This window comes from Corapipo altera, unplaced genomic scaffold, assembly GCF_003945725.1.
Source record: "Corapipo altera isolate COAL_440 unplaced genomic scaffold, ASM394572v1 52b, whole genome shotgun sequence".
Classification (NCBI taxonomy): Eukaryota; Metazoa; Chordata; class Aves; order Passeriformes; family Pipridae; genus Corapipo; species Corapipo altera.
This window is the reverse complement of record NW_020884922.1, coordinates 2,397,463-2,541,190: the sequence shown is the minus strand read 5'-3', so window position 1 is coordinate 2,541,190 and position 143,728 is coordinate 2,397,463. Positions and strand designations below refer to the sequence as shown.

The 143,728-nt window shown below is 43.5% G+C and overlaps 2 protein-coding genes and 1 long non-coding RNA gene across 8 annotated transcripts; 2 read left to right on the top strand and 1 right to left on the bottom strand.

Moving 5' to 3' along the window:
- Positions 1-62,848: 62,848 nt before the first annotated feature.
- Positions 62,849-90,082, top strand: YWHAZ (tyrosine 3-monooxygenase/tryptophan 5-monooxygenase activation protein zeta). 2 transcript variants are annotated; one of them, XM_027656977.1, is made up of 6 exons: positions 62,849-62,961; positions 65,163-65,466; positions 81,059-81,182; positions 84,701-84,864; positions 84,954-85,049; positions 89,026-90,082. In XM_027656977.1, the coding sequence occupies exons 2-6, from the start codon at positions 65,173-65,175 to the stop codon at positions 89,083-89,085; spliced, it is 738 nt and encodes a 245-aa protein (XP_027512778.1). In that variant the 5' UTR covers positions 62,849-62,961; positions 65,163-65,172; the 3' UTR covers positions 89,086-90,082. The 2 variants fall into 2 exon arrangements, with proteins under 2 accessions (XP_027512778.1, XP_027512777.1); XM_027656976.1 differs by lacking the exon at positions 62,849-62,961 and adding an exon at positions 63,951-64,091.
- Positions 90,083-102,515: 12,433 nt separating this feature from the next.
- LOC113953706 lies at positions 102,516-123,201 on the bottom strand. Of its 4 annotated transcripts, none has more exons than XR_003529986.1 (7): positions 122,755-123,201; positions 119,886-121,890; positions 119,255-119,348; positions 116,214-116,470; positions 113,981-114,141; positions 110,804-111,034; positions 102,516-106,053 (listed from the first exon to the last, which is right to left on the bottom strand). It is a non-coding gene; the product is annotated as an uncharacterized LOC113953706 (long non-coding RNA). The 4 variants fall into 4 exon arrangements; XR_003529985.1 differs by lacking the exon at positions 122,755-123,201 and having other exon boundaries at positions 119,886-119,964; positions 120,622-122,744; XR_003529984.1 differs by lacking the exon at positions 122,755-123,201 and having other exon boundaries at positions 119,886-122,744.
- Positions 123,202-124,735: 1,534 nt separating this feature from the next.
- Positions 124,736-140,674, top strand: PABPC1 (poly(A) binding protein cytoplasmic 1). 2 transcript variants are annotated; one of them, XM_027657001.1, is made up of 15 exons: positions 124,736-125,460; positions 129,917-130,110; positions 130,203-130,318; positions 132,142-132,281; positions 133,543-133,637; positions 135,005-135,142; positions 135,239-135,334; positions 135,748-136,020; positions 136,203-136,296; positions 136,445-136,555; positions 137,529-137,683; positions 138,122-138,206; positions 138,385-138,515; positions 138,801-138,896; positions 140,241-140,674. In XM_027657001.1, exons 1-14 carry the CDS (start codon positions 125,268-125,270, stop codon positions 138,891-138,893), a joined length of 1,914 nt encoding a protein of 637 aa, XP_027512802.1. In that variant the 5' UTR covers positions 124,736-125,267; the 3' UTR covers positions 138,894-138,896; positions 140,241-140,674. The 2 variants fall into 2 exon arrangements, with proteins under 2 accessions (XP_027512802.1, XP_027512803.1); XM_027657002.1 differs by lacking the exon at positions 140,241-140,674 and adding an exon at positions 139,787-139,805 and having other exon boundaries at positions 125,268-125,460.
- Positions 140,675-143,728: the final 3,054 nt, after the last annotated feature.

Here is a 143,728-nt window from a genome sequence, read left to right as displayed (position 1 = left end):
ATTTCCAGCTAGCTTTCTAGGAGAGCTATGTAAGTCTTTCCTCTCCAAAAACATGAATCAGCCACCATTTTTATTCCCAATAACTCCTTCATCTTCCTCTTTGCTGTGGAATAAATCACAGCCACTTTCTCTGCATCTCCAAATGAATGTCTAGCCAAAAGCTGTAGCTCCATACCCCTGAAAGAAAACTCTTAACCTCTTGTCCATGTCTCTTCTACCCCTTAGTTTTTCTTGTGTTGCTATAACTATCTTATCCCTTTGGGTTGTACATGAGCCCTTGGTTTGGTTTGGGTCTCCATCTAAATCCCTTCATACAAGTTAGAAGTCTTGCCAATTCTTCTGCCTTCCTTAGTCAATGTTTTTTTCCAAGTCCTTGGCAACTCCTCTGTGCAGCACCCCTCCCTCTAATGTACAGCCTTCAACAGATGTGGCCTGACCCTGCTCATTGCTTAGAGAGTGGGTGTCCAGGAAGCTACCCAAAAGATAGTTGTCCTCGTCTGTTGATTTTCCATATTCACCTCCTCTTTTTACCATCCTCACTCTAGACCTCACTGCCTTTCTTCAAAACCCTGCATCCTAGAAGTTGGTGGCAGCTGCCAGACTGTTCTGTTGCCCTCCTGATCTCTGTCGCTATTTTCTAGCTTCTTCCCACCTGCTGCCTTTGCAGCATCCTCCAGTTGGGTCTCAAACACCAGCTGGCACAGCTGTCTCCAGCTCCATGGCCAGGGCTCTCTGGGCACTTCCCACATGCACACTGGTCACAGCCACACCATCCTTCTCAGATCACGTTGACAAATCTTCCCCCTGCATAACAGGTACCTTGCTGTGACAGAAGTTGTCTCACCTGACAGATGCTGAAACAACTTTTTGTTTGCCTCTCTATGTTCTTTACTGGATAAACAGTTCATGAGCAGCAGAGGGGCTCTTGCTTTTTCTTCTTCAGTGAGTTAATCATTTACTTCACAAAGTCTTTGCTTTTCAGACTATATATTTTTTAATTTGTATTTACTGCATTGATCCTTAATGCCCAAACTCATGCAAAGGCATCTTTTTAAGACCACATTTCCCTCTGCCATGTCTCCTTCTCCTTTTCAGGCCTCCATCACACATGTGGCCTTATTTAGTGGCAGGGAACTGGCAAGTCAGAGATGTAAGGGCAAGACTTGGGACCAAATGGGGCAGAGAGCAGGGCTGCACATCCACAACCATCCCAATCCCCTCTGCTCTCTGCTTGCCGTGCAGTTGTCATCACAGCAGTGGACAGGTAGGTTTTGTACTGCAATGTTAATGTTCAGCTGGTAAAGAGTTAACCCCAGAGAGGAGGGCTTGGGAGCAGCCCTGATCTGCTCTCCCCACACTTAAAACCACTGTGGAACTGAGCAGCCCTTGTTCTGAAGTGGGAAATCAGACAACTCTTTAAAAACCTTGGGTGTGTTTCACACCCTGGACTTAAGGTAATTAGTTCCCAGGTCAAGGCTTACCACTCTGGTTTTACCCCCAGTGAACCCTGAACTGCCAACACCTTGCAGATTGGCTTTGCTGAATTTCCAGCATCTCCTGCCCAACCTGTTTGCTTCTACCTCTTTCTTGTGCTTCATCATCTCATTTATTTTTCATTTAGTGTCCTTCTGTCTGTAGAGACATGTCTTGTGTGAGAGGAAATGAATCCTCAGCCCGCCCACTCTCCTTCTCAGCACAGTGCATAGTGGGAGTGGGCAGTGTAAAATCCACGTGAGGGATCCCACCTACACAGCTCAAGTGCTGAACAAATAAGAGGAGAAGGACTTGCTGAGTCCAGCCCTTACATTTCGGATATCGGGGCAAGAACCTGATCTCTGTTTTGCAGCGTTTCCCTTTAACTTTCGTGGCATCAGTCATAAATTAAAAGATCCTCTCGGGATCATTTAATGTGCCCTAGTCCTCCGTAACTGTTATCCAAAGTGCTGCTTGCATGTGTGTTCTGTATCCTGTATTTTCCAAAGCATAGCTGCTTTCTGGGCACAAACAGCCAGGTCTTGGATTTGCTCAACTTGACTGTGGCTCTGCATAAATACAATTCATGTATGTCTTGATATGAGCCCATGAATTGGCAAAAGCATGACTTGGGTACTGATTCAGTTGGATTAGGATTAGCCCAAAATTTCAAACTTCCTTTGTAGGTGCCATCTCTTCCTGCACATAAATTTTCCCTTAAAAAAAATAAATTCAAGCTGTTTATAATCACAATTTATAAAGATATATTTTCAGTCTTAATCTTTTGCTGTTTCAGACAGATCTACAAGGATACTCCTTCAAGCAGCTACTAGGGTATTCCCCTTCCAAACAATAATCCTTTTGGTAATTAAAACACCCAAAAAAAATCAGAACAAAAAGTTCCCCATTTAAATCTATGTTAAACCAATTGATCAGTGTGACATGATTAAAATCTTGGGGTGAAATCCTCCTTGTCTTCTTCATGTAAGCAGTGCTTTTGAGAGCAAAAGGATGAGTGAAAACAGCATTTAGTCTATACATTAATAATGTATATCCTTTGACTGACAGGGAATGGGCTGGCAGAACAAATGAAAGCACCCTGGGGTAAGAGGAAGAAAGCTTCAGTTTGCCGCTGCAAACTGCACAGGCATAAAAGTACATTTTGTTCCACTATTAAATAAGGAGATTCAGGATATCATACTGTCTCCTTCTGCAGCCCTTCCATTTTCTGCTCTTGGCAGAGAGGATAAAACTGTCCACAGCTGTAATTGTTCTGTCCAGCACTCACATGCCTGGGAGAATTAATCATGATCTGCAAAATCTACTCCTCTGAGCTGCAAAGGAGCACACTCGTGTATGGCAAACATGACTGACCCGTGAGCCCGAGTCACCAAGGACTCGGCCCTCCATGTCCCAGCACTGCACCCTGCGAAGCTGTCGGCTTCACGGCTGGGCTGGCTCATGGTGCACATCCCAAGCATCCTTATTCCACCTAGCTTTGTCTTGGTCAGAAAGGCATTGCTGTCTTTCTTTTAATTAAAGCCATTTGGAAATGGATCTGTGGAGACAAGAGCCACAATCCTACGTGAGCAGCCCCAAGCCCCATAGCTGCAGTGTGGGCAAGACACACCGAGTGACTCCAGTCGGCAACACAGGGCTCCTGCTGCCCATGAGCAGCCAGAGCCATCGTCAAGCCTTCACGGCTTCATTTGTCTGAGGGGTTTAATGGTAAGTTGGATTTACTGATTTCCTCCATTTCCAGGTTGTTTATGTTTTTTGCAAGAGGAATTCTAGACAGACTGGTGAATTCAATAATATGAGGGAAACAAAGCAAATTCTAGGAAAAAATTACCTCAGATTTTGCACAGTGTAATAACACTGCACTTCTACCATCCTTCCAGCCATTTGATAGTGATTGTTGTAGTTAAAAATAATTCCCAATGTTCCTGTCTACCTTTTGCCAAAGCAACTCTTCCCTATTTGTTACTGGGCTGTTTATCTGGATGATTTTTGAATTCATATTGTGCTTGATATTTTTCATGCCTCTAGAGTAAAGCCAGAAAACTCCTGCATCAGTGCTGAATGTAGCCGGGGAGGGTGAGTCAGCTTTTCACTTCCAATCATAAAATTAAGACTCAGTTACCAATGAAGACCTGCGAATCAGGGTAAGCACCTTGCCATTTGCTTGGTCTTGAGCATGTAATTTCTACTGAGATATAATTATTACAACAAAACATATTAAAAGAAGCATGTTTGGATGCTTCACAGCCCTAAGGCAGGATGATGCCCTTGCCCCTGGGCACCCCTTCAGCAGACCGGCTGAGCAGACCCCTGTGCAGCTGCATTTCTTCCCCAGCTCACCCCTACACAGGGTCATTGCTGGGACACATGCCCAAGGCCAGCTCACAGGAATGCCTGCAGCTGTCGAGCCCTGTGGGTGAATTTGGATTTCCAAAAGCAGACAAGCCTGGTGTTGAGACCTGAGAGGATGAGGGAGGACAGCAGCATGTGCAGGGCAGGGGTGTGTCTGCCCCAAGTGACATGGGAGGTCCTTGGGGTGAGATGGACAATGTGAGGGTTGTGAAAAATAACAGCCCAGCTCGTTAGGCATGATTATGTAATATCATAAATTCTTTACAACATATAAAAAACCACTAAGAAACACAAAATGTGTAATCATCATGTGCACTAGTTTCCATTCTGCAATTTGAAAGCTTTCTTCAGTAGCTGAAAAGCAAAGTGCCTGTGTCGAGATCTTCTTTTGGCCAACAAGAGAAGATATGAGAGGCACAAGTGGGGCTCAGGATGGGGAGAAATGTCTCCTCAAGGGGCTTCATTCCTATATGGATTTTGACAATTAGTTTAGAAAAGACTTCCAGAAGTTCAATCAGCTTGAGGGCAGTCCTGCTCCTAAAAGTCTGAATGGCTTTAGAGCATGATCCAAGCTCCTGGTTTTCATGTAAGGCCCACACATTTTAGTTTAAAAATATAAGTAATTTTTAAAAAGTATTTCTCTTGCTGAAGTTTTTTTTAAAGACTTTTCTAACCCTACTTATCTGTCTGGCTGAAGCTTCTCCAAAGCTTTGGTGCCAGCCAAGCTGCTGTTGAGCAGAAGCAGGGGATATTGCAGGTCTGCAATCCCAGTGGCAGGGTGAAACCCAGGGCAGGTGGCACCAGGCAGCCACTGACGACTCAGGCTATCTTCAAGGCAGGGCTGCCTGTTGCTCAGCCGTGTGAAATGGTGTCTGGCCATGCAGCCCTTACTCTGAGGTTTGGGGAGCCTGAGGCTGCCTGGCAGGAGATGGGGAATGGCAAAGAAAGTGGTGAGGGGACAAACCAGGGGGGAGAACTGGGACAGCAGGTGAGGAGAGGGAGTGATTGACCTAGATGAGAGTGGGGAAATGGGGACAGTTTGAATGACTAGAGACTGACATGAGCAGGGAGTTGAACGAAATGGGGTGCTGCTGGGGTGGGAGCAGGTCTTGGCACCCCTAGGGATGTTCCCTCCCAAGCACAAAACGGAGCCCAAGGAGTCTTGTGCTGTGAGCAAGCCCTACTGAAACTGGATGTCCATGGCAGGGGAGGGTGCCAGGACCACGAGCTGGGATCTCTGTCCACGTGGCCCTGACCAGCCCTGGAGGGCTTGCTGGGTTTGTTGTTTGGTAGTGGAGGGGTTAATTCCACATACGAAACCCTGTGGGAAGGTAGCAACGCCAGACACCCACGGCTGGGAAATACCACCTACACAAACCTAAATTCAGCCTCTGGAAACCAGTTACTGTGATACAGTCTCTAACGGCAGCCTCCCAGGAATCCTTCCCCGCGGCACAGGGCCAGGCACTCTCCCTGTGCTCTCATGACAAGAGGAGATGCAATACCCACTGCAAGGACACACGTCCTCTAGCTCAAGGGAAAGGACAACCTCATTCTTCCATCATTCATATTTTCTTCATTAGAACCTGCTTTAAGTTTGAAATTATGAATTGATCATGAATGATTTAAACCAGAGAAGCTCCCCTGAACCAGAGACCCCATTTGCTAGTACCCATGTTACTGGTATAAAAAATCAGGAAGGTCATGACCAGCAGATCACAAGCTTCTCTTCCTGCAGGCCTTTGGGTACCTGAGCAGTAGCAACTGATCCTTGGGAGCTGTATGTAAAATGTATTTTTTCCAGCAAAGGACTGGTGGTGTTTTGGGATAAGTTCCTTGCATATCACTCCAAGGCAGAAAAAGCAGACTTGGCCATAACGTGTGACAAACTGCTGGAGTGTTTGAAAAATCAAACCAGAAGCTTCTAGAGAGTTGTAAGATGCTTGAAGATGAGGCTGTGTATTTGGATATTTGAAGTTACAAATCGGTTAGTAATTTCTGCGCTAGCAGCCCCGCTGCCTTTGGCTCATGTAGTTTGGATGCTCTGTCTGACAATTAAAGGCCGCAAATTGGTGAACTTGTGTCCTGGCCCCTGGCAGATCAATGCCAAAATGTTAATGGTAGGACCAAGGGCTGGTGCCTGCTTCAACACTAGATGGGTGCTGCCAGGTTTTCTGAGCCTGAGAGTCAGAGGTGTAAATCCCACTGACCTTCTGGAGGGCTGTGAGATCTGGCCTGTGTGATGCAGTGCTTTCAGGGTGAGTTGGGACCAGCCCAGCCTGGCCAGGCACAGCTCTGAAACCAAATAGTCCCTGGCACCCTCACCTACCCAGTACTGACCACTGCTTGTGCTTGGCAGAGAGCTTGAATCTGGAGCTTGTGGATCCCCCCAGGCTAAGAAGGACATCCTCCTCTCACTGGACACACCAGGCTGGGCAGGAGAGATGGATAAACCAGCAGATCCTTCCAAACCAAAAGGAAAGTTTTGGCCTCTTCTGGGAGATAGTAACAGTCCAATAAACAGAAGTGTGTTTGTGAACAAAAAATGTGGCTTGGCACCCCTTTCATTATAATTCTGCTCTTTTACCAAGCCAAAGGTGCAGGGGAGGTGGTGCTCTCTCCAAGGGCTCCTGTGGGCTGCAGTGCTCCCCATGGTCACCCGAGACCTCCCGTGGGAGCTGGGTGCTTGTTGTGCTTTGGAGGCAGTGGAGGTTGTGCTCTCTAGACAGCGGAGAGGAGCAGGGGGACACTGTGCTCGTGGCTGATTCACCAGCTGGCTCAGCTGAGTTAATTTGTTCCTGGTTTAATGTTTGCTTTTAGCAATGGATGTATTAGACTCTGAGACAATTAATCATCATGGTGACACAAGACCTTTGTGCTCTTTAGTACTAATCAAAGCCAAATAAATAGAGAGTTCCTTCTGTGAACATTGTGACTATAAGATTTGCCCAAATTCCCCAAGTGTCACTGTGGTGTGGTCAGTGGCATTGCAGTTGCTGGTGTTTTTTTAACCTTTCTTCTTCCCTGATCACTCCTCTGTTGAGAAAACCTTCATTGTCCTGCTCCCTTGGGCAAACCTGTCTTTTCACCCATAGCCTGCTCAGGTCTTTCTCTCTCTTCTCTTTTCCTGACACAGCTCCTGGGCCAGGGATCCTTTCCAAGCTGCCCTGCACTCCTCCAGTATTATACTACCTTTCTTCCTTTCCCTCAATGCCTCGGGTGCCCAAGAAATCCCCTTAATTAGGGCATGCCCAAATCCCTCCTCCTTTCTTTGCAAAATCATAGGAGGTCCTCACCTATACAGCTAAAGCACAGAGCCAAATCCATGGGGCAAACCCAGCTGGTGTGCTGCCAACCAGAGTCTAGAGTAAGGCAGGACCTTCCCTCCTGCCCTCCCCTCCTTTCACAACCTCCTTTAGCTTCAGAGCCCATTTCGCATGGCTCTGACATGGGTTCTGCAAACCAGCATCTGTGGCACATACCAGCGTCTCAGAAGAACACATGGCATTTTGTCTGGCGTTCCACAGTATTCCTGATCTTTGCACAGAGCTGGGGCTCCTGCATTGCACGGTGTGCTGGAAGGTAGTGGGGTTCAGGGCATCGGCATTAAACATGATGACTAAAACATTCCTGGTTTATGGTGAAAACTGCTGAATGCTAAGATTTGCATCGTGGTGGATGTGGACTGGATGCTGCAAATAGAGTTTATGTACATATTTCACAGTCAAGGAAATTTGGAAGAGGAGGCTGAAAGAATCCCTTTATCCTTTGCCATCATGGGAGAGCTTTCACATGGTGGCATGCTCTGGAGCTTGTGGAGTTGTTGCTGATGGAGCATCTGGGCAGGACCCCAGGATGCCAGTCGCCCTGCTGTGATGAAGAAACCTCATCTTGAGTGAGTGCCCCTGCTGTGATGAAGAAACCTCATCTTGAGTGAGTGCTCCTTTTCATGAAGAAAGAGCAAAAACCCACTGAAATCCACCTTTCTTCAATATAAACCTAATGATGAACCTAGTGTAGTACTAGCAGAGCAACCAGTAATACATAATGCTGCATGAACAGCTACAAAAAAACAAGAAAAAGCCAGCAGTGGTTGGCTAGATGTGTCCCAAGTCGCACAGCCAGTGTCAATCCTGTCTTGTTGCAGCCTGATAAGCAGTAAGGTATTCCAAGACACTTCCAGGCCTGTTTTCTGTGGTTTCCATGAGTCAGTCCTTCCTGTAATTGTCCCATCTGCAGTCTGAGGCTCTGCTGGTGGCTGGGGCTCACCCTCCTGCATGACCAGCTCCTCAGAAAGCAGCTCCCCTGGCTTATTGGGTCCAGGAGGTGCTGGCAGGAGTTCCCATCCTGCTGGCAGCTCCAAAGGGCAGTCCTGGGTCTGTTGCTGACATCCTGGAACACAAACCCTGGCTCAGGGTAATGCGCAGTATATCTTTCCTTGGTAAGCGTATTCCGGGGGCAAGTGGGTCAGCAGCAGTTTAACATGCAGTCTCTTAACCTGGAGAAGGAAATGCAGTTTCTGTGGAAAAGGTCAGCATCAGCTTGTCGCAGTCACAGGCTCTGATTAGCAGGCGAGGATAGCGGCACCAGGCTGCTGCGTAAGCAGGTGCTGAGGCAGAGCATCCCTCACCTCTGCAGCAAGGGAATGGGCTGCAATCCAGCCATTCCCTTGGCCAACCGAGCCTGTGGGTTACTCAAAGCAGAGTGGCCCCAGCCCAAAAGCCACCCAGATCACTGTAAAGAGGCAGTGTGAGCCGTCATTCACACCAAGCAGTGACCACCAGCATGCTCCAGAAAGACAGCTCCGTTCTGTTTGCATCCTGCGCTCTGAGAAGCTGAAAACACATCTGCACTGTGTGTTTGACAGATGGGGCGTCAATTCCGAAGGCTGCCGAGCTGATAACAGAGCAGAACCCAAATAACCCACGTTTGCTAGAGCTGGGCTCCCACCCCAAGTGCTGCAGAGATGCTCGCTGTTCTGACTCACGCGGTTTATCACAGGGTCTGTTTTTGATCCCTGTATTCCTGCAGAGCAAATACCAGCCCCCTTCACTGTCTCATCTCTTCACCTACCATATCTAATCCATATTTTTCTGACCAGATTATTTTCATATTGCCAAAGGTCTCTCGTTAAGGAAGGCCTGTATATCTAGCTTTGGTCTACCATAGCAGTTCTTCCTAACCTCACTCACTGGAGCAGCTTGTACAGCATAGCCAGGGTTCAGCAATATACAAATTTGTTTTGCCACTGAGCTTTCAGCAGTAATTAGTTTAAAGAAACCAAGGGCGTATGAAGTGATCCCGTGAGAGCAGAGGGAGCTTGACTTGGGCTACTGCCATGGCCTCTTGCAAACAGCTCCTGAGGACATCTCTGCCAGCAAGGCACGAGGCCAGGAATCAGGGACTCCTCCAGACCTGCTTAGCTGTCAGGTGTCACCACCCCCTTTGCTGGCCATGACAACATCTCTGATCAGAAGATGCCTCTTCCCCACAAAACAGCTGAGTGATGTGCAGGCCGTTGTGCTGGGACAGTTCTGTCTCTCAGAAGTGATATGCTGAGTTTTATAACTGGTATTCAGTAAGTGCCTTTATGTAACAAGGTGAGGTTGGTCACTCGGAATCAGGCCACTTGAGCATGGGAGCTGCCTGCAGCAGAGCCCATGCGCCGATGGGAGCAGGGTGCACCAGGAAGGTACTTGCCCCGGCACTCCTCCAATTTCCAGCCACTCAGAGCTAAACCAAGGGAATAAACCAAGCCACGGTTGCACAACAAAGTCTTTTTTTTTCCTTGTGCAAATTTCCCCTGAGCTGCGCTGTTGTTATTGTGCAAAAATAGAGCAAGATATGTATTAACTCTCAAAGGAAGGGAACTAGAAAAGCAAGCAGGTGCAGGGCACCCTCACTAACTCCTTTGACTGAAAGTGGGACACTCACCTGCAGCAGCAGCCTCTGCCTGGGCAAGAGGGCAATATGTGGGGGCCACTCGCCCACCAGCTGTGGGCAGTGGGTGGGCAAGGGGGGTTGTGGGTGATACTGAGACGTGAAGCCACAGCCCTGCTGCAGTCTTGAAATATGAGGGACCCTAAAGGCCTATGGCCCAGCTGACAGTCTACCAGATGCCACAGAGGGCAAGTCCTGGGTCTTGGGTAGAGACAGGCAGGGATGGATGTCTAAAACCCTGCTATTACCCCGGTGCTGGAGCACATGGTGTTTTCATGAAGTACTTGAGTAATCTCTTCTTGTAGCTGAGCAAGAATAGGGAGATTTTAATGTGACATGGCCTCTGTTTCACACAGCCCCTCTGTGGGAGTGCCCACAGTCGAAGCAGCACCTCCAACACCCTATGGCCATCTGCCTGTTCTGTTGTCCCCCTATAAAGCACAAGCCAGGGCTGAAACAAGGCCAGGGACTCAGACAATTTGGTCTGAATTCCCTGTCCAACAGTTATGAATATCCTAAGTGCCTTTTCCACCCCTGGTTGACATTGAGATTTGAGAGGACGGTAGTGTTGGAGAGCTGCAGCCAGCACTTGCGCCAGCTCAGCTCAGAATCTGGAAATCAATATGGGTCAAATTTTGTTCAGGCCTATTAGCAATTGCTCTGTTGGATGCTGTGATAGAAATAAGGATGCACACTCAGCTGTGAGTCTCTGCTTTGTTTTGTGCTGGTCTTCTGATATCAAAGTTATCGGTGACTGCATTTAATCTTTAGCCTAATAATGGCAAAAAAATTTAGCATATTTTATGTATTCAGGCCTCAGCTTTTGCCTTTGGTGACAGACAGCATTTCCTGGAGAAGCAGAAGCCTTTGAGCAGCCCAGCACAACGCATCGCTGCAGTCCAAGAGGGGATGCAGAGCGGAGCTGGAACTGGAAGAGAAGTCTTAACAGGAAAAATAATTAAACTATAGCACAGTTCCTGGTTATTACCCAAGAAATATCTGGCTGGAGTACTGGAGCCATCATGTCTATCTCTGTAAGAAAAAGCCACAGACATTTTACACATACAGAAACTGTCCATCGCAAAGAAACCAGGAAAGTTCTGCTGGGGTATCATAAGGGAGTGGAAAAATTACTTTAAAACCAGTGGAAAGTAACTGAGCATCATCTCCTCGCTTTCTGGTTTGCTGAGCCATCCCAGGGAAGAAGTGGTTCATAGACTGACAGGAGGGGCTTTAATTCCCTGCAGACCTGGGAATTGCAGCCCAGGGATGCTCAGCACTGTCAAGTGGGGTGCGAGTCTCCAGCCATGGCACCACAGCATGGGGAGATACAGGACACAGGGAGACATGGCCTGAGACATGCTGGGAAGAGGCATGAAATCACCACTCTGCTTTTGCATAGGATTTTGTGGCTCTCCCTGGTTTTAGCTATATGAATGGAAACATTTGAAGAGATTTTTGTTTGCAACTGCCAGGAGAGCATGATACCATGCTGGGACCCCTCAAAATTCATCCCCTAGCTAACATACTGGGAATTATTGCTCCTACCTGCCATCCCCCAGGGTGCAAAGACAGCACTACTGGTGGCAGGGCGAGGGGCTGGAGGAGGGCACAGGCTGGAGTTCATAGGCATCAGCCCCTGTCAAAAAAATACAACCCAAGAGCTTGCAGGGCTGGGGCTGCGGTGCCTGCACACTGGGGAAGCCATACATTTGTTTACTGCAAATGTCTCCATAGAAACTCCTTCTCTGGGGCTGAAGATGTGGATATGAGTTGCAGTGGAGCAAGCTTGCTGCCCCCAGCACACCTCCATGAGCAGCCTCGGCAGTCTCCACGGCAGAATTGTTTGGCAGGAAATAATTCAGACTAATGTATCCCCCTGCGCTCCTGAAATTGTGTGGAATTTAAAATGCTAAATGAACTAAATCATTCTAAGTGTGCAAGCACTGTAATTGTGAAGAGAGGCAAAGTATAAAGCCTGCCTGTTCCAATGCTTTCCAGCTATAATTCTTGAAACCATCTCGTTTCAAAACAGAGTGAGCTAAGAAGCAGAGAAACTGCACCAACAAAGAGCTGCTCCAGACTTTAAAAAGGCACCACAAGCGCTTAGAACTTTCAAAGGACAGAAACAGATGTAATGGTTGAATTCCTATGCCATCCTTGGACAAACGCAGTGTCCCATTGGTACCAGGAAGGTCCCAGCTGTTGACATGAGCATGATAAAAGTGCCTTGCCACCTCTTGGCCTGTCATTGACGCAACCAACAAGTGAGAAAATACATAAAGGAAAAGAAATGAAAATTAACAAAATATCTAGAGAAGCAAAGCTGGTGACTAACCTGAGAAGTAACTTTTCAAGAGGCTGCACTAGGAAAGGGAAGATGAAATGTTTGAGAGCAGAAAATTGGGTGAGCACAGCCTCGAGTGTCAGAGGCTGTTAGAGGCTGCAATGCCACGATGGGATAATGAGAGAGAAGAATGCAAAAGCTGAGGATAGGGAGGGGAGCCAGCTGGCATCCCAGGTATTTAAGAAGCAGTATGAGGAGGCACGGTCCAGTTCTCCTTTGGCTAACTCCTTTAAAAAGAAAAGAAAACAATTATGGCCCTGTAGTATGGCTTTTTCCTCCCAAGACAAGCCCTGGGGACAGGCAGTGTCCCTGGGGCAAGGGGCAAAGCCAAGGGGGCAGGTAACCCTCTTCGCTGGGTTTCATGGCCAGGCAGCTGCTGCAGCACTGTACCTCTCCACGCTCACCCTTCACAGGGGCTTGCATTTGGGAAACTGTCTTCCTGGTTTAGACCCCTATATTTCACTGTCAGGAAAGAAAAAACAAGGGAGCTTGTGATCTAAAAGCCCTTAATGAGAGCTGCGCTCTTACACCGGGCTGCACTTGCATGATAGCTTTAAAGATGCTACCATGTGGCAGCCCTGGAGTGACCTTTTAATTCTGCCTCCCTCTGTTTCATTACTTTTTTTTATATATACATATATATATATGGATTGTATCTGCTCTGAAGCATCCTCTCCCCTTCCAATCTTCCTGTGCCTGACCCTCACCCACCCCCCCAGTGCTGTCTCTCCCGGAGCTGGGATTTCACTGTGCTGTGCACGCCTGCAGACGCCCCTGAGGAGCCAGAGCCACCCAGCAGGAGAGGTCACACAAACGCAAGTGCTCAGCTAAAAATAAAGCAATAAATAATAATTAGTTTTGGCCTTGCACCAGTGGCCACCATAGATCACAAGCTCGTCTTTCCTGCAGCCTGGAGCAGGAGCTGGCCTGGGACACAGGTCCTTCCCAGCAAACCTAACAGTCATCTCATGGCAGTGGCAGTGCCCTGTCCTTCCACCTCAGCAGTTACCTCCAAGGGTACCTCCTGCCTGCAAGTCCCTGGGCTGGTCGCTGGCAAGCTGTGGGCAAGAGGGAAAGCAGGAGGGTAAGAGGCAGGTAGCAGCTTGTCCCTGCAGCCCCTAGAGCAGCTCCACCACCCCCTCTGCAATGTCACCTGGGTCCCAAATGCCCCTTGTCCAAGGGGACAGCAGCCCCCCACCACTGTGTCCATGTGGAGATGCCAGGCAGAGGGAGCTGAGGAGGGGGGACAGCTCAAGTGACACACTCTCCACCAATGTTAGGTCACTCCTTGCCCCTGCCTGGTGCTGGAAGCATCACTGGCACAGTGGGGCACCAGGCACCTCAGGCACCAGTGACAGGGGTGGATTTGGCAGGACGTGTTGGGGCCATGGCAGGTGCCACTGTGAGCAGCTCAGTGGGTGTAGCACAGACAGTGGCTCTCATGCTTGGCAATGTGTCCCTGGCAGCTGCCTGCTTGGGCAGGGGAGATGGATGTGGGCTGCTTTTATTTTGATTCCTTGTGGTTCTGCTGCCTTTGGCTTTCACCCTGATCAACATAGGCCTACAGGGCACAAATAAAGCCCAGCTGGGCATTATTTTCCCCTTTTATAGGTTGTATGCCATCAGGCTTTCCCAGGCTGGTCTCTGGTGATGTCCATGTGTGAATCTGCGCCCCTGGGAGATGCCACACCCACGCCCCCCCCAGCTTTCTTGTGGCGCCCCGGCAAAGCTGCTGCAGGGGACAAGTTTCCCCTCTTCATGAGCCACATGGATATTGACAGCATTACACACAACCTGTATTGCAAATTACACATATTTGTGGGCCCAGCTTCCCTCTCATCAGGTACTAATGAGGTTTTTATATACAGCTGCAGTGCCTTGTGTGGAAGATGGTGCTGGGTTAGATTTGGATTATTCCTGTTCTGCTGGTTTGTCTCTCAAATGTGCTAACTCATGTACAGCTTGGCTGTGCTTATTGTGGGAGTCCCATCAAGGACCCTTTCAAAACACACCTGCCAGGGTGTTTGCTGGGAGCAGCAGCTTTGTCTGAAATGGAGAACAAGGCCTTCTGGTAGTCCCGAAAATAACTATTTGGCTCAACTGCTCCTTGGCTGTTGAGGCACTTGGAAAATATTGATTTTAATTTCTGCTAAAATAAACAGGTTTTATTGTACCCTGTGATTTCCTTGCCAGTGTCATTCGTGAGCCACCAGCACTGTGCCCAGCTCTGGGGCCAGGGCAATCAGTGCACATCCATTCCCGCTGCTGGCAAACAGTGCATGGGTGGAGCACAAAACTGTAGGTACTACAGAAACACACCATGATCTCTTGGTTTGGAGTTCAGTACAAGTGCTAGGGAAATCTGACTCTTTTTTCTCTTTTGTCTTAAAAAAAAAAAGAAAATGTCATCCCATAGCAGCCTGTTTGAAGTGTGGCTGAACAATCCTTCAACACAGCCTTGCTTTGCTGCCCGATAGAAAGCACCCAGAGCACATGACAAAGCTGACCTGTCCACAGCAGCGCTGTGGTTGCCCCTCAGTTGGCTTTGTCTTCTAATGCAGTGACACTTTGCCTGGTGTTGGGGACAAGGTGCTGGGCTGAGGCCAAGTCGAAGCATAGTAGGTAGGAAACCCCCAGAGCACCAGGCTGTTGGGCAGCTGCATCATCTGCAGGCTGCCCTGAGAGGGACAGGCACCCCCAAACAGCTGGCAAACAGTAGATGTCTCAGGTCATGCCGACAGACATTGTGCTGTCCCCTCATCTTCAACGTGTGACCATTCCCATGTCACATTAAATATCTGCTTGCTCATTCCTCAGCTGATTGACTGTGCTGTTCGATGGATTCATCAGATTCTTGTGGCAGTCCTTATTTTTCTCTGACTGCTGCTGCTACTGACTTGGAGAAGGGCTTAATCAGTCCCATGGACCTCATCTGTCCCAGAGCTACTGCACATTACAATTAATTAATACTCAAATTGAGGTAACACTCACAGGCATCTGTCTTGTAAACAGCACATAAACATAGTATTTTCCCAGTCCAGCAAACAATGAGGGCATTTGAACTATATATTCTATTTTTTCAGAGCCAATTAAAACTGTGCTGTAAGCTGATGGGTGCCCCCCAGGGCCTGGGAACCCCTGTGGATGGCCCATACCTATACTGCCCTGAGGCTGTCCTTTGCTTTTTACTGTGCTTCCAGCTTGAATACTGATGGTTAAATACATAAGATCTTTGGCTCCTAAAAGGTGCTGTTCAAACAGGCACAGCATGGTGTGCAAGACACAGGTGCAGATCCTTGGGAGTTCTAAGGCCCTTTGAAAATGCTTTAAATAGGCTGTCCCTCCTCATCCCTTTTCCCTCCCTGTACCCTTTAGTAATGATGTGTCAATACTACCCCTGCCCTCCAGGCTCCCGCTTTGTGTCTCTCTGCTGAGCTGGCAAAAAAGGGCAGGTCTTTTGCAGGTCCCTGGGAAACCAGAGCTCTTGTTCACTGAAATCCACATCACCAGACTCACCACAAATCGTCATTACTCTGAGATGCTAATGCCTGTGCTAGGTTTGGAGTGGGAACCCAAGTACTTGGAGCCCCAGGACCACTGATGATCTCCCAAGCCCATCCACTCTTCTCTCCTCCTTCTCACCTCTCATCTGAAAGTCCCATTTCGGCTCCTGCCACTGCAGCTCACAGTCATTTCAGGATAAGCATCTATTCGTTATCATTCATTCCAGGTTGCTCACTCTGAGAGGGAGGACAAACAACTTCTGCATCAAGAGATAGCTTGCTGCTCGGATCACATGCCTTACAAGGCAATTTCTGTGAAAGGAACCAGAAATTCATCTAAGGCTGCTTGACTTTAATTGCATAAGTCACCTCCACTTTAAAAACAAGCAAATATGCCTATTTAAAAGGAAACGTTTCCCAAAGACATTTATAAAGCAGCCCTTAGCTGGAATAAAGCAAGGCACTGATGTTCCAGGGCCCTAGGAAGTCTCCCTGGTCACTCTATTTGTGTTATAATAAGTCCACTCAAGTATTAGAAGTTTTGCAGGCTGAGTAGCAAGATAAGTGGAGCTCCTGATTGTGTGTGGAGGTGAGCTTCAGACACATGCCAAGTACTATCTCCATGGGAATTCTGCAGACTGCATGGCAACAGCCTCTGCCTCCCACACAAGAGCCAGCCCATTCCCCCAAACGCTTCCTGTGCTGGCACAGCCACAGGGACCATGCAGGAGAATGCTGAACAGGGCTGCAGGCTGCCCATGCTGGGCAACACAACATGCCCTGAGACAGTCCTGATGTGCAGAGCCTTAAAGTGCTATTGTGAAAAGAATCTGCTGGCCCCAAACATATGCTAGAAATTAATCAAAGCCAAACCCGATGCACAGAGCTGCATTAGCCAGCTTGTGCAGATTAAATATATCCCATCACACTGCAGTCTCCACAGGAAAAAGTCAGGGGGCAATTTTCTTTACTCCTACACAGGCAAAGTCAGAAGGACCTGCAGTAAAAGCACCTGATTTGCTCCAGCATAAATTAAACCAGCCTGGTGTGGTCCCATAGCTTGAGCATTAGACAATATTTCAGTGTCCAGAGGTTTCTTCTGTTCATGGGAGAAGCCAAGGTGCAGAGTTGGGCAGCTGTGGAGCAGCATGTTTGCAGCAGCTGCTGGCCTCGCTCCAACCCTGGCCATCTCAGAGTCCTGCAGGAAGGAGAGAGCTGCTTCCCTTGGCAGCAATGAGCAAGAGGCTCTGTGCCCCACCTCCCTCAGCTCCTACTGCTCCCTCACCTCCCACTGCTCCTGCCTGCTTGGTCATCTTCTCTGCCTTGCTCTTTCTGTAACAGTGTCTCCTGCTCCCCCAGTGGCATCCAGTACATTCCCAATGTATGTGAGGAAATCCCATGACTGTTCCTCCACATTAGTCTGCATGTTGATAAAGGCCTTTATGCTCATAGAATCATAGGAGAGTTTGGGTTGGAAAGTCATCCAGCCCCCCACAATGAGCAGGGACATTTTGCTATATTGCTGCCCATCTTAGCTGAGTAAAGGTGTCCTGTACAACTGCTGGCTGCAACCCCCGCAGGGATAGCTCTGGTGTAAACATGGACCAAAGGCTGAAGTCCTTGTCCAGTTACAGCCAAGGCTTTGATCCCATCAAGAATTTTGCCCAAGTATCTATCAAGAGTTCCATTGATTGTTCCCAGTGAAGCTCTGCAGGTATTTTACATTGGGATAAACCTCAATTGAAAACACATGTAAAACTCCAGTGTTGAGATTGAGGAGAAAATTGAACTGGGAAAGGAAGTGCAAAAGAGGGCAGACAGTAATAAGTGCAGGCAGCTGTTGTCATGATGAATCCCACATGCCTGCTATGAGATGGTCTTCAGGTCGTTGCCTGCTCATGCTTTTATAAAATGGTGGAGACAAGAGGAGGTTGAATTTGAGGGAATCTGGAGGAGGTAGGTTTTCTACCTGGGAACATGGACAAAATTCCTTCTTCTTCAAACAATGACAAATAACATCACCCCCACGTGATTATGGAAAACTGTATCTCACCCCATGCCAAGGCCAGACTAGCACAGTGTGCTACACAGCCTCTGGCTACCAAGCCAGACACTCCAGGATTCTGGAAAGACACATTGTGGGAAGCTCACACCCAGTCTGGAGAAATGTGTCAGACTCTGGGATGGAACTTTCATATTTAGTTTCACTATTTTCAGGACTGTTGTTGCAAGTAGATTACTTGTGCTTGTAACTGGCCACCATCCAGCAGCTCTGGGGCACTGTGAATGGGGACACGGGGGCATTGAAATGAGATTGCTAATTACAGCTGGTGGTTAATGCCATGGCCTCTTGAATTGCTCATTTTAAACAGACACTGAGTGCAAAAATTACAGCTCTGGCTATGAAAGACCCACAAAGCCATAAGCATCTCCTGTGAGAATCAGCTGTATAACTCAGAAAAGGTGATTTTAAAGTGGCACAGTCAATCCAGGAGCCTTAGAGCTCTGTATCATTCTAGAAACAGCTTCTGAGATAGACCAAGCCATTGTGTGGAAGCCTGTGTCCTTTTCAAGACCTTCCACTTGCTCTTAAGGCTCATTTAAAGAAAAAAACAAGTATGGGAAAACACCTTATGGTTGGAAAGATACCTTTAAAAACAGTGTGATCAATCACATGGGTGCACACATGGCAAGTATCAGCTTGTATACAAGTGACCTGACCAGTTCCCCTCATGCTGGTCAACACTGTCCCTGATTAATTATTTTTCCACCCTATTATTAGGTAAGGAGGACAAGTGTTTTAACCTTGCTGTAAGTGGTATTTTGTTTCTCTCCTACAGCTTGATAGAGCTTGGGTCAATCTGTTTCAAGTATTGCTGTCCGGGTCTGACTGTGGTGCTGGGGAACAGGGTGCTGGTGGTATGAGTGGGAGCTGTGCCCAAAAGCACATCCCAGTGGCCACCCCAAAACACCCAGAGCTGGGACTACCCTGCAGTGCGATGGCAGCTGAGCTGCTGCAGTGACCTGTGTCATGTTAAGTCACACTTCAGACTATGGTTGGCAGCTATGATGAATAAAATCACTTAATTTTACAATGAAAGCTCCTTTGCTGTTGCTTTCAGGAGCTGGGTTAGCAATGCTGCACACACATATTCATACACATACACGTACTTACCATCAATCTTCTCTTTTTTACAGTGTTACCTCCCCTGTACAGATAGGAAGAACTGCATGGTACATGAATGTTTGACCTCCAGGCAAGCTAACCTGAGCCTAGGAGGTGTTGACCATAACTTGACAACTCTTTTGAGGTTAATTCCCTCCCTTATTTCTCAATAATCCCAACGGGGTTTGTTTTATTAAAAAATTAGATGTTTTTCTTGTTAAACTGCAGATCTTGGATATAGTAACTCTATGCTTATTTTCTTCTTTTGCCTGCACTTAATGCTTTCAGCCTTCTTTCTCCCTCTCTGTTCCCTAGTGACTCATCTAGGCAGGTATTTTCTAACCATCCTGTGCAGCCTCCTAAGAGACGATGTTCTTTCCAGGTATCAGCTGAAAAGTGCAACTACTCAGAATAGAGCAGAAATGGAAAGGCAATATGTCAGTCTGCAATGAGTAATTCAGTTCTTTGCAAGGAAAGGGTTGTTTTTGTTACAAGAAAAAAAGGTTGAAAAGATCTTAAAGGCAAGATACCTTCACAGCAAGTTATATAATCCTCCGTTTAATTCACTTCTCAGGTGGAATCACAAGCAGCTCTTAGTCTCCAATACTCTACAGTGGTAAGACTGTATCCTTAACTCCTGTGTCATTCTGCCTGCCCTTAACATCCCAGGTGTGCTATTTAAAAGAGACAGCTTCTTCCTGGAAAAAAAAAAAAAAAAAAAAGAGAAAATTTGAAATACCAATTCCACATGGTTAAGACCACATACAGTTGTCTCCTTGAGGAACCACACAGATGAAGAGTACAACCCTCTGCATTTAAGCCTCATATCAAAAGAGGATCTCAAATGCTGTTTTCTGCTGTCCAGGTCCCTGCAAGAGCACTGTCTGTTTGCTCCACCCACAGCAGCAGCCACAGGTCTCATGCAGACCTAATCTTTGGTTTGAAGGTTTTTTTTCTGTAGGATGACAGAATCCAAAGTAGCCCAATTCCAACTATTTCATAGTGCATGCTAACATAGAACAGGAAGACTAGACCAGACTCAAGTCCAGATTTGCTTGTCTCTGCTCAAGTAGAAATAAAAATTACTACTAACCCATGAGGTTTTCTTGCATGGGTAAATTCTGATGGTGAACAACCACCAGTGCTGAGGTCCCAGCCAAAGAGTTGAGCTCACACTTCTGATTTATGGCACATAAATCAAGATGACTTATGTGATGAAAACACTTGTATTATTTGCCTGTCCATGCAGTGCTGTCTTGCTTTTTTTATTTCTTTATTACAGAGAAAGATTGTAAAGGCTCTCCAAGTAGAGAAAATTATATCTCTTATTCCCTGATGGTATTCAGAATTAAGGAGATTTTCTCATAGTTTTTAAGTTACAGTGTCCAAACCCTGAATTAAGACTGTCCAAGAATGTTCCCAGTGTGGTAAAGGAAGGCTCTGCAAAGGGGGTAATCCTGCTTTACCTAAGCATCTTGGTGAAATTCAATGTGTTTGCTCTGGAGGTGCCTGACAGCTGGATCCAGTCCATGCAGTTGTGGTCTGTCTTAAATACCAGGCAACTTTCCTGCCTCATTCACCATCCTAATGAACATCACACTTTCTGGGAAAAATTACTTCAGCTCTCTGAAGATGCAGGGGAGCCATGAAAAACTTGAATAAGGCTCTTACATTCTTCAGAGCTCTGAAGAGAGGGAAGATTTCCAGCTCCCTGACTAGCAGCTCCCTTGCTGAGATGATATTTGGCACTTTCTCCTCCTCTTTCTGACGAGAGGCAGCCAAGGAGGAACCAGGCTGCTTCTGCTCATGCATCAGAGATGTGTTCACACACTCACACACACACACACACACATGCACACTTGCACGCTCCACCACAGCTTCCCTTCCCCCAGCTCCTCCTGGCGCCTTCCCTGCATGTGGCAAGCGAATAAAATGAACAACTGCTGCTGCTGCAGCCAAAATAAGGCAAGAGCATGGAGAGGGAAGGAGAAGCAAGAATAGAGGCAACAAATGCTCAGCAAATCTATGATATCAGGCCACGGGAAGGGAAGGAGTGGGGCCAATCTGATCAGGTTAGTAATTTTGGGTCCCAGTGCAGCAGCGTGCCCACGCTGGGGACTCAGCAAACAGGGCAGAGGAAGATAAAAACCTTACGCTGGAATTGCACAGTCCTGAGAGGGACTGTAGGTTTGCCATGCCCAGCCACCATCACCACATGTCCCATTTTTGGCCATGTTACCCCAAAGGCACCCCAGCAGTGATGCTGTCTGTGCGCGTCCTTGTTGGCCAGCCCTGTGGTCACCTTCATGCCACAGCCCAGCTCTGTCAGCTGATGCCCTGCTGAGTCAAAGTGGCTTCCAGGTTTCTCATGGTTAGCACCCATCAACCTGTCCTATTCCCACCCAGCTGGAGAAACCAATTGGCTTGAATGGGACCACATGCTTCAGTGGGCCTCATAAGTACATTTCACCCGGCCATGGGCTATGGCAGCTCTTTTGGGTCAGAAGCAATCCACCTTCATTTCTTTCACAGTCAGGTCTGATCAAGAAAACACAAAAGACAAAGTTGGAATGGACTTCAAGAGGTCTTTTGTCCAATCATCTGTTCAAGTAGAACAGTCTAAGTCTTTAAGATCCTTCCAATCCAAACCATTCTATGATTTTATGATTTAGAAGATCCTTGCTTAGGCAAGCATTCCTTCTCCTGAAACTCTTGGTCTGACTGCCCATGTCAGATACTCCTCAGCTCTCAGTGTTTTCTTTAAAAGTGAACCAGGTTCTTGGCACCTCTTTGCCACTGGCTTCCAAGCAATTCCCTAAACAAGCCCAAATCTGCTCTCCTGAAGTAGAGTCCAGAATCTGCAGCTTGCCTGCCCAGTCTTCCTCCAGGGCTTGCACACAATCACTTCAGGATGAGGAGGTGGCGACATGGTCTTAGCTGTCAGCTTGCACACCATTAATGATTTTCTTTCCTATTTTCATTGCTCATGGAGTTCAGATGCAGACTGCATTAATTTTTGGCATTTCAGTGCTAGGAGAAGGGGTAACTTTTTGGGCACTTTCCAATGCACACTTCACAAGTGGCTGTGTCATGCTTTACCTCATCCATGTAACAAACAGAGACTAAGCAACCAGAGGTATAACACTAGCAACTCCTGCAGAATGCTAATGGTTGGGCAAGAAAATAAACCATTATTACAAGAGGTTTAAGAAAAGGTGCTTCAACGTTCCTCACCAGGGTATGTGGTGGGGCCAGGGCATGGGGGCAACAGCAGTTCTGCTCTCCCCATAATTTGAAAGGTAAATAAAGTCCCAGTATATTTTTTTCATTGGACTTCTCTGCCCCAGGATGAAGAAGCATTTACATTACACTAATCTCACATTACCATCCGGCCAGTTTGACACCTTTTCTTTTGCTACCTTGTTGTCACATCCAGTCCTCAAGGACCTCACTCTGCTGGTTTCTGCTCTCAGAGGGCTCCTGCTGCTGGAAGCTGCCAAGTGTCAGTCTGACTCAGAATCCAGGGCCTGCACGGTGTCCTCTGACTTCTCTTAGAATCAGCCCAACTTATCCTTCCTCAGCCTTCTCTTTGCAAAGCAGGACACAGTGATGACTGTCTGTACAATTGCAGTACCCTCCCATAGGGCTGCATCATCATCGCTGCCTTTCCTGCCAGAGATCACTCTTGATGTAACTGCTTCTGCCTGCTTTTGTGCCAGAGTAATATGGGCCATAATTAACCTATTTTCTATTATGTAACTAGATACACCCATGAACAAGAAATAAGTTGGATTTTATCCAGACCTCCTGCCTAAGAGCTTGGCCTCAAACTGCTCTTGCCGATCTCCAGGGAGAGAGCTTTTGGGGGTGCTACGTTCCAAAAGGCAGCTCCTGTCTCTGGCTCACAAGGTGCTGCTGTTGGAGACCCAGCCCTCACTTAGAAACCAAACTCTGCAAGTGTGTGCAATCAGTTGACCTAAATGTCTACTGGCATTTGCTAAGGCAGGTGACTAAACCTGAGGGGCTGCAGCCGACAGCCCTTCACCCTGGAGACTAATAGCTGGGGACAGCATGTGTGGGAGCCTGCGAGACTTCCCCGTGGACATCCACTGCAGCAGAAATTAAAAGAGAGGGAGGTGATGAGAGGTGTCAGAAAGACAGTCAGCCTTCTGCCTCACAGGGAAATGGTATCTCCTGGGAGGTTGGCATTGCCCAGGGCAAGGGGTGGTAGCTTCTTCTGAGAAACCTTTCAACTGGTGGCAAACAGGCTGATCCCACAAACCTTAAGGTGGGGAGCTACATACCTGAGCACCAGGCACAGCCGTGTTCATTTTTCTTTTCACACTTGTCAAGCCAGTGGGTGCTTGATTTCACCATGTAAAATAGGAGTTTGGGAGCACTTGACTCTCCCTTCACTGGAAGAGCTGATAGCCCAGTCGGCAAAGGGCTCTTTTTGGAACTGGGAATTCAAATCTCCTCCAAGACGGGCTTGCACCCTGTTGGAAAATGATTGGAGAGGCACCCCTTCCCTTCTGAAAGGCATAGTACCTACTCTTTTCTAGGTTTGGAAGGAAGGTTTTGGCACCTAACTTCAAGGGGAAGAAGGAGATAAGGACACGGAATCCTGAGTTCGAGCTCCTATCTTCCCTCAAATCTTGATGATAGGCAGAATGCAGCCCCAAGAGTTGTCTCACATGTTTCCTGCTGGCCACCTTTGTGGATCCTGCCTAGGGTGCCATCCTTCCCTGCAGGCTTCCAGGTGGTCTGCACTGCATATATTACAGAGTCCTATGAGGGCAGAGTGCCCAGCCTTGGCTGCAGCTGATATTGGAGCTCCATGGGCTGGCACCAAGACTCTCCACAGCTTCCAAGCCAGAGGAAAAGGTCTGTTGGTACTTTCACCCAAGTGAGAACAGCCTGCCTCCAGCAATGCAAAGTAAATGCTGTTCTACTCAGCCTGCTGGGGTCTGTTCCCTGTGCCCTACAAACCCCCACACAACACGTACCCAATCAGAGGGTTGGTGCTCCAAGTTGGACCCTGCAGAGGCAATAGCCTGGTGCAGGAGCTGCCAGCACGAAAAAAGATGAGCAGGAAAAGCAGAGAATTGCATGGAAGCCCCGTAAGTTCAGGATGTGGGACTTCAGTTTTTCCACCCAGCTCCAGATTGGGAGCACGGTGCTCATAGCAGTAAGTGCCTCATCCACATTTCCCCTAGTTTTTTTGACAGAGAGATATGAGCATCACAATTATCATCAATACTTGCTTGCTATGCTGGAGTTATGGGACTACATGTTTTCTGTGCAGGACACCATGCTCAGACCAGCTCAGATAATTTGTCAGGAAAGATGCCACATCCATTTTGCAGCTGAGCCTGCACCAACACCTCTAGGCCTTGACCTGGGGTTCTGCATTGCTGCCAGGCTTGCAGGGAGCCCATTTTCTCCTCCTTCAGAGGCAGCCTTTTCAAGCCCACTGACCACCTGGGGACTGAAATGTCACCATTTTTTCTCATGCTAATCCTGATGTTTGTAGTGAACTTCAGCTGGATGATCATCAGTCCTTCTGTAGTTCCACCAGCACAGTTGAGCTCCCTCCCAAGCTGAGCTCTACTACCACTGGGATGCAAGAAGGAACTTGTGTCCCTTGGCTCCAGAAACCTACCCCTCCAGCTAGGTTTCTGGAGATGTAGTTTTCATTCCTGTCTTTGCTGCACAACATTAAGCAAATGATCTGCAGTCAAGTTTTTCAAGCACCCAGCATTCACCAGCAAAACTTGGTCTTCAAGGCGTGCAGGCCTTGCTTATGCTTCATGATGGAGGGGCAGATTTTAGTAGGAGATTTTAGATAGATAGATAGATAGATAGATAGATAGATAGATAGATAGATAGATAGATAGATAGATAGATAGATAGATAGAAAGAAAGATTTTTACTCTCTGCTGTCTGGTTTTCTCTCTGGTTAATCCTATACATAAAGATGCACATATCACACTCAGAGTATGAAATAATGAGTCAAAAATACAAGTTTAGACTTAGTTGATTTGAATGCTACTCTCAGGCTTTCCTGAATGTAATTGTTATTTGTAAGTGTTCTCAAACACTTCTGAAAAAAAAAAAAATAAAATTATGCTGTGGGTTGTCTGCAAATGTTCATTTTGACAAGTTGCTGTCTGTTACTAGTATTGGACTCGTCACACAGTGTATCTTATGTTCCCTAACTGGATGACAAGCTTGTAAAACAGAAGAATAGCAAGTGACAGATAGTAGCATGATTTCTGGTTATTTTTTATAGTTCCTGATTTCATGGACACTGGAAGCTCTATGAATACCATGAACAAGATATTAGGAATGAAGAGTTTATTGGAAAATATGCCAGTAGTGGCAACCTTTGTAGAAATTGAAAGGCCTTATGATGAATCAGGTAGCTTCCCTTCATACAATGGCATTCCAGTACCAAGATGCATGAGGAAAGTGTAGGACACAGTAAGGTTTGATATGTGAAAAGAACACCTGGCACATCAGAGAAAATGTTTCACAGATGTTTCATTCTTATTTAAACATAGGGAAGAAAAAAGGGAAATATCCTTAGAACTCAAAACAACAACCTAGCAGCCCAGACACTAACAAACTTTTTGCCCTCTTAAGATGTTCTCCATGCCACTCTCTTTCCACTCTAATGAGATTAGCATAGTTTCAAGCTAGAACAACAATCATACAGAAGCACCTTGTTCTCAGGAACTTCTACCTAGTGTGTACACAGCAAACACCTGGTGTCACAATCAGTTCTTGCACAGAACTACAATAATTAACCATTTAATTCCTGGATTACAGCTCAGTGCAATTTATTGGTCTGACAAACCTTTGCCATCCATCAATCAAACAAGCTATTTAAATTAACTATAGGAGTTGTAGTTAATAGAATTTTAACTGATTTTTTAAAATATATTTCTGAATAAAACTCATGCTTAAAATATTACCGTTTAGCTAAAAGAATTGTAATTTGTTCCAAAGAGAAACTGCAATATGGAGTATGTGACTTTAGTAGCACTCTTTAACCACAAGAAATTTGGCGTGGTAGGATATTCCCCCAGAGCATCCTTTGCAGTTATTCCCCAGACTCTGTTCTTTTCTGCTCAAAACTTCATATTCTAACCTGTCAGAATTAAGTTGAAACATTACCTTCAAGTCAACACCTGAGTGTGTCCAAACTGAGAGATGGATGCTAAAGCAAAATATTCATTTCAGGCCACTTTTCCTTAAAGCTCCTTGAAAAGAAAACAGGCCTCCATGCATGTGGACTATGGCATCAGCACAGTGATGTGAACCTCTGGTTGGTATCAGTTGGTTCAAAAGGTATAATGCTGTGCCACAACCTATGTAGTAGTAACAGATTTGGCCTGAATCACGGGGTCAGAATAAGAACACTATTACCACAGTTGAAAGACCATGTCCATATTATCCACTGAATAAGAAGCATTCTTCCTATCATCCATGAAACTAAGTTTCCTGGAACTCAGACTTTATGACTTTAGGTGACTTATGGAAGATGAAGCTCAGGTAAGAATATCCACAGGTGTCAAAAAAGGTATTAAAATAAGTAAGCTTGTGGCCACAGAGGTGAAGAGCTTTGCAGGACCTAAAACAATCTGTCTGAAGGACAACTCAAGGCACAAGAAATGCAATGCAGATGTAGGGAAGTATCTGCAAGAAGGAAAAAAAATCTACATGTTACAGAGTCCCAAGCAAACCCTTTGACTCTGTAAAGGTATGTGGGCATAATGCTAGCTTTAGGCAGGGGTACATAAAGTAGCACATAAATGAAATGAGAAAGTGTGCATACAAACAGGACATGGTTCACATACCACATCTCTCCTGCCAGCCCACCTAACATGATGGGAAGCAAGATGAAGAAAGCACCATGGGCCCAGCAACAAGGCCTCCCTCCCTCTACTTGGCAGACATCAGCAATTTAGAAAAGACTTAGGAGGCCCCAGTAAAGAGCAGGTCTCTCCTGCTTTCAGCTCAATAAACACTTTTGCAGGCAGCTCTCAAAGATGAACAGCACAGGCTCAGAGAAGTGAAGGGATTCAAATTTGTATATAAAGTGTGAACATAAGTCAAATGAAAAAAGACATTCCCCAAGAAACTATTTCAGGTTCAGTGCTATCATTTAATTCAAATCTCATTAATCACTCTGCCAACCATCCAGGTGTAAAGGCAGAATTACCCATTTCTGATGGGCGATAGTAACTGAGGGACCGCAAGCATCATGCCCTCTCTGCAAATGAAAGGCCAGGAAAGTATAAAATTTAAGGTGGTTCTGGACCTCATCCCAGCAACTAGTGCTACCTTTATCTCCCCATATATTCAACAGCGAAGGACAAAGATGTTATTCTTTCCTTGCCACCATTACAGACAAGGTGAAGTCACTCATCAGCTGAGGCAGAATTCACCTAACACCAACCAGGGAGGAGCTGGGCGGGTGCTCTGTGTCGGCTGTGTCTCCTCTGCAATCAATGGAGAGAGATCAGGTACTCTCATGAATGACTCACCACCTCCTAGGAGAGGTGTCTAGAGTAGGTGGGATGACTCATCCTCGGGGTTGTCCTCTCCACAGATGTTCACAGGATCCTAGATCATAATATAAATTACATGCTCGCCTTTCAGTCCTGTTTTGCATAGTTAAGGCTTTTGGAGGAATGCACAACCGTGTCTGGGACTTGATACAATTGGTTAAGGCCTTATGTATGCAGGAGGCTAGAACTCTAAATTAGTTTTCACAACTTCAGACAATTTGTCTTTCACTTATAATACATCTCAGTTCTTTTCTTTCATATGGTGGCAGTATCATAAAGGTCAGTGTGAGAGTAAGGCCCAAACTCTGGCAGGTGACCAGTGTAAGCAGCAATACACTGGTCATCATGTTCTAACCAGCAGTGCAGAACATTTTATCGGTAACGTGGTAAAACATATGGGACATTGAACACAGAACATTTGGACATCCTCTTCTGTGTTTGGCATCTCCCCCATGAATCCACAGCACCCTTAGTGGACACACTGAGGAGTGGATTGTCAGAAAGACTATAGTCTTATTTAAGAGTTTGTTATGTAAAGACTAATACTGAATAAATTAGGATAGCTTAATAAGCAGCCATACTGTAAGGATTTTGTTTTTCTTTAATATTAGAACCAAGGAAAAAGTTCTTATCTTAGATCAAACGCAGAGAGAAAACCAGTAATTATCTGGAACCAACACCAACTTGGTATACCTGGGCACGTGTCAGGCAGACCTCTCCTCTCTGCTCGGAGACTGGCAGAACTGCCTGCACAGGACCCAGAAAACAAAAAGCAGGACTCAGAAACAGTACTAGGATTTCCTTTTGTGGAAATCCAGAGATCTGCAATGGGACATCTGGGATGCCACCTCTACTCTCTGATTTTTTGTGTTAACGTATGTCTGAATCAAAACTGTAAAGTCCTCTTGAAGGCAAAAAAATAGTTTGACTTCATCATTTATGGAGTAAGGCCAGAAGGACGGGATCCAAAAGCTTTTCTTTGCATCCAGATGTGCTTTTGGTTGATATCTTCCCTAAGGGGATAAACATTTGCCTGTCTGTCAGACTGTGGTTGTGTTAAATGCTTTAAAACCATGTCTCATAATGAGCACCACTGAGAGAGCCAGCTCTGTACAGCAGATGGCTGCAGAACATGAGGGCCCTGAGAAATCCAGGGGACAGTCCCAAGCTGTGCTTTTATGTTATTTGCCTTCAGCTGACACTGGAAAACCCAATGCATCACTTTGACACCGAAGGTGCTAAGCCTCCACCAGCATAACACCCTAGCAGAGGTCCTGCCTTCTTGAGGTGCACAGTTTGGAAGTGTGATTTTGTTTCTTGTACATGCAGTAGTAGTTTTTCACCTGTAAGGATAACTTTTGTGCCTCTCATGACTAGCTGGTTTTTTTCTTGGCACGATTCAAAATTACACCTTTCTGGGCATCATGGAAATGAAGTGGATAAAGGAGTGGATCAAATTACTTGTCTTTGAGTAGAGGAACACAAAATAAGCTTTGTATTTCAAAACTAGTTAATAATGTTCATGGAAGGCTTGATTCAACCAAAGTTAGTCATGCTGAGTAGTTTCTTTTTCCATAACTAGCCTATTCATCTCAATTAGATTAGTCACAGCACAAGGAGAACAGAATTGGACTCTGAATAATTTCAATTAATTTTCTGCTGTAAAAAAGCATTATTAATTAATATTTCCCCTGTTTCCTCGGCATTTGACAAATATGTTTTAACTATGCATAAATATTACTCATTTTCTACATTTTCTTCCCATAAAATATTTTTGATGGTTTGTCAAGTTCCACTTAGCTTTCTAATACATTTTTTTGTCTAAGTATAATTCACTGCATGATCTAAACAGAAGTGCCAGCACAGAGCAGGCATAGCTTTACTCTGCTAAAGTTCAGAGTACTTGCAATTAGGGCCAGATTACTTATGCACAGAATTAGGAAAATTCTTTAACTGATCTAATAAAATTATTAATATTTATTATTATCTTTTCTATGTAAGAAAATTATTAGTCCCTTAATATTGTCTTACCAATGTAGGAAAGTGCTGAGTTCTGCATTTAATCCTCGTGGTTGAACATGATGCAATTTTGCAATTGGTGAATCAAAACTCCCTTCCACTCTTCCAGGCTTCATTGCATCTTCTCTGTAGGATAAAATGTCCTCTTCTGATAACCACAGTGTGGTAAATAAATTACAGTGTATCAGTGTGAGGGTATCCCTAAATACAGGTGAGGGGGATCTTATGAGGAGTCTAGGGCATACATATGGCATCAGGATCAGAGGTAGTGACACTGCTCTAGAAGCGTAACTAAAGGAAGGAGCTGTGCTTCTAGAAAGAGGTATTACAACTACGTGAGGTCCATACCTTGGAGGGCAGTGCACCCAGGCAGGAAGGCAGGGGGTATTGACCTCCAAAAGCAGGGGTGAGAGGTTGTTCCTTTAGTATAGCCCTGCTGGTCCTGTGTGCTAAGGGCACAGTTTCTACATCAGTGCTGATCACAAGCAAGGGTATAACCAGCTCAGTGAAAGATTCAGCATAAACTTACAGAGGGACATGGAGGGAGATTCATCTGCCATCAACAGCATCAGAAGGAGAATGAGGAGATCAGGGCAGTCAGGTGAACTTTGGGATTGAGGTTCACAGCTCCAGTTTGACAGAGACATTCCTGGACCACTACTGCAGACAGGGCTGTTCCCTGTGGTACCATGGGGAAGAGGAGGAGGCTTTTGCCCCTAGAGGGGTTGTTTGCTTGATCTGCCACTGGGTAAATGCCAGTGCTCACTGGCACCTGGACAGATTTCTGTCAGAAGTATCTGACAGTATTTTCAAATATGAAAATATTTGGCTAGCTCTGCCCAGGGGAGACTTCTGCGAGAGCCTCTGGAAACATCTGAACAACATGTTCCGCCTGCTGGCCCCCATATCCACAGTGGGTTTAGGTGGCATTTGATGAGGTCCAGGTCTGTGCTCATGTCTAGGATCTTGTCTTTGACATGCGGCAAGTGAGCTATAAAGTTTAGAGGAAAATCTGAAAAAGGGAGAAACTGGCTTCAATGGATGCTTAAGTCATCCCTCTTTTTAACTTCTCCTGTGAAACTGATATCTGCTGCAAGTTTCTCTATGTTGTCTTACATAACTACACCAATGCTCTCCCCTATATCACTGCTCCTGATAGACACAGAGCTATCCCCTCCCATACAAGCAGATAATCACTATGAGGCTAACCAGAAACTTAAGCAACCAGGTCGAGAACCACAAAGATGACCGATATCTCACTTCTGTTAATTTCTACAGCTATTAGGCTGTGTTTTAGATCAGGACCTTAGTTATTCTGAACACAGAGCATAAGCAAAGGAAAACTCGTGTTATGAATACAAAAGAGGTACATTTGTTTCACAATGCTGCACCGGGTTATACAGATGACATTACAGAGGAGTAGCTTTGGGGAAAACAATGTCTTTCAGCATCCTTGAATACTGAAAATTTAAATTCCATGAGCAGAGAAACTAAAGAGATGATCAGACCTCTTCGATCTGTCATCCAGAATGCAGTATTAATTTACTGCTCTACCAAACCCTGAAATGCCATCCTTAGTAGATGGGGACTGATTTGCTAAGATCCGTGTTATTTGCCTCTGGGATTTATAGGGATAACAGCAAGATCTGATAGAATTAATACCTTATCCTATAATTTCTCATTTCTCTAGAGTATCTGAAAACACTTTACAAGTAGCAGTGATCCTTTACTCCAAGTACACTGTCACCTGAGAAGAACAGACAAAGGACCACTGTTGCTCTCCTCCTTAACACATGTAATCATAGGGAAGAAACAAGAACAACTTCCCATCACTGCTTTCCTTCATGGACATTTCTTTTAGAGTACTCCTTGTAAAATAATTAAAAATAAAAGGTGCATAGGCACTATTTTTATTTACCATAGAAAAGATCTTCCCATAGGATCAGTACTGACATACTACAGCAATGTATACTGGTTTCCATTATCTCAGAAGCTTCATTTTCTAGTTGCTGACACTGAACAGCTGGTCTGATTTGTTTCACATAACAAAGGCAGTATAAATTAAGTTGCCATGTGAATCAAGAATGAATCCCACACACAAAGAGATATGCAATACCTTTTATTTAGCTTTGTGCACTAGAAGTGTTCACAATACTGAAATCTATCATCCCACAGTGAGAGAAAGATACATATCAGGCCACCTTCGAACACCAAAGACATTCCTTTAGGGTTTGACTTTAAGAGAATATGAATCAATAGAAAATATGTATTTTTATTTTTACAGCTTTAAAGAAAATTTCTGCAGTATGGCTGCAGAACAGTGTAAGTCTTTTTTCCTACTCGGCATTCACTCAAATACAGTCATATACAGGGATTAATGAATATACAGTTTGCTGATGGTACCCCAGGGACCTGCATTATATTTTAATGATGCACCTTCAACAGATATCTCACTTACCTGTCAACCTGGAGGTGAAAGACTGAGTATTTCTGTATTCTCACTTCACTCATACAAGTACTGCCTTTAAAAGAAATTGTTTCTGGCAGTGGTCAGCTGGAATTTCTGAATGACCTAGTTCCCTCCTGAGGGATGACTCTTAAAACCACCTAATTCAACAGCAGTTATCCTTGCTTATTTAAAAACACTTTTGAAAAAAAAAAAAAGAATCCCAAACTTGGTGTTATGTTTATCTGGCCAGCACTTTTGTGCTGGCTCAGAAACACCTTCAAGACAAAGTTCATTTTGGCATATCCAACCAAATAAGGGTTAATGCCTCTCATGTGGGAAAAATATCAAATAGGCAGCTTCAAAGAGTCATCGCACCACTTGCTCTTTGCCCATTTTTGCTTTACGAATATTTGTCTCTGCCTGTCTTTCCAGCTGTTGCAAAGGGGAGGCAACAGGAACCTCACAAAAGGGACAAATTCTCCTTTCTCTTGATTGAGCAAAAACCTCTCTGAACCCATCGGAGGGACAAGGCCTTTCTCTCAGATATTTGAGCACACGTCTACATCATTTCCTCTTGTGGAACAGTGCCATCACATTTCCCTTCTTGAAAGTACTTCCCAGTGTGCAAAAGCCCTTACCAATGTGCAGGCCCCAGTGAGGGACATGCTTGATGTCTGTACAGTTCAAGGAACAGCATGACTGCAGTCCTGCCCACAGACATAACCTGCTGCATGGGTGCCCCCAGCTCCCTGTGGGATCACAGGGAGCTTCATGGAGTGAAAATGCTCTCTAAATCCTGCTTATCTAGCAAGATTTGCAGAGGAGCCCTCTGCCCCCTCATCTTGCACAGACGGTCTGACTCACTGGACTCAGGATTTCCATCTGGATGTCTCTTTGAAAGATGGGTGCAAGCCAAGGAGTTTGTCTATTCTTAGCCTTATCTGTTATAAAGATAGTTTTCCCCATAAAAATTTCAGAGAACACCTGCCTCTAAGCAAACACAGCAGCAGTGTGAATCCTGTTCTGTGCTCATTTTAATGAGGTGTTAATATCAGAGCCCGATGGAGATTACATAAGTGCTGACATAGCTAAGGAAAACCGCGAAAGAAACAAAAATAAATGGAAGTCAAATAATTTGAACCCTGTCACAATGAAGTGCCAGCTACAGGAATGTGAATGGCACTTGGAGGCAGAAAAATCTTCTTACACCTCCTGTGCTCCAGAAATGACACCACTTGCTTGCCAGCTTCCCCAACCAGCATCTTCCCACTTTCTCCCATGCTGCCTGAGGATATGGCATGTCCTAGCTGACGTGATCCATAAAACTATGCCTCTCCCTGGTTCTCTGCAGCCCTGTTCCCCCTCCCCTTGTGCTCCGGATTGCTGAAGGAGCTTGGCCACTGGCAGCCAGGCAGCAGCAGAGAGGGATGCCAGAGGGGGCAGTGTATATTAAAAAACAACAGGCAGCCTCTTAAACTGCCTGGAACAAAATTGTGCAATAACTGGCTTGTGCGACCATGTGATCTTATCACTGCGAGCCAGGGTTTTCAGAGGGAACTGAAAGGAGTAAAACACCCACTAGATCCTGCTTCAGATGATCTGGAAAGCTCGGCTGTTTCCTGAGTCCTCATCTCTTAGCGTTTTTCATTTGCTTGTGGTGGTATTTCTCTCTGGGAGCTCCTGGGAGGCCAGGCTCGTTGCCAGATCTGTTTGTACACACTCCCAGGGTAGGTTTGGGTTGCTGGCCAGTTTCCCTGTGTCCTGGCTTTCCCTGCAGCTTGGAGCTGAGGCAGCCCAAGTCATCTTCCAGCAAAAGGCTGGTATGGCTAGGCAGGGTCAGCCAAGCGTGGGGTGGGATTGGCCCCAGCTCTAAAGGGCTCTGCAGACTGCCACCCTAACAGGGCCAAGAGTGTGGGGGGCACCTTGAAGGGTGGTGTCTGGGACAGACAAGATGTAAAGACTGAAAAGACCTCAAGAGAATGAGGAAAGAGAAATCTTCCTCACTAAACAGTTAAGACAGAGAAATAAGAGTCTGTAAAAACAGGAAGAAATTATGGTAAAGCACACTGGTGTGCTGGGTGGTTCCTGTGCTGGGTTTGTGAAGAACATTCAGGATCGTTGCATTTCTGATCTTTTGGCTGTCCATGACAAATACCTGAGCCTCTTCCTTTCCCACAGATATATCTTGTAGCTTACCCCACCTTCAGATGGGATCTCTGGTTGCAGCATTGTGTACATCAGCCAGGATTACACTGTGTGGCTACCTATGCTTGCTGCCCACAAGTGCTTCCTGTGGAAGCTATGATCCGTCAGGGATGCATGGAGACACAAGTGGCATGGGGAGCAGGAGGCCTGCGTGCTAAGATGGCAGCTACAAAACAAAGCTCTGGACTCCTCCAGTAGTCAGTGAAGAGAAATCAACACATCCAGAACCTGATTCCTCTCATCCTTGTGCAGAAGTATCAAAAATATCAGGCAAAACACCTTTAAGTGCCTGTTTCCCTCTGACTACAAATGGAACCCAGCTGGCTGAGAGAAGGGACACAGAAGGCCCTGAAATCAGGTGGTATCAATTCCACCACAGCTTTAGAAACTAAGGCTGTTTCACACAAGGGCTTGATATAGGGCACTTATATGCAGACACAATTACGTGTGGAGACACTTGCATGTGTAACATTATACCAATGTGCATGAGAAACTGTCATCCTCAAGATGATATAAACAGTACCCTTAATCCTACAGTCAAATGGCTGTAACACCATATGGCCTTCTAGTACTTAAAGCTGAGTAAAACACCAGAATGACTTTAAACAGTAACCAGGGTAATGCCCAATAGTTTGGGACCAGAGTGATCCCAGACCTGCCAAGCCCCACATTGGCAGAGTGTGGGACACATGGGGCCTCATCTAGAAGTCATGCATGTGCCACAATTTTTTTTCTTTTTAGTACAAACTGCCCTTGATTAGTCATCGACCTGGTTTAAAAGTTGCACCACTACCACTGAAGCTGTGAGTGGAGTACATATTTAAATATAATAGACTCTGCAATCATTTTAAAATGACCTAGATCTAAGCCCACAGGGGGCTCTAACTAATTTGATAGAAAATGTAGCTTCTAAATAGAACCACCTGAGACTTTCAAGAGTTCAGCTACGGGGTTCACTGTTCCAGCACGAAGCCTCAGCTGAGCTCCCCTAACTGAGTTGCAGCCTTTCTCAGAAAACTGAGGCCAATCTGGGGGGTAGCAGGACTCAGTTTCCTGATGGGTATCCCTCCCAGTGAGAATTATGAAGCAGAGGAAGGAGGGAATTATGGTTTCAATAAACTCAAACCATTGGAAGGCTACATTTTTGCACAGTTTTGAGTCAAAATTGTATCAGCTCCACGGTTTTGGCTGTGGTTTGCCTTGGGTTTTTTTGAGCTAGCTGCAATAGTGACTGATCCAAAAGGTAGGAGTAAGTAAAGTCACCGTATGTTTTAAACCTTCCATACTTGAATGTTTCATGCAGTATGCAAGTCCCGTTTTTAATGTCAGAAGCACTTCCCACCTGAGCTTGTCACTTCTTCAGCATTAACTAAGCACCTCTGCAAAGTCAGGACTAAACATCTGCCTTTTATCAGCAAGCACAACACTGTCAAGCAAGTAGGTTTGTATATCTGTAGTGAATTCAGTTGCATTAGCAGCTGTTTCTCCAATAGCTGGTACTCCTGTACCCTTCAGACCAGAACATCACAGCTCTGTGAACAAAATTTTGGCTGATGGTGGGTGGCACTTAAGTGCTACTGAACTAAAGCCTCAGCTTTCAGACAGCACCATCACTGAGATTCCCTTGCCCATCTCTGATGTCTGCTGAAGTGGAAATCAGCCATTGCCCCAGGCCTTTTTTTCGAATGTAATTTCTTTCAAATTTCATCTGTTCCTTCTCCAAAAAAAGGTTTTAATGGAAGCTTTGTGTGAGAGTGTTATAGCTGCTGTATTTGCCTCCAAAATCTCTTTCCCACTCCTGTAACACGGTAAAAATAGCACAAAACCATGAAAAAGGCAACAGTAAAGCAAGTGTTAGTGGTACTGAGTTCTAGGATCATCTTTATTCACAGAATCACAGAATAGTTGGAAAGGACCTCTGGAGATCACCTAGTCCAACACCCCTGTTAAAGCAGGTTCACCTAGAACAGGTTGCATGAGATCCCATCAAGGCAGGTTTTTCATATCTCCAGAGAAGGAGACTCCACAGCCTCTCTGAGCAGCCTGTTCCCCAGGTTCTCTGCCACCCTCACAGTAAAGAATTTTTTCCTCATATTTATACAAAATATCCTGTGTTTCAGGTTGTGCCCGTTGCCCCTTATCCTGTTACTGAGAACCACTGGAAAGAATCTTGCCACATTCTCTTGACACCTGCCTTTAAGATATTTGTATGCATTGATTAGACCCCAGTCATCTCTCCTCCAGGATAACCAGGCTCAGCTCTCATAAGAGAGATGCTCTAGTCCCCTTATCATTCACAGCCCTTCACCGGATCTGCTCCAGCAGTTCCTTGCTTTTCTTGAACTGAGAGGTCAAACTGGGCACAGCACTTCAGGTGAGGCCTCACCAGAGCAGAGGGGCAGGATGACCTCCCTTGACCTGATGGTCAAACTCTTCCTGTCACCACAGGATACCCTTGGCCTTCTTGGCCACAAGGGCACTGCTGGCTCATGGACAGCGCTGTCCACCAGGACCCCCAAGTCCTTCTCCGCAGAGCTGCTTCCCGGCAGATCAGCCCCCAGCCTGTACTGGTGCATGGGGTTATTCTTTCACATCTGCTATCTCTCCCCAGGTGCAAGACTCTCCACTTGCCTTTGTTGAACTTCAAAATGTTCTGCTCTGCCCATCTCTCCAGCTGTCCAGGTCTTACTGAACAGCAGCACAACACTCTGGGGTATCAGCCACTCCTCCCAGTTTTGTAACACCAGCAAACTTGCTGAGGGTACACTCTGTTTCTTCATCCAGGTCATTGGTGAATCAGTTGAACAGACTGGACCCAGTACTGACCCCAGGGAACACCGTGAGCTACAGGCCTCCAGCCAGACTCTGTGCTGCTGATTGCAACCCTCTGAGCTCTGCTGTTCATCCACCTCACTTCCTGCTCATCTAACCCACATTTCCTGAGCCTGCCTAAGAGGATGTTATGGGAGACACAAAGCCTTGCTGAAGTCAGGATAGACAACATCCACTGCTCTCCCATCATCTTCCTGAACTGTCATACTACCACAGAAGACAGTCGGGTTGGTCAAGCATGGTGAGTCCATGCTGACTACTCTTGATCACCTTCTTTTCCTCCACATGCTTAGAGATGACATCCAGAATGAGCTGTTCCATCATCTTTCCAGGGATCAAGGTCAGGCTGACTGGCCTGTAGTTCCCTGGGTCCTCCTTCTTGCCTATTTTTGAAGACTGAAGTTATATTGGCTTTGTTCCAGTCCTCAGGCAACTCTCCTGTTATCCATGACCTTTCAAAGATGAGGGAGAGTAGCATAGCAATAACATCTGCCATCAAGGACCATCAAGGTCTGTGGATTTGCGTGTGACAACTCTGCCTAAATGATCTTTAACCTGATCCTCCTCAACCAACTGAAAGTTTTCCTTTCTCCAGACTTTCTCTCTTGCCTCCAGGGTCTGAGATTCCTAAGGACCAATCTTGGCAGCAATGACTGAAGCAAAGAAGTCATTCAGTTACTCCACCTTCTCTGTATCCTCTGCCATCAGGGTACCCACCTCATGCAGAAGCAGACCCACATTTTCGTGTTTTCTTTTTGCTACTTATTCATTGCAGATGATACTACAATGCACATTCTGAATCCAGTGCTACACAACTGACAGAATATTCCAGTGTAGTAATCCAGTGTAGGCTCACCTGTAAAAATGTAATAAGTGTCAAGTGCAGCTTATTTCCTGACTTTTTTTTTTTGCATCATACAAAAACAGATGTTCCTAAAATGTTGATGTTCTGCCCTCTTCACACCAGCACAATCAGAATTGCCAAGTCTGCGATATTCGGTATTCGTAATGAACTCCACATTCTCTTAGACCCCAGTCATTAGAACAGTATCATGCCCCTTCTTGCCTGGGGCACAGGAATGATGCAAAAGGAAGACTTTTCCCCAGGATTTGAATGAAGGAGGGATGTGGCTCACTTTACATACAAAAAGGGTTAATTTTTTCTTCTTCCTGCATTCTTTTGCACAGCCATCCTGAGGGGAAGCGTCATATTACCTCACCTCTTATTACTAGGTTTCTAAATTGGACCCTGATCAAATTCCCTGGCATTACAGAGAAGTGTCATTCAGTGTTCTGGTTTGGACCCATCATACAATGGTAGGTGGGAACTTCACTTGAAGGGAGTTTGATTTGCTTATTCCCATTCCAGCCTCTCCCATTTTACACAAATCCTGGGTCTAGCCTCCCCCCTTTCGTGCAGCTGCAGAAGATACTGGGATGAATCACTTCTTTAAAGAGGAAATCAAGTAATGCCTTCCCACGGGAGAATTCCTGAAGACAGAAAGACAGGGTGGTTAGCACTGCAGCCTTGTCCTGGCTTGCCTGCACATGAACATTATTTCAGAATAAGCCAGAGGTTGAATGTAAAGCAGCACAGACATTCGACAACTGCTGTGTGTGTTGCTGAAATCTCAGCAGAAGCAATGGGTCAAGGTAGCTGCATGCTGATTCATTGGGACTTCCCTGTATCTTCTTTAGCTGTGTCTGTCAGAAAGAAACAGGTGAGGATTTTCTGAACTTTGTGTGCTGTAAAATACATCCAAAAGCAGGAGCAAACTATTGCAGAATAGTCAGAACTAAATAAAAAAATCTTATTTTCCTGGCTTTGTAATAGTGAAGCAACAAGATCTCTCCAGGACTTCTTTTCAGAGTAGAATGAGAAAGCAAGATGAAGATACAGGGAAAGGTGGCTTCAAACCATTTTGTTTCTCCTGGGTCTCAAAAGATAGCTCAGTCCTGCCTGTGTCCCCTTCAGCTGCACCATGCCTGGCTCCAGCACAACCACTGGGAAGCTCACAGGTATTCTTCACCACCTGAAAGGCACACTATGGTGCGTGATTGCTCAAAGGAGCCAGATGCCACTCCAGAAACATATACTCCGTTTCCCACATCAGCACAACCAGACAAACACTGCCTGGCACCAGTTTAGCCAGATTTTGCCCAAGTATTCTACATTAACCTGAAGCCCCAGGGTTACAGAGAAAGGTTATTATCTATGGCCTTTAACTGAAACTTCATGTCTACCATTTCTTGAACAGTCTGGCAGTGTATCTTTGGCCTCCACCTCCATCCCTCCCTGCTGCCTACTGCAGGACAGAAGGAGGGCAGCCAAATTGATATAAGCCCCACCTTGATGGTGATGAGGCACTGGAACAGGTTGCCCGGAAAAGCTGTGGGTATCCCATCCCTGGAAGTTTTCAAGGCAGGTTGGATGGGGCCCTGGTCTAGTGGAAGGTATCCCTGCCCCTGGCACAGTTGATCTTTAAGGTCCCTTCCAACCCAAACCATTCTGTGATTCTGTGGTAATAATGTTGGAAAAAAATGTTTTCAGAAGGGTGACTGCTGAAACTGACACCATTCCGTGCATTCAGCATAAACTTAAATATGTTTTTAACATCCTCTCCTCCCCTGAATGTGGTGGACTCCAAGCTTTCCAGCTGGATGAAGCAGAAGCACTTTATGCCCTCCAAATTTAGGAAATATTTCCTTTGGATTTTAAAGGATGCAGTCCTTTGTCTTTCCTAGAATGTAATCAGAGACTAATGAACAAAATTGCTATAACAGTGTCTTTAAAGATTGACTTTTGTTTGCTTTTTTTTTTCCTGAGAAGTCTTAGGCTGTCTTTATTTTTAATAAAAAAATATATTTTAATCTAACTATAAAGTCAAAATTGAAACAGGTTTTCCTACTGTTCTGCCACAAACTGACTGATGGAGCAGGGGTTAGGTTCGATTTTTAGAGGGTCTTTCCAAAAAAATAAAACCACTTAAGCATTATTTTGAGCTTCCATGGAGAAATCTGGGAAACTGCATTATATTACCTGGGCCTCATTGCGTGAAACATCTCCAACTGTGAGCAATAAAGCAAAAAATTTATTTGAACAGACATAACATCTTTGGAGGGGATGAAAGAAAAGCTCAATAAATCACATCAATTTGGTAAATCTGAACAATACTCCCCAACACCTTTCACTTGGCACACTGGCAGTAATCACAGACATCTCCTCTGGCTGAAACTGCTCTCTGCAGTGAGCAGCTCCTGCCCTCTCCCTTTCCTGCTCTCCATAATACCTTTTTACCAGCTTAGAGAAATGCAGTCAGGGAACATGCTGATGTCTTGCTCCTGTTTTCTGCAGCAAAGATATAATTTTTTAGTTAAACACATCAATTCTATAGAGGTAAAGCTTCAAAAACAGACATATGCACAGTGCTCCAGAGAAGAGTTACCATCTGCCTTCCCCTCTCCTCCTCCTCTTCAAAGGAAGGAACAAAGAAATGTAGCAGAGGCTTAGCTCTTCATTACCTGCTTGCACTGATATTCATGAGATTCCCTGCAGGATTTTTCTTGCTAACCAGGCAGGATGAACACCCACAAAAATTGGCAAGGAGATGACTTTTAACTCATTTTCACAAACTGGCTCTATTTCAAGTAGACAGTGTCTCTCTGGTATCAAACCAGGAAAAAATTGGTTCTGCTTTCCTCTGAAAAATAGAAAATGCAAGTAGCCATCCTACTGGTTGCCTTGAATACTAACAGTGAAACATGATGTTTCAAGGATTAAGAGTAATCCAGTTTCACCTCTGAAAGCCTGAGGATGAAGTTCAATGTTGGCCTGATGATATATTTTAGCTGAGCGTTGTAAAAACCTAGAGTTTGCTTTCTGCATTGTGTGCTCCACAATGTGTGCTCCACTACTCCAGAAGTGCAGGCACTATTGCCTATAGCAGGAAAAGCTCAGATGTCAAATTCAGGGCTTGGACATTGTGTCAGGAGAGAGCTGTCACCGCTACACCAGTCCATAGTGTGCAACATTAGGCATCCAGATGATATTTGTATCCTGGGAAAAGTTGACTTTTGGTACAGAAGCAAAAAAGTAACATTGTAGGGATAGATTTTTTTAGATAGAGAAAATCAGCTCCCTCAGGACAAACAAACAAAAAAAACCCCCAAAAAATAAACCAGCAAACAAAATAAAACCAACCAAACTACTTTATCCAATGTACCTTGAGTAAATAAATGTACTCCCTTGGCAGAACTATGCAAGGCTTGACAAGGCTTGAGATAGACTTGACAGATGACTCAGAGTTTAACAGAAACACAGAGAAGCAGTGGGTAAGAAATTACTGTTGCAGAAGTGTGGCTGCAGAGTCACTGAGTATAGGAAAGCATGTCCATATTCTCTCAGACAATATTAATTTTAATAAGCTTTAATTTAAGTCAATTTGTTGTCTGGACACTACCAAGAAGTGTTAAGCCAAACAGGTTATCCAAGATAGTTCGCCATCTTGGAATGGTTACTTCTGGACTTTGAGTCCAGAAACTCAAGAAGAAGAAACTCATCTGATTTGAGTTTCTTGGGGCAGTGAGGTTCCGTGACTGCACATAGGAAGTGGTATATTTGAGAGACAATAAGCAACCTCTGTTTAGAAAAAAACAAATTTGGTGTAAAAATTTCTTTTGTATGGCCCCCATTGCCAGCTCAGCAAGGAAAGCACTGGGAGGAAGTAGCACCCAACAGAATTACGACTGAGGCTTTTATGAGTTACTGGAAGTCTTCTGCAGCCTGAAGAAACAGCTGCAGATTATTGCATCAATAAGAGTGCAGTTTATACTAGAAAGTAAAAGTACAGCATTTGTTCCAGGAAATTATTGCCATAGCTTGATGCCACTTATTACACTGAAGGTGAAGAGCAATATCATTACCTTGTAGTCATTAACAATAATTCTGAACAGCTCATCAACCTCAATACGTCCTGTGCAGACAGGGAAACTTTGACTGCTATTGCTACCATTTACAAGTATAGAAAGCAACTAAACTCCTGAATATTGGCAACAATGGGATGGATGACACTTTCATGTTGCCACAAATGCACAGGAGTCAGTTTCCTTACACCAGTTCATCTTGATCAAGCATGAGACTTTTACTTACCACAGGAACTAACATGCTTTCCTTTCACCTATACTTGTCAAAAATATTACAAGAAATATTGATGTATTCTGTTTCCTGACTTACCTTATGTTTCTCCAATGCCATGTCAGGTATGGGGTCTTGCTCCAGGCTAACATCAGTTGAATCAACTTGTCTTGTGTGCTTAGCTCTAGATGGTCCTGCCACTGCATCTGGCTGTTCTTTGCTTCAGATTTAAGATAAATCTGTTGCTCAGATTTACCACCACTTCTGGCCTGGACGTGGCCTAGCAGCAAGAAGAGACTCCTTCTATTTCAACCATCTGTGATGAAGGGTCCAACCAGAACTCCAAATCCACATACTCCAGTCATTGTAGATATTTGCATTTTACACTCTGAGGGTTTTGCTAATAACTACACACAAAATTTCCCTGCTGGATGGAGAAACATTTTACACTACCACAGGAGACCTGTGCTGCTGACACGATTAATCCATTTCCCTGAAAAATTCCAGCTACCTTGCTTTTTTCACCTTTATATGTTGTGTCTGCTTTTGTCTGCTTTGGCTGTAGGTTCCAGGAGAGGTGCCAGCAAATCTTTCTTAATGAGAATACTGTTTTTTCTACTCCTGAGCCAGTGGGGGAAACTTGGTATCCAGGACTTGCCTAGCAAGACTGCAGTCCACTTTCACCTCTCTCTGAGCAGGCTTTACAACAAATGACGTGCACTATCTCACTTCGAGCAACCCATCAAGTCTCCCGCCCCGGATCACTGTAGCTGCTAGGAAAACCAGTATCCCTCAAATTAGACACCGCTTTTAAGAAGAACACTTCGCCTCACGGTAACAGACACGATAAATGCTGTGAGTAATGACAGATCCATGTGTTAACAGCACTATCAGCCACCTACTGGCTCCTTTCTTCTTTAGATAAAGGCTTTTCTCCCCAGTGTGCCATGAAGCACACACTTCTTTTGTGAAGGTGGATCTCTCTGCAGAAACAGTGGGAGCAGAAGGCAGAAGTTCTCAAGTCCTGACTGCAGCAGTGAAACAGGCTCGGTGCTGATCAAACAACTGATGCTCTTTGCCTCAGTTTCCCCACTTGTAATAGGAATAATCTCTATGTTGTAACCATGTTGCAAGGCGTAGTTAATATTTGCACGGTGGTGCTTGGGAGATACCAAGCACCAGATATTCCCAGGATACACCAGTAAAGCAATTGTATCTACACAGCGAACAAAAGCAGGCACAGATGATAGCAAAATGTTATGCATTTTGGTACAAAGTGAAATAAAAAATTTGCCTTCTGTCCTCAGATTTCTTGTCAAACATTCATTGCTTCACATACTGAAGCAGTTAGTATTACAAAGCATATTTCTATCCTACTTTATTTTACATTAAAAAGTGAAGAACCATGATTGAATCTTAATACAAAAAAAAGGGCTTAAGTTACATTCTCCTGGGATCATCTGCAGCAAAGTGTAATAAGTTTCTCAATATCTGACCTAATTATATCTGTCCTTCTAAGTTTTGTTTCCCATAAGAGCTAAATGTCTATGGTTAAAAATAACATTTGAAATTCCTCCAAGTTCCAACAGAACTTTTTCATCCTCTCTCAAATTTAATATCTATTTTTGTTTTAATTTTCACCCAACTTTAAAAGTTATGATTTTGAAGCTGGCATTCTGTTCTGACATCCAGTTCCTAAAAACGTGCATGTTAGATAAACTTGAGAAATGGGGGGAAAGAATTATATTGTGTGTATTTCATGTTAGAAAAAACCACAGCTATCAAAACAAGTGACAGAGAGGCATGGGGAAGGAAGGATGCCTTTGAAGTTGAAAAGGAATTGTCTGTGTTAGAAATGTATCTTCTGGATCATGTCAAGGTCTCTTGACAGGAAACACCAGGTGATTCTACAATGTCTATTTGTATCCTCTCTCTCTCCCTGAGCATCCAGTTTAAACCCCAGAGCAGTGGTGATGGAAGGTGATACAGGCCCCAGCCCCTACAACCCATCAGTCCTGTTCAGAGCTCCCCATATCCATGCAAAAGCTGGAAAACTGTGCTACTGTTGGGATGACAGAATTCTTCATACTCATCTCTTCCTTCTGGCCCTGTTACTAGAGGGCCAGCACAGACCTGAGACTGGAATACTTTGCATCTGAATCCACTTTGCATAGCAGTCAGAGATCCCAGTGCCCACTGAAGACCTTTGTGTCTCAGTTTCCCACCCATAACAACAGCACTGACCTTCCTGAAGAGACACTGCAAGGCTGAAGTCCCAACATTTGACAAGGGCTAGGAAATCAGGTCTAGTGTGTTAAAGAAATACATGGGATTTTTATAACTGGTCACATTCCATTCCCATGGAGGTTGATAATAAATAATCTTTATACAGCACCCTCTATTGTGAACAGGCCAAGAAAAAAATGAGTCTGCAAACAGAGATACAAGCAGGATTTTTGGGTGCGAAATTCAGCTTAGCCCTTCTTTTTGAGAAGCTTTTTAGGCCTTGTGGAAGGAAGAATCTGGATTTTCAGGCTGACTGTTTGAACATCAAGCCTTGCGCACCTGCAGGAGTTCTGCATCCATCACTGCAGATGGGCCATAAAGCCTCATCCTGGTGCTTTATAAATGGTGCTGCCTGCTCTCAAGTGCAGAGCCGGAGTGAGCTCTGTTTTCACAGTTCAGCTCACGGGAGGGGGGCGCAAGCTGAACAACAAATGCAGTTTATAATTGCCCAGTCATTCTGCTTCAAGGGTCTGGGAGACTTAAATGTCACAGTATACAAATGGGAATTGTTGGGAGAAATAGAGCAAAGTGACTTCAAAGGCATCCGAGCCCAGTGCTTTCGCTAGTTCATAACACAGGTTCGAGGCTGGAGCAGATTGCCTAAATTCCCTCAGAAAGAGGTAGCAAAGGGCTGGAGGATGAAGCAGTATCTCCTCAAAAGGTCCTGTGGTGAAAAGGTCTGGTTTTGTTAGACAGGTGGCAGGGCAGTTTGGTGGTTATGATCTTCCTGAAGGACATGTGCATTCAGATCCTTGCAGGCCGAGATGGCTTCCTGAAGGACATGTGCATTCAGATCCCTGCAGGCCGAGATGGGCCGAGCCCTCTGGTTTCACTGACCTTGCCTTAATTGTGAGTTTATTCTGCTGGTGCAAAATCTGATTGCGAGCTCTGAATCCTTATACAGCTGAAGCATCTGATTTTTCCTTAAGAACTCATGTGAGGGGTACGTTCACACCTTCCCTATGGGCTTTCTTAGGACCAGGGGCTGCCATGAGTCCCCAGCTTCAACTGTAGCCCTCTGCTATGGAGAATTCAAGGCAGAGCCAACCAAAGGCTCCTCAGCAGAGCTGATGGCACTGTGCATGTCCACTCTGAGAAGAAGGGGCCAGGACTGGGTTGCTCCTGCCGCAGAATAGGGGAAGGAAGAGCAGCACTGCGACGGAAAACCAGGCTTGTTACTGCTGCCCCTACTGCAGAGATAGGAAGGGTGAAGACAGAAATGCTGTTGCAGGATGAGGCTCTGCCTTTACCCTCAACAGCAACTGCTGCCCTGGCTCTCTGCACTCCTCTGCCCCCCACTGCAACTGTGAGCCTGGTTTCCTGGGGCTGTGCCTTGTGTTGCTGTGACAGCCTGATATCCTGTACCCATGTTGCCTGTGCCCAGCAGTCGCCCCGTGTGGGGTGCATGCAGCAGTGTACGTTCCCCTGGGGAGCTTGAGGTCTGCACGTGCAGCATGTCTGTACTTGTTGGCAAAACACTGTCCAGCCCTGCAGAAGGGTTTGCTAATATCTAATATCTGGTTGGACTAGATGATCACTGTAAGTCCCTTCCAACAGAACCATTGTATTCTGTTCTATTTTAATCTCAGAGCCATCTTACTCTTCCCAGTGATGGGATGCCATACAGCAGGCATTTTGCAAGATGTCTGGAGTCAAGGCCTCTCTTCCAGAGACAGAAACCATCATGGGGTGGCTGGGGCTGGCAGCGAGCATGATGATGAACCATGTTCATCCCCAGAACAACAAAAACACCAGGAAAAGGAGAAAAGAAGAGAAGACAGTAGAGCTGGGCTTTATTTACATGGGTTTCCAACTACTTTAGTTGGGAAATGGAACACAGTAGTGGTACCCTGGCTCACTTGTTATGCAAGGGGAATGTTGCTTGTGCACATTAAATACAGTGTGCTTCTGTTCTCAATTTTCTAGCTATTTTTCCCTGTATAAGGTGTTGATCTGAGGTTTTTTTCTTTTACCCTTTTTTTTTTTCCCTGAAGAGTAAAGTAAAATAGAAATTAAGGATCCTAGACACCTCTGAAAGTTTAAGTAGCCCAAATTTTGGAAACTAGTTCTTTTTTCATTCAGAAATTTTCTAATAAAAAGGTGGTTTGCAAGCGCTGATGATCTCTGATGATCTGTCACAGCTCTACCACAACCACTTTGGGAAGCAGTAAATGGGAAAACGGCTATTATAGAAAAACCAGTGCCTGAAATAATTTTACCAACATTAGGCATCCTATTTTAGGAAGAAACTGAAGAGAGGACTTGCCAGAAAATATTGACATTTCCAAAAGCAAGATATTCATAGGTGATGAGCCTGATTTACAGCAATATGTGCACACAAACATTCACTAGCTCCTAGATTGTGAGCAGGAATGTCAGAGACTCATTTCTAAATTGAGCACTTGCACCTGCATGTGTAATATTCCAAACATAGTAGGTGCTTCTTACTGTTTCCCTATGTCTGATTTTGAAAAATCTGTTCCTTGCTAGAGTGAACTCATTACTTCCCAAATATCTTCTTAAATATGAGTTTGCATGTGACATTCACCCCGGAGTTCCCTGCAGGTTCAGTTCCAATGCTATGTTTTCAGAGAGTTTTCATTCTTCCATAATATTTTTCTGTCCTCCCTTTCATGTCTATCTAGCATCCAGTAAATCTTTATAATTCTGATATGCGGTTTTCATAGTTTCTCCAATAACCTCCTTGAAGAGACTGGACAAGCAAGACCATCTCTCAGATGATACAAAGCATTTCCCTAATGTGGACATTATGTGTGCCAAGAAATTCCTGAATTAGTTTGAGCACTTTCATACTGCATTCCTGTATGCCAGCAGCAGTCACAGGAGCCGTCTTTCCTTGCTGGGGACTGCTTATTTCCAGGGATGATACTTTGCACCTTTAGGTCACACAGCTGCCACTGCTAGTTCCAACAAAGGTTTTCCCATCGCTCACCAGGAAATATGCAATCACCTACCCAAAGCCCATCAGGACAGATTCTATTCAGGATCTAAGAAACAATTCAGATAGCAAACATTTGTTTGTTTTTGTGGCTAAATACTGTCCCAATGCATCTTTTTAAAGAATGACCTTTTTTTCTTCTTCTTGTCTAGACCAAGTTCTGATCACCCAGGAAAGGCCAAAGACAAGACACTTAAGCAGAGAGACACAAATCCAGGATCCTCTTCCATGGTAATTTTGGATTTCCAGCAGAGCTGCTCTTCACCTGTTATAACAGCCTTTACGCAATCACTGCTCCTTTGCTCCTCCCATAAGGAGATTTCAGCACCCTGCCTCCCTCAGCACCCAGGCTATGCACAGCACGACTGGCTGGTGCCACATGCAGCCGAGGTGCCGAGGCATTCCTGAGGCCCTGGAGCTCAGCTGCCGCTGGCTGGGAGGTCAGGGCCTGCCAACTGCACCTCCTTGCAGTTCTGCTGGCCCCTGCACAGAGGAACAGGGGTCCTGTTGTTCCCCACTGCTGCAGGCCTCCTAAAGGGAATGAGGGCTTGTTCTTCTGTCTCTATTTGTGAGAATGTTCAAATACCAAAGTTAAATCCAGGCTTATCCTCTCTTTTCTTTACATAAAAGCTTCCACTCAAAGTAGATGTTCTCAAATCTATTATCCTCTATATTGTTCATAGTGGTTCTAATTTTTCCCACATTGCTCAAAGCTCTATTCTCAGGTGACTGTTCTCTGAGCTTTTCCAGCTCAGCTTTACCTTTCAAATAAGATTTATCCATTAAAAAACAATTCTGCTGCTTTTTGCAGCTATCATTTTGTCACATATGGATTTATTCAATAAATGCTTTTAATAGTAACATTTCTAGGCTTTGTTTGTCAAGAGCTGCCAGGCTTTTACAAGCCAGGGTTGGCACAGGCATTGAATTGCCTCTCTGTACCCAGGGGAGAGTTTCCTGCTGGTCATGACAGAGGTCCTGCATACACAATGTAAATGAAAGGAAATTAGAAATATGGGTAGATACATAATTCACAGCCAGTAAATGGTGAAGAATATCAGGCTTCCAGCAACTTCTGGACCTCAAAAAAGCTTCTAATAAAAGCAGGGATGTGTGATTTTAATTTGCAGTTCCAAGATCTACTCAAAGACCTAAAAGCCCAGCTTCAACACAAACACCAGGGCAGGGAACTATATAAAGGCCATGAGCAAGAGCAAATTCAGCCAGCCCAAAGGCACTAGGAAATAACAGCTGACAGGACAGAAGAGAGAGGTCAAGATAGGTATGCCAAAAATCTTTCATTCACAGGTCAGCCTGAAGTTAAGCAGCACTGCTGTTGCCTGCCTGCTGCCTGCTGTGGGGTAATGGGTGTTAGTGTTCGTGTCTTGGTGTACGTGGCATTCACCCATGCAGGACGTCACAGGTGTTCCTGAAGAACTGTAGAAAGTGGTGGCTGTGGAAAAAAAAGAGAGAGTCTTTTCTTCTGTTCTGTTTCCCCAGTCCATTGCTTTTTCTGAGGTCTTCAGATGTCTATTGCTAAATCCTTAGCCCAAACTCTCCTCCTTCAAAGTGGCACAGCACTAAGTTTGCCTAAAGCAAAATTGACAGAGAAAAGAGAATACATTGCCTAATACTATTTTTTAGGTTTTTCAATAATTCTAAACTTGTTTTGGTGCCTCTTTTGCTTTCTTTCAATGAAATATTTAATACATTCTTACATTAATAGGATTTCTTTTGCTCACTTTCCTCCATTCTTTCCATAGTTACCCATCTAGTCCCACAAGGACTTATTAATTAAATTCTCTCAGCACAGAGTTATCTCTCTCTGACTATCTCTATTTTCTGTACTGCAGCTTGTGTACATTGTCGAGAGGAATCAGAGAGAGCAAAGAACTAAATAAAAAGATCCCTCCAGGAATATAGCATTCGATTATACAAAGAAAACCAGCAGTTCCGATTGCTCATCCTTATTTCCCAGAGGAGGCCTTAAATGTCTTTGTTCTTTGGCTTTTTAGAAAGAATTTCCTTTCCTGGTAAAATCATTTTACCTGTGAACTGCAGGCCAGGCTTTTCGTCACATTTACCTGCTTTTCCATTATCAACTGCTACACATTTTTCTTCCCCATGTTTTGCCTCCAACAAACAACTTTGGGGTGTTTTGCACCTCCTCATGGCTTTGTACCTGGGCTTTAGGACCTTCCACCAGCTCTGGGTTTCCTGTGGGGAACCTGGCTTCACGTGAACCACAGAGTGGGCTCTTCTCACAAATGACAGTGTCATAAATGCATTACTGCTGACTTCAGGGATGATGAGATCCCTGGAGAGGCCTGGAAGGAATGAATATGGGGCCCCAAGCCCCCTCTCATCTCCTGAAGGGCTGTACCTGTTTTATGGACAAAGAACAACTTCTGCTCCCAGAGCTGTCAGTCAAAGTCAGTTTCCTCAGTGCTGAAGTTAAGATAAATAATGGAATAACTCTCACAAACATAAATGGGAATTACAGTAGTATATATAATTAGCTGAGAGTTTCAAGCTGTGAACTCCCTGCCTCCTTGAAGTCCACGAATTTGTATGACTCACAGCCATCGCACCTATGGCATATGTGCACACATATATATGTTTTGATATGTTCAGTATTTTGCTTTTGTCTAAAAATAAAGCTGCAAAATGAAACGAGAATATCCATTTGCTCCCTTACACTTTATACTGGGAAGCTGATATTACCTCCAGTTTGCCGTCTTCCCAGCAGGCTAGATATTGTATCGTTTATGTTGGACCTCCTCCAACATTCATGGCATCATCCGTACAGTTTTAACAGTCTAATCTTCCTAAATCTCTTTGTTTTGAAATTTGATTGTGCCTGATCTTCATTACTTTAATTGTTTAATGTATTATAATTAATTAGATCTAACAGATTCCCATTCAGCTCAATATATTCACATCTGTCTGCAAACTATGAGAAGCACAAGACAGGCTGATTCCATGCTGATCTTTCAGTCCAGAGACCAGGTACTATTTTTGCCACTGACTTACGCTTGTCTGCAGACAAGTCATCTATCTTTCTGTTTCTCCAAGGGATTCCAGCTCACTGTGTTTATAGCCTAACTGGATCTCAGCACAAGTGTTACAGAAGTAACAATAACGACCCACAGCCCATCCCATACGCAGCTGCCTTCTAACTGGAATTGACTCCTGTTTAAACTGAGCACAGGAATAAAGAACGTGAACACACAGGTTTGTGAATATGTATGTTGTTTCAGTGTAAAACATTTCCCTTTCCTCCCCACCCACCTCATGTCAAGTGCTGGCAAGATTTTGGTGGTTCCCAGAGGACAGACTCTCTGCCTACATAGAGTGATACCTTCTACTTGCTGTGCATGTCACAACTCCATCAGAGTCATGCCAGTTGTCTCCTGAAAACGCTGCTGCTGCTGCATGCACAGGTCCGGCATCCAGATCTCCTGCATCATCTCTCCAATAATGCATCTTCATTCTGCCCACATCCAGGTTGCAGGGAAGAGTATCTTTTTGCCAGGGATTAAGAGCCAGTTGCTTCTTCTGAAGGTAAAGCTGGGAGAAGAGCAAGTTTTCATTTCCAACAGTGAGTGAAGTTGCCTCTCTTCCCCATCACCTTAACACTGCACTTCAGTGGCAAGAGCATTTAGCCAGGACATGGGGGACCAAGTTCAATTCACTCCTCCACCTGAAAGAAGACAAACTCATTTCTTTAGAGCAGAATCTTGCTATCAGGCTCCACAAGGGGACTTTTAGCTCCTTCTAAAGGTTTATCATATTTCTTCAAAAATTAGTAACAGAACATTGATCCTGAGAGCAATTGCAACCTGGTGGTCTACTGGCCAGAGGCCACAGATGAGGGTGAAGAGACCTGGTTCTCCTCCATGCCCTAAGTACTACTTTTGCATCTTATCTGATGATTATTACTTTGTAAAATAAACTCAGGATATCTTTCCAAAGAGTATCAGGGTTCCCTAGCACCCTCTTTGCATCAGTAAGCAGTATGGCAAAAGATCAAAACCAACCTATATATAACAAATCAGTCTTGACTGAATTCATCATAAAAAAGAAGATGGGAAGAAACAAACATATGCAGAAACCTGCCATTTTCATCTCCACAAGAAAACCATGTTAATGCCCTCCAACTGATAAAAGACATTCCCTCCGGCATTGCAGGCAGCCAACTGCACAGGGTTGCTCACTGGACAGTAAGGAACAGATGCTCCAAGGAAGACACAACAGGTGTGACATGAAAACAGCCAAGTGCACTTGGTCCTGCAAAGAACCACCCACGAGGTTACAGGACAAGCCCCTGCTGGTATCGTGCCTCTCAGAAGCACTGCCTTTGCAGCATCTATGGTTTTGTGGGCTCAGCAGCCAGCCTTCTCTAAAAGCATTAAGATAAATTAAGACCCTCCACAAAAAAAATACAGGAAAAACATTATCTTACTTGGGAACCTTGGTACAAAAGAGCAGAGGAAAGGATCTCTAGCAAACATGGAGATAGAATTTAGATTTTAAAGGCCTAAAAGTAAAAAAAAATGTGCCTCCTTTATTTTTAAATCCCCTTGATCATTTTCAGATCTGTAAAAATATTCACTTATAACAACTGTAATCAAATTAATATACTGTGTGTTTTCATAATCTAATTTGAGGACTCTTTTCCACTCCCAAAAACATAGCACAGGCTTGGTTTTAGGTAGAGAAGTATTTTTATTTTTGCAACTTATTATTCCCTGGAAAAAATGCATTTTACGTGCAGAATGGATTCATAAATTTGAAGCAGTTTGCAGGCTGTTAAACGTGAAAAAGGAGAGTTTGCAGTGTTTGGGCCAGGTATGCTCACATCCAGACCTCCGCACGGAGCCAGCCGGGTGGTCGGCACAGCTCAGCTGGCTCTTCCTGATGCTGTCAGCAGAGCATCTCTGACTCAGGTGGGCAGAACACTTCACACCCCAGCAGCCATAACCACAGACTGGGAGGAACCCAGCAGGAGCTACTGTTGCCAAGGGAGAATTTGTCAGAGCAAGAAGCTCGCTGGAGAAGGAAGGAGCAGGCCAAAATCACCAGCAAGGCTGGTCTGTGGGAGGAAGATCATGGCAGGGGGGAGAGCGGGAATTTTTGGTTGGTGGCAAAGCACCAAGGCATAAGAAAAGAGCACTTTAGTGCTGCATATATCCAAATGAATGTATTGAAGAGTCCTCTGATGCTCTGACCACCCTTTGAGCTGCTATGCCATATTTACTTGGGGAGGTGATATGCTAGGGATATAAATTATTCTGCGAATGTCAGAATGGTGCCAGGGACGGCATGAGCCAGGGGCAGGACATGCCAAGCAAACTCCCAAATCTTCCTAGGAGTGACAAACTGTAGGAGTGCCAGGAAAGGCTTCATTTACAGCTGAATTGCAGGTATGTCAGCCTAGATTGTTACTCAAGAACCTGCAGGAATAATCTGCCCCGATTTTATGTCCAGATGCTAAGGGTTAGGTTTGGTATTGCAGATCAAGTGCTGGTGCACCAAGAGCTTAAAAGCTTCATCAGAAAGAACTCCTAAGTGTGCTTGCCTCATCACCAGCATCAGTGGGAGATAGAGAAAACAAAAAAATTCAGACAGTTTCTTCATCAGGGCTGAGCAGCTGTAGCATAGACTGCACTGATTGATGGACTTAAGCCTGGAGTTCACGATATTTCAAGAACTTCCTGCCTGAACATCAACCATAGCTCTAGCTGGACACTTTCAAATTACAAGACAATCTCCACTTTGTCTTATAAATTGCTTATTAAATGCCCCCCACCCCATGTGCTTTCTGATAGTCGCAGGATGCAGTACAGATCTTTCCACATCCTTTAAGACCATCTATGGATCTCATTTGTAGTAGGGATTTTTACCGCTTCTTTTTCTTCAGCCAAATTCTGAAACTAGACAGGGTTCATTCTTCTTTTTATTACCCTCCTTCCTTTTTGTTTTCACAATAGGTGGAACATTTTCTTCAGCAGGTTTTTTCCCCCCAAATCTTGTCCCTCCACCTATTCTCCTTAGAAGGGCACCCAATCTCTGCTTTTGAGTTCTGAGCTTTCCTTGTGCAAACCATCATCTCTGAAAATTGGCACTGGTGCACATCTTAATCCACAGCTTAGCAAGTCTTCCTGTGCACTGTTGTCTCCATACAACTTCTTGCATTTGCAGGCATGAGCTGTAGCCAGATCTGGTGACAGTTTTTCTCTAAAAGAAGAAGAAGAAAAATGACATTGTAAAATCTGGAGCTGATCAACAAATCTGTTGGTGAAGCTCAGAGCAACTCAGAGCATTCCGAAGTTAGTCTACTGCTATTATTGCTGCTCACATGCTGCTTATCGTGTCGTAGAGATCATCTGGTTACAGCCTAGTTGCACTCTTAATTAGCCCAGCCAGAAGCCTGCCAAGTTTGACCAAAAAAAAAAAAGTAGTTTAACTGAGAAGTGAGACATTAACTATTTGAGAGATAATATCATCTATAAACCTAGTAGTCTTGTTCAGCAGTTTTACCTTTTTCTCACTGAAACCTCGTTTTCAAGTTAAATAATAAAAAAAAAAAAAAATCCAAAAGTTGAGGGGGGGAAAGTGTGCCTGCCCTGTGAGATCTTAGGCCTGGAGTTTGGGCTTCAAAAATCTTTCTTTGGGGCTTGGGTTTTAAAGTCTACCCTAGATAAATTACAAGAAATTGTAATTGGCTTGGTAACTCTAGCTTGCAAGTGGGATCTCAGCCCCTTTTACAGCCTCAGGTTTTTCCATATTGCTACCGGCAAATCATACGGACATTTGCCTGAGAGCTCTGTCCTACAGAGCCTTTTCCTGCAGGACTGGGTGTAGATGTCAATTTGCTGCTGACCTTTAAACGACTGTAAAACTGTAACTTGGCCATGCTGCAAGCACTCCCACTAATTTTATACTTCCTGGGGCTTATCTATTATGCAAAACCAGACAGGTTTCACAAGCTGGAAGTTGTGTAGAAGAGCAGCTTTTATCACAGCCCAGTACTATGCATGTGTGTAGTCTTTGTTTTGACATCATCTCAACTGTGTCCTGTTTATAGAAGAACTACAAAAATTTCCAGGCTAGATAAGGTATCCATCTTGAGGAAGATCCTGACAGAAAAGACAAAAAGGAGACAAGGCATTTTTCTTTGTTTCTCCAGCTAAGTTAATTTGTGAAATATAGAACTCTTACATGGTTTTCAGAGTAATGCAGACCCTGTGGGACAGTTGTAAGACTCCATATGGGAACATTCTAAAATCACTGCAGTGTTGGGTTGGATGTGCTATTTGAAATGTGTGTATAGATTAAAAAAATAATAATCTTCTTCACTCAAGTTAGCCTCTCTTAAACTAGATTCACTAGTTCCCACACACAACAGCTGTCTTTAAAATGTCAGGTAGCTGGCAGGGGGGCACAATAAGAATCCACAAGTGTTTGATGAGTATAAATATCAAAGCAGGAGATTCTCCAGTCAGGATGGAAACAGGTAAGTACCAATTAGTTTTGTTACAGCTATTGACAGGAGCACATCCTAACAGCCTCGTTGAACTTCTTGGATGAAGAAACAACCAGCCATTAACTGGCTCCCACCAGGGTATATCTGAGACCTCATTTCTAAATCAGACAGAATCCTTAGGCCAGTTAAGTTACAGGAATTGATGCTGAGCCAGGAGAGCAAAGGGAATACAAAGATAGTAACAGACTCCAGAGATCATGGGAGGAAAAAAGGTGTTCAGGGCAGAAAGAAGGAAGAAGAGGCAGGGCAAGAGGATCGAGTTGCTGAGTTACTCTGCAAAAACTAAAACAAATAAGGTGGGGTTTGATTGATTGTTTTCATAGACTTAGGCTCTTTGTCTCTTAAAATCTCTGCCATAACAACCTCAGGTTCTCTTCTGAAACCCACTCTCTATATAGGGCACATGCTATGCTCAATCAAAAATCTTTGAGCACACCCTGGCAGGCTGGCGGCTCTCAAGCACTACATAAGGGCTGGCTTCCACCTGCCTTTTCCTCAGCACAGGCATTTCATTACGCACCTTGTCCTCTGTACAGCTGCAGTTTTCACAGACCTTATTTATCTTGAGATTTCAGCTCATCTTTCAAATTTGGTTGAAATTGGGTACCAAAGTTTTTAAGGGGAATTGCTGAATGTACAACACAGTCTCATAAACCTCACTTCAAAGGCAACTAGGCCAAAAATGCCAGTTCTTAGTTTCTGATCCTGTTCATGCCAAATGTTGTCTAACATTTCAGAAGCAAGCTGTGGCCCTGAGAGCTTCTTTCAATATCCTATCAAGAATATAAAATAAATTCTGATAAATGTAGTCAGTATAAAATAAAATTAGTCGAAATTGGTTGCTGGGATGCAAAACTGAAGCTGACAGGCAGTTGTGAGGAAACTTGCAAGAAAATGCTTATTTTATGTATTTCTTTGGGGCTTAGCAGCCTAGAGCTGTCAAGATGGTTTTGCACATGCTCGGCAGCAAAAACAAGGGAAATTAGTGATTTTACCAGTAGAAAATGTAAGTTCCTACTGCATTAAGCAAACCTTCAAGATTAGAAATATTATTAATGCCTATAACTTGAATAAAGTTACTTTACTATGTATTTTAGGGGCCTTTCCCTTGTAAAACTACATTTTGAATTTCTTTAGTAGTCTGTTGTGATAATTTTGCCAGGGGCTTGTGAAAATCTAAGTAAAATATATTAGTAAGTTCACCTTCATCCACAACTCTATTGAACCATTCAGACACCAGTAAGTGATTAATGAGATTTTTCTACTCTAGAAATTGTCGTTTGTAGGACCATCTCATAAAATGATCCTTGAGGTGCTGTATCATTTTATTTTTAATTTCAAGTGATCATCTCATAAACAATTCACTGTATTAATAATTCCTTGGATTGCCCTACAGAAATACAGGTCAATATGTTACCCATTGATTATCTTAATGTCAAATTTTACAATGAGGGTTTAGAACTCAGCATGTATCCTATAGCAGCTGTTTCATTTTTGAATTCCTGCAGAAATCCTCACAACATACCCTATGTGACTGGTAACTTGCACCTTTGCCTTTTTTTTTCTGATCCCTTCACTCTAACAACTATGGTCTATTTCTAAAGAATTTAAAGAAAATAAATAATTTATCTTTAAAAAATAAGAGACAAACTTGGAATAAACACATGCAAAACAAGAAGCTCTGAAATTTAGTGGCAGAACTGACTTGAAAGAAGACATTATGGAGCCTTTCTCCTGACAATCAACATTAAAATAACATTAGTGAATAAGCACAAATAAATAAAAAATAAGTCCAAAAATAAATCAAAGTAGGTATAATAGAATTACGTTAGTCTGAAGTTTGCTCCAAGACATCCTGTCACTTCTGGTAACACTTTTTTAAGATTATCTTGCTCACTCAAGAGCAGTTACACATAACAGAAATGAATACAAGCTAAAAGAGTTCTGAGTTCCCAAGTCCCAATGGCTACTGTTTGCAAAGAGTAGACAATTGTATTAATCTATAAATCAATAGAATTAATCTATAAATGAACAGTAATTTAGCCCTGTGTGAAGGATCAGGGTAAGACTGATGCACAGTTAACTTATCAACACCATGCTGAGTTCACTCAAACTCCTATTTGCAGCCTGGAAGACTCATGTTTGGTCAGTGCTCCCAGTGGAGCAGGTGTCCAGCCACTCTCACTCATTCCAGGGCAAAGCACGCCCATTTTGGCGCCATCCATCTTGCTTCCTGTAGGGCAAAAGGGTGAAGAAAATAGATGTGATATGCTCTTTCAGTGTATCTTTGGAAGAAATGCAAATACCTCAGCACTGGGCAATCAGTTCAGAATGAGAATATAATAAAATCTTAATACATATATTCCACTTGCAGGCCTCTGTCTAGCCAAGTGTTTTCAAACACTCATGTTAACCTCTTTTTTGTTTCTGATGTTAGGGATATTTCATTTGATTTCTTCAAAGTTCTGATGACTGCAGCAGGATCCCTAAAATGCTTGCTCCTTAGCTACGCTTCAAAACAGTCTGATTAATCAACCTTATTTGTGAGTGATGAACTTTGTTCCTCCATGCAGCTTTTGAGTCTGTATCTAATATTGTAAGACCAATGCAGATGCAGAAACAAAACATATTTTTCCTAGGAAAGGAGATACACCCAAAGCAATGGCAAGATGCCTTTTTTCAAAATGAGCTCTCAGCAATTAAAGAATTTGCACACTTTTATAATGCCACTAACATACTTAAACACTACAATGAAAGGAAACGAATGAGATTCAGGACCTATACATACATATGACAGACTCACCACCCAGACCTCTCAAACCCTCCTTCCAGCTAATGGGTTCTTGGAAGTTATTGCAGCCCTTTGAGTGCAGCCAAATTCTGATGTTTTCCCCCATCTCACACCCTGAGGGTCAGAAATAAAGTTCTTTAAATTAAATTCAGCTCTTAGTGACCCCTGTGCAAACTTACAGTCTTTCATACCATTCAGGAGCTTTTTCTAAACAAGATGACCAGCATCTATCTTCCTTTCTCAAAAAGGTCAGTAGGAAACAAAGAGCAGTGCTGATTTATCTTCATCACTTCGTGACAAGTTCTGTGAAGGCAGTTGCCATTTTACATTACTTTTTTTCAGAATCAGGGAACATGGTAACTTTCAATTCATCATTTCTATGCCATTTATTTGGTGGGTATCCTGACATCCTTCTTGGATACTTGTCACTTTGTTGACAAGATGTTCACAAACATTTCTTAATTATTTTGGTGAAAATGACCTTTGCATTGTAGTGACAGGTGAATTGAGGAATCATCCCTGGGGACACTTCCAATCATGCACTAACTCTCTAATATATATATATATACTTAAATCCATCCATATACAAAATTATTTGAGGATTTTAATCCAAGGTACAGGATTACTTATGCAAGACTCACTGGTACATTGATTCTTTGGCTAAATGTGTAATTTTTATAAAACTAGACTATGAACAGACAGGTGAGAAGGTTAGAGAAGGTTTGACGAGGCAGAGAGAAAAGCCATGTGAGATCCAGCAGCTCTAACAACTTTCCACTTTGTGATGGAAATTAGTAGCCTTGTCCACAATTTATGTTTTATCACTGGCACCAGACAGAGTCAGAATCTGACTCATTTTACACCACTGGGCGTGGGGGGAGGGAACAAAAAAGAAAAGAAAACTCTAAATGCATGCATCCTTCACTAAAGTTGTTCAGTTGGGCCAAGCTAAAAGAGTATCCTGACGACGAAGGGTGCCCATTGATCCAAAAGCACAATCAGACTACAAAGGAGATGAGTGAAAGATCTCATTCCCGTGTGCAAAGCTTGAAGTTTGGCTTGCAAATCACAGGCTGTGGCCAAGGAAAGAAACAAAGATAGCTAGGATATATTCCTAAAAATGTTAATAAATGTTTTATTCCAGAAAGGTGGTAATAACTCCAGCGATCTTGCTTATACTAAGTGGGGGGACAGAAGCTCAAAGCCCTACAGAGGTACAGAAAGGCTGTATAAAATTACTCACATATACATATAATCATGAGCCTGAGAATCAGCCCAGAAAGGCATGTACCAAAGTCACAACAGTCAGGATTTGGAGCAAGCAGATTTTGGAAAAGTAGCTCTTAACAGTAGGAGAGCACACGACAGAGCTGCCAACTCTTCTTTTTTTTCCCTCTGCAGGCCGTAAATTTGCAGAATCATCTCCTGGTCTCTGGAGAAATGCCCTTTGCTAGGCTGTCTTTCCTAATTTTCCTGTTCCCAGGAAAAAAACACAAACCAACCAACAGTAACTCAGAACATCTCCATTTTCTAGCAACAGCCTGGTTAGCACCAAGAGTCACCATCACTGCACCCTCTAGTCCTGACAGCATTTGCTGACTTCTAAGAGCTATTTCTATGGACTTCCTGGATTGTTGTTCCTGGTTTGTGTGAGGGTAACCCCCACAAAAATCCTACCATTCTCTTCTAGTAGGTAGGGATAACCCTACCTTGTATTCATCCACTTTAATTAAATATGTTTAAACACATAAAAGAATAACTAAGCACTTGTGGGAGAAAGGATGGAAGAGAAGAACTAAAGGCTGTGTTGGAGGCAGAATAAAAGAGATCTGGGGTCATATTCTCCCATCCCCATCCCTTCATTTCTTCCTCTCATGTAAGAGAGTAAAGTAAGAATGATTGTAAATAAACATGCATATATGTACTTTCATATGCAAATGTTTCTAACTCTACAAATGAGTTTTTGCTGCTGGCTGCCGACTAGTATGCCTGACAGTCTGAGATAGTGAAAGTGCAAGTCATCGAACAAAAAGCTGTGTGGAGAGCAGCAGAGAAAATGCATCTGAAGAACAGGGAAGCTGCTTAAAGCCTAGCAAATTTTTAAGAGACCAAGTTTCCTGGTCAAAACTGCAATAAGCAAGACAAGATAAAACATTCCATGCTGGGGGAAAAGTGCAGGGCAATATAAGAATAGAAGGCAGCAGGAGAGTATCCGTTCAAGAGACAGCATACGCAAAGGTGAGTAATGTCTAATTCCTTGGATCTGTTTCAAATGGCAGCGTTCATGAAATCCAGAGGAGTGGAAATGGTGTTTGGCAAAAATAGCCCACTTAAAGGGGAAGGAGTGCAGTCTCTATTGGCACATGGAGCTGTTAGCAAACAAAAACTATGGTTAGTGGCAATTAGGGTTGTTGCAGGAGATGTTCCATTTGCTCCAAAACCAAAAATAATGGAAAGGACTGAGTGGAAAGGCTGATGTTTTTCTCCCACAAAACTATTAACACTGCCTACGGTATTGCAGCCTACTTCACAAGGGGTTCCCCTATATTCCCTGGATATATCAGAAAGCAATACACACTTCTGCTTCATCTAACACATGCTCCAGTCTGGGTTCTTATCCACTTTTAACGATTATAATTTTTCCTGTATCAGTTAATTTTTCATCATGTTACCACAAAATATTCAAGTACCTCTGAAGACGTATGGTCTATATTTGGTGGTTGCCATTTCAATGAGACTTCTCTACAAAATAAAGGTTTAAAGCTTATGTTAAAAATGAACTCTGTAACATAACTTGAAACAAGTTGCAGCAAATGCTGTGCCATCATACCATCTGTGTTCAATTACAGTTCTAAAGCTCTACTCCTATTGCTTCCTAAAGTGGAAAATAATGATAAAAAATAAAAACAGATAAGATGAAGAAGCATTGTGTATTGGAATACATTATGAACCTGAGTTTTACGATGCTTGTTTCAAAAAATGAACCCATCTGTACCTGTAAACTGCAACAAAGCATCTTGGGGGAACCAAAGAGGAAGGTTATGTATTTCTTCACATTTAAATTAAGCAACGGTGATGTTCTCACCTGACACAGCTAGTAAATTTTGGTGAGTTTCACCCTACACAATATTGCCCATTTTGCTTTTTTTAGTTCTCTTCGCAAGCTTTCCAACGACATTCTGTAAGAACGTGAATGAAATTCATTAAACCTTGGAGTTAATGGAAGGAACTAGAACTGATGAGAAATAATTTAAAGAATAACCCTCTGTTAAATCAATGCCTAAGATAACAGAGGTTGCTGGACAAAACTTACACGGAGTAAAATGTACATTATGAGAAACCTCAACACACATCTTAAACCACGAGAAAGGGTAGTAAGAGATCCAAAAACAAACCCTGCAGGTAAAATGCCACTGCAGAAGTACTAACTGCTCTTCATGTGATATAATAAAAAAAGCCCTGTTCTTAAAAATTCGACTTTGTCATGCAGAGCTTAAAATAGCACCTTCCTGATACTCAGTCAAACTGCAGGATCATTGTTTTGGAGATGCAGAAATATACTCCCCACTCTGGTTATTTTATTGTACTCTCAGGTCTACAGTCACTTAGGGCACTGCAGGGTGGAAGGAAGATGAGGAATATGCCCGGAAACTGCCCTGGAACTGCCTGGAAAAGACAGAGAGAGAGCAGAGAGGCAAGACCGGGAGCCATGAGGCAGAAGGCAGTGCATCTGCAGGAGAACCTGTTGATGCTGTTTTCTCTGGTAGTGCACTAGCCTGCTCCTGGCCAGTCACTTGTCTACAACACAAATAACTTCCTCTTGCTTTCCCAGAAGCAAGCACCTCACTCTTCCTGTGCTATTCCCACACGCTGCCCCATCAACAGATTTTGATGTCAACTTCAATCCAGGCCCATCCTGCGCTGGGGCTCTTCCTGCATGAGTTGTTTCAGACAGTCAAGCAAATACTTGTGATAGGAGCAAGAGTCGCTCGGGAAGCTACTGCCGCTTGATTTCCAGTGGCGACTCCACAGCCGGGATACAGTAACCGGGCACGTGACTTTAGCCCGAGGTTTTATATGAGACCTTGCACAGAACAGGAACAGGGCGGAGAGACCACCAGGGTCTCCCGGAGCCACGACAGCCTGGAGCAAGCCCCCGGGAGGGAATCCCCCTCCCACTCTGGAGGTGCTCCTGTCCCATGGCATTACCAGATACACGAGTCTAGAAGAAAACCTTTAGCCTACCTGACCCTTTTCAAAAAGCATGTCGAAGTGCTTTCTCCATCTTATTATTCTCCATTTTATTTCTAATCCCGTGAGACAGTGCTTATCCCAGAGCCCAGGAGAAAGCAGGAGTGGTTAGGACTCTGCATACTTGAGACAGGGATTCAAGCTGGGGCGTGCTGTTCAGACAGGGGACAAGTGAATGCCAACCTCCAATACCTTTGGGGAACGCTATTTTCTTTCAGAAAGAGCATTTCCAACATCAGCAATGTTTATTAATACTCCTCCTACTCCTGTCAGCACGTTCTCATCAACGTTTGCGTGGTGCTGTCCGAAATGCCTGTTGGCATTACCCAGGGAGAGGCTTCCCAAAGGGACCGTCCTGCGCCTGCCCACCCGCCAGCCCCAGGAGGGTCTCCCAGGGCCCCGCCGCCATGCCCGGGCTCCCATCCTCTTCTGGAGCTTTCCTTTCCAACCCATAGGGTAGGATGAGGCTCCCGGGGCGCGGTTCGATGCGGGACCGTCCCGCGTGTGCCGGGACAGTTCCGCTCCCTGCGCATCCCGGGACTCACGCACCCACCCGCCCGCGGGGCTCGGCGGGGGTTCCTGGGGACTCTGGGCGGCACAAAGCCGGGAGAGCCCGCCCGGGGCGACACCCGCGCACACCCCGCGGCCACACGACGGTGCTGCCGGTCCCGCTCTGCGCCGCCGGCGCGGGCCCCGCGGGCCGGTGCTGAGGAGGGGGGAGCGGGACACGGCCCCGGACGGGCGGCGGCGCCGAGACCCCCCCGGCGGCCCCCGGCCCGGCTCGGGGGGGGGGGGGGCGGGGCCGCGGGGGGCTCGGGGGGGGGCCGGCGGGGGGGGGGGGGGGGGGGGGAGACGAGGAGGGGGGAGGTTCGCGCGCGCCCTCGCGCGCCGTTGCCATGGCGCCGCTTGACGTCACGGGCGGCGCGCGGCCCGCGCGGTGCGGCGCGGTGATTGGCGGAGACGCCCCGTGCGCGGCGCCGGCGGAGGGAGGGAGGGAGCGAGGCTGCAGCGCCGCGAGCGCCAGAGCCGCACAGTCCGCGCCGGCCGCCCGCCCGCTCCGACGCACCCGCGCCCGCCGCGCTCCCGCCCGCCCGCCCGCCGTGCACAGGTAACGGGGCCGCTGCCCGGGAACGGCCCCTCCCGCACACGGCGGGACGGGGACACCGAGCGGGGCGGCCGGCGGGCAGCGCCCAGCCCGCCCTGCTACCCCCCCCCTTCCCCCCGGGGCGGCTTCGCGGGGAGGGAGCGGGGCGTGGGGGCCGCTGCGCGGGGCCTGTCCGCACCGGGGATGGAGGGGGAGGAAGAGGGAGGAAGAAAGGGCGGAGGGGGCGGCAGGTGAGGTCCCCGCTCGTGGTGGCCCCGGGGGGAGGGCAAGGGAGCGCCGCCCCCGCCGGGCGGGGGCCGGTGCGGGCGGCGGACGCTGCCGGGTGTGGTCTCCCGCCGGGAGCGCTGCCCGGGCGCGGAAGAACCGCGGCCGCCCCCCGGCAGCGTTCGCTTCCCTGCCTCCGCCCAGCCCCCCCCGCCCCCGCCCATCTTCCCCCACCCCGGCCGAGGGGTCCGGGCGGGAGCGGCGGCTCCCTTGGGACTGGAGGGGGCTCCTCCTCCCCCACCCCTTCCCGAGTCCCCCGGGGCTAGACCTGTGGGCTTCCCCTCGCCCGGGGCGGGGACGCGGCATCCTCCCCCCGGGGGCGCGGGGCGGAGGGGAGCGGGATTGGGGCGGGCCGGGCTCCGGCGCCCACCCGCCGTGACAAAGGCGGCGGGCGCGGTGCGGGGAGGGAGGGAGGGAGGGGCGGCCGCAGCGCCCCAGGGCCGCCCGCCCGCCTGCCCCGCCCTCCGCTCCGCCCGCCCCCGGGCCGCTCCATTTTCTGCTGTCACTGCGCTCGCTGTGCCGGGGCCGCGGCAGCGCCCAGCCCGTGGGGGCGGCCCCGGACGCGGCCGCCCGGGGATGCTGCCTGGCAGCCCGCGGTGCCCCGGGGGCTGATAGCGGGACCGGCGTTCTGACCGCGCTCGCCCCGGTCACGCCGAGTGATAAATAACTATCGCCAAAACCCTGCTTTAAAATGGCTCCTTAACCCCGCCGTGCGCGGTGCCAGCAAGTTCTCGACGCGCGCTTGCAATCGAATCCCGGGTTTGTGCCCCCATGTCGGGAGCAGGATCTACTAAAACTTGAAGTCACCTGGAATGCTAAATTGTGCTTCATTTATTTCCAAAGACGGAATAGACTTGCTATTGTTTCTGGTAACGTCACGTGAAATGACAAAAATGTTAATGGTTAAAGATGAAGGTGCAGGGTTGGGGGTTGTGGAACATATAGAAATAAGTTACGCATTCATGACCGGAATTGGTTCATGTTTTAATAATCATGTCAAACTTTAAAGGATGGTGTATCCTAAAGCATATTGCTAGTTCCTCAAAATGATTTAAGTCAGGATACACAGAAGGATGGGGGGTGAGAGAGGAGTATATTTTTCCTGCTGTACCAAGAGAAATTTCCCGATACCTCTGTTCAACAGAGTTTGATTTTTGGTTTTTTAAGTGGTGGTAAGATGCAGGTTATGAAGCATCTCAGCCACATCGTGCTATCTGAAATACTAATGTTGAAGTAATATTTTTAAGTAGTAAAGTTATTTTTTGTCTCTAAAAGCACAGTCTCTCAAACAGAGCAGCAGCACCTGGCACAGAACATCCCATAATGGGGATTCCCATTTTGGGAAAGGGAGTTAACATCATGGAAGGGTGTACACCTTGAAATTTAGATAATTGGTGCATTCTGACTTTTGGACATCCAGTATGGGATTTGGTTTGCAGATCTCTGTACCACATCTTTCTGCCTGTAACTGTATGAATCTCTTAAGGCTGTCCAGCCTTTATTTAGTGTTCTCCTGTGAAAAACTTACTGTTGGATATTTTCTGTGTCAACTTTGTTTTATTGATAATTTAAAGCAGTCGATACTGCAGCTGGAATGTAGTCTTATGAGAGAGTGATATAATTAGGATTAGCAAATAATTGGGATTATTTTGTGTGCATAAGATAGGAATGATTTGTTTTCAGATCACCTTTGGATGTTTTTGCTTATGTTTATTAAAATAACATACTTTTAGAAGTTGATGGTTTTTCAGGACAAAGCAGTGACATTTAACTCTTCAATCCATATATCCACGTGTTTGAGCATTGAGTGCTGCTTGTATGCCTTGTGTTCTGGATTTCAGTTGTACCTCTTACAGTTCCGAACTACTCTGCATATGAAGTTAAAATACCTTTGGGCTTGATCAATGTCTGAATAATGCCTCACTATTTTTGCTCTTCAGAAATATCACCATGGATAAAAATGAGCTGGTGCAGAAAGCCAAACTGGCTGAGCAGGCTGAAAGATATGATGACATGGCAAGTTGCATGAAGTCTGTGACTGAGCAAGGAGCTGAGTTGTCCAACGAAGAGAGGAATCTTCTCTCTGTTGCCTATAAAAATGTTGTAGGAGCCCGTAGGTCATCTTGGAGAGTCGTCTCAAGTATTGAACAAAAGACGGAAGGCGCTGAGAAAAAACAGCAGATGGCTCGAGAATACAGAGAGAAAATTGAGACTGAGCTAAGAGACATCTGCAATGATGTGCTGGTGAGAAATAATGAAACTGTTGATCCATTTTTACTTACAGTTACAGAGTACATGGTGCTGGGCCCTCTGGGACTATTTCTGTTCTGTCAGTAAAGCTGTGGTCTCCTATGCTATTTCTGAAGGACAGGGTTTAAAAAAAGTCAGACTTGTCTTTCCTTCTAAATGTACTGATTATTTATATGCAAATTATAGTTATGAATGCTAATGAATTTGGAGACATGTTGAAACATTATTGTATGGAAAGTAATAGTTATGAAAAGTCAACATATTTCTCTGAGATTGAACTGGATATGGGGTTTTTTTGGGGTTTTCTCCTCCACCCTTCCCCCTCAATGCAGTATTTGTGTCCTAGATCACTTTTATTTCTGCTACTTTAATATGCTGCTCTAGTTGTAAGAGGTAGTTTTTACTCTACGGAAATTGTGCCCCTCCCTGGGTAAGATGATGTAATGTTAGTTATGACTCAGCCATGCAGAAAATTGTCTGCAGGAAGAGGCAGTAGAAATGCTGTGATACCCTCTTAAACTTAATTTTTAGTAGCAAACTAAAAGGGTGTTCAAGTTAGACATTTTCTGTGGCTTGTAGTTACGTTAAAATGTACATGTACCTAGAAAGCAACCCTGTATTTTCGTTGGGAGACTGGTTTATGAAATCCAAACCTCTTCCAAATGCTTATTCCAGATTGTCGGGTGTTTCTAACTGCATGTGCCTGTGATGCTTCAGTGAGCACTCAGTGAGCAGATGTTCAGTCCTGCGACCACTCATGAGGTAGAGGTTACTGTCAGCAATAGAGTTGTCCACTGGACTGTGGACCCTGCTGGTGTGTCACCCCATATGTGACAAGGGATCATGTACCCGGAGGTGACAGAATGACATGTGATACGAGGGAAGTGTTAAATAGCCAAGTAGTGTGCTTGAAGATCTGATGTCAAATGAAAATTAAGATCAATGAGTAGCATAAATTTTGCTTGGTGTGTGAGATAACTAAATGAAATGGACATTGATAGTTTCTAGGACATTGGTTCTCCCAGGATGTGGAAGAATCAGCATGGATAACTGAGTCTTGGCTTCCACTTTAGGCTGGTTGCTATGGTTATTGTAACACACCGGATTTTGTATGTTTTGTTATTTTGTCTAAGGATAATTCTTAAAGTTCCACTATGAAGATAGAAATACCAAACTTACTCATGGGAAAGAACTGATTTAGTGGTTCTTGTGTTTAAAGTGGTGGCTCATCTATTCAAGGCAAGGAAATAAGGATCCAAATCTGGCATTCTAATTGTTTGTTATTTCTTTAATTATTAATGGGAAAGTCCTGGGGGGTGGATGCTTTCAGTTCAGAGTTACCTGAAGTTCTTTTGTAAGCTACGTTTGGGTTTGAGAAATCATTTTAATTAAGTCTGTGGTCTTGAAAAATTGTTTAAGAACTTATTGTTTACAATTAACTCCATCTGATAATGGAAACCAGATTGAGGTGAAACTAACTTTGTTGTGCTTACTTAATTCAAAAACTAAGCCAAAAACCCAACTTTTGAGTTTGTCACAGCAACTAGAGTGTCTGGGAGAGAAGGCATATGGGTGGGGAATCTTGTTAAATCTTCTGAATCTCAAAATGGACTTGTATGTGTCTCTCAATAACATAAAGAGAAATTCATTATTCAAAGACGTTGTTGTTCTTGGACATGTTACTATTTTTAGGAAGGTAATGACTGACTGATCTTTAATGTTGCCAGTCCAATTTTTTTAATAGGTTAAGGAAAAATTACTGTCCAGAAGAAACAATGTCTTAGGCAGTGATTAGCAGTAATAAAACTACCTTTTTAGACTTAACTTTAAAAAGAAAACGATTAAAACTTTTGTATTCAAAGGAGAGGATTTAAAAATGCTTTCAAATAGCATGTGCTACTTGTGATGTTGCCAACTACATTGAAAAATCAGATTTATATTTAAAAACATGTTCTCATTTTCTTTCTTTTAATATCTTGTTTACATACATTCTTACTCACCTAGAAACATGACTGACCATATTGCTTTAATTAACATCCACTTTGCTTTAACAGAGAAAAAAGAACTCTGGTAACATTTTGTCGTTTATTATGAACACAATGCTACATGCAAATGTTGAACTAGGGTTTGGTTTGGGATTTTAATTTGTTTTAGAAGATTTCTGTAAGTCTTGTGCAGGGTGATCTAGTCTATAACTGTTTACAGAAGTGAAAAACAAGGCTTACCAAATCTTGATTGGTGTGAAGTATGCCATTAATTAATAAGACCTGAAGTGTTAAACTTTCAGAACTTTTAGCCTTATCAATTAGAGCACAAAAGCATCTTGTCAACTTTTGTATCTTTTATTGAGGCTGTGAATCTGTTGGAGCTGTTGTTGTGTCTTCAGTTGTCTGCTAGGCTCTTAAGTAATATTTAACGCTCTGGGATGTTACCTCATAGCTGAGTGTGACTGGAGTTCTAACTTCAGTGTTGAAGGGAGGAAACCAATTAAGAGAATGTGTTTGTGACTAGAAGTGTGGCCGAAGCTGGCTCCTCTGCAGCTTCTCATTCTTTTCCCTTTGTGATTTGTTGGAATCAAATCACTAGTGTATTGGAAGAAATAACTCCTCTAATCCCATAGATGCTGAGTATACTCAGCTCTGCCTAGGTTCTGTTTCCAGCTCTTCTACTAATTTCCAGAGTGAATAAGAGCAGTTAATGATGGACTTAACTGTTCTTGCTTCATCACTATTGGGCCCAGTGATAAAAGTTTTAGTGATTATGTGGCTCAGGCCTGACCATTTATTTTTCTCCTTTACACTGACTTTGCAACAGGAAAAACCAGTATCTGCATCCTTGCCACTTCCTAAATCTTCCATCTCTTGAACCTGCTGTGGAACACCTCTACAGCTCTACAAAGTGTGCACTTGTCCTCTTGTTTGCTGCAGCCTCAGAGTGCTGCTGTACATAGAAGAGACACCTAAAATCTCGTGTTGCAGTACCAATTCTGTCAGATACATGTAGAAGCATATTAAGATATAATATAACAGCTCTAGTCTGGAGTTGGTCTGGTGGTGCTGCCAAACTGCAAATAATTGCGACGTTGTACATAGTACAAGGTCCTCGCACTGTAGCAATAAAGACTGAATCTTCAAATTCTTCAAGAATAGTGTGTGTAAGGAAACACATTGCCATACTAGAGCATCTTAAAAGTGCTTGAGTATTATAAAAATTTTCCAGCTTCAGAAGTTTCGAATTGATAGAGGGAATAAACCTTTAATTAAGTACTTTTTCTCATGTTAGCTAAGTGTGTGCTTTACATCCTGTTTCAGTTTCTGTATTAGAAGGGAGGGTCTGTCTAAAGTACCAATATAATGATCTATAATCATATTTTATTTGTCATTTCCATAATAAAAATCATCATTAGTATAACAGGTGTGGATTTTCTTCAAAATGCTTTTTGCTGTTAGTAGAAAACTGACCTGGAACTGAAGTGATTCAAATTAAATCTGTAGTAAGATGAATTTTTCAGCTAATGAGGGTTCTGAAATACAGAGAAGAATGTATGGAAAGGTCTTTGAATAGCTAACACCCGATATTGCTTGCATGTTAGAAGTTCTCAGGAGGTCTAGTAGCTTTCAGGTAGTCTCTGACATGAGTTAAACGTAAACTAATAATGGAAAACATGACTGGCTATCTTCACTTCAGTAGGAATGTAATTCTGGACAGTTGCACTCTCTTCCCTAGGCTGGCACATACCTCAGCAGTCCCTGCATGTCCAAGTGCACGGTATGTGGCAGTTCCCGTGTTCTTACCCCACACCCAGTCTTTGGGTGAGGTCACTTTCTCCCCTAGGTTCCACCACAGTCATACTCTGAGTAAATTTCTTCACCAGCAGTGCCCAAGCACTCTCTTGCGCTGTTTCTTTACCTTTTTAGTTATTTAGGTTCCTGAAACCTTGGCTGCCCTTCAGTTATGGAGTTACTGTTGCATGTAGGTGCTACTCAGCACCTCTTCCCCACTCCCTCCCTGCCAGAAAAGCTGCAGGTTAATGGTGTTGTTCAGGACCCTCCAGTAAGATGAAATTATTACTTTCTTCACTGTATTATTTCTTCTGAATTTCATGCTCAGAAGCATAAAATGGTATTCCTTGTGTGCTGATACTCTTGAGATTTCTTTGTGCTTGTTATGGATGCTTCACTTGTTAGAAGTGGTAATTGTGAGAAGTTGCAGTTATATCTCAGATTAGTGATTTGAGGCTTGCATTTCTTTCTTATGCCTGTTGTTGAGAGGGGGAGTAAGAGAAGGTTTAGTAACCTGCCATGGGGCTGCAATTCACTGGGGGAAGGGAGTGTAGTTCCATTCAGAATGCATCTAAATGGCTTTTTAAAGAACATACCACAGAATTAATGCCTATTGCCATCATTCTCGAATTACTGTGGGACTACTTTCAAGTTGCTGCAAGCACTTAATAGGTTACTATGTTAACATCTATAAAACCTGTCTAATAATTCTTAATGGCAGGGTTAGAAAATCTAGTTTTCTCCTATAAGAAGTCATAAGCATTTTGACATGCACATGTGTGAATTGTTTTCTTAAGATTCTACCATTGTATGTTCATTGTGCCCTCCTCATGGTTAAAGAGCTGACCTGTAGAATGGTGCTAATGGGCAGGTGAATAGCTCGTTTATGAGCTTGAGTGACTGACCATACCATACAACCTTCCTGCTATGACAGTATCTGATGCTAACAGAAAATTCAGTGTTCTTACTGAAAATTGCTACCTTCAGTTCTGTGACTCTTTCAGGCTTGCTTAATTTTTTATTTTTGACTGCACTTTGTTTCTCTCTTTGAGATCTGTGTCCTTTTTTCAGAAAAGAAGAGGAGGCATTTGTATAAATTTCTATTCGCAAAATGTCAGTCACAGAAGGAGGGTGGTTATTTTGTTGAAATCTAAGAGTTAGGTGCCCAGAATAATTTAGGTTGAAAGGGAGCTCATTAAGTTTGACTCTGCTCAGAACAGCTCCAGTTTGATCACTTTGCTCAAGGTCTTGTCAGTCAAATTTTTAGTACTTTCAAGTATAGATATTCCGCAGCCTCTCTGGGCAGCCTGTCGTAATATTCGGTCATATTTATTGTTAAAAGAAAAAAATTAATCCTTGCATGTGAATCAGAACTTCTTATGTTCCAGTTTGTCTGCTGCCTCTCATCATTCCACTGTAGAACTCAAGATGAGAGTCTGGCTCCATCTTCTCTAGGCAGCTGTACACGGCAGTAAGATCTACGGGTCTTCTCCGGGCTGAAGAAACCCCTCTCTCTCTCAGCATTGCCTTGTACATCGTGTGCTCCAGCCCCATAATCATGCTGGTGGCCTCTACTGGACTCACTTCAGTATATCCGTGTCTTTCTTGTGCTGTGGATCTCAAACCTGGACATAGAACTCAAGATGTCTCTCAAGTTGGTAAAATTTGCATTAAAAGTTGGTAATTGGTAATGTATTAGTGGCACATGTGAAAATATGTGTGTACCTCTGGTTCACAAATGTTTCTCTGAACGAACTTCTGTATACTACAGAGCAAAACGTAGCCAGGGTTTGGTAACTTCCAAGGGTGGGTTTGGTAACTTCCAAGGGTGGTTATAATTTAAGCTTTTGATTAACTCTCCCAAGTCTGGCTTTTTCAGTTAGGGTTTGGTTGGTATAATTGCTCATATATATTGAAGGTAGGAGGCTGAGGCAATTTGCATCAACCTCATGATTTCACTTTGTTAATCCTTTAATCATTTCCCTAGTTGTAGCTACACCCTTCAGGGGGTTTTTTTGACTGTTGGGTTTTTAGTTTGGTTTGGGTTGTTGGTTTTGGGTTTTTTTCTTTCCTGCAGTGAAAGCACTGCCTAAGCTAGAGCAATTTCCTTTATGTTTTTTAGGCAGTTAGACTGTTGAAAAAACGTTGAATCTTTGGTAATTAAAATATCCTTCATGATCAGTTGAAATATGAGATGACTTGTATTGTTTTTTATTTATTCTAATCTTAGCAAGAAGGTCATCCATAGTGTTGCTACCTGTGTTTACTGAGCCTGTTTATCATAAAACCAGCTGAGGTGCTCTGCATAAATACAGCTACCTCTGATATGTACACGAGCTGGGCTCACACATGTGTATACGCATATATACATATATCTACATCCTCTTACATTTACTGGAAATAGAAAAAAATCTTTTATAACCAATAACCTACTGTATTAATTTTATTTGGCATTAATGTTTAATAATTGGTTTTGATTTACAATAAAAAAATACATAGTGCTTATACTGTTCAAAAGGACTGAAGTGACAACTTGCTTTATTTGACAGCAGCCTTCATTGTTCAAGTGCTTTATGTACCTACTGCTGATAGGCACTTCTAAACAGCAAAATAACATCAGTTGATCAGTTTAGTCACCGATGACAGATACTATTCTCCTTCTGTACTGTTGAAGGAAGAACGTCATTGTAATTTTGTGAACTGATAAGTGTATTTGTTTCACTGGTTGGTTACTAGACGGTTAAGAGCAGAAACACTGCATTGTTAAGATATCAGTTTCTGCTGGTGCCTATGGAAGCCACGAGTGGTAGAAATATAAAATTTAGGATATGAGCAGAGTTAGTGCATTATCTCTGTACATCTGCACAAACATGTACGGTGTGCCGCACTATCTCTGGTTTTATCTGGAAACTTCTATCTCGTTACCGAGCACATGACAGAAGTTCATGTTTCTGAAACAGGTTCTCAAACACTTAACTTGTTCTTTCCTGGGAGCAGAGACAGCTGCTCTCAGCTCTGAAGCTGGTTGTCCATTCAGGCAGTAGTTGACTGCCATTTTGAAACAGTTTGAGAAAGCTCGTGCTATTAAAATTGATTGAAGATAATTAAGATTGTGATTATGTCTTAAATTTGGAGGGTTTTTTTATAATGAATGTCAGTTTTTATGTACTTACTAATTTTTCTTGAAATCTGACAGAAGATTGGCAATGCCTCTTCAAATGAGAAGTAATGTTGTTACTGAGATGAACAGTAAATTCTTAAATTTTTTTGTCAGATATAACGGGTTGGACTCTATGGTTTGTAGGTTGGACTCAATGATCTCAGAGGTCTTTTCCAATCTCATTGATTCTGTGATTCTGTAATGCAGCTCATGAGGCGGAGAACAGTTGTGGGTTGCTTTTTGTTGTGGTTGGGTTTTTTCCTGCATATTACCCTTTGTGATTATTCAGGTTACAAAAGATTTTAACAAAAGTAATCTGATCTCTTAACTGATTGGTTTCTCCTAGTGCAGAATAGGTTTACATTGCTAAAATGGCATTTTTCCTAATAAAATGCGTTTATTAACATTGTGTGCTATAGTGAATCCCTAACAGATACATGTTTAGCTTCAGGAGGTTTCAAATCTGCTCATAGTGCAAGGTGCTAAAGATAAATGGTTCCCGCTTCTATTTTTTAGCAGAAATAAAAGCGTTACACCGTATTTATGGGTAGTTTTATTAGTATTTCTTCAGAGACCGAAACTGTAGAGTCTTCAGACAGCTAGAATGTGTTCTGGTTCGGAGTACAGCCACAGTAGCTGTTGCTTAGACCTACCTCCCAAGCAGAAATTCTCATCTAACTCAGTTGGTTTCCATTTTGTATTATCTCAAGTTTCTCGGAGGATGTTCTGAAAAGAATAACGATCAATGCAATCTGGCACCATTCTATTTTGTTGTAAGTCCACAATATTCAAGAAACAGTTAAATGAAAGAAAAAAGGCACAGATAAAAATTGCATATTGACTTGGATCCTCAGCAGACATTGTTTATGGCAATGCCTCAACAAATTAAAGACTTTAATCCTAATATTTTTCTATTGAGTGTCCTATTGGCTGCTGCCTTTTGTATGAGATTCCTCAGAGCTGATTACTAAACTGGAGAGGTATTTTTGCCTGTGCTTCAGAATTTGGTTCCTTCACTGTCATGTTTGTTAAGCATACTTCGGTAAAAACCTGTAAAGATTGATATGAAACACTTGAAAAGTCTTTTGAATAATCTCAAAGAGTATATCCTGATATTAAGCACATTTGCCTCCCTTGCCATAAATACCAGTTGGAAAGCAAAGTGGTAGAAGGAACAAGCTCATAAAGGACATGGTGGCTGGGGAAGGCAGATCTGCAAGGAGTGCTATATGTATGGCTGTAAAAGTGTGAACGGAGATACTGCTCCTCATTGCCTCAATTGCTGTCCTCTTCTTTTTTAGCGCACCAGTGGTGTGTCCGTGCCATATCTTCCCTCCATCTGCCCTATAGGCATTTTTGTGCATACACCAACTTCTTACTGACTTGTATCTATCCCCCAGCATATGTGTCAGCATGAAGATGATTTTTCAGTGTGTCCTACTTCCATGTGTTCCTCCGCCTGCCCATATGTGACACTGCTTTTGTTCTCTTTTCTAAAGAAGCACATTTACATTGTTTTAGTGGTATTTTTATATATAAGCTAAAATTTCTTGGCATTCTTTCTGTTATGCAGGTTTCCCTTTTGTCCATTAGTCCTTTTAGTCCTTTTTTCAGTTTTCCTCTTATTAGAGGAAATTTCCTCTATTTTTTTCCTTTCTAGATCTTCACCAGATTGACTACAGAAAAACTGCTAATCAAGTGTATCTCTTTTCTGCTCTTACCAATCCCATGTCCCCATGGATGTCACATCTCCCACTGTTGCAAAAATGCCACAGTCAAATTCCTCCCTGCCCCCTGAAGGTTCTTTGTCCCAAATTGTGAATGCCTCCCCTGCTGAGGCTCATCCTTCTTGCCTCATTTCTTCCAACCAGCCTTGTCACCTTTCTCAAACTTCTGCTGCTGTTTCTGTGGGCAGCTAATTCGTTTGGAAGAATGAACTGGTGCTGAAAACAGGCAGCAGCCTTGTTTCCTTCTTCAGCAGATGTTTTACCAATGAGATCTCCACTGCCTCAGCAGCTGCTAATATTGACAGATTTTCTTGTATTCCTGTTCTAGTAAGCAAATGAGTAGAGAGACTTCTGTAGCTAACTTCTAACAGGAGGCTTTGCATTTGGCTGGAGTAGAAGGCTGACAACAGTCCTTTTGGTTTTCCCCCAAGGGAGTTGGAGGTCACCCACAAGGTAGCAGTTGCAGAGCCCTCATCCCAAGCTCTGGGTGGAACTATAATCAGGAGCAGCATAGTAAGCTTGTTTCAAAACAGGGTTTGGGAAAGGATTGTCTAAAAATATTCCTCTTAAAAATACAAATTTTTGTCACTTCTCTCTAACAATTCAGATAGAGTGTGTAAATAAAATTACTGGCCACAAATGGTTTGGTTAAACCCTTAGTAGTGAGTGTGCCACTCTGTGCAGTGCAGCTAATTGCATGTGTTTTATAGCCTGAGTAACTTTCCTAACTGTTGTGCTTTCTGCCTTGGCACATGCATGGAAAATCACTAGCTTTTTATGGGAATAATAGGTGTCTTGAATTTGTCTGACACAGATGGCCTGCCTGAATAACTTTGTCATCAAAACAGAAGTCTGTAAAAGTGTAGCTTAATGAAGCATGCTGCAGTTACTGTGCCGGTTGGTGAGTGGGTTCCACTGTAACCAGGTACATGTAGCTCTTCCCACAAAGTATGTACCTGAAAACACTGATCCAAGTCAGTAATTTGAATGTCTACCGCAGTACACCTGATGCTTTATACCTGTAATTCTTTCAAATACACGTGCACAGCTTCACAGGTAGTCATAAAACAGCAAGTCAACTTTGTAATGGTAGTCTGGTAGTTTTGTGTTTCATCTCACAAAGGAAGGGTTGTTGCCCTTGCACACAAGAGGAGGTGGGTACTCTGGGTTGCAGATGGTAAGTGTATCTTTATGCATCTGGAAAGCTGAATCTTAAGATTCAATAGAATGTAATTTTATTGCTTGTCCTAACACAGTTCTTCAGCTCAATGTCCCTTTTCTTCGTGTCCATCACATATTACTTATTTTTCTTTTCCTAATCCCCTGCTCACCTTCTTCCGTTGTAGAGAACAAGGTGAATAGCTACCTGGATACTGTGGAAGTGAAACAGAGGCTTTTGATTCCTGTTTGGAAATGGTACTGAAAGTCTTCAAATAATGTGAAGTTATCTGATAGTCTTCTAAAAGAAATGCAGACTTGAGTACCAGTGCTTTTATTAGCTAAACTTTTTTTTTTTAATGAAACTGAGAAGTAGATTTAAGGCAAAAGAAAGAGTCTCATGTGGCAGTTAGTCAGGTACCTGCAGCTTCTTCTCCGGTGTATTATGGGCATTAAGGTTATGTTGATGTAATGGGAGGTTGAACAATGTGTGGAATGTGGACAAGAAGGCTGTTAAAGGTTACTACATTCAGAGAAATCACATCTGGCTCAGGAAGTCCTGGGCATTAATTGAGGCTAAGGGAAGCATGATACTTTCTTGCTTTGTTAATGTATTTTTGTAGTGGCATCCTCTTTTGGACATGTTGCAGGTATGTTAGCAGACAGAAGAATCCTCTCAGCCAGTATGGTTCTTCTTGTGTTTTTAAAATATTTTGGAGAAAGACAGTGGCATCCTGTTCCCATCATGAAAATATTAGGCTGTTTTCATTAAGTGTGAAATTGATTTCAGAGTGAGCTTTAAAAAAAGATACACTGTTTCTTTGATGTCTTTCATGAATTTAAAAACCAAGAGTTCTTCCATGTCATTTTCATCCCTATGTTGTATACCATGGATGGATGACAAGTAAGTTGAAGTGCAGCTAATACTCATGTGTAATTTATTCTCAAAACTAGAAATAATGTCATTACTATGTCAGGTGTCTTTCGATACTGCATGAAAACAAAGGGCCTGCCTTGTCGTCTCTGAGAAACTCATACTGTTTAAATTACCTAATGCTTATCAGTGTATTCTTTTGGATTTTTGCTATTCTGAAGCTTGGCTCTTTAGAGCAAGAGCAATATCTTTTTGTTTCTCCGATAGTTCAAGAGTTTTTACTCAATTAGGTATCTTAATAATTATTTTTTTTGTATTTAAAAACAAAGTTTCTTGTTCTCAGTACTTTAATTGTGTATTACCTGCTCATTTAATGCTAATTTTCCTAGAGTCTGGTGACTATTCTTTTGCTCGTGTTTGTCAGGAGGGAAATATAGAAACTTGAGCTGTTGATGCAATCCTCAAGTGCATTAGTAATTAACTAAAGTTTCTAGGCAGTAACATGTACTGAAACAAAGCCTTTAATAAAGGGAAATAAACACAGAACTAGAAGCAATAAGGCAAAACTGAGGCACTTATTTTAATGGTCTTATGATGAATTTTGGAGTAGATTTCTGCCCCACACAACTCATTTGCCAAACATGCGAATGCTTTTGAAAGAGGGTAGTTTAGGCTTCAGGTGTCAGGAAAGAACTGTTCAAGTCTTTGCATTGGCTTTCTGTCTTCAGCTGAAGTCCTCACCAAAATTTGACAAGCTGAAGCATGTCCACTTGCAGTGGGAAGCAGACAGACTTCTAGGAGAGTGTTGGGTGTTGGGTTTTTCTGTTACTACTTGATAGGCCTCCTTCACACTCCTCACTAAGTGTGATAACTCTTACCTTTCAGACTTTATCTTGCAAAACCACAGGTACAAGTACATAGAGACTTTCATCAAAACAGGCTCAAAACGTGTTGTTTTGAGACACGTTGACTGTGTCCTGTTCTGTCAGTAGAATGTGTGTAAGAATGAAGAAAGTGAATCTCCACTTCAGTGTTTAAAATAGCCAGGATTGAAGTTCTCCGGTAGAATAATAGAAGTTGTGTGCAGGCAGCTTCTGTTGTGCCTTTGGAGACAGACTTCTATCTAGTACATACTTGCCGGTGGTGAGGGAACATACCACATGGGTGAGATTTCTTGTCAATGGTATGTGTGTGCGTAGCCGACATCTCCTGACTTCAGATGTGTTTGTTTGCCAGTTCAGAGTACCAGAAAGTTGTTAAATTAGTCCTGACCACAGTTGCAGATGTGAAGTGTTGAAGCCTGATCTTTGAACAGCTAGAATATTTGTAAGGGTTGATATTCAGGTTTATTACATCCTTTTTTTTTTTTTTAAACAGAGTAATAATTTTCCCGTAAGTCTTTCTGAAAAGACTTACAAGAGGTGCTAGAAGCACTTGTACAAGCTGTTACAGATTTTGGCTGAAAAATGCACTAAGATGCTGCTGTATCTGCCGAGTTGACTACAATAGTATGGTTTGTTTCACAGCAGTTAGATTCTTGCTGTCAAATTAAAAGCTCTGACAACTGCTTTTGTGTAGCTTTGGGGCTCAGGGGCTGGGAGTGATGGTTTAGTTTTGTTTAAAAAAACCGTTTCTGCCAGATGCTGATCAAGGCGCTATAATTAACTGCCTGCAGAGTTGTACTTAGTGCATATTAGTATATATAAAAATTGGATGGGAATTTTGCATGATAGTAGGAATGTCATGAACGAGTATTAGGGCTTAACTACATACCATGTAGCTATAATATACATGTACTGTATGGACCACAGTTGTTAGGGTGTTGCATGCATTGCAGTGCTGGAGATCACCTTAGTAATTACAGATCACTTACTGGTCAGGTCTTGGAGTAGATGTGAGCACTTCAGTGTCCTGTGGGGTGATCACCCTATACTGCTAAACACTATCGTATCAACTGGTCAAGGAGGGAGAAGGAAGGTTTGGACAAACAGCCTATCAATAGAGTTTAAATACCAAGATATTCCTCCTTGTGAAAACAATTGTATCCTCCAGAGAAGCTTTGCAGTTAAAGCTATTAAAAAACCCACATGATAAACAGTACTGCCCATAACCTGATGTGTTCCCAGATAAAAAAGTGTTAGATTGGTTATGCCTTTGATTATGCTATTTTCTGTAATTGAACTCTAAAAGGTTAGTAGTTTCATTGGTCTTATCTATCTGGTTTTCTGTAGTCACACCACCTCCATGCAGGTTGCACTTTCACAGCCACTCTCTAGGATAAATCACTGTACCCTGAATCTTCGGGTTAACTTTAAACAAGTCGTCTGTGTTTACTTATACCAGTAAAAGAAAATATATCCTGAAATAAATGGACTAATTCAAATAGGAGAAACTGAATATATAATACTAGATAAATGATTGGTAGAGCTCTCATTTCAGTAACTTCATGTGCTAGCTTTTAAATGTTCATCTGCTTTCAGGTTTTATTGTTGCTGTTTATTAAGTATTTGGCATAAATAAAATTCTTCCAAAGATATGTGGCCTACCAGTCCTACGTATTGCTTGTATAGAACAGACTCTTTCATCCAGATATGAGCAAGCTACCAGCACAGTTTGAGTTGGAGCTCAAATAGTTGGTTATATTTGATGAATAGCTGTTCAAAGGGACTTTCTCAGTTCATCAGTCTTTGAAATTCAACATGGCTTTAGGACTTTTTTCAGTACAAGATTTACAGTGTTCAAGCTGCCGTTGCCCTGCTAGTATCTGTCTGATTAGGAAGACAATTTGGTCTTTCCTCTTCTCTGTCTACTGGTGCAACTTCACCTCATTTGTGACCTAAGTGAAATTTAAGTCTGGAATTTGGTTGCTGATGTGGGAGCGAGTAGAGCTGTACTTTTTAATCAAATGACCTTCAATAAAGATGATGATTAACTTCTGTTTCTAGAATCACTGAAAATATTTTGGTCTGACCAATTAATGGAGGGTACAAAAGGAGAGCAACTCCCTGTGGTGCCAGTATAGGTGCAGACTGACACACCTGGTTTAATTGCAGTCTTATAGAGAAAAACTAATAAGGAGCCTTCTTCTCAGTAGCTGGTAACCTTCAGTTGTCACTGAAGTTGGAGTTCCTTGACACTCATGAAAATATCATAGCTGCAAACCTTGAAGTTCTCTAATGGTGAGGACAGAGTGTGTAAGTAGTTTCAGAGAGCTGAGGCGTGACCCATGTTCCTTCTGTCCTTCTGCTGTGTGTCCCAGCCTCGCAGGGGCAGAGGTGGCTCTGAACCCGTCTCCTGGCATAGTGGTACAACCTCCAGAAGGATGCCTTTGACATGAGGTAGCACTGCAGCCCGTTTGAGTGGCTCCATAAAAATACTTCTGATGACTTGCTTGTGTTGTGCTCCTTCTGTTGCCAGAGAATTGTCTCTGCTGTCATTTGGGTGAGAAGCAAGGACATGCAGTATTTTTCAGTGTCTCCGGTTATAAAATGAAGTTATATACCAACACCCACAGTACTGCAAATGTCTAATATTAAAGATGATTGAATAAATCCACTATGCTGAAGCAATAAAGAACGTAGACTTATAGGTTTTTATTTTATTGTAGCATTATTTATATAAGAAATTAGTGCTTTTATCGAGGGGGGAAAAAAGCAACAAAAACAAAGACCAAACTTAATCTTCTTGCTCTTTCTGTGAGTTACAGTTTTCTGTAGCTTTCTGTAGCTTAATAATTGGCCTGTTAAGCAGAGCAGGTACCACATGTGCCTATCCCAGGAGTATGTCTTCTAAGATGTTCATTTAACTTGCTGGGTGCTATTGAGAGGAAAGTACTGTAAAGCAGCCATCACTCCAGTTGAAACTGAATAAGTTTGTCCCTTTCTGTGGCATCACTGGAAATATGAGCTAAAAAAAGTAAAGCAAAACTGAAACATCAGTCATCTAATTTATAGAAAAAAGAAGATGCCCAAAAAGTCCTACTAAAACCTCTTTGAAAAAATTACTTTCTGCATAGCCTTAGCAAAGTAAATGTAACAGCTTCTGATTTAATTCTGACTAATCTTAATTTGACTAAATGTGTTGGAGTTAGTGATATTCTCTCTTTTTTTTTCTTTTCATCATAATAGAACTCCTGCGAAATTACATGACTGCCTCATCTAGGAACTTGCTGTGTTAATAAGCAGTTAGAATAGTCTAGAAGAACCTGGTCTTAACTGTCATCCCACAGGGAGGATTTGGTGGAGTGACTCCAGAGAGCTACCTTTGCTTTGGAAGATGGAGGAGATACCTGTTAGGACAGCACATAAAGTCAAGTAGAGGTGCTGCAGAACTGAATGTCAGATTGTCAGCTGTCTGGAAATTCAAGACTAACGGGTTCACCTTGCCCTTTTTTGCTGGTGATGCCAGTACAGCATTCCAGTTAATGGGAACTGGGCTGAGGAGGCTTATTTATTGCCTGTGTATGTAAGATACTTAGGTCTCTGATTTGGCAGCTGATACTTCAGATCCTTGTATTGTCTTTTGTGGATGCAGACTTTCTTCCATGGTACAGTCTCTACCCAGAGTCTTTTGACTACCTTATTTTTGTCAGGATTCTGTATAATGGCTTATAAAAACCCTTCCTTTGGTCATACAAGACTCCTCTGCTAAATTGACACAGCCACCTTCTCCCCATCGAGTCACAGCCTGCAGCATTCATTTTTATATCTAGAATTGGGATCCAGAACACATTCTCTAGATAAATGTTATGTAGGGTGTGAAGAAAATAAGCAAAAAGTAAAGCTGTCTTGACTTTGAAATAGACTGAAATATAATTGAATCGTTTGTTCAGCATGCTGTAAAAGTATGTATGTTCAAAACACTGTGTTCTTTGTTTCTCTTTTAGTCTCTGTTGGAAAAGTTCTTGATCCCTAATGCTTCGCAAGCAGAAAGTAAAGTTTTCTATTTGAAAATGAAAGGAGACTACTACCGTTACTTGGCTGAGGTTGCTGCTGGAGATGACAAGAAAGGTATTGTATGTCATCTTGTGGATAAATATTGTCTTAATTCGATTGCGTATGGCAGGGCAGTGACACATCTCTAAAATTAGAATAATTCTGATTTGGATGTAAATCTCTTTAGTAATAGGCTTCATGTTTTCTGAAGAAAAATCATAAGTTGCTAGCTTTCAAATGAAAGATTAAAAAGATTTTCATCTACCTGCTGTTCAAAGCAGGGAACAGGTGTTTAGTCACAAAATCTTGGTATTGACTCCAACTTAACGCATGTGGGCGTCTAGTTTGTCACTAAAGTACAGGTTTATACTGCTTCTCTCTGGCTGAGTATTGGGGGTTTTTTACCTCTTTGTAATCTTGTAGGTTTTTGAAGACTTATTTGTGCCATTTCTCCGGCATTTCTACAGAATTAAAAAAGTCTGCATAGGTTCAGTGATCAAAGAGACTAGAAACAACCTGTAGGAGAAAATTGTTAATAAAACTAATCTTACTATTAGGAAAATTTCTTCTGTAACCATGGTAGTTTGATATCTGCCATTTCCTCAAGTTTCTTGTATTTTCATGTAAGCAGCGTACCATAATGGCAGGTAAGTTGCCTTCACCTAAGTTTAGTTAGAGAAGTTAATATAAGGCACTTAATATTTTGAGGGGCTTAACTGCTGTAGTTGGAGATGCCCTAACAGCATGCTGACTCCATGCAGAGTTACCTTCAGTTCAGAACAATACATAGATACAGCCTGCTGCCAACAGTGCCAGGCTGTTTCCTGGAGCCAGTTTGAGATTGGTGGCAGTGTGCCCTGAAGAGCAGCACACTCCAGCACAGAGCCCAACCTGATGTCTCACAGACTCTGTTGGGTCTGCCCTCAATCTGCAGAAATCCAGGATGCTTGGGAGAGTGTGGACAGTCTGAATTTGCAGACTTGGGACCCTCAGGGTTTTTGGAGAGCCCATCGAGCTGTGCAGCTGTTGCTGTTCCGTTCTGCCCATGTGCCCAATCTGCTCAGCTCCTCGTGGAACTGTTGGACATGTGGTGCCCCTGTGGCCTTACACTGCTCCTAAGCTCATAAACTCTCCCAGTATGACACAGAAAGATGTCTGCACAACGTCAGAGACTAGATTGAGCTGGGCGTGGAGGGGAAACAGATGTGGAATAATTTCAAGGGGATAGATGTGTGTGCTTTAGTGGCAGGAGTTATATCCGCACCCCATGGTGAAGCCCAGTTTCCCCAGAATGCTGAATAATAGTGTTGCATAAAGATACTGATACGTAGTATATAGGGCTCAATTTGACTTCTTGTGCTACTGTGTGCAGACTGACCCAGTCCTGGTGACGACAGAATTTCATGCTACCACTACTTTAGAGTCCCAAAGTTTCTGTTTCTGTTGAGGATCAAGTTACAGGCTCTAAAATTAGACTGTGAAAATCCTTGTTTAAAGTGGTTTTGAACTTTGTTTTTATTTAACCTAATCTCCTGGCCGAGCACTTTTTAGTGGGTTTCCATTTTTTTATTTATCCCTTTCAGCCTCAATGTTCCATCTTACAGGCTTTTCCTGTGTGCTGTCTGTGACCTTGAAGAAGAGCAGTTGATAAGTATTGTTTATGAAATAGTGGCTGTTGAATTGAACAGTATTCTTTCAGCTTTTGCAGTAAATACAGCAGCAATATAAAGCCCCCAACTCTAGGAGTTGGAATTTTATCCTCATAAGCCACATCATTTATTTTATCTACTGGGGTTTTCTTCTGGCAGTCTATCAGACGGGGGATGTCAAGCAGGTACCTCATCCTGGTTTAGCCTTGAACTTTGGAGCTGCACTTCCTAAAGAGTTCAAGGTTAAAAACTTCTTTATACTATGTGACTGATTTAAAAATGAACAGAATACAATAAAATTTGCACTAAGTTACCCGAATCATTGCTCAAAAGGTAGCTATTTTCTCAAATAAGGAGAAAAAAATGCACTTTTTGTTTTGAAGATATGCCAAAAATTACTGAAAAATAAAACTCGACTTCATACCATGAAGTTACTTGTTTTTCATGTTGCCTTGTTTGCCTTTCTTAAACAGCACCATTTTCTAAGGCTTTACCCTTATGAGAAGAGTTAAACATTTCTCACTGTTTATGAATTTAACTTGCAGTAGACCTGTTTGTTCTCAGCTGTACCATACTAACTGCCGGTCACTTTCAAGGTACTACAGCAGCTGGTCTGCAGAGCTGCATTATTAGTGATGAGTGTAGAGAGGACAAGTGTTGAATAATTGTCCAGTGAATGTCCTCACTCTTGGAAGAGAACAGTATGATGCTGTAATTTTTGTGAATATGTAAAGGCAAACAAATAAAGATTGCATAGACATCCTGAGTATTGGTATTCAGTTGTTCTCAGAGTTCAAGTACTGCTGACTTTAATACTGATGTATATTTGAGTCCTTAGCCTAAAGTTTTTTTTTGCATACATGTGACTGGCAGTCTTGCAGAGATGATGCTGGTTTGATCCAGAAATGTTAGGATTGGAGTTCTTTTGCATCTGAATTGAATGACTTCCTGCCCACCTTTTTCTCACATGCTGTTAACAATGGTGAGCGAACAGGAACAACTGTCCCTTTGTGCTCAGCATCCAGCCCTTCCCTTGCCCCTGCAGCTATCAAGGGCACAGTCCAGCTTGTGGGCTGTGTTGGGCCCTGATCTCTGACTTGTGCAGGCAGAGCTTGCTCCTAAGTTCATGTGCCTTCAGTGAGAATGGAAACTGTTAAATTCTTCAATCTTGGGGTACACATTGTAGTTGCTGTTTTTTGCCAAGTGTTTATAACTTGTACAACTGAACCAATTAAGAGTAACAAAAGATTAATCTCTAAAAAAAAGGGAAACAAATTGTTAATTTTTCTCCCTTCAAAGTTCTATTCCTTTCAAAGTCCTAGAACTTTTAAGTGAGGTGAAAATGCTCTCCGTATCAGCACCAGAAATAGAACTGTGTTGGAAGCTTTTAAAAATATATATTTAATTTGGGTTGACGTATGCCACGCTGTCTTTGCCAAACAGTTTGAATGGAAGCTCATAGATGGCTTACTGAAAGAGTTCAGCATGATAAGCAAAGGTCACCAATGTTTCCCATGACTAAAATTTGGATCTAATGCATGGTAGTGTTTAAACACATTGAAATTGTGGTACTGTGTCAAACCTGTGTGTAGTTAAAACTTTGGGTTTGTACATTTTCATGTAGGTGGTGGGTTTTATCTTGCTTAAGGGCTACAAAACTGCTGCAAACATTCCTAAATATAAGTAGTCCCAGGGTGGCAGGGAAAGACTCAAACCTGTGAATTGGTCAGTGACAGCTTCCCTTTTTTTATTAATTTGAAAATGTAATTTAGTAGGATCTTCATAAAATAGCAACTTGTTAGGTAAAGTGCTCATTAACAGGCGTTCAGTCTTAATACACTTTGTTCATGCAAGCATGAACACAGTCCTGATTGTATGTCTGGATACAGTATGAGAATTACTTACTTGTTGTGGTTTTTGTGTGTGTTTGTTTTTTCCCCAAAGGGATAGTGGAGCAATCACAACAGGCATATCAAGAAGCTTTTGAAATCAGTAAAAAGGAGATGCAACCAACACATCCTATCAGATTAGGTCTGGCTCTGAACTTCTCCGTGTTTTATTATGAGATTCTCAATTCCCCGGAGAAAGCCTGTTCCCTTGCAAAAACGGTAGGTCTAAGAGGGGGAAATTCCATATAAAGTATTTGCATAACCTTTTGTCGCATGGCTAATGGAGTTGTTTGTTTTTATAACACTAGGCTTTTGATGAAGCAATTGCTGAACTTGATACATTAAGTGAAGAGTCATACAAAGACAGCACGCTAATAATGCAGTTACTGAGAGACAACTTGACAGTGAGTATCATCAAAGTTTGCATATTGATGGTGGGATTGGTCTTAGTGGCACTCAGAGTTGTCCTTTTTGTTCACGGCTCTGGAGCTGTGTCTTATCACTCACAAATGAGTTTACAGTACATCATGATTCTGAGCTAAGTCTCTCTCCTGCTTAGTTTTTTGGGATTTTTGTCTACCTGCTAGAATGGTTTTCTGACAGATAGCAAATTGACTACATTTTTCAGGTTATTTTATTCAAGGAATCTAGCATGTTTAAGTGATGCAATCTGGACTGTGACTAGCAAACCTACTAACTGATGTTAAACAGCATTTGAGAATGCAGTTGCATTTGCCTCTTCAAAACTTACGTCAGATGTCATACAGCTTTTTCTGTGTGATTCCTTTCATGTGCAAGGAGTAGATCCTACCTGAAAACTGCAAGCAAAGCTAACAAGTCCATTTAAGAACCTGTTGTTTGAGCTTTTTTGTTTGGTCTTAATTTTGGTAGAGATGAAACGGAAAGTGATGCTAGCAGGCTTTTTCCATGGTAGTTGTAAAACAACTGTCTTAAGTCCTTTTTTCTCCTTGGACTCACAGCTGTCTGTAGTTGTCAGAGTAATCAAAGTCTTCATCCTGTGTGCAGGATTTTTTAACCTACTTTGAACTTTAAGACTGGCAAAGATAAACATCTAAAGCAAATGAAACTAAGTGTAAGCAAACATGCAATCGTGAAATTATTGGCATTGTTCACTCCACAGTCTGTGGGGGGAAGAGCTGCAAGCAAGAACTGAAAAAATAAGCACCTCTTGTGGCCACATGCAGCCCCTTGTTATCACTCTGTGCAGCTGATGTCAGAGATATCTTTACATCAGAGATAACTTTATAAAATAGTGACACTGCTTTTACCATAACTAGAAATTGTACTGTTGCTTAAAATTGAAGTTGCCATATTTTGTGCTTTTGTGTCTAACATTTAATTTCCCTGTTTCTTGGATCCTTTTCCACTGGAGTGCCAACCTAACACTGCTGCAAAAACCACTTGTGATTATTCCAGTTGTTGCTTACAAAACAAATGGAAGTGATTTCTCAACCTCTGTATTGGAGACAGATACAGGGTTGGCATCACTCTCAATGTCTGTGTATACTGTCCCCTTGAGTGGGATTGCTCAAGAGCTGTCCTCTGAATGAGTAGTATTGAAACAGAGAATAGAGGCTGACTTTAATTGCTGGCTTCCCAGTAAAAATAATGTAAAGCTTGTTGTAGCAGTTGGAAAGCAAATTGTTTCACACAAGAGCAAAAGTTGGACTGAGCTCCCATAGCATGTGAGTTACAGTAGTAGGTCTGATAGTTTATGTGAGCTTTCCATTATAAGGGAGAAAGCTGTAAAGAGATGCAAGATTCTGTATTCTTGAATGAATTATGTGTCTTGCCTTAAATGCTTAGCATGATCTGTATGAGTGTACTGGTTCCATGTGTTTCCACAACTTTTGAGGTAGAAAATAACTTTTGATTATGTGTGTGACTGACAAAGATTGCAGTGAATTTCATAAATGTAAAAAAGGTCTGGTTTTGTAGTTACACAAGTCTTGCAGTCTGTGAGGTAGGTGGGCTTTTGACAGTGATTCAGCATGTTGATCAGTTCAGTGCAGGAGCGCTTTCTTCAGTTGTTGATTCTGTTTTTCCTTGAGTCTTGTATGGCTGAAGAAGAGTCTGTGTTCATTCTCAGTGGGGACTGAAGGCAGAGAAGTGTTCAAAGGGCTGCTTTAACATATCACGTGAAAATCTGTTTTACTGGAATTGCTAGATAATTTCTTTGCTCTGCTACAAAATTGTTTGGGGCATTTTTTTAATTAAATAAAAGGCATCCCTTCCTCCGAAGAGGTGGTGTTTTTTTTTTCCTAGCAGATTTGTTAAACTGTCCTTTCAATGGGTAAAATTGGTAAACCCTCTTTCATAGCAGTCAGGCCCTTTTTTTTAATGAATAAAGGTATGTGTATCTGGATCTCTTTCCCCCCATGGTGTGGGCCTGGCCCAGTTCTAGTTCCATTTCCATCTGAGGAACCATTTCTGACGGCTTGAGTGGATGGGGGGAGGAGACTCCAGCGCCAGGGGTTTCTTCAGGTCCTGAGCCTGGAGGGGAGAGGTGCTCTCCTCTCCCCACGTGGTCCCATGGCAGCCACAGAGACAGCACACAGGGCGCAGAGAGGAGGCAAGAGAGAGTTTATTGTTGGGGGTGTTACATTTATAGGCTTAGGAGGATTCACAGAGTAACCAATTACAGGTTGCAGGAAGGGGTTAACAACCAATAGGAAGGGGTTAAAAGGGCCAATGAGAACACCTTAGGACATCTTCCCAGGACATTCCTGCATGGGAGACAATAGTCCTTCACAGGGGGTGTCAGGAAGAAGAAAGCATGAGTTAGCAAAGAGACTACAAAAAGCCATTTTGAAACATGTTTAAACCACAGTTTTCTCATATACTGCAGATTTACTGCCACATGTGTATGTTTAGATTGGACATGAGGAAAATTTTCTTCACCAAAAGGGTTGTCAGGCATTGGAACAGGCTGCTCAGGGCCATGGTGGAGTTACCATCCCTGGAGGTATTTGAATGTCATGTAGATATGGCAGCTGGGGACATGGTTTATTGGTGGACTTAGCAGTGTTAATGGTTGGACTCAATGATCTTGGAGGTCTTTTCCATCCTAAATGACTCTGTGACTCTGTTTTCTAGAGGTGAGGATTTAGGATAGAAACCTCCGATAAAATGCTGATTAAACTGTTCTTACTAACTGTTCCTTACAAGAATAGCACTGAAACTGGGACTAATGTAGTAATGTAGTATAGGATGTAGTGCAGGTCTAGAACCAGACTTACTGGTGTGCTATTGTCTCCAGTAGAAGAACTTGTTGCTTAAGGCTTCAGCAAGGAAGATTGAGTGCATGTTCAGAGCAAGAACAAGACTACTGATCTTGTCCGGGTTTCTCTATTGCATTCTACTCTTGGAAAAGATAAAATGCTTCTGATGGTGGATTTTTTTAAAAGAAAGCATCTTGTGAGACCTTAGGTGGTATAGCACTGTAGGTGGAGAGAGAATTAGTTGGTTTTATGTCTTACCACCTTATGCTGTAGAGCATGAATGATTCAGTTAATGATGCTATAACTCCATAAAGTGAGAGATTACAAATCATACTGGACTGGTAATAGTTTGGAAGCAGCCAGCATGGCTAGATACTTGCCTCACAAAATAATTTCTTTGCCCTGGGTGTTGCTCTGGAACTGATGCTTAGTTTCCTTACTTGGTACTTAATCTTGATATATGGCTCCTTAGTGTGATTTTATGGAGCTGAAAGTAACATTTTTGCATACTGCATGCTTAGCCTGATTTTATTTTTTTTCCCTCCTCGCCCTGCCCACCAAGTTTGGAAGCTCAGTGTTCTGAAAGTCACTAAAGGGGAGCACAACTAACTGAACAGAGCCAAGGGATAGAGATTTTGGTGAAGTGGTTTTTGTTTAAAAAGCAGAAAAAACCTTCAGATGCCTGTTCTGAAGAAAAGGTAACAATCACTGTAGCACTGAGTGTGGAAAGACACCTTTACCGAAGCTCTTCCTTCAGAAAGATGTGTAAAACTTGCTTGAGGGGAAACCAGTTACATCATTTCCTGATTCGCATTTATCTGTTCTGTAGGTCTGATTCTTGCCTGCTTGTAGTTGTATTTTAGTGAGCCTTGTGGGTGTGAGACTTTGATTTTGACTGTTCATGAACTTGCTCATTGAGTGCAGCATAGGGTTGTGTCACCTAGGATTGGATTTCCATTTTGTAATAGCCAAGAAACACATTCATGTTAGTGTGTGCTTTTTCTTTTTCCGCAATGCTTAATAGGACCTCTGAGAACTTCCTTAAGACGTAGGCCTTCATTCTAACAATTCCTTATTAATTTTTAGTCAAAAGTGTTAATATCTTACCTACTTTACTCTGTTTTTTTTCCCCAAACAGTTGTGGACATCGGATACCCAAGGAGATGAAGCCGAAGCAGGAGAAGGAGGGGAGAATTAACCAGCCTTCCAACTTCCGTCTGCCTCATTCTGAAATTTAAACAGTAGACCATTTGTCATCCATGCTGTCCCACAAATAGTTTTTGTTTACGATTTGACAGGTTTATGTTACTTCTATTTGGATTTCTATATTTCCCATGTGGTTTTGTTTAATATTAGGGGAATAGAGCCAGTTAACATTTGGGGAATGTTTTCATCTGAGGTGGCCAATATAGGGTTGTGAAATTTTTATACAAGTTTTACATGTTTGGCATAGTACTTTTGGTACATTGTGGCTTCCCACAAGGCCAGTGTTAAAACAGCTTTCTATGTCAGGCAAAGATGACTGCTTGCATATTGGTCTGTCATGATGGAAAAAAGGGATAATCAATGTTACAGCCACAGGTGTAGTTAGCATGAATATTCAAGCTGGAGCACACAATGGCTGTGAATAAACTGATGTCCCATAGATCTTGCATGTTAAGTGAACATGTGACATCTGTGGAATATTCCAATCAAGTGTACATCTTTGATTGCAGCTGAAGTGTTCCTTAAGACAGTTTGATAACCCAGTCAGCTTTCTCTAGAGAAGGACAGAGAAACGGTTCACATTCCATTATTTGTAAAGTTACCTGCTGTTGCTTTCATTATTTTTGCTACACATTTTATTTGTATTTAAATGGTTTAAGCAACCTAAGAACAAATGTACAAGTAAAGATGCAGTAAAAATGAATTGCTTGATATTCATAATGACACTGTATATCGAGCACAGCAGTAAAACAAAAACCCATGTATTTAACTTTTTTAGGTTTTTTGCTTTTGTGATTTTTTTTTTTTTGATACTTGCCTAACATGCATGTGCTGTAAAAATAGTTAACAGGGAAATAACTTGAGATGATGGCTAGCTTTGTTTAATGTCTTATAAAATTTTCATGAACAATCCAAGCATAACTGTTCAGAACATGTGTATTAAGTTGATGTAAGTGGAATAAAAGTTTTATGAATGGACTTTTCAACTACCTTTGGTGTAGATTTCATGTCATCTGTCTTCCCACACCGTTTAGAGTAATGGCAATATTATACACAAATTCAATACAGAAATATTTTTACTATGGAAAATCTGAATACACATTTAGGCATTTAGTTAATTTCAGGGAAGTTGAGATTGAATGCTTCATACCTGACTTTAAGGTTATTCTAAGCGGTTTACAACTTTTAGATGCCTACAACCTTCTGACTGAACAGCTGAAACTCTGGAGATCCCTTAACAGACATGAAAGGTCCCCAGACTTACAGCAAAAGGCACACAAAGTTCTTTGAGGGCTGACGTTTTGGAATAGGTCTATTTATATGGAAACCCATGTTGTGCTGCTGTTGGCTCTTTAAAGGAGAACTGAGCAGGAGCCTCTCTGTTGTCCAGAAGATTCAGACATTACAGTTTGTGGGAAGGCTCCCTAAAGTACTGAAATAACGATGCTCTTCCTTTCCTCATCCCCAGGGAGGTCTGCACTGATGGTATTCACAGAATAACTACAGCATTTGTAGATACTTGGTTTGAAAATGAAATAATTACAGAGAAATTGAGACTAATTTTCAAACAATGTCACATCTCTGTCAAGTAGTGAGTATCTTAGAAAATAATTGAACTATATTAAAATATTGATGTTATGTAGTCAACATGAGGGAAGGTTGAGTGGCCTTTTTCTTGATTGAGCTACACCTGTAAGCACAGTGTAAGTATTTTCTAGGTTTAGATAATGTTTGTTTGGGTGAAAAGTTACTTCTGTGTTAATCTGATACCTGGAAGAATAAGATGAACCAACTCACTGAATGTAAACTCCATGGCCTTACCCCTTTGCAAATGCAGTCGACTTAAGCAAGTTACAAGTCTTACTTTTTGCAGGTTCAATATAGCCTTTTTGTTGTATTTAACAAAAAAGTTTAAATACATCATTGCTTTCAGATTGTGATGTTCCATTTCCAGAAGCATCTGAGCCCTTTTTCCTGGTATATAAGCATCAAGATTGGTAGAAAAGGTGGTTAGTGTAATCTTAAACCTTTAAAAAGCTAGTTAGGGACACTAGTCACCATTCCTAGAATTGAGAGTTTTACAGTAGATAATAAAAATTAGAATCTGATTAAGAACAGAAAGAAGGGAAGAGTATGGAGGGCAGAGGTTAACGAGGCTTTCTAAGGGCAATCTTGGTACATCCCTCAGTCACCACTGAAAAAAGTAACAGTGACTTCTTTAATGCATAGAAGCACTTGTCAAAAGCAAAAAGCAGTATTCAAATACATTTACAAAACAAAGGGCTGCATTCCAGTCTGGAAGAGAGGCAAGTTGGCAGACCGTGACTAAAAAAATTCCTTTGGGGATATTTGATCCACTTTTAGAAAAAGAAAGACCACAGCTCACTCTATAGCAAATGTTGAGTTCTGCCTCTTAGAGAGGCTTTAATGAAGACATTGCCTGCTTCCCTTACTGAAAGGATTTGACTTTCAACTTGTATGGTAAACGTTTAAATTTTAGCTGTATGAAACAATGTGACCTGAAAAATGCCTTTTTTTTTTACCTTTATCCAACTGTTCCAGAAAGTTTTGGGTAATCAGGTTTTGTGAAGAAATCGAGGTATTCCTGAAATGTGTAATCAAATGAGTGGAATACAGCAGAAAAATATATTACCCTTGTGTCTTAAAGCACAAATTCTGAAGGTATCTTTACATAGGAGGTTACTGGATGGTGTGGTGAGTTTTGTTTAAGAAACCCTTCTTTGATCTCAAGAGCTAGGCTGATCTTTTAAATACCGCAGAAGGTTCACAGGGGTCTTCATTTCCCCCATTCTTCCACTTGAGTGCTCTACAGTATTTGATGATGGGAAAAGTGTTCTGTGTTGAGTAATCAGCCTGCTCTTATTACAAGCATGTTTTCATGTATGTTGAGTCCTTGTTCTGAAGTGCAGTGGTGTTGCTCTGCACACAGCACATACCCCAGCCTGCAGCAGAGCCTCCTGCTTTGCTGAGCGAAAAATTCTTTCAGGGGTCTCAAATGCTTTGAGCTTTGAGTGCAGAACTGGCACTGCACATTCTGCAGTGCAGAATGCCATTCCTACAGGATCTGCATGGAGCTACAAATGATGGATGGGCAGCACAGCTTGAACAGGGCAAAACAAGGAGGGGTTGGGAGTGTTCTCCTCCTGCAGCCTCATGCGCCTGCTGGAGAGGAAACCTTTCAGGATGACAGTGTGGCCATTCAGAAGGTTAAAAGATGCAAGTTCAAGGTGCTGTGGAAGCAGCCTCTGGCAACTCAGGTGGCATCTGCCTTTTACTTGCCTTTTGCTTTGGAAGGGCAGATAGCTCAGTTACCTTCTGCTGGTGAGGAGTCTGTGCAGTGGGCAGTGTGTAACAGGGTGTGCTTCCTCATTTCCAGCAACTTAGAGCTCAGCAAGATCCTGGCAGGCTTTCCAGATTCTGGACAGAGGAGGGAAGGAAGGAAGGAAGGACAGCCCTGTGGATAAGAAAATGTATTGGAAGTGAAGATGCAGCCTCTTTTTCCATCTCTCTCTTGGGATTTTGTTTTTATGGTAAGTAGCTTTATTTTCTTCCAAAGTACAGTTGAAATTTGTTGGAAGATGGGAAACCCCAGCCTTTCTGAAAATGGTTACTCGAAGTGCCCTTTCAAACAGGAGAAAGTGTTCGCTGCTGGTGTGGTTTTAAGGTGCCTCAAAGCTCATGTGAGGAACCTGTTGAGGGAACTGTTCTAAACAATTGGTATCAGATTTGAGTTGTATTCAGAGACCTTGCATTAATCTTGTGGATATAACTGAAAATCATTTTTTGCATTCCCCACCCGTGGAAAAATTGACATTACCTGTAGTAGTAGGAGCTGCTAGCTGTGTAAAGTAAGACCCTGGCATGCTTTTTGAGTACCTTAGATTGCAAACTATACCGTAAAGGTTGCTTTATTCTTCTGTAACAAAACTTATTTGTCCAAAGGGTTTTTTTTCCCTTTTTTTTTCTATCCTCTTGTAGCTGGGTCTGAAATAACAAAAAAAAATTTCTAAAACCTATCAAGTGCTAATTGCCATAACAACTACTTGCTTTTTAAAAAAATCAGAAGTATTCATGATAAGAGATGACTTCAATATGAATCCAGATAATTAAGCTCAATTCAATGTTCTTTACATTGTGTCCTGCTGTCCCCAAGCTCTGCTTTTGACAGATGAGTGACAGAAAAGTGCTCTGAAGACTTTCTGTCCTGTGTAATTCAGTTTGCAGCTGAAAGCAGAAAAGCTGAGGCAGCTCTCATGGTTTGGTCTCAGGGTTGGTGTGATTTCGCTGGAGTCAGCACTTTGCATTATCACTGGTTCTTTGAGTGGAGGGTCAAATTATCTGCTCAGCAAGGCTGAATTGTAGCTTCAGTAGATGCAAAGCACATCCATCTTTAACTGGGTGCTTGAAGCAGAATGAACTATTTTGGAAGTGTAGATTTGCTTTGCAGATGAGCAGGGACATGAGGGGCATTAGTCATCCCATTAGCACTGGCTGGTGTGGGAGGACTCCTGGATCCTGGGGTGAGACCATAGCTAGGCATCCCTTATCTCCATCATTTAGATGAGGGATGCACCTGCTGGTTTTCCAGTGGGCTAACAGTTATTAGCAGTGAAATACATACAGGGTAGAGCCAAGTCAATCATGCTACATACCAAATTGCTTTTTCAGAACTAGAGAGAAAACGACGACTTCAGATTATGTTCCCAGGCAAAATACAGCAACAATTATGGCTTGGAAGTAGGCGTTCCTAGGGGTTTTGGAGGTTCACTGTGCAAGCTATGCAGTTTTTCTTTGCCTCTCAGGACCCTGTATTTTTTTAACATCGAAGGTTCCTGTAGTGAGCAAGGCAGTTTTAGATACATTTGGAGAACTTTCTGGTAGAGCTGTTCTGCAGAAAATTATTTTTTTACAGAAACTTTCTAAGGCAGCTGCTCAGATGGTTGCTTTGCCCTCCTGGCAAAGCCTCCAGACGTTACCAGGCTGTAGTGGCTGAAAGTAGCCTTGAAGGAAGCTGAAACATATAGGGCCTTCCTAACTCAGCTACTTGATGGAAGATCTGGAATGCTGTAATTCATTGCAGACCCATTCCTCCTGACTGGGAGGAAGAAGGCAAAAAGAAAAGGTTTCAAAGACAGAACTTCAAATATGTCATGCCCTGGATTACATGTCTGGGGCTTGTCTTTAAAAGGGATTTGAAGAAAATAAGCGTTTTTAACCATAGACTACCTTCCCTTTGTTTTATTCTTTCTTAGGGTGAGTGTGTTTTGTAGTTTTTTTTTTACTGGAGATGTGTTTCTCTGAAGCAACTTAGCAATTTATTTTTGTTGACCAGACATTTCTTGCCTGACAAGAAACATTGGTTTGGGTGGGAGGGATTACTCCCTTACTGTTTATTAGGTCTGTTCTTTCTTCTTGCTTTTAATCCTGATCCCTCGTATAAACTGTGCTGTAGTGCTTTAAAGCTGGAGCATTTCATCAGGAATCTACATTTCTGGTGAGTAAAGTGGTATCTGCATATTGGAAGCATTCATTGACAGTGCCATTTTTCTGTAGATTAGAGTGCCAGCTACATAAAATCTAAATACCATACACCTGAGCTGCTATCCCAATCCCAGCAGGCATGCGTGGACCCCAGGTGACATGAGGGGCAGACAACAGCTTCTCAACATATGTGAATTTGCAAAGCCAAGTCCCAAGCTGCTGAATTTTTTAGGTTCCTTAAAGAGAAAAGAGTTGTTTAAGTATAAATCCTTATCACAGTAAAATATCCTTATTCTTAGATTATTGTCAAATTTAATCCCATCAGATTATTTCTTTGCATCTATATGTGATGGTTTTATTTCTTCACGTGTCAAAAGTAATACCTGGAAATGTCTTCCTCTGGATTGACACTTTCTGCTGCTATATAGCCACACAGTGAGGAGAGAGGAAGACCAGTCCCCCCAACCTTGTGCTGTGGAGCCTGGTGCTTGTTTAATTACACTGTTTTCTAAGAGGCTCATTGCAGTTTAACCTTCTGGGGCGGGGTATTTAAGTTGTTCTGCTGTTAGTGCTGAGCCATTTAGCATCAGCATGTCTAATTCCAACTCCTACTGCCAAAAGGAGCTGGAGAACCCTTCTAGGTCAGTGAAGTTGTCCCTGGATTGCCAGCAAGTGGCATTTCATGAGTGAGCATTTTTCTCAGTGGATGCACCATTGCTTAATGTGTCCTGGGGTTACCAGAGGGGACAGCAGGAAGCTTTGGAGAGAAAACACTGAACTTCAGCAAAACATCTGTGAGCATGTTTTGAGACCTAGCAGCGTTTCTGTACATGGCTTCACAGTTCTATTCAAGGTAGAGGAAGGTTAGCTCCTCACTCTTATAGCTGAGGTCTCACCCAAGTTAGATGATGTCAGATGTTGCAGTGTGAATCCAGACCATTCACATCCATGTTCTCATCCTGCCACGCGTCGATGAGCAGTCACCATGAAGGGGTGACAGGCTCTTACACTAGAGCGAAAAAGTACTGAAGCAAAGTGCCTACCCTGTAATAGCAGAAAACAGAAGTGTAGGTCTATTACCTAGAGCAGCAAACATCAGCAATTAGCAGTTTCTTCCTCCAAGATGAACCAGGTTGACAGTCATTCAGCCATTTTAGCATAGCTTTATCTGCCAAGGCATAAGGATAGGTTTTACTTCCTGCTGCCCATCGGTAGTATTAAAGAAGTCTAACTTTTGCATAGCAAATTTTGTGGACTATCCATCTTTTTCCAGTCTATTTTGTCAGGCTTGAAATTTGTTGTGTACTAAACCCCCAGCAAAACAGCAGGTTGCACAGCTGGGTTATAGAAACAGCTTATGTTTAAATGTTTGGGAAAAAAAGTCAGTGGAAGATAAATAGTTTTTTTACAAAGAATACAAACAGGCACTCTGGTGAGGTGAGCAGAGAAAATGCTGACAGCAATACTTAAACAAAAGGAAGTAAGAAGACGTGCTGAGAGAGATAGGGAAGCGAGGTAGCAAGAGTCCAACCTCAAAGCACGTAGGAGATTATACCCAACTTCTGAGCTGTCCCTCTGAGCTGGGATAGTTCAAGTAGCATGTGCAGTGGGACCCTACCATGTTGTAGGACTGGGAGATGTTCAAGAAACTGTTCACATGTGGACTTGACACACGAGAATTTGTAGATGAAACATGACCTAGAAAAATGCTTGGGACTTACTGCAAAATGGAATCAGTTCATTAAATGTGACCTTCAGAGAGAAGCAGAGTTAATTTATATATTTTTTTACTTTTTTCCCTGCCTTTGTCTAAATTAAGAATTTATATGTTAAGCGTGTATCAGGCTTACATTACTGACAAAACTGTGATGAGATGTTGATGAAAATCTGATTTTGGTTGTACTGCTATCCCCAGTAGAAATTCATGACATAATTAAGGTCCTAGAGGAGCCTGTAAAATGATGTCATCATCAGAATGAAGATATCAAATGCTGCGCAGATAAGAGTTTTAAAGGGAGTGCCTTACTGATTTTGAGTTTTCTTTACTAAAAAAACCTGTCAATGCCTTATGAGTGCTGGACATACCATCACAGACTCAACAGTCTTTCCTTTTCCATTACTGCAAGGGCTCAAAATTGTTATCCATGTTGGTCAGCAAAGGGAGTTTTTGCTTCACTGACTGGTACAGTGATATAATATCCACCGGAAACAATTATTCCATGCTCTGGAGAGGAAGGCCCAAGGTTTTGAATAGGTTTGCAAAATAAAATAAAAATCAGACTTGAAATTCCCAATTGCAGCATGTACAAGCCAAGAACAATCTCCAGCCATCATGTTGGAGCTACCTGCCTGCTGCCCACCTGGCTGCATCCCAGCTGCTTTCCTCAGCTCCTGCTGTCAGGAGCAACTGCCATGATAGACAAACTGCCTAAGGAAGCCGTGGGGCTTCCCAGGAGTGTCAGCAGATTGGGAGAGAAGTGTGGAATTAGGAAAGCAGAAACTGATGGATTTTCAAGAAGGGGAATGGTGGGGGTACAGTGGAGAGTTTTCCTATGGTGGGATAAGCTTAATAATAGTGAGGAAAAAATCTCCAAAGAAGTCCCTGGTTAAATATTTTTGTAGTATCTCATGTTCCAAATCCATAGAAATGTAAAAGATGGATCCAAGATGCTTTCTAGTCAAACTGGTTTTACTTAGGGAAATCCCTGAAAGTCTGGTAAAAGGCTAAAATTGATGCCTAGATGACCATTTGGTGGTGTCAGAAAATATATGTGTGGAAGAGGAGGGTGGCTTCTGATGATCACAGTGGTAGTTTTCAATGAGTTTGCAGCCCCCTCAGTCTGTGCCTCATACCTCTGAAGAGCCAAAGTGATTCATGAGGCACCTCCTCCTTTGTCCTGTGTGGAATTGATAACAACGGGAAGAGAAAAATAAGTTGCTATGCTGTGCTAAGAAGTTGTCTTAAGAAGAAACTTTACTCAGACTAAAAAAAAATCTGGATTTTCTGTCTCTGAGTTTCAGTGTTTTTCTTCCCTTTCCTTTATCAAATGGATGAAACAAGGCAGCCAGTTACTGAATTGCCTGCTCACTTTCTTCTGGTAATACTATATACATGGTATTTTGTTGCAAAATGGTAAGGAATTTTCTTTCCTGGAGAAGTTCAAGAGCTCATTCTCTTGGTTCTGTACCTGACCTAAGCTGTGCTGCTTTCCTGTCTCCACGAGCACCTCAACTGGCCATGGGCATGTTCAGCACCTGCTGCTGCCCATAGAAGTACGCCCAGGGCTCCATCCCTGTCTGTGATTCACTTCTCTGAAACACAGAGCAAATTTCAGCAAAGCCGTAAAGTTCCCCTTCCAGCAGGCTAGCACAGTGGAACACCCGGGTCATTTTTGCAGATTAGTCAGTTAAGGCATTATGGTCATTAAAGCTTTGGAACATGAACATCCCAGCTGATGGTGTGAATGACAAAGCAACCAGGGAAATGGAGAGCCAGTTCTGAGCTGTCGGGAGAGAGTGCAAGTTTATGACCATCATTGTCATTAGTGATGCAATATTCCAAAATGGTTCCCCAGGAATTCAGTTTGTTTGAACCTGGGATGATGATGTGACCAACCTCCTTCCCCTGCCTGTGAGCTCTTCCTCCACTTGGGAGGGCATTGCAAGGGATAAACCTGGAAGGAGCTGAAGATTCCCTGCAGGTGTCCAGTGCAGACTGGTGATGGCACAGGTCACCCATTAAAGGCCAGCCAAGGGGGCCCTCTCTCTCTCTGTGCTGCAGTCACACTGTCACTGGTGCTCTCCAGGTTTTGTGGGGTGATAGTAGGAAATCACATTTTCTTGGAAGGATAATAAAGAAGCCCAAACTCTCTCTGTCCCTGAAAGCTGTCCCTAAAGGTCACACCTGAGACATTGGCAGAGAAATTGCCTTGCTCCTGCTCCTGTTCCCTGGATAAAGAATGGAATTCAGTCTTCAGGGCTGCCAGATTTGACTTAAGTTCATATAAGAGATCTTTTAATTGAAATGTTTGATTAAAATGTTTATTATTCAAACAAGAAACTTCAAGATGTGATTAAAACCTTAAACAAAATCATAGATATTTTTGAGGAAGGGTAAGCTGAATTTGGAGCAGACTTCATGCCACATACTGAGCAAAAGCTACATCACACTCCCTAACAAGGTTCCTGGAACAAATTAAAGAACCAGTTAAGTATCCTTCACAAGAACATGAGATGTCCGAGAGGGATGAGCCAGATGACCTTTTCTCAGTTCAAGAAATGTCTGTTATGCTCTGATGATACATCTTTCTTTTCCTTGCAAGCCCTACAGAATGGACTCTGATAGAATTTTTTGTGACAAGATCCTCTTTAATTACGTCTTTCCTATCACATGGCATGTGCTAAGGTTTCCAGTTGTGTCACGGGCTGAAACTCCTTATGCTAAGACCATATGCATCTGATGATAAAACACAAAAAAACCCTAAACAACAGGTCAAGAAGTTATCAGATACTTCAATGCAATTTCAGTGGTGTATTACAGCAAGGAGTAATATCTAGCTTTCAAAAAATGAAAATCTTGCTTATGTTGCTGGTGAAAACCCGAGTATTTTTGTAGTTACTTAAGAGCTACTGCTGAAAGTATCTGACACCCACCTTCAGCTGCATCTCTGCGGAGAGCCTGAGGATGCTGGGCAGAAGTCTGACTATTCTGTAGCTGCAGAAGGAGCACTGAGAGAAGGGTGTGCTGCTTCTCAGAACTGCCAGAAGATGCAGAATTATCTGAGAGAAAAGGAGAAATCTCTCAGGAGATGTTTGTGCTGTTGATAATGGCTGCAAATGCTGTGTTGGGCTCTATGAGGGGGCATAGCAAACACATGCCCTGGGGGTTTATGCTCTCAGCTGTTGTTCAGTGCATCTGTAGAATCTATAGTAAATAATGAACTCCAGCTCTTTTAGAAGAGCAGCGACATGTTTTCCGTCCAGAATACCTGTAATCTTTGGTTTTGCCGTGCTTATTAGGATAGCATCATCATCTGTCTCATGACAGCAAGTGTCTGGTGTAGCAGGTCACATAATAGAAAGATGTCATGCTCCCCAATTTCAACATCACATCCAGCCTAATGGAGCATTTTTGAGCCCAAAGACCCTTGGACAGTATCCTCAGCATCAAAGCATAAAAGAGGCCACGGTGACAAACTGTAAAGCATATAACCTTTGGCGAAAGCAGTGTCCCCTTCACTTACCTCCAGGAGCAGGCTTTAACGTGCAGGGTGGTAAAAGTCCTTGTGGCCCCCTCTAAAGTCATCACAAAAGAATGATATACTTTACCTGGGTGACTAACCCTGTTTGGAACAGACACAGGGATTTCCTGGAGATGCCTTTCTCTCCTTTGGTGGGCAAGTGAACCCATGTTTTTGATGAAGTCAGAGGAGCTGCCCCTCTGTGTCTTACACATGCCTGCCCTGTCTCCTGTGTGCAGCCTTGTTCACTGCCCTTTGTCCCCATGCCAATGTCAGGCTCCATGTGTTTAAAGGTCCCTGTCCCTGGGAGCAGGCAGCTCTATCAGCACTCCCGAGCTGGTGTGCACAAGGAGCTCCCAGAAAGGGCACCCTCTGCATGGCTGGATATGACAGTCTGAGGAGCAGGGAGATTCCTAACCCTGTTGTTTTTATAACAAGTTCCCTTGCTGCCAAGGAGTGGGGAAAGCAGCTCCTGGAAAACCCTCCAGTTTTCTCTCAGTTCTGTGCGTATGTGGCTGGGGTAGGAGGGCAGCAGAGCAGGGCAGCCCCTGTGCTTACAGACACCCCAGGGCCTCAAAAAGCTGTTTTTTGCCAAAATCATACTCTCTGAATAAACAGAGGAGCTGTGCAGATAGTAAACCTTTGATATTTCAACCTATCACACGTGCAAAGCCAAATGCTGCGGAGAGTAAGTATTCAAGCAGAAAAAGCATTTGGAAAATCTGCAAATGGGACTTGGGCTTGTTTTTCTTGTTAATTCAAAGCTGTCTGCAGCATGTCGATGCTACCTGCTCAGAGTGGTGCATGTCAGGACACTGACCTCCTCTCCGCTGTGAAGCGAAAGGAGCCGTGGTCCCCCTGCGCAGCTGCCCATCAGAGCAGGGATAGGCCAGGCACAGAGACTGGTCCTTGCTTCTGTGATGTGCCCCATCCCCAGTGGGGAATTGGCTGTTTCTGAAATCAGTAGGGGCCTTGCTGGTGTCTTTCAGAGAAACTGGACTGGAAGCTTGACAAGGCAGGAAGTTCATGCAGCTGCACTTGGAGAGCAAAAGCATCGTGGCAAAAGTTGTAGTTTACACTGGAGAGAAAGATTTACAGTTCTGCTGTGTTTCTTTCCCAGGAGGACTGGGCTATCCTATGCACCTCTTTGTGTGGTTTCACAATCAGAAAGCCGATGCAGCTGAAAACCAAGCTGTATTTTCTACTGGATGGAGCCCCTGATCACCAACGCACAAAGACACCAGTGTCAGCACCAGGAGAGTGCATGACCACCCTTTCTGATCACAGCCCATTAGGAAACCACAACCTTCATGCAGAGCTTGAGCCTGCAGACTTGCAACAGCCACATGCTTCTCCATCGCATGGAGCAAAGGTGTATTTTGTGTGAGCATTTATGACCTAAACTGGGCTGATTCATCCATGAGCCACTCCTGTGTGAAGCAGAGGTCATACAGTGGTGGATCCTGCCCTGCACAGTCTCTACTCCTGTATAAGATATAAATAGTTATTAAGCCTAAAAATGTTTACAGTTTTTTCTGTACCTGAAAAGAAACTAGGTTAGGGAGTAAAAAAGCACTTTTCTAAATCTAGCTTTCCCCTAAGGAGAGAGGAAGGTGAACTTTCTGTTCATAGACAATACATGTAAAGGGTTTTCATCAGTGAATGTATCTCATTCTTGTGTTGCCTTGTTACTTGATGAAAACAATGTGCTGGTGAGATCTCTTAACGTTTGCCACAGGATTATGGTTTTAGGGGCATGCTGAGATAACTAGGATAAGCTGGCCTTGCAAGGTTTGTACAGAGACAACCAATATGTTGTATCAGACCAAGTTTAGATTGCGAATGTTGGGCACAGTGTTTCTTGTTGCATTTTCACTTGAGAATCTTTCCACAGTACATGGCTAGGATCCAGGATGAATAAACTGAATTTTACAGTTTCTAGCATTTGCTATCTCCTACCAGCTCAGTTGGAGGAGAGGGAATGGGAAAGGGAGAGTGGGGAATTAATTCAGTTTCTGTTGCCCTGTGATGTTTTTTCTTAAAACACTTCACCTGCCACAACCCTACTGCAGTGCTCTGACTCCAGCACCTCTTCCAGAAACAACACAGGACTGTTGCCACTTGCCATGGTCGCTCCCCAAAACTCTGGCATTGCCAGCAGGTGCCTGCAAGTGGGGGTGTTGCTGCTTGTCAAGATGAACCATAGTAACCAGAGAGAAGAAAGTAGTCTCTGGGGGTTCTTAATATTCCTTAATTCCTGAAGTACATGTGCAGTAAGATAAAAAAAGCCTAAATCATTTTGCATTTTAATAAGTCCTTTGGTGAAGAACTATGATTTCGTGAATCAAGAAGACTGGCAACAGCTGCTGAACCAATGTCAGTATGGCAAAATTTAGTGGCACCCCTCAACTGAGATCAAAAGACAGTCTGCGAAATTGCCTTTGAAAACACGCTTCTGGAAGGAAAAGTACAATCCGGATTTTGGTTTTCATTGTTTATAAACATGGTCATACAGCAGCTTCAACAGCTGACGTTAGGATTGCAGCTGCTTGGCCCATGCCATGCTAAGCTGCTGTGACTTTGGGCAAGAGCCACTCTAAGTAGCACTGTCGTGACTGGTACCAGCAGGAGGCACGAGGAAGGGCCACGCCTCCTGTCCAGCTGTTTCTGTGGCAGAGGTGAGTGTCCCAGCTCCCACAGCCTCTCCTCTCCGACCCTCTCCTCTCCGACCCTCTCCTCTCGCCTGCTGTTGTCCACCAGACCCCCTCCAAGACACCGGTGGGGAGGATGCTCCTGTGCTGAGGCTGCAGCAGAGGCCAAGGGAAGCTGCCACAGGGCGCTCCTTCACTGGTGAGGGCAGTGGTTGTCTTCCCACACCAAGGATTACTGAAATGGACATGCTCATGGTGGAATTTAATTTGAGTATTATCAATACCTTACGCTGCTGAAAAGGAGATCATGAGAACATCTGAAGTTGTCTTTTGTGCAAGCTTAAAACTACACTGTCTGGGATGTGATGAATACTGGTCACAAAGACTCAGGTGACCACCAAGGAGTTAATATTATTAAGATCATTTATTCCTTTTGTAATTCTAAGAAAGCTTTAAGGTTCGTCAAGTGAGCGGCTTCTGTTCCTTTTATCCTGAGATGGGTACACCTACTAGAGCTCACTGCATGTCAGTTTGAAAAAACACATTTTCTGAGCCTTATTTACATGAAAAAAATCCAGATTGTTATAACCATTTCTATTCACATCAAAAGCATTTTTAATTTGCAAGCATTTCTTTGTTATTTCCTGCTTAGACTTCACTACTGAATCTCAGCTGCTGAGAGGGATGCTGGCACGTTGCTTAGCCTTCCCACCCACCCCTGCTGAACCAATGGAGTTTCCATTCCTGCACAGGGATGTCAGGTCTGCCACCAGCAGTCCAGAGACACACACATGCTCAAAATAGCCCCTGGACCATCCAAGCTGAAAGCTTCAACCCCTGGAGAGTCAGGGAACACTGAGATCCAATGTCCCATCATTGCTCTGCCAAGGTTTCCCCATACATGTGTGGGGTGACCATCCCTCCTGCCCCACCATGAGCACCAATGACTGGAGGTAAGAGACAGACACCAAAGTCTCAGCAGGGAGCCAGGAGGAGCAAGAGCTGACAGCACCCAGCTGCTGCTGAAATGCAGCTTGCCTGGCAGCATGCAGCATCCCCTGGGCATCGATGCACCCGAGCAGAGGTGGCAGGAGAGGTGCTGCTGGCAGGTGACGCCAGCCTGAACGGGCTCTGGGTGAGACAACTCAGTGCTGAGTGCTGAGCTGCTGGGATGGGGCCTGGCCTGAGACCTGTACAAACAGAGGACAAGAAGCACCTTTTCAAGGCAGGAACTTGCTCTGGCTGGTCCTGGGAAGGACACGGGAACATGGTTGCTGGGCCTCGCCTGCAGAGCTGAGCTGCAGTGAAACAGGACACAGCCACAGTGCACAGGTACAGGTGCCACTGCAAGACAGTGGAGTGGCATCTGGCCTGGCCCACGGTTCACTGTGGGAGAGGTTCTGGGCCGCTTTTTCTTACTCTGCCCATAGTGTGCTTGTTCGCAGTTGCATCTCTGTGAAGACCCTGCAGTCAGTCACGCGAGATGTTACATAAATCAGTTACTAATTTCTTCAGTGACTGAAATACCAGCCAGCCCCCAGAATGGCTCAGCTAAAGAAGCAAACGTGGCGGGGGTGAGAGAAGGGGACAAGAAACCCCCACGCTAGCCCAGCAGAGCGTGGGGTGCAGGCAGCAGTGGAGGCTGAGCTGAGAACAGGGTTTCCACCTGCCATGGGCTTGTCAGCAGAAGGAAAAATTAACCCATTCAGCATGTTTTAAGCCCAGCTAGGAGCCCGCAGAGCACTGGGCAGCCACTTGATACCAAGCCACTCCCTGCACCAATGGACAGCTCTCCTCCCTCATGCCCAATGAAGCCCCTTTGGCTCTCGCTGCAGTGACCACATAAACTTTTTGGCCATTCAGATCCAAGTGAGGCAGGCAAGGCTGCAACCTGCCCGGGCAGAGGCGATGCCATCTCCTACCCCTGGGGAGGAACAACCCCAGGGACCAACACAGACTAGGGCCAGATGGCTGAGAAGCACAGGGCTGCTCACAGCAGCCTTCTGCACCCCTTGATTCTTTCTTTCTTAAACAATTTGTTTTATAAACACATTAGTTTCTCGGCTGATGCCCTCAACCATTTGGACGTTGCTGTCACTGCAGTGCTCAGCAATGCCCTGTGCCAGGAGGCTGCTCCCAGTGAGCATGGGTTGTCAGCGTGGCTGGGGCTTGGAGCTGGCAGACCCAGCCTCTGCCCGTGCGGTGAAAGAAACTGGATTCAGTGCACTGGGGATGTGGATGATGAGGCTTCAGCAGCCCACAGAAGCCGAGCCAGAGTCTCTTGGATGGCTGTACCTCACTACCAGAGGTCATCCACTTGTTCTTGGAGCCTCGTGCTGTCCTCATCCCTGCCTGGTCTGTGCCTGGCCTCAGCAGGAGGATGGGGAAATTTTGCCAAGGGTCCCGTCCAACCCACGTAGACCTGTGACAGCCTGCCAAGGGTTCTCCCGAGTGTCTGCAGCATCAGAGACTGGCTAATCACTGAGTAATCACACAGACTAATTACAGGGTTACTTTTGCCCTCCACAATAAAGTGCTACCTCATAATTAAAAATAAAGAAAATGGCAATCCTAATTATCAGGCTTTCATTAGGCTGAGGCACACACAGCACTGCAAGGATTGTTCCTGTGACTTGCTCTCAGTCCCCACCCACTGCTGCCTATTACACTCCTGGGGAAGCCCAGGGCAATCCATCCCGCTGAAAACAGAGGGTGAGATGATCATCTCCACGTAGACCTCACCAAATGCCATGCAGATCGAAGGATCAAGAGGAACCTGCCCTTGAGCATCCCTCAAACTTCAATGCCTGCTGCAATCCAACCTGCAGGCTGCTGCTGATGCTCAATCAGCCACCTTAGCAGCTCATGCATTGCAATGTTAACATAACCATAAATTACACTATGTTCCATGTGTTCACATGCACATGGAAGATAATCATAGCCTGGTATGTCTTTGTGCTTAAAATACTGCAGCAAATACACCGTGTTATTCTTCCAAGGTTTCCCGAGCAGCCTTAGCCCGGCACACTGGGGAAGGAAGGGCTGCACAGGGCTGTCTCAGGCTGCCTCTGCCGAGGTGCTGGATACGGGCAACTTCTGCTGGAGGTAGGAGGGATTACAAGTGTCTCAGAGTTCACTGACAGCTGTAAGTTTTGCTCCCACTAATAATGACGTGACAAAATACTGTGTTAAAATTAGTAAGCACTTCTGTGCTGTTTATAAGGCAGTGTAGAAGAGATACCAGGTTATTCCTTTCAGCAAATGCTGAACTCACCTTAAGATTCCCCCATTACAGGAAAGACACTTTCACTCGGTCTGTCTCTGCCATTCCCTTGCAAAATAAGACTTTAGCCAAGGACCTGAAGGCCACAGCTGCACTCAAGGCTCAGGGTGTGAAGGATAAAAATTTGGCTCTCAGAAGTGTCTCAGCCTGGGCAGGCAGTGGATTTGCCCATATTCCTTCATGAGTCTCTTCAGGAGTGCAGTCAGGTCCCATTCACCCACACAGCCATCACCTTCCTCCAGCAATGCCATCAATTTCAACTGGACAAAACACAGCAGAGTTCCCTGCCAAAGAGATGTGCATCCCAGCTGTTAGTCTGTAAGGAAGTGGATCTGATACATCCCAACAAATGGGGCCAGACCTGCCCCATTTCTGGGATGCTGTGCTGAGGACCTGATGTTGAAGGTGCTCCTGCAGTTTTGCACTACAGACAGGCACCTCTGAGGTCTGTTTGCAATGCAGCATTGAAAACAACCAAGCAAACCTGGGGCTGCAGCACTGCCTTTGCCACTCTGCAGGTCAGAACGCTGAAAACCAGGAATCAAAGTGATAAAGTATAAATGTCTGAGAACCAGGGAGAACTTAGGTATGTCCCAAAGGCAGCCCTGCAAGCTGCCTGCAATCTGCAAGCCCATGGGGTGACTGTGCCTCACTGACCCTGGCCCTCTGCCCCTGCTCCCCATCCCTTCCTCCCCCAGGGCAACCCTGCCCAGCCCTGATGCTTTCATGCTTACTCTACTTAAAAGCAGCCAGGAACAGCTTACCCCATGTGTCTAAGGCTATCACTGAGAAGCACCCTGACCTGAACCACCCTCTGCTCTGCTACTCAGTGTGCAGGGATATGTTATCTGAGCCAGCTTTCCTCTTCCTCATGGTTAATCAGTGCTAATTGATTAATTGGGGCTCACCCCCCTCCCCTTTGGAAGAAGAGAGGCAGCATCACTCTTGATGGTGCACATGTATTTGCTTTCAGAAAGCTGCCAGCATCCTTTGGAAAATAGCCAGGTACATTCCCCAGCATAACAAGAAATCATCACGTGAGAGATGGGCAGATGCCTGCCTTTTACTCCAACACCTCTGCCTGGAGTGGGACCAACAGTGACATGCCCAAGTGCTGCTCAGCTGTGACGACCATGTGCTGTCAAGGGCCTTGAAACACTCCTCCCCAGCCTCGTGCCACACTGAGACCTCTCTATGCATTTAGCAGGTATTATCTGGGCCATGTTTTGCCATCCAGGTCCTTCACCTGGGGGTACAAGGGATTGGGAGCACAAAATTGGAATGGAGACTTGGTATATTTACCAGGGGCTGGAGGCAGCACTGGGGAGATCAGCCGGGTGCCCCAGGGAACGGGACAGGGTGGGGCTGAAGGGGAGAGGGGAAGGAAGCAGTGGTTTTCAGCAGCCCTGCCGGAACCTCCCAAGGGCCACGTCATCTTGCTGAAAAAGAGCTCATGTGCTGTGAAAGGTAAAAATTGCCTCTGGGGTTATTTAGTCACTGTCCACAAACTGGTAGTGGGATTACGAGCATGAACATGGTGATCAAACAGCACCCGTAGCACAGTGCTTGGGGGACAGGCTGCTTTTGCTCCCACACATCTCATTCCATCTCATCCCCAGCACTGTGGTACAGGGGATATGCAGCTGGTGGCCCTTGAAAGGCAGCTCCAGCCAGCCAGGCACCCTGCTGCTGAGCCTCCCTCGCCTGCCATGGCAGCGGCAATGCCGGCCTGTCCTCTCCAGCCCAGGTCCAGCCCAGGGGCACAGCTGCCCTGCACAGCACTGTCAGCCTGCAGAGGGATGGGTTGTGCCCTGGGGACATGCCTGGGGGGATGGACTCTGGGCTGGTAGGAGCAGGCTGAGGCTTTTTGATACAGTTATTCCTATTCAACTGGGAATTATCTTGAACATTCCTCCAGAGCACCACGTGGTTTAGAGGTGACACTGTCCTTGAGAACCATCGTTTTGCATGTTTTAACACAGAAAGAAAAGGAAGTCCTCACTTTGTACCACAAGAAAGTGGATGGTAGGAGATCCAAGGGACCTAAGCTTCCCCTGGGCAGAGGGGCAGCACTGCCAGGAAAATAAAGTGAGTTAAAAGGCGTAGTGGTATGCTTCCTTTAGCCACTGAAGGTTGCAGGACATGGCAATTTGGAGATCAGCAAAACAAGATCAGCAGTTCAGGACAGCCTTCCCTGTTCTGCTGTTACTTTCTTTCTAAAACCTCTGAAGGGTGTGAAGCATCAGGGAGGAAGCCAGGGGAGCCGTGACCTGGCATCTGTGTTGCATGGATTTGTTGTTCACAAAACAGGGATGGCAACTAACTGTTTAAAAAGTGGAGGCTGAAGGAGAGGTCACCTAAAGAGCAATCAGCTTTTTCACAGAAAAATAAGCTGCTCGGATTGCTGTGGTCACCTACATGTGTGACATCACAGGACAAGTTAGGAGAGACAGCTTTCTTAAACTCCTTTTTAAGTAACACACCCCAAATGTGGCTTTCCACCCTACATTGTTGTTTCAGGGGAATAAGGTGCCCAGGTCTTCAGGGAGGATTCTGCAGCTGCTGGGAGAAAGGACCTCTAAGGATGTAGACTTGTAACCAGCAGCTTGAATTCTGTCTGTCAAATAAACATCAGTTAGATCTTGCTCTGACTTCTGATGTGCAGTCATTCACTTATCTGAGGGAATTTCAAATGGGCCTGCTGATGGGCATACAAGCACCTGCAGAGCAGCTTTCTATCCTCCTGCTACAGGCAATGGCAAAGAGCCACTCAGAGAGGCCTCTCAAAGTACACTTGTGAAAGTTAATTAATATAAGGGATATGAAAGCTATTACCTGAAAAAACACCAAGTTGCTTTCTGATTCTTTCATTATTAATTATTATTAATAATTAAATATCTTTGGTTTACATATTCAGGACATCTCCAGACAGGTTCCTGCCCCTGAAGTAGTAGTTGTAGAGGTGAAATAAGAGAGGTGTCCAGACCCACACAGCTTGAACTTTGGGGGAAACTGAGCCCATTTTCCCACATTCAGTCCTGAAATACAGTGAAGTGGAAACTAGCAGCAAATTTTGGACATGAATCAGATGTTTCCAGAAACATATGCAATTTCTGAGATCCCAGCTTCTGGATCCCAGCTTCTGGATCAATCCCACCTGTAATTTATAACTCTGTTTTTCAAAAAAGAAGGCAGGAAGCGTTAATTAGCCATAAAGCTCTTGCACCAGCCTTCTGTAAATGGTGTCATAGGACTATCATTTTCCATTCAGCTCTCCAGGCAAGCTCCTGCAGATAGGATCTCATTCCCTCCTGGATTGTTACTGGATTTCAGAGAAATGTTTTGATCCTTGTTACTGTCAGAGAAACTGACAGTGACTAGACAGGTCCACCTGGAAGGCTCTGTCACACCACACATCAAGCACTCCAGCCTTGGTCCAGCAAAGTGACAATAAAGCACATGAAGATTCCCACAGAAGTCAGTGTAAGCAGCCGGAACCCTCTGGATCAAGCCACGAGCAACTCATAAAGGAGGAGCCATCAAGTGACAAATACTGCCATCTCTGGAAATGGTTCTTCAGAGGGATGAAGTGGTGAGTCACAGTCCATAAACTTCTGGTCTGTGACACTGGTTTTCACTGCAGACATTTTAAGTTGCTCCAGTATGTGCCTCACCCTTCTTATTTATAGAAATTAGTGAGGCATTTCATAAAAAAAAAAAAAAAAAAAAAAAAGCTTCCTATGAAAGGAAACAATGACAAAGCAAGAGATATCAGTGGTAAAAAAAAAATACAGCTAGCCTAGCAGAACAGCTATCCTATGGCACAGGCAGGAGAAATTATAAATAGCAGCAGCAGTAGTGCCTGGGAGTTGCATCTTGGCACCAGTGTCTCTGGCCAGCTCTTCCTGGCTCCTGTTCAGAGTGACATAGGAGGGCAGGGCACGGCAGAAAATCCCCAGCAGCCCTCTGACCCCCTGCTCAGGCAGGGCAGGCCCCAAGCACAGCGCTCCCTGGGGACACAGCAGGCAGGCTACCAGTGACACTCGATCCTGGTCAAAACAGCAGTGGAGAACAAGGCTCTTCTTTTAGGAAACACAGTTTCTCCTGGTGCAACTACCTGAAAGGCACAGAGGAAGAGCCCGGAGATAGAGAAGGTCATTGTTTTTAACTGGTTTTCCTGACACTTGAGATGATGATGTATAATTTAGCTTGGCTACGATAATCCCTGTTCACAGCAGGGAGAAAGTCTTTGTGCCACTACTACAATATTGGACTAAAGAATGGCAGGAGGAGAGCCAGAGGAGCCTCCATGGGCTGGCTCTCACACCAAAGCTGGTAACAGAGGGTACCATATATTCATTCCTCTTGGGACTGCTTCATTAAGGATGTAACTATGTTCACAAAAGATAGTGTAGGAAACAGCCTGAGCAGCATTCTATTGCTTGCATATTTTCTCAAAGGTGTTGGGAGACACAGATGTATAAAAGCACTTCATTGCAAGATCCTCATGATATGGGACAGACACAGACACAGACACGGACAAAGACTCAGCCCGGTATTCCAGAGTGGTTGCAGTGGCTTCCCACCTTCTTTCGGGTTTCAGACTAACACACATTGCTGGTGGCACAAGCAACACATCAATTACAACTGATGGACAGCAATCTGGGAGCTCTGGTAATCTGAAATGTGTTACCTAGTTTAGGGTCAGGCCAAGCTCAGCAGATGGGATGAAATTTGAAACAGAATGGATTTTTGTACGATGATGGTGGTGCAACACTGTAACAGGTTGCCCAGAGAGGTAGTGGGTGCCCCATCCCTGGAAATGTTCAAAGTCAGTTTGGATAGGGCTCTGAGAAACCTGATACAGTTGAAGATGTCCCTGACCATGGCAATGGGATTGGACAACATGGCCAGAGAAGGTTCCTGCTAATCCAAACTGTTCTTCGATTCTATTCTGTTATTCTAACTTGCTGACTTGATTGCTTCAAATCCTGTGTCCCTACCATAACATCTGTATTTAGCCAAGATACTCACTCCTGGTTTAACTACCAAGCCAAAGTTCATCCCACCACTGATGTGAAGGTCATCTGCACAGGCATAAGGACTCGATCTCGTTGATTGAGTACAGAGTGCTCAGTACACCTCCTCCAGCCCACCACAGCTGCAGACATACAGATCAGTTGCACTTCTCAGCAGGACTCCAACAGCATAATCCCACTCGCAGCAGAGCGTGGCCATCACATTACTGTCTGGTTGCCTGCCACTCTGGAGAAGAAAGGGTTACTGTGCCAAAAATACAGGACACAGCTTCTTTTCAAGTGATGCCCTCGTTGACATGTTAGTTGTGATAGCTACTGGTGTTCAGTATGGAAATTGTCCCTGGGCACAGATTCATGGCACAATCTGGTTCATGACCTGCACACGGAGGCAGCATGTGCTCCAGCCCCTTGATGGGACATGGCATATTCTGCACTAAATAAGACCAAGCTTGTACCTCTCTGCTCCCAGTTTGTCTTTAAAGCTGATTTCCTCAGTGACTGAGAAACAGTAAGACAGAATCTCCACAATAACAATAGGAAACACTTAAAAAGTAGGCTGTGGCTCAAAACAACCTGCCTGGTAGCTGCTTGCAGGAGAAGGGCTGGGACATGGGAAACTGTGCCAGGCTCTTGAGAGCTGGTAATTCATGTTCTGCAACCACAACCTGGCCATAAACCTCTGTACCAGCAGAGAGTGGGGCAGCAATCTAGGGGCTTCAAACTGTTCAGGCAAGCAGCTAGGGATCTGGCAGGAGGCTGAGTGAAAGACAACGCAATAAATTAAAAAAAAAGTAACTCAGAGAACAGGAAATTGTTGGGTGGGGCTTTTCTTCTGACCATCTTGCAAAGGGGAAAAGGGGGATGAAGAGAAGCAATTTGCAGATTCATGTGGTGTAAGCAGTGCAAGGGTGGAAAGGGAGGCTGCAGAGTGCTCCACCACCAGGAAACACTGGCAGTGAGAGAAGCGAGGGGTTTCACCCACATGGGCAGCTGGGTTCAGCTGGGTTCAGCTCTTCCCAGGACCCTTTGGAGTACCCATCGAGTACTCTGCAGGTTGCTCAGAGGTGCTCGGAAATGGTGCAAATCTGTGCCCTGCCTGCACGAAGAGCTGGCAGTCTGTTGTCTTAGCCAGGACTCAGCATATCCAGAAAATCTTCTTCCACCATGTTTTCTTCCCCCACGGCATAGCCGGGGGGCAGTGAGGAAGGAGCACAGGGTGCTGGCTGCTCAGACTTGCTCTGTTTAGGGTAACAGCAAACTCCTTCCTTCAGGGAAGGGAGTTGCACACCTGCCTGCTGCAGTTTCTCACCATACAACCCCATGTTCTCATAAACCAAGCAATACATGTCAGGGCTCTTGTTCACTCCCTGGCAGTGGGAATTTGTGATATATCCTGGCTATAAAAATGCTGACTTTCATGTGGACCCAGTGATAAGAACAAAGATGGAAAGGGGATAGGCCGGAAAACTGAAGAGCTGAGATGAGTGCCAGGTACAGGTAACTGAACATCAGGTGGAGCATAAAGGCAAATCCTTTTCCAAGGTAACAAAATGCAGAAGAGAAAGACTTCTATTTCAGTGCTCCAGCCCCCAAACCACACCATTTGGCTACAGTGGCAGAAGGCTTCATCTATCACAAAGAAGTAAAGTTGGGGCAAACACATACAGGAAATCAGAAAAGCCAAAGGTGATTAGCAGCAGAGCTTCCTGTAGAGTTGTCTATGTTGGGATGATCATGCCTTCCTGGTGTTGATCCTTCCGGAGCAGAATACAGGATTGTTTCCACTCTCAAAATAGACAGGGTTATTCAGAAAGTGAGAATGAAGAGCCATGGGAAGCCAGTCCTGTTTTTCAGCTCCACATTCCCATAGCCCAGGGGTAGCTGCGGAGACTTCACAGAATCACAGAATGGATAAGATTGTAAAGGACCACTGGAGAGCACCTAGTTCCAGCTCAGACATTCCCCAGAGCATATTACTCAGGATTGTGTCCAGGTGGCTTTTGAATCTCTCGAAAGAAGGAGAGTCCACAACATCTCTGGGCAGCCTGTTCCAGTGCTCTGTCATCCTCACAGTAAAGTTCTTCCTCATGTTCAAGTGGAACTTCCTTTGCATCAGTTTCTGCCTCTCATCCTATTGTTCAGCACCAAGAAGAGCCTGGCTCAATCATCCTGACACCCTCCCTTCAGATACTTATAAACATTGATGAGGTCCCCTCTCAGTCTTCCCAAGCTTCCCCAGGCTAAACAGTCCCAGCTCCTTCAGCCTTTACTCATAAGTGAGGTGCTCCAAACTCCTAATCAATTGGACTAGATGATCTCCAGAGGCCGCTTCCAACCCTAACTAAACCTGTGAGTCTGTGAATCACATCCATGGCCCTCCACTGGACTCTCTCCAGTATTTCCTTCTCCTTCTTGAACTGGAAAACATTACTGGCCACAGCACCCTAGGTGAGGCCTCACCAGGGCTGAGCAGAAGGGCAGGATCACTTCCCTTGACCTGCTGGCAATGCTTTTCCTAATGCACCCCAGGGTACCTTTGGCCTTCTTGGCCGCAAGGACACTGTGCTGGCTCATGAACAGCTTGTTGCCCACTGGGACCCCCAGGTCCTTCTGCTTTCTAGCTGGTTGGCCTCCAGCCTGTGCTGGGGGCCTGTACTTCTAAGGAGCTGTTCTCCTTAGTTTGTGTGGCAATTTTTACAATTACTTCCACCTGGATTTGGGGAGTTTTTGAATTACAACCTGGCAATATCCTGGCTGTGCTCCTGTGGAGAAAATAAGCTGTTAAGTCTGAGCTGCCCAGCCAGCTCTTGCGAAGATGGAGAGGGGGACTGCTTTTATGTACAACAGCCAAAAGAGTGACAACTTGTTTTTGAAGACCAGTACCATGACTGCAGTGGCACTGTTGCACGAGGCAGAGGCTGTTGTTAACCTCCTTTTCACTCCAGGGAAGCTGTGTTGCTGCCATGCAAAGCTGGCTCCAACACAAAGGAGCACAGGGACTGCTGAACAAAACCAGGCATGAGCCCCACAGAGCAGTGCTGTCAGAAAAGACATGGAGGAGTCAGAACTCACCCATCTCTCCCTGCTCAGCTATGCTAGCTAGCATCAGTGCCCTTGGGCTTTGTTCTTTGCTAACATGATATGGAAGATGATTTTGGATCTCCATGCTCACTGTTTACTGCAGATCCCTTGGGAGTTTGCCAGTGCTCTGCACTGACAGTGCTTGGTCATGCCTATGCAGCATGTACCACAGGCAGAGAGCATGAAAACATCAGCAACAGAGCTGAGAGGTGCAGCTGGATGAAAGAGGCTTGTTCTTATGGAGAAAAATATCTGGGAAAAAAAACCCAAAACAACAACTAGAAGAAACCAGTCTATATCCATGTTTAAGTCAGATTCTTGTAACTATCAAAGCCCTGTTGTTTGCCTTTGCATGTCTATCCAAATCCAAGTCCATGTTCCTGAAGACTTTCTCACTCAAGACCACTGAAGTACCTGAGCATCCTGCTCTCAGCACTGGGGCATTTGACCTGTGGAACACCTTTACACCTTGCAATAGGCATAACCCAGGCTGAGAGCAGGGGAAGACAGCAGCAGCAGATTCCCACCCAGTGAAGATCTGCACTGGGATGGCTGTCCCTGTGCTGACTGGATCCCCTCCAGTGCTGCATGCCCAATTCAGTGTCATGTTTGGCAAAAGTGTTGAGTGCCTCTGTGCCACAAAGTGCATCACCCAGCTCAGTCTCTGACACCCTGCAACAGCCAGAGCCATTTACCACTTTTCTGAGTACTTTTTGGTCTGCATTTCATAAAGGCAAGAGGCTTGCATAATCCTGAGGCCTGACTGCCTGTTTTTGTCCTCAGTATCCCTAGGGTAACCTTGATCAAATTTCGCCAAGATGCCCCAGATACACTGGAGTTCTGATAAATTTACTGAAAATTGGTGGCTGGGCAGAGAAGAAAGAGAGACCCACATCAGCAGCCCTGTCCACAGAAGGGAGGCCAAGCTCACCTGGTAGGAGCTGGGTTTGGTGGCAAATGACGTGCCACTCAGCACATGCACAGGCCACCCTTCAACACGTAGGCACAGCTGGGGTGGCCATGCCACCACCTCTGGCACAGCAGCAGTATTGCTGGCAGTGAGATAGATTTCATGGGCCAGGCAGCTCAGCAGAGGTTGGAAGTCTGTTTTTATCCATCCCACCACTCAACAGCTTGTTTCCTGATGCTTTTAAAAACTGGCAGTTTGCAGTGCATGAAAAGACAATTCCTTTTTCTTTGTATATTTCTTTGAATTGCTTTTGCAATGACATTTTTAGTAGCTGTTTCCATTTAATTTTCCTCTCTCTTTGGGTTTAACTGTGCTCATGCTACCACAGTTAAGAATCACTGGCCATTTAATGGTTCACCTTTCACTTTAAACAGACATGTTTAGCGTATTGCTTGTCCGTAGGCCACATCCTCAGCGGCTGACAGCTAACATTCTGTGTTTGTTCAGGGGGGTCTGTCACTTGTACAGACAGAGTAAGTGCAGATCTGGGGGAAGGGTGCATGTGAGTGTAATGGGAACCAGGATGGAAGGGTTTGCCTCAGAGCAACTCAGGATGCTTCCCAGACTATGAAGGCCAAGCAAAGAGAGTGTCAGAGATGTTTTTAAAGCTCTTATTTTGAGTTTAGTCTGTAGTGCTGGGCTAGATGTAACCACTTCCATGCTCCCTTTTTTCCTGTCCCCTTTGGGATGAGTTATAAACAGCCCTGATGACATGCTTTGCCCTCCTCTTCTCCTCCCAGCCCCTTGGCTCAGTGTGGAACAGAGCTCGTGCTACACCACATCACACCTGCAGGCACCCAGTTCTGGCCAAGGCTAAGCAAGGCTGGTGTTGGAATAGACTGCTGGTAACTCATTTCTCTGGACCCAGTCACCCATGTCTGGCTCTCTTACGACATCTACCAAACACGTCAGCCTGAGGAAGGAAGCCCTCACCAAGCAGTCATTGGGAGGCTCCCCAGTGAGCTTGCATGGGAACAACATACCATCACAACTAAGGGTTTGGGATTTCTTACCAGAACACCCATAAGCTGGGCAGTGCATGCAAGTTATGGATGGACACTGAGGTATGGATGCTCAGAGCACATTTCTAGAAGCCGAAAAGCACCAAAACTTTCAGATGCCTCTAAGCCACCCACAAGCAAGCAGCATGTGCCACAGGCTACAGCATCCAGTGCTTTTGCTCTGCTCCTCTGCAGGGATGACTGGGACTAAAGCAGTCCTAATCCAACACGTGCTTGAGAGTAACAGTCTGTTTGCTTCAGCTCCCCGGTGTCAAAGGCAGTGAATTGTAATCTTTCCTAGGAAAGATAAGGAATTTGTTCAGTGTTACATAATTTGTTAACTTTTGCTTTACTTGGCATTTTGTTACCTGTACCTTGGGGCTGCAGGTGACTGGACAGGTTTGACTCCCTTGCCAGGGGGAGCAGAGTCGCTCTCAGCTGGGAGAAGAACAGCCCCAGCCAAGGACCACCTCCAGATGAGCACTTTGGGTTTGTGGTTATCTTAGTTGGTAGGAGAGCTCTTGCTCCACCTCCAGCCCAGAGCTCTTCTTCCTCTGCTCACTTTCTTTCTTTGCAGATTCATATGAAGCGCAAGGGGAAAGATGCAAACCTGGAAAGAGGGATGGAGACAGCCCTAGGGGTCTAAATTGATGACCTTACAGAACATAAAAAACTAAGAATGTTTTATCTAACACTGATAACTTGGCAGCAGTGGGATGGGAATTTGGGTCTTCAGAGAGACCACGGTGCTTAGCCAGAGACCCACCACCTGTTTGCCACACCAGTTGGACCCTGCCCTTCTGTGAGGCGAAAGAGGACACAAACCAAACATGTTAGACATTTAGTCCTGCCCCAGGCACCTCTTATAGCTCTTGCTCTGGAGGGTCTGCTCCCCCTCCTCTAGGCACTCATTGAAATCTGCTTCCCAGCCCCAGGACCTCAAGTCCCTCTTGACACATCATCTCTCTCTTCAGTCCTTTCACCAACACTCAGCCCTTTAATCTTTCTCCTTTGCTTCTACTCTCCCCATTTTTTTGGGGCAAAACAGAGTGACCAAAAGATTAATGTTAATTATTCCTCCAGAATTTTGCTGCAAATGACATAGTTCCACAGGAGGCCATAAGGCCAGTTAGCATTTTATCAGCACAGGGACAGCCTCCCTTTGTCCCAGGGCCACACACCCTGCTGCTATCTTGTATCAGCTCTGACTCTGGGAATAGATCTAAGTCACTAAAACATCCCAGACTAACTCACTGCGAAAAATAAAATCCAACCACACAACCAACTGGCCCTTAAGAAGGAAGTGGTCAGGATTTCATGGGCTGGAGAACAGGAGAGAACCCTATGGACAAGGGAAGAAGGGAGCAAGAACAGGGAATGGTCCTTCTCTTCTCAGTGGCAACCAGTCCCTGGGTATGTTCAGCCAACAGTGGAACCACAAAAGGTCAGTCAGTGCCCTCTAAAGGATGCCTGGGCAGGGCCACACTCCCAAGTCTGCAAAAACACCAGTTTGGGCCATAATGGGTCCCAACTGTAACCCAAAATGCTTTGGAAGCCAGAGACACTACAAAATTCACCTCAACAGAACAGTTATTATGATATGTAACAATGGCAGCACCCTACTTTCCACCTCATTCAGGTAAGAGCAGCCTGATAAGGCAGATATTGATGGCCAGTACAATCCCTTTGAACCAGGAGGAAAACTGTTGTGGTGTCAGTAATGAAAAGGGGAACAGGGTCAGCTTTGGCCAGAAAGTCCACATCATGCTATGGGCAAGCAATCTGGCTTTTTTCACAAGCGAGGGCCACAGTTTGACTATACAGTACATTGGGCTGCAGTGTCCTAAAACTGTGTTAAAGTGCGTGACATGAAGTATTTACTGAAATAAACTCCTCATGGTGGAACACTTTGCCCAAACAATTGTCAGTTTTACTCATATAGGCAGAAGCTTTATGCAGGTTCTGTCAACTGTGTCTGGGTCAGGGTTTCATGGCAACTCATATACAGAACCTTAGAACACTCTGAGTTGGAAGGGGACCCACAAAGATCAAGTACAACTCCTGGCCCTGCACAAGATCTTGGATGTTTTGTCATCTGTTCCTTTTTGTTCTCCAATTACCCCTTTATCCTCCATGTCACCAGCTTCCTTCAAATACAGGAATGTATCAATCCTGTTTGCATCTTCTCTCTGCTACGTGCAGGTCTCCTCCTGCCTCAGATCTCAGGTCTTGTGTCCAACTCTAGGAAATGCTTGCCCAGATCCTCCTGCCACTAATGCAAATTCACTCAGGAAATGTGAGCACAGCACAGATACTGTGCTGGCAGTGGGAGACAGGAGCCTGGCAAGCAGATCCTTAGGTGGGCCAATAGGTATTGACCAAGGTGAGAAGTGAGAGTTCAATCAAGCCAGCACAGACTCAACGTAAGCTCATTCACGTATGACTCTCATTTTGAGGGTCCCATAAAGGTTTATTGTCACCAGCCAACTCCTCATGCTGTGCATGAGCTGTGTCTCCATGCTCTCCACACTCCTTCCTCAGCAGACATCCTTCCCATGCCACGCTGCCAACGTGGACCCAGCCCCAGTGCTCAGACCAGGCTGCAGGAGGCACTGTGTGGCCACACACAGCCCAGCCTGGCCCAGCCCTGCCACCCACCCTGCCTCTCTGTCCTCCCTCAGTTTCACTCAGGTCTGTGAATCTCATTCTACTTCAGTTTCGTTTTGACTTTTGCTTTTCCTCTCTGCAACTCATCAGACAGTCCCTGCAGTTTTCTTTGGCTCACCATGTGAACAGAGATAATTAGTCACAGGCTGTCAGGGCCTGCAGGACTGCACTACAGGAGGTACAGAGAATATTGGCAGGATCTGGGTTAGAAAATCACAGGCTACTAATTCAAAGGTGGTAGAATCACAATAAAATTGTTAAAGGACGTGGACTGAGACCTGTGAGAAAAATTTGGGGCAGAGCATCATCTGTAAGAAACACAGAAATTTGTCCTGCATAAGGAAAATCTCAAGTCATAGTGAGCAGATAAAGAAGTTTATAAACTAAAGGAGTAGATAAGTTTATAAGCTAAAGGAGTAAACTGACCAAAGCATATTTTGCTATTTGGTCCTTTTGGTTCTCATGGTAAGAAAATAAACTGCAGCTGGTTCAGTGAAGGTCCATGTTTTCTCTCAGGTAACACTCTCTTATGCTACCACAATCAGCCTTTTGTAGAGGGAATATACACACAAAATTCCCACAACACAAAAGGGCTGGCACTTCATCATGCAAACAGTGTGCACGTAGCACAGCAATAGCAGCTCCCTCTGAAACAGAGAATCACAGGTTGGCATATGCTGGCACAAAAATCACTATCCCATACACGTGCTAATTCAGCAATGCCCACCTGAAACAGACTATCTGTTCATGCCAGAGTTCAGTCCAGTCTGACCCGCTTCCTGAGCCAGCACCACAGACCAGAACACTTTCAAATGCATATACTGGAAGACAGACATGTCTCTGTTAGAATAAAAGTACTTCAAAAAGAAAGAAAGAAAAAAAAAAACAAAGCCAAAAACCAAACAACCCCCCAAAGACAACAGAAAACAAACAAACCAAGCCCAAAGCAAAAAACAAACAAGCAAACAAAACCAAAAAAAAAGAAAAAGGGAAAAAAATGTCCTGCGCTTTTACTGGAGATAGAATTAGAAGGAACTGCAAAAATGGGAACTTGGGTCAGAGATTAAGAAAATAATTTCCAAGTTAAGGAGAGTAAAGCCCTGGAATAGACTGCCTTTGAGATTACTGAATTAGTATCCTTAGAGAATTTCTACGAAAAAGCTTGAAAAATCTCAGTTGGGAGGATACAGTGTTCTCATTTGGGGCGGGAATGGAGTCAGAACACCTACCACGCTTCTTTCCTGTCTCTTCCCTGCACTCCCTACCATCTCCCCCCTCAAATTCTGCATCTTTAACAGTCTACAATCTAGGTGCTTAGAAATATGGCAATAACTGTTTCCTAAGTACACAACACTTACCAGTCACTATGTGGAACTTTGAGGACAATCAGGAACAGCAGCATGATACATATTTTTTTTGATTGGACTACTCTGGATCCTAAAGAAGAAATAATGTAGCTACTGATGAAGGGAGCAAGCCTCAGAGCTAACCAATTCTGATTCTAGCTAGTAAAGGGCAAACACAAACCTGTTTTTCACAAAACCTTCATTTGGTGGTTTTCTAAGTGAGGGGGGTGGACTGTATCTGGCAGAGGATGTGGCTGAGAAGAGGTGGCCGTATTAGGGACACGGATGGAGCAGCACAAAGCTCACTCTTGGGAAAGAAGAAGGGGTGAGAGAGGACAACCATCAGGAGGCCCAGTGCAGCTGAGCCTGTCATCAGAGCAGTCTGTGACAGCCGGGCATGGACTTGCCCTGCTTCGGCTCTCCACTGTCTCTCTCCTCCAGTCAGTCTTCCCAGAGCACCTCCTTGCCCAGCCTTGGCTCTGGTACCTCTTCCTTGGCACATCCATCTTTCCAATCCTGACAGTATCTCCCAAGGCTTAATAATTAACCAGTTCTTAGAGAGAGGAGAGGGAAACAGAGTATACTCTTGAAGTGTTATGAGGGGAAAAATGCTGCAACAGTCCTGACCAAACTTAGCTCAGTACCTTCCTATTTCCTCAACTGCACTTGGCATTGGAAAAAACAATCCCACTGCACAAACTTGTCGCTTTGTTTGCCTCAGGCACATTATAAAGTAATTAACTATTACCTTTCCCGTGTCATGACTGCCTGAGAATGACACTTCTTTCCCTGTTCGTTGCCAAAGTGATTTCTCCTTCACAAGTTCAGTAAAGGAAACAGACATACAGTTCTTTGTATGAGTGAAGAACAGTCCCAAAAATAAGAAAGCAAAATTGCTTTTGCCCACATTCAAGAAAACTCAAATTACAGAGCTCTAAGGTCTTGATGTGGGGTTTTTCCTTGTTTTTTTTTTAATTTTTTTATTAAACAAATTACTCAGAATTTGAGTTTGGCTGGGCTGAAAAGATTATCTAGCACTGAAAAGACTATCTGGACTAAGTAGGCTACCAAAAGCAAACAGTGTTATCAGCACGGCACTCAGTTTAAAGAAACTGGCACTCCCCTTCAAAAGGTACATGTTCTTCCTTATCTCTTTAACACACACCATCAAGGTTTTAGCTTTCACAATGTCATTTTAGCACATGGCATTGCTCTGTGGCTGAACAGAAAAGGAAAACGCTGAGATGTGAAAATGATCAAGCAGTTCCTGAAGTCAGAAACAGTTTGTGTATTCTGAATAATAAACCTTTCTTTTTAACATTAACTATCAGCTGTGTTAAATAATAAAAAATTGATCTTCAATATTGGCACTTGACAGATACAATTTAAAAATGCTTCCTGTGGCTAACTATAAAGCTGGTTTTGTATAATTTTCAAGAGTTTAGTTCAATCTATCACGTATCAAAAAGTCATAATTCCTAGGCAATAGACAGAAAATTTACTGAAGTCTGAACAAATTTCAATAACTGCCCTACTTCCATGACAGCCTAGAATAAAAAAAATAATTGCATTCTCAAATCATAATACCACTGGCACTAAAGAAAAATCTTGTATCTGCCTAGAGCTTTAAGTTACAAAGGATCTTTATTTAACTTTGGTAGGGCTTATGTTTAGAAAACATGTATCTGTGTAGCCTGAAATATTAATCAATTGCTGTCAGCGAAAAATATTGTGCAAAAATTATTCTTTTCCCTATTTGTTAGTTCTATGAATATTGAGTTGAAAGGAGGCAACACATGCATCAGGTAACTACTTTTACCTTGATTGCAAAACCACTGAAGATTTACAATTAAACAGTTACTGCCCCTCATTCAATTCCTGTTTGACTTAGATTCCCTGAAGCTGACAAAGGAAATACAGAGTTATATCTTCCAGCTAAACCTCAAACCTGGCATTTCAAAGAAGCAGTGTCTGCTAAGAAGGACAGCTTCCAGGCCCAGCCACACACATGTAACACCTGCAAGGACAGGACATGCACTGGGCTGATGAGACATGCTTGCTACAGCAACTTTTATCAGCCACCATACGGAATTTGAGAGCAGCAGAGCTACAGTGGATCTTGAAGGGACCCAGATGAAAATATCAGGTAATATAAGGGCTCTCCTGCCAGGATCCCTCACAGACCCTAAATGTCATCGGGGCTCCGGACTGCAGTTCTGGGTGGGCAATTGGCAGAACTGAGCACAAGCATCCAAGTCCTCTATGGGATTTAATCCTAAATTACTAGCAGAATTTTGCAGGACCAGAATCTAAAGTTTAATGAAGACCTTGTGCCTCAACCACAAAATCATCCCTTCTTGTTGCCTTAAAACACTTAGGCCACATCTTGAAAACTAAGTTTGCTACAGAAGAAGGACAAGATAATTGTTTTGGGCACCACAGATAACTATACCTATCTCCTACTTCAAAAGGGTTTTCTCTTATAAAGGATAAATAAAGCCCCATTTAATAATTTTGAGATTATAAGGGTGGTGGTGAGGAGGGAGTACATATCAAAACTAACAGTTATATCCTTGCTTCAGGTCAAAGCCAAAGCAGTGCAATCCCAAGATGCATATATACTATTTTGCCAAAAGAACAAATACTGGACATGATTAATTAGAAAGTTCCAGTGCTTCTGAACAATAACTTGAACTTTCCTGGATATCCATCTAAGGCTGAGAGTGCATTTTTACTGCCTTACTAGCATTTAGTGTAAGAAAACTCTGAAGTTATACGGTGTTAAGAGGCTAACTGCAAGATCACCAGAAAGGCCCTTTCTGCTGAACAGAACTTGCAAATTTAAAGAATTAAGTTGGGTAAGGAAGGAGATATGCCTTACCATGCTCTGGGCTCTATCTTGCTATCGTCCAGAAGTGCCCAGGGCAGAAATGGAGCAACCTAACTCTCAAGAAAGATCAGGAGCATGCCAACGAAAGAAGAAACATGTAAGAATATGCCCAAGTGCCAATGACAGGGACAACAGCAGTATGAAAAAGGACAGTCTGGGGAAAGGAGACATGCTGAAGAACAGAACCATGTAAGAAGGGAGAGAGCAGAAACAATGCACAACACATCCTAGGGAGGGCATTATAAACCAGTATTTAAACTAGAGAAGTTTTTTTTCCTATAAAAATCACAGTTTAAATTTTAACACATCAAACCTCACTATAAGAACTTGCTGACTCTGGCCATCTGCTTTACTCATCTGAGAGAAGCCACCACAGCTACAGCAGGACGTGTTCATTTGTCAGCTGCTCCAAGTGCAAGTCAGTACCTGTTTAAAGCCAGCGTGCCAGGGGACACAGGGAGATGCCAACTCTGCCACGGGGTTGGTCACCTCCAACAAGGGCAGTGAAACTGCAGCAGTTGCTGAGTGCAAGGGGGATCCTTCACATGTGACAGCAAAATTCCACAAGTACTCACCTCTCTAGCTCTATTTGAACCTGTAATGACAAATGCTGATCAAAGATGAATAAAACAACGTATGAAACATAAAACAAGACAATAAAATAAAGTGCAAAACTGCAGACCATTCTTGCTCTCTTGAAGCTGTGTAAAGACCAAAGTAGAAAAAAAGACATACATAAGAAAAACTATATTAAACATAACAGAGCTGTTATCCCCAAGACTTCTGCATATCCACTATCTGCCTTCCTGCCTTTACACTCATAGTAATGTTTAGCACAAGTGTAAGTACTTGCACATTTGTTTTGCAGGAAAGAAGCAAATTTTGATTTGTTACTTTGCGAAAATCTGAAACATGTTTATTTAGCTGGTAATAAAAAAGCCCATAGAATTCTAAATGATAGGAAAATATTTTCACTTCTTGTGAAAGGCTTCAGGGGTTTTTTTAGGACTAGGGAAGCTCGCTAAAAATAAGAGTATGCCTGCCACAGGTTTCCCAAAATCCGTAGGACTACCTTGGTGTTTAAGGAAAGACTGGACGTGGCACTCAGTGCCATGGTCTTGTTGACAGGGTGGTGTTCGGTCACAGGTGGGACTCGATGATCTGAGGTCTTTCCAACCTAATTCATTCTGTGATTCTGTGTGTGATTCTCCCCGAAAAATACTGTATATGGCACAAGTCACGACACTGACTTGACAAGCTTCTATCGTTGCCTTACATCACCTCTGAAAACTGCTCGGGATGACGCCGGAGACGCCACACACACAAAGACGTGAAAAGATGCTCCGGAAACTCCCGGTACCACGCAGCCCACAGCCCGAATTCCAGCGTTTTGACAAAAAACACAGCGATAAAACACGTTTAACTCAAGGAACGGCCAGAGCAGAGCGCAGACACCGCTAGGAGCAGCTTATTGCTTGTTGACAACACCCACGCCGGAACCGCCCCCGCTCCCAACTTTCCTCCGCTCCCCGTCCCCGTCCCGCGCACGCGCCGAGCGCCTCCGCAAGCCCCGCCCCGCCCCGGCCCCGCGCGCGCGTCCTTCCCCGGGGGCGGGGCGGGGCGAGCGGCGCACGCGCAATGACCGCTAACCCTCCCCCCGCGCCCCCCGCCGTTGGTCCACCCGGCCCGCACGCGCACTCGGGCCCGCCCGCCTCCCCCCGCGCCGCGCACATGTGCGCGCTCCCCCGCGCACGCGCTCTGTCGCCGAGCCGCCCCCCCGAGCGCGCTGCCCCTCGTGACGCCACCCGCGCGCAGGCGCGGCCCGCGCACCACCGCCCCTCCTCCCCGCCGCGCCCTCGCGCATGCGCTGGAGCCGCCTCCCGGTGCCGGCCGCGGCTCGTGTCCCCGCCCCTGCATGCGGGTGCGCGTGCGCGGCGCCGTGCGTGGCGCGCGGCGCGGCGGGGGCGGGGGGCGGGGCGGGTATATATAGAGCGCGGCCGGGGCGGTGGCCGCCCCCTTGTCCCCCGGCCGCCGTCGGAGCTGTGTGCGCAGTGCGTGTGCTCCGGACCACCCGGACACGCCGGCCCGGCCCCGCAGCACCATTTATTACTAAAAAAAATATTTAAAAAAGCCAAAAAAAATCCAAAAATCTTAAAAAAGCCTTTTTAAAAAAAATAATAATCCTCTCTCCTCATCCAACCTCCCCGAACAACCTTTCTGCAAACGGCCGGTTTGATATAAAATAACCCGGTGAAGCGAAGCCCCCGGACCCGGCGCAGCCGAGAGGAGACACAAGAGCGAGCCCGACCCCGCCGAGCGCAGCACCCGCCGCCAGCTCCGCCCGGCCCGCACGGAGCGCCCCGACCCCCGCCCGCCCATCCGCCGCACCCGCCGCAGCCGTTGAGTCCGAGCGGCCCCGCGCCGCCTCCGCCGGCCCCGCTCGCACCGACCGCCGCGGCCTCCGCCTCGTCAGCGCCCCCCCCGCGCCGGGAGACGGCGGCAGGATGAACCCCAGCGCCCCCAGCTACCCCATGGCCTCGCTCTACGTGGGGGACCTGCACCCCGACGTGACCGAGGCCATGCTCTACGAGAAGTTCAGCCCCGCCGGGCCCATCCTATCCATCCGCGTCTGCAGGGACATGATCACCCGCCGCTCGCTCGGCTACGCCTATGTCAACTTCCAGCAGCCCGCCGACGGTGAGTGCCGGGCCGCGGGCGGCGGCGGAGCCATGTTTGTCCCCTGCCCGCCGCCCAGGCCGCCGCCCCGCATCCATTTTGCCGCCCGGGACGGGGCGGCCCCGGCGGGGCGCGGGGGGAAGTTGGCGGCAGGGCCGGCGCTCACACGCGGCCCGGGCCGCCCGCCCCTCGTGGCGGCCGCAGGAGCCGGGGGGGTGGCGCTTCGGTGCACCGGGAGCGGCCGCGGGGCCCCGGCGATGGGCGGGGGAGCGGCCGGGGCCCGGCGGGGCTGCCCCCGCTCCCGGGGAGGGGGCTGTGGGTGAATGTGCAGGCGGCTCTCCACGTACGTCCGAGGTGAAGGGTGGCTGGGGGAGAACATCGAGGTCCTTAGCGCCTTTTAATGACCGCGCAGGGGCTGGGCGTGTGTGAGTACGTGGTTCGGAGGCCGGCAGGAGGAAGTAGGACGCACCGGCGTGGCCGGGCAGATAAACTGGCGGCCAGGCCGGAGCGTTTGTTGGAGCACCATGGCAGGTCTGTCACGTGCGGGGAGGGCATGAAGCTGCTCGGGCCTCCTTGTGCTCGCTCCTCGTGTGGCTGTGGCCCGAGCTGTCCTCTGATTCATTTGTCTTCTCAGTAAACTCTCTGACGTGTTTCCCGAGTTGTGTTTTTTATGAAACTTGCTTTTTCACGAAGTGTTGCTGCTACTTTAAAGTTATATGGATAACGAAACTTTCCGTGTAGTTCTGGCCATGTTGGCAATACAGCTTGTTCACTTGGAGGATGTTTCCGTAAAAGAACCAAATGTGACTGGTTTTAAGTTTTATGGAGTTCAATTTACAGAAAAATACTAATTTGCTCATTAGAATATAAGTGATTTTAAGTACAGTCAAGTAAGCAGCTTTCTATTGTAATGGTTTTATTTTCAAGCATATGAAAGTGAGAGACTTAAATTACAAACTTTTTAAGCAATTAGATTAACTGGCTCTCAGAATTGGCTTTAGCATACAGCCATTATCAGATCAGACTTTGGTGTACCGATGATATCTGTATGTAAGTAGTAGAAGTTAGTGCCTCATCTTAATAGGCAGATATTCCGCTTGTTATCAGCTCTTTCCGTTCAGAGAGCTTTTGATTTATTCAACCATTGTTTAGGGTGAGACAATTTGAGTGCTTATTTTGACATACTTGCTTTCATTCAATAAAAGCATATGGTACAGTTTCTCAAAAAGAAGGGTCAGTACATTGATATGATAATGTCAGGGCAGAGATTGAAGGTAATTCAAATGCTTCTCCTCCTTAGTACTGACAGAATCCTGTAAGGGCCAACTTTATCATTGTCATTAGTTGAGCAACCAGTACATTTTGTGACTTAGTTTGTAATTTGACAGATGTAGGATCAAATACAGCTTTTTCACCTGAACAGAGCTTAATTCAGAGAGAACTTGCCTCTTAGAAAGGTGCTGTTACTCCAGATGTTATAACTATTTTTCTGACTTTGGCAAACACATGTATTTTTTTTATAACTAGTCCAGTTCAGCTAAAAGTATTTCTGATCTGTATGAAACCTGCATCTGACATGTATCTGGAAGCACTTGTTTACAATATGCTTCAATGACACTGTGTGATTATACTTTTTTCAACATTTTTAGAGTTGGATGTTTTTGGCAAATACCTAAAAAGTATTTGCTGGTCTTGCAGATCGTTCTATCTCTTTACTGAAACCTTGAAATAGGAGCTCTGAGGGTGAGTGGCTATTCTTGCAGTGATGTGGGTTTCATTTTGATTCCAAACTACCTTTTCTTGGTTTAGCCAAATTTTTAGCTACATCTCAGGCTATGCCTATTAAACAGGCAGTAACAACTAGCTTGGGTTTTGAAAAATGTTTTTGAAGGTGTGCTTGGCACTACCAGCTGTCTGTAAACTAGGGATCTTAAAGCTCTTCTAAAAACTAATTAAACCTGATGACACATTTGTGAGGTATGCACATGTTTCATAGTTGTGACTTTTCTGAATTTGAGTCAGAGTCTGGAGTAAAACTCTAGGCAATCTTGTTTAATCACTAAACTAGACATATTCTTGAGTAGTCTGAAACTGCACTACTTTGAATTTTTAGAAAGGTTATCTTTCCAGAGGTTAATTATTTAGCAAATAGCTATTGCTATTTGTGTTTAGCGTGGGTTAGCATTAGGGATATATTCTGTGTGATTTTGAAATTGTTAAAGTGGACTGTCCAGTTGCTCACGACTAAAATGGGAGCTGGTGAGTCATTCAGAGCTCCAGCAGAATCAGCAGAAGTACAGCCCGGGTAGGTGTGTCCATTGGTAACAAGTTCCCTGCTGAATGGAGCTGTCTCCTGCAGCCAGCACAGCCTTTTATGGCTGAAATGTGATGAAAGTGAGCCAGTTTCACTAGTTGTGAATTTTAATGAGTTATTTGTACCTAATTGCAGATGGGTTCTAGTAATGTTTTAAAAATCTGCTGTGGAATGACAATGTGGTGTTGGTTAAGCAGAAATATTTAAATCTCTTGTAATTTTGTTTCATAGGAGAGATGAGGAGAGCTGTTGAGAGTTTCCAGGCTATCCTTGTGGAGAAATTCACTGTTCTAAGACACAGGCTCACTATTAGTCAAGAGTGGTAATGTTTGCAAAGGCTAATATGGACCCACTTTGAGTCAGATGATTGGGAAATGTGTCTAGGAACACACATTTTTCAGGACAGTCAGGATTGTTCTAGAAGCAATTAGCATGAATTAGAAAAGCCCGTTTTCTAGTAAAGGAAACCCGGTTACTACTTCTGGAAATAATGAACTGTTTGTTGCTGGCACTTTTGTTGGTACTGTCAGTATTAATTCTAATGACTTCCAGGGCAATAGTGAAGTCTTATATGTTTCTGCTATGGCCAGTCTGATATCCACAGTTCTTTTTTTCCTTTTTATCAGTATCTAGGTTGTCTTTTCTGCTTAATTTATATTAATGTTTTTGAAAGCTTTATTAACTTGTTTAGAAAACTGACAATGCATGTAATTTTTGTGGCTATTGTCATGTGAATATGGTAATAGTACCAGTAATTTTTTTCCCCATGAAAATGTTAGATGTCTGTCTCTTTAACATCTACAGATGTCCTTCAGAGAGTATAACCTCCAAATTCACTGTAATCTGAAAATGTGACGAGAAAGGGTGTAAAACCTGGTGTATCAGCTGAACCAGAGGTTCATTGCAAATTTTCTTTGGCCATGATATGCAACAACACAGCTAAAGATAAAAGCAGCACTTAAAGAACAAAAACATTAAACAAGGATTTGCACAATGTGATTGGCCCTTGGTCCTCTCAAGTAAAGTAATGCTAACTACAGCATATAGTTAGCTGCCATGGGTGCTGTTTTTAAACTAACATGAAGCTGATTTCAGTCTTGCTAATATCATATTGTTCTGCTATATGCAAATTACAATGAAGTGAGTTAGTACCAATGGGTGTGACTTCAGGTATTGCCTGGGACTTTTTTCAGCGTTCTTCCAGACATACAGGAATAATGATGAAAAGAAGGTGCCCTACTTGAGAACTGTTGCTCTTTCTTGTTTAAATACATTGTTAACTCAAAGCATGACAGACATATCTTGTTGCTTTGAAGGGAACTGTGAAAACTGAACAAGTCTCGATACTTCCCCATCTAAATATAGTGAGATTTTAAATAAAGTATTTGGAAAGTTAGTTACAGAGTTCTGCTGGAAAAACTACTCTATTGGAGTAACAAAACCTGGTTTATGTTACTTTGTTTTGATATTTTAATGCTTGCTACTTAACTGAGTTCATAAGTATTTCATCATGAACTTTTAATTAATATTTACATAATTTCAGATTTTCAAAATTAAGTGCTAGTTTTGAATCTCTTTGATCTGTCTTACCTGGAATTCCATCACAGATTTTTGGTCACTAAGGAAAGAGTTGTGTGGAACAGCTGCCTGAACCAGGCTTCAACATCCACCTAGCGCAAAGAAATTTTATCGATTTAGAAGTATTGGTGATGTAGGAGTTCTTATGTTAATGTTTGCAAAAGGCCTCATATTGTTGTACCTCTAAAAGCATTTTTATTGACACAATTTACATCTACGTGATATGGGCTAGGTGAGATGATTTTCACAAATGTTTAAACTTTTGTAATTGCCACCACTCCATGCGTTTTCACTGTACCATCTTTTCATAGTGGGCTCCAGTCCTGTAGGCTACTGGGGTTTCTACATCTTGCTCAACTGACTTGTGCTCCTTCCTAAGTGCAGCTTTTTGAGGAGTTTTTGCCAGTTTTTACTGGCGTACAACAGAGAGGGGTCTATTTACATTGGAGTTTTGGGTTTGCATCTTGGTGGTGGTTCTGAACTTGAAATAGTAAAATTATTATTAAGAATTGTACTCCAAATGGTATTCGTGTGCTTATTAAGGTAACTTTAGTGTTTTCTACTAATTCCATAATGTTTTTCCAGCTGAACGAGCTTTGGATACCATGAACTTTGATGTCATAAAAGGCAAACCAGTGCGCATCATGTGGTCTCAGCGCGACCCATCTCTACGCAAAAGCGGTGTAGGAAACATCTTCATCAAAAACTTGGACAAATCAATTGATAACAAAGCTTTGTATGACACATTCTCTGCTTTTGGGAACATCCTATCTTGTAAGGTTAGTGGAAAATAAATTGGTTTGACGCACAAGCTCCTTGATTTACGCTGGAAACGTTGCATGGGTATTACAACAAGGTTTTTCATTAATAGGTGGTATGTGATGAAAATGGATCCAAGGGTTATGGATTTGTACATTTTGAGACACAAGAAGCTGCAGAAAGAGCTATTGAAAAAATGAATGGTATGCTGCTTAATGACCGCAAAGTGTAAGTACATAAATACGTAGTTGGGGATCAGCAAACTGAAATTCATTTTACAGGAGGCAGAGATTTAAAAGCTTACCTAAAAAAGGCAGGTTGTTTAAAAGTTTCTAGTTTTAAGAAGATTTAGAGTTTTAGTGCTAGGGATACTACGAATTGTATCACCTACATATTGTAAGTCCAGACTTAAGTTGAAAAAGGCAAATAATGGACCCTAGAGAAAGAAACCTTTGTCTTAATTGTCTTACAGGCCAGTATTGTAAGGAGGATTTGGGAAATTCTGTCCTTTTTTGATATTGCTGGTCTGAGATAAAATACAATCCATTGGGTATTCTGAATAATACTTCCTTTATAAAGAGTTGTGAGATAGGTATCTTATCCATTTTTTGGATGAAACTTAAACTTAGAGTTACAGTTACTTAGCACTAAAGAGTGGTCAGTTGACATTAATGTTTTTATATGAATGTCTGTTAATAGGCATATCTAGGGTGCAGAAAATAAAGCTGAGAGAAGTGTAATGTTTTAAACATCATCACTGTTATACACTGTTGGAAAAGAGTTATTTGGCTACTTGGTTAGTGATATTTAAACGGGGGGGGAATGAGTGTGCCTCACAGCTATGCCTAAGGAATCATTATGGTATTTGGTAGAGTTGCAAAAGAACAGCTCTCTATTTATGTGAGAGTGTTTGGAAAAAGGATAACAGAAATTGGTATCAGTTACCATCGTGGATTATTTTTACACATAGAGGTGGATGGATCAAGCCACATATAGGGAGAGCACATATTTTGAAACTAGTTTTCGTGCTTGTTCTGGTCTTGACTGACTTACTGTGGAGTTTTTCTTTTCTGTTCAGTGTCCATCTTTATACAACTTTAAATTAGTAAAAAAAAGGTCAGCATGTAGTTATAAAAGCATATGGGTAAAATACATAATGAGAGTTAATTTTGCTTTGAATTTCTATTCAGGTTAGGCTTTTAGAAGTCAAAACACTTCACTCACTATCAAAATCTGCTGAAAATACTATTGTTATTTCTCTTCTTGATTGTGATAAATTGGGTGAAGTTGTCAAAGTTTAAAATCTTTGAGTTACTGTTTGCTACTTAAATGCATTTGCCAAATTTGAAACTATAAAGTTAGACAGTACAATAGAATTTGAAAGCAAAAGTCTGCTACAGTTGGAAATCAGTGTCAACTGTGTACAGTCTGTGCCAGAGCAGGTCCTTGGGCAGCAGAATGTTTTGTTCAGGTTCTGTTCTTTCTCTGATAGTATGAACTGACCTTTGTTGTTCCCAGACAATTTGCAATGGAATGTGACTAAAGAGCAAGTTGAACTATTTTATTTCACTATGCCTATTAAAAAGTCTTTGATATAGGCTGGAAAGGTGTGTAAGGGAGTGGGGGAGGTTAGTTAAATATCCCTTACCTAATAACTGGATCAGAGAGCAGTAACTGCTTTAAGGCTGCCAAGTTTTTAGTATGGCAGAGGGATTATGCTGATATCTAAAATTTCTGTTTAGCCTCTTTACTTAGTACTCTTTCCATTGTCCAGCTCATGTTGTCAAAGCTGTTTTTGTAAGAGTGAAAATCTCACCAATGGCTTGAAAGCATTTTCTTGCATAGTAACTGTGATAAACATGCTGATGTAGCAAAGGATAGTGCAGTTGTTTTTCTGATAGAGTTTTATTGTAAATGTTTTATCTAAAGAATTTCATACCTGTAGTGAACAAGACTGATTATGAAAAATATTATGCCAAAGGATTAAAGTAAATTTTTAAACCTTGACGGACTTGCTTGAATCTATATTTTTCTGTTCTTTCTGCAACTAGATTTGTTGGAAGGTTTAAATCACGCAAGGAACGTGAGGCAGAGCTTGGAGCTAGAGCAAAAGAATTCACCAATGTTTACATCAAAAATTTTGGAGAAGACATGGATGATGAGAGACTTAAGGAACTCTTTGGCAAGTTTGGTAATGTCTTAAAGTTTTTATAAACACAAGTGAACTTCAGCTTACTTCTTGTATCTTATCTGTACAGTGCCTTGCAATACAAGGAATCAGCTGGCTGTCTGATGTTTATTGAAAATAGTAATAAAGGGTACTTAATTCCATTTTGGATTCAAAGGTGCAGTAATATCCAAATTTTAAATAGGCAGAATAGTGTATATAATCCTGCTGTTGGAATTGCTTGAAATAATCTGAAAATAGTGTGTCTGTAAACAGTCTTGAATGGGTTCTGCAATTTTTTTGGAAGTTGCAAATGGGACTGCTTTCTGGTTTAATACAGATTGATGTTATGAATGCACAGGAAGAGTTACAAATGAGTTTACTATTACTTTCATTGACCTGCAGACTTACCTCTGTTATTCAGTCACATTGTGATGGTTGACCTAATACAAAATTATAAGGAGCTATTCCAGTGCCAAGCTATATGATTCAGCCTTGATCCTTGGTTATGCACAGGACAAAGTTATGGCAGACATATGACCATGATCTAGTAATGTATATGATGTGTCACTACTGAAGCAGGAAATGGCAAACCCCTTAATGCAGTTACAGATTTTTCACATATTATTTTCAACCTCAGCTTTATTTTGGGGATTTTTTTCCTCCATACTTTTGCTGTTCTCCAAAGCAAGAGAAGCCTTGTACAAGAGATATCATGTAGCAGCCCTAAGCAACATTTACAGGAAATTCCTTTCTGCTACTGAAGTATCTGTGGTTGAAACAGTAGTGAGTTTAGCTGATACCACAGCTAAATTAGCAACTCCCAATTGGGTCTGTGAACTGCAGGTTTTCAAAGGTTTGGAAGTGCTGAACTGGGATGGCCTTAAACCAGGATAAATGGTGAAGCACATGCCCAATTGCAAGGCCTCCTCTCTGGCTTTCAGTACCTGTTTCAAAGGATGAAAGCACTAATGCTTTTTAAATGTTGTCATTTTTAATGATTAAAAAAAAACTTCATTCACTTTGAGGTGAAATTCTTATCCCATTTTGGTTGAAAGTACGGTAGGAAAGAAATTCAGCAGGGCAAACTTAAGCTATAATGGCTGAAGTTCATTATCAGGGCAAATTAGTAATTTCGTATTAATGGATGACATTTAGGAGATGCTAACACAAGTTTGTAACACAAGTGAAATAAACTAGATATTAAGACTTCTAAAAAAGATGCTCAAAAGGTGAAAAGAGTACACTCTGCATACGAAGCATAAGTATTTCATTCTCTTTTTAGGTCCTGCCCTAAGTGTGAAAGTTATGACTGATGAGAGTGGAAAATCCAAAGGCTTTGGCTTCGTTAGTTTTGAAAGACATGAAGATGCCCAAAAAGTAAGCTTATGGAGACCCAAATAGTGTTTCATTGGGTGATTTGAAATCTTGCAAATTCGTAAAGGTTTTTTAATTGGTCAAGGACACTGCAAAAGTGGGTGTTCACTTCCTAAATGACTTAGCGCACTTTCTGTCATTTAGAGTGATTTCCTATGAGCAAATGTTCGTTGATCTGAGGAGCTTGTTAGGTCAAGATACTCTGAGACAGCTGGAACTAGTGTAGAAATGGGGAATCTTGAATAATTTAATAGCCGGGTTTACTTGGGCTTAAAGGTCTCAATGATATTTGGACTCACTCATGCTGGGCAGCATATAAGCACAGTAAATTACTACATCTCTGCAAAAGTGAGATGAATCATTGAATCCAATTTGGTTGCACAAAATGTTTGTGCAAGGCAGAACAGATTGTGTTTTCAAACTTCAGCTCTGCAAAGTCAGCAGGAAAGCCATTAGTTTTATAGGGCATGTTTGGCACAGCTGTAAGAAAATAGTTATACAACCCTGTGATTTTGCTTTTACTCTGAAGGGTAACTTTGGAAGAAGGGTCCTTTTTATTCATGTATTTGCCTATAACATGCCAGTATGCTGTATAACTTTGTCAGCTGGTTGCTTTGATATGTCAGTTGACTGTGGCAGTAAGGACATAGCATCAGGAGAGAAACTCAGCGCAGAGCAAATGATGACAAAGTTTGCTTTTCAAAAGGCATTTTGGTGATTTGTCAGTACTGCATGTGTACAAGTGAGAGATTAGAATAAATCCTGCCTTATATATACACTTTTCAGTCTTACATTGACTGATGAATTGTTTCTCTTACAGTACTTAAAATCACATGTTGGGGGTTTTACATAACAAAATTCTAATACCTCTGTAAAAATATTTCCTTAATGAAAGACTAAAAATTTTAAGAAAAAGCCATATATGCCATCTGTAGCTTAACATATAGTATAGACAATCTGATAGATATTGCAGTTTCAGATGTACTTAAAAGTATTTAAAAACAGAACTAAGTGAATTAGAGATTTTCAATTTAATTTGCATATTTTTCTTTGCCTTAAGCAAGATAAGGTTGGAGAAGTAGTTTTTCTTGTGTGACTTGGGTGTTTTTTCTTCCAACTTCATATAAAAAAGCGTTTTGCATCCTTGTGACTTGTCTTTAACAGGACAGAAGTATACTTGGAAAGCAATTTCCATGTTACCTTAAGCAGGGAAATCTTAGGGTATTTCGTTCCAGTTCGGGATATTTCAAGATGAATTGGCTCTTTTTCTGGAATCTGTATTGAACTTTTTATATTTGAATTGCATTTTTTTGTATGTCTGAAAAACACTGGAGTACAAAGCATTGCTAATGTGTTGTTTTTTAATGAAGGCTGTAGATGAGATGAATGGGAAAGAGCTCAATGGGAAACAAATTTATGTTGGCCGGGCTCAGAAAAAGGTGGAAAGACAGACGGAGCTGAAGCGCAAGTTTGAACAAATGAAGCAGGACAGGATCACCAGATACCAGGTTCAGCTTTAATTCAAGAGAACTAACTTTATTGTGTGGTGTTTTGAGACTTGCACAGAACACTTGCTTTCAAAAATAACTTACCTGTTTTCTCAGGGTGTAAACCTTTATGTGAAAAATCTTGATGATGGGATTGATGATGAGCGTCTCCGAAAAGAATTCTCCCCATTTGGTACAATTACTAGTGCAAAGGTAAAGTTCTTATATTGTGCTCATCTTTTCTCTGAAAATGAACAATGGTCCTTCACCAGAGAAAATTATTACATTGACTAACAGATGTGACCCACTATGTACGTGGGCATCTGCTTTCTTGGTTATTGTACATCTCAGGTTAAAAACCGTATGATCATCTTTTCTTGTACTGATATTAATGTAAGAAATTATCTTTTCAGTGCAATAATGTGCTCATTATTATTTCACTGAAGTTTTCATCTATATTTAGTTAACAGCTACCTATCAATTAAGCGATAATACTCCTTTCTGTAAATAATTCAGTAAAACAAACCTGTGATGTCACTTCTAATACACTGAAATGAGAAACTCATACAAGTTGAGTAGGTATGCCACAGGATATTTAGTTTTAAAACTGAATTTTGTACTCACAGGTCATGATGGAAGGTGGCCGCAGCAAAGGATTTGGATTTGTATGCTTTTCGTCACCAGAAGAAGCCACCAAAGCAGTCACAGAAATGAATGGTAGAATTGTGGCTACTAAACCATTATATGTAGCTCTAGCCCAGCGTAAAGAGGAGCGCCAAGCTCATCTCACGAACCAGTACATGCAGAGAATGGCGAGTGTAAGAGCAGTACCTAATCCTGTAATCAATCCCTACCAGCCAGCACCTCCTTCAGGTTACTTCATGGCAGCTATCCCACAGGTACGTGTAGAGAAACTGAATTCTTTGTACTGTGTATAAAATCTGTTCAGATTTAACAGCAAATAAAACTAGTAGCACGTGTCCATAATTTCAGCAGTCTAATGTCATAGTAGAAGGGTGATGACTGTTCAACATGCCCTTCACAGACAACAGAGTTATGCAATGTTTTTTATATTTGGCAGACTCAGAACCGTGCTGCATACTATCCTACTAATCAGCTCGCTCAACTTGCTAGACCTAGTCCTCGCTGGACTGCTCAGGGTGCCAGACCTCATCGTAAGTCACTTCTTTACCTCTTTCTAGTGATTGCAGTAAGCTCCATAGTGTTTACCTTTGCACTTTTAAGTATATTTTCATGTATCAGTCTTTTCTGTGTCACCATTCAGTGTTTCAGCGTGTAACAAATATATTTTCTAAACTGTAGCATTCCAAAACATGCCTGGTGCTATCCGCCCAGCAGCACCCAGACCACCGTTCAGTACCATGAGACCAGCTTCTTCACAAGTTCCACGAGTCATGTCAACACAGCGTGTTGGTGAGTTTGATTTATGCAAACTTTAAGTATTAAACTTCTCTTTTAATTTTGCTGGAGCAGGATGATCTCTCAAAAGCATTCTTAAGTTCAATATCACATGTGGTAACACTTCCCTCCTTTTCCAGCTCTTACTAAATGAAAAAGCTAGTATCACCTTCTAGTAGTTGCTCTTAAAAACTGTCCCAGCAAAGACTCTAGCTGTGATCCCACCTCTTTAGGATGAAGCATTTTTTTCTTATTATGTGTGCTTTAGTAGTACTGTATGATGGCTTCTGTAATTTCTAAACATCACTGTGGCAATTTTAATAGGTCACGTGTAGAATTACTGAGATGATAGAATTTTAGCTCTTATTATTTTGCCATAGAATACTGTGAGTCAGTATCATATATGCAAAATCTGGACATCAATGAATGAACCAGAATTGATCATAGAGTGGTTTGGATTGGAAGAGACCTTAATCATCATCTAGTTTCAACCCCCCTACCATGGGCAGGGACACTTTCCACTAGACCAAGATAATTGAAGCCCCATGCAACTTGGTCTTGAACACCTCCAGGGATGGGGAGTCTGCAACCTCTCTGGAGACATAATTTTCTCAGAATGTATTAGACAGCTATTTGCTTCCTGAAAGTTTTTTTAGTTTTTTTTTTTAATGACTGACATAATGTGCTCAGGAAATCAAATTAATACTCAACCAAAGCAGGTGTTTTCTTACAGATCTTTTTTCAATAGCATGTGTGAAAAGCAATTCATGACTGAAGTGAAAGTAGCATCCAGTAAATTTTGAGCTTTGAACCTTCAGATATGACTGCTGGTACAACAGTTGACAATACCACTGAGATGAATCTATAATACAATACCTAAATTAGGTATTCAGTTCAAGTTGGCTTGTTATGCTTTTAACTTGTACAGTTTAGACTAAATTAAAATAATAATAATTATTTACATACAGAATTGTTACTCTTTTTTCAGCTAATACATCAACACAGACAATGGGTCCACGTCCTGCAGCAGCAGCTACTGCAGCTACTCCTGCTGTACGCACAGTACCACAGTACAAATATGCTGCAGGTGTCCGTAATCCTCAGCAGCATCTTAACACACAGCCACAGGTTGCTATGCAGCAGGTATGTAATTTTAGGAACTGCTCTGTGCTTTTACTGATGTTTTTTGCAGAGGAAGGTGGAGGGGAGGGAGGCACTTGTAATTACGAGTTGTCATTCTAGAATTCAGGTTCTGCATTGTGGCAGCAGAGTAAAAGCGTTGGTGGTTAAGTATATTTCAAGTTCACCTGGGACAGGATGTGATCCTGTGTTACTTCATATTTTCTAGTTGCTTGATACCTTAGCCTAAATTCCTGTGTTCACTCCATTGAGGAGTGAACACAGGAATCTTCAGCATCACTCAGCTCTAACCAGTACTATTTGGTTAAATTGACTTAGTTGTAATTGCTTCCATGCTTCTGACAGTGTAGGCCTTGTTTATGCTGAGTTGTTGGATATTTGAAGCTGTATGTAACTATGAACTAGAATTTAGTTTTCAAATGGTGTCAAATTAATTTGCAGCCTGCTGTCCATGTGCAAGGTCAGGAACCCTTGACTGCTTCCATGTTGGCTTCTGCCCCTCCACAAGAACAAAAGCAGATGTTAGGTATGTATATCATGCCTTTCTCTACGCAGAAGGACAGTCAAAGTACTCTTTTATCAATCTTAAAATGCTGAGTAAATGGTTTTAGCAGTAGAACAAGGTATTTGTTTCCCTTTTCCCTTAAATCTAGTCTACGTTTGTCAGGTGAGATTTGTCCCTGATTAATTTTTTTTCTCCCTAGGTGAACGTCTATTCCCTCTCATTCAAAGCATGCACCCTACTCTGGCGGGTAAGATCACTGGGATGTTGTTGGAGATTGACAACTCTGAACTCCTCCACATGCTCGAGTCTCCTGAGTCTCTTCGTTCGAAGGTAGGTGAACTTTTGTCTTACACTACTTTGGTCAGTGGTTAAATCTACCCTGATCTAACAAGTGTTTACGCTGGCACAGTGGAGCAGCAGTGCAATGCAACAGTGGCTCAGGGCAAGAATATCCTCCTTCACAGGATGGCAGTGACTGGAACTGTAATGTTATCCTTTTTTTTTTTTTTTAACATTGTTGGCATTGTTATGTGTATAATTTACACTGCATCATTAACTTAAATAGACAGAAATTGCTAAACTTCCCTTGATTAATTTTTCCTTTTTACTTAAAAGGTTGATGAAGCTGTAGCCGTACTACAAGCCCACCAAGCTAAAGAGGCTGCTCAAAAGGCAGTTAATAATCCCACTGGGGTTCCAAGTGTTTAGTAGGTAAGTCTTCTGAGTGCTGTAGTTTCATAGGTTGACTGGGGCAATAGTCTGTGGTCTGTGGCCTTATAAGCAGAATGTGTCCAGGCCCTGTATCATTTGCAGCCACAGAAAGTAGCAGCTTTGGTAAGCAAATTTCTGTGCTCACTCCAGTTGTCCAGTTCTGTAGCTCCCAGTCAGTAAAAGCTACTGATGTGTCTTGTGTATTTAGCTAGTCCTAGAGCATTAGTTTTAACAGCATATTTAACTGGAATTAGTTCTAGGCATGTGTGCAGAAATGCGCAGTTCTGTCAAATGTTACTGTTCATACTGTTGTTTGAGAGGAACTTGTGGAATTGAAGTAAGCTTAAAGTGGTAGTCCAACCCCATTGTTCCTTAAAAATAAAATAGCTTATTTACACTATAATTTGTATATACTTGCCAAAATCTAAAGTTATATATTAATTGAAAACTAAACTATGAAACTAAGCTATATATTGTCTTGACCTCTCAGTTGTGTGAATTTAACTTTGATGTCAATTAAAATACTGATTTGTCTTTATTGCCTTCTGTGGGGTTGGTGTCTTAGTTGTGCACGACAGAAAGAGCCAAAAGGTGATACCTTTACAATTTTGACAGGGGAAAATGTGAATAATAATAAATCAATATTTAAAATAATTTCTAATAATCAATATCCTCAAAAGTTGAGGATAAAAAGGAATCTATTATCTATTCGGTCTAGTTAGGTTTTGCCTGTCTGAACTTATTCACATTTGTAGCTATCATTTGAAGATTAATTCAGCGTTTGATCATGTAGAATTTTCTTTTTTATTGATATTTTAATTTCTGCAATTTTCCTTTCGAAGGCAGAATTTGAGTCATGTTTTTTACACTTTTTTTTTTTTTTTTGCTAGTGACACTTTCACACTGGAGATACCAAGTGCTGAATCAGTTGTTTCTCCTAAACTAAAGTGCCCAGACTTTGAGACCACTACTCCACCTGCTCCATTATGTTTTAGTAACTGGAAATTGAAAACTAGGGGAGTTACCCAATGAGCCTCAGTCTGCTGGCCTTAAGAGTAGAGGTGACCTGCAGTCAAGTTAGTCACAGTAACAAACACTGTGCATAGGCCTTGTCTAAAGCTGTGACATGTGAAGTACGATTCAGTTCTAGAGTCATTTTTGTCTTACCAAGGATCACAGACTTTGCATACTTTACTTCCTGATACTCTGCTTGGAAAGACCTGTGGTATGATCGATTCCATGAAAGCCCAGGGTGCTGCCTGGCATACAGCTGCAGAAAGCATATCTGGAAACATAAGGTGCTGCTTTAATTTTAGAACCTAACAGCGTTGTTTTTGTTTGCAGAAAGATCCGGGACTACAATCTAGAACTTCGCTTCACCGAAGAAAAAAAAAATCTAAACATGGAAAAACTATTAAATATTGAGAAAAACATTGCAAAATATAAAAGAAATAAAAAAAGGAAAGGAAACTTTGAAGCTTACGTACAGAGCAACGCCGGGGCTAGCAAAACAAATGCTAGTCCTAGATTACTTATGGATTTAAAATTTTTAAAAAAATAGTAAAATAAAAAATACAAATTAATGTTTTATAAACCCGGGGAAAAGAATTTTCAGCACAGTACAAAAATTTAAAGCATTCCTTTCTTTAATTTTGTAATTCTTTACTGTGTAAAAGCTCAGAATATCACCACTGTTTTAGTTGACAGTGGGAATTGATAGCTGAGCAAAGAAACATAATTTGGATTATAAAATTCTTGGTTTAATAAAAATTCCTTAAACACTGACTTACTTGTGATGGTCTCTTTTCTACAGTGAACTTCTCATAATGTTATTCAGAATGCCAAGTTAAATCTCACTCTGTGGTATGTTATAGTGGTTTATAAAGAAGATTAGCCTCCATATAGGCACCTGTTATTGATAATATAAACATAGGCATTGAAACCAATTAAAAGAGCAGTGAGATCTGGCTTTTAGATCTGTAATAGGAACAGTGTCTGAGATTTTTTAATTATCTAATTAGAAATAGACCTTTAAAATACCCTACTTTGAGATGACCAGAAGGAAGTGTGCACATGGTGCTTGTTCTCAGAGGTTTTGGTGGAAGGAACAATCTCTACAAAGATCTCCAGCTGTGTCTTTAGATGACCAACAAGCCCTGAGGTGGAGGCAGTTGTATGGATGTAGATGAGTGAGCAAGGATTGGCTGCAATAGACAGTGTTGCAAAATTCCATTACTGTGAACATATGAAGACAAGGCTTTCCTAGAACAAAAAAAAAGTGGACAATGCGCTGAAACTAATGCACTTGGCACAGACACCAGAAGATCATACTTTTTGCATAGTAAAAATCCTGTGAATAGGACTTCTTCATGTTGTATATTTCTAATCCTGTGTTCCCTAGCAAGCAAATGGCTTCTGTCTTTTTTCTCTGTTATTAAGAAACCGGTTGGTTTTAGTTTTTCTATATTTCAGGGGTTTTTAATGTGAAAAATCCTTCTTAACAGGCAACTTTGAAAATCTCAGTTACCTCTTTGGCAGCTAAATTATTGAATTATTACTGAGAAAGAATGCAGTTAGGTTACTTTAAATCAGCAGCTTTGAAAACGGATCTCAAATTCAGTGCTGTTCCTAATTTCTTAATACTCACTACAAATATCTTTTCATGAACTTGTGATGTGTCACAGAGTGCATACAGTGAGCTTACACAAAACTGGGTGAAGCTTTTTGTCAAATTTCTGAATGGTAAAATAATTCTAGCAGCTTTACTGGCTCCAGGAACCTGCTGTGTCCTGCAAAAGGTGACCTTTCTTGTTCATTCTTACACATGACTGTCATAAAAAACAAGGTGGCAGGAGAGGGAAGTGGGGTTTTTTAAATAAATTGCTTTTGCACTAACTCTGATCTAGAGTACAATAGCACAGAAGTAATTTTGTCTCCACTTGGGGCTGATAGGATCTTCAGGGGTTTGTGTGTTAAGTCTCTGGAAACAGTGTCCAGACAAATGGCACACGGCAGCAAAGGCAAGAAAACCCAGCACTAGCACATGAGCTGTTCATTTGTTACAGGACCTTACTGAGTTTGAAAGTTTTGCAGGATTAACAGCTAAATGTGTAACTAAGCAAAGTGTTACATGCATAACTAAGACACAGTAGCAAGAACTTTTCTTGTAAAACAAACTCACTTAAGTTAGCAGATACATAGAAGTTACCCATCCACAGATAAGCTATCCTGTCGTTGCTGCCTTGCCTTTTTTTTTCCCTTCAAGGAGGGAGTACTTACTGTAGACTTGTGGAATAGAAGAGGTGTTTTCTGCCCAGTTTAGCCCGTAATTTGCTCTATAAGCTGCTTATTCAAAATCGATAATGCAGAGGGAGAAAGGAGGTAGTGAAAATGAGATCTCCTCTTATGGAGAAGAGATAAAAACTTGGCAGACTGGGCTGGGGAAAGGCACAAACATCTGTTAGTCATGGAGGAAGGCATGGCCCTTGGCCACTGCAATCCAGTGGGGCTCCAGTTGCTGTACGTAAATAATACAGATTATATGGAATTCATAGAAAGGTGTTAGTTCATTCTGGAAGTCTCTCTGAAATCCATGTTGTGTTGGGGGTATACCAGTGTTCTCCAGATCTGTTGCAGTCAAGTCTTTCTGAAGTCTCCCCAAAAGACAGCTCAAGAGGCCCCTAATTTTTCCCCTGTGATGACACCCCCTTGTGCAAAGGTTTTCAGATTTTTTTCTGTCAAGTGAATTTGAGAAATAAGCCTAGCAGAGAGGTGAAATTGGTCTGGTGTAAATGAATCCTCTTTAAAATCTCTCATTTCACTATAAAAGCATTATGTTAACCTTGTATAATTCTTACATTCAGTCTTGTCCTGATGGAGGCAGACTGGCATAGCCTTTAATTTGCAATCTTTGTGAGGTGTATGACTAGAATTAAGAATTTTTGAAATTGGATGGTAAATCCTACAAAAAAGACAGTTCAAACAAAATACACATGTTCAAAGGTTGAATGTACAACCTTAGTTTTATGTAATATCAACTACAAAAACATTAAAACTTTGGAGACAGTTTTAAAGACCTAAAAATATTTAGTACCGTAATAGAAATGCTGAAGAATCAGATGATGTTAAACATTTTAGGTCTATCTAAAGGATGATAAAAAGGCCTAGTTATTTTCAGGAGTCTTAGAGCCTTAACAGGAAAGCAAGAGACCACTTCACTTCTTGTTTCCCTAGCTAAGTTGTGTCTTCAGTGAGTCTGCTGGAGTTAACCAAACTAATTTTTGTTCTGTAAGAATGAGCAAGTTATTTAATGTCTTGCCTATGGGGAAACTGAAAGAGGAAGAAAAGAGGTCTTCCAGTTTGTACAAGACGTTGGTGGGTGTGTCAAGTACCAGCCTGAAATACTGGGTAACTTCTGTAATGGAAGGAAACAGTGAGGCAATTCCGCTGAGGTGATTATGATGGCTTAAGAAAACAAAACTGAGCTGCTTGGGTTTATTTCTACCCATTGTTTATTACATGGTAATTCCCCACTGTTATACCACAGATGCCTATTTAATGAATGTCTTTTATTTTATATTTAAATCTTAAAGACAGCAAACAAGGCATTTGTTACTGCCTCTATCAATGTATCTTTGGAGTGCTACTGTAAAACAATGAACAATGCAGAAAAATCGATTTATGCAATAGCAGTAGACTACTGTTCCCTTGGGTTAATAGGCAGCCTGGCAGTCACTTCCTGCTGCCACACGTTCCCTCCAGCATGTGTCAGAGGCTTACACTGATCCTCTGCACCCTGCAGCCAGCCAATGCTAAGCTGATTTTGCTGGATC

Coding starts and splice junctions, on each gene's coding strand:
- YWHAZ (XM_027656977.1), top strand. CDS start 65,173: ATGGATAAAAATGAGCTGGTGCAGAAAGCCAAACTGGCTGAGCAGGCT. Junction 81,183..84,700: donor TGCTGGAGATGACAAGAAAG/GTATTGTATGTC, acceptor TTTTCCCCAAAG/GGATAGTGGAGCAATCACAA. Junction 84,865..84,953: donor CCTGTTCCCTTGCAAAAACG/GTAGGTCTAAGA, acceptor TTATAACACTAG/GCTTTTGATGAAGCAATTGC.
- PABPC1 (XM_027657001.1), top strand. CDS start 125,268: ATGAACCCCAGCGCCCCCAGCTACCCCATGGCCTCGCTCTACGTGGGG. Junction 136,556..137,528: donor CATGTCAACACAGCGTGTTG/GTGAGTTTGATT, acceptor CTCTTTTTTCAG/CTAATACATCAACACAGACA. Junction 137,684..138,121: donor CACAGGTTGCTATGCAGCAG/GTATGTAATTTT, acceptor ATTAATTTGCAG/CCTGCTGTCCATGTGCAAGG.